The sequence below is a fragment of the Equus przewalskii genome, chromosome 27 (assembly GCF_037783145.1).
Source record: "Equus przewalskii isolate Varuska chromosome 27, EquPr2, whole genome shotgun sequence".
NCBI classification, from domain to species: Eukaryota; Metazoa; Chordata; class Mammalia; order Perissodactyla; family Equidae; genus Equus; species Equus przewalskii.
Window position 1 is genome coordinate 2304038 of NC_091857.1, and position 132025 is coordinate 2436062.

General features: G+C 37.5%; 3 protein-coding genes and 1 pseudogene across 10 annotated transcripts; 1 reads left to right on the forward strand and 3 right to left on the reverse strand.

Moving 5' to 3' along the window:
* Positions 1-9245: 9245 nt before the first annotated feature.
* C27H3orf38 (chromosome 27 C3orf38 homolog) lies at positions 9246-20992 on the reverse strand. Its single transcript, XM_070597364.1, has 3 exons — positions 20545-20992; positions 19178-19416; positions 9246-17651 (listed from the first exon to the last, which is right to left on the reverse strand). The coding sequence occupies exons 1-3, from the start codon at positions 20669-20671 to the stop codon at positions 17073-17075; spliced, it is 945 nt and encodes a 314-aa protein (XP_070453465.1). The 5' UTR covers positions 20672-20992; the 3' UTR covers positions 9246-17072.
* Positions 20993-25793: 4801 nt separating this feature from the next.
* Positions 25794-110226, reverse strand: ZNF654 (zinc finger protein 654). Of its 8 annotated transcripts, none has more exons than XM_070597357.1 (9): positions 109946-110217; positions 85929-86074; positions 64083-64164; positions 49865-50000; positions 46979-47181; positions 46246-46385; positions 35697-35838; positions 29497-31840; positions 25794-28901 (listed from the first exon to the last, which is right to left on the reverse strand). In XM_070597357.1, the coding sequence occupies exons 1-9, from the start codon at positions 110111-110113 to the stop codon at positions 28894-28896; spliced, it is 3369 nt and encodes a 1122-aa protein (XP_070453458.1). In that variant the 5' UTR covers positions 110114-110217; the 3' UTR covers positions 25794-28893. The 8 variants fall into 8 exon arrangements, with proteins under 8 accessions (XP_070453458.1, XP_070453463.1, XP_070453464.1 ...); XM_070597362.1 differs by lacking the exon at positions 109946-110217 and adding an exon at positions 108039-108068; XM_070597363.1 differs by lacking the exon at positions 49865-50000 and having other exon boundaries at positions 109946-110166.
* LOC139079844 (thioredoxin reductase-like selenoprotein T) lies at positions 38362-39218 on the reverse strand (annotated as a pseudogene).
* A 195-nt stretch (positions 110227-110421) lies between the features above and the next one.
* On the forward strand, positions 110422-117295 carry CGGBP1 (CGG triplet repeat binding protein 1). The gene is made up of 3 exons (XM_070597365.1): positions 110422-110613; positions 111062-111266; positions 113412-117295. Exon 3 carries the CDS (start codon positions 113431-113433, stop codon positions 113932-113934), a length of 504 nt encoding a protein of 167 aa, XP_070453466.1. The 5' UTR covers positions 110422-110613; positions 111062-111266; positions 113412-113430; the 3' UTR covers positions 113935-117295.
* The last annotated feature ends 14730 nt before the right edge of the window (positions 117296-132025 follow it).

The window sequence follows — 132025 nt, forward strand, 5'->3', positions numbered from 1 at the left end:
CCCTTCATTGTACTATTCCAGCAAAACTCCAACCTCCATTTAATCCTCTCTGCCTACTCTAGGCAAGCTTGTTCTCTTAAGTTCTTCACTATATTGCTTCCTGCTATGTTGCATTTATGAGAATGAACTGTCTGTGCTCCTCTCTAAGACCAATCTTGACGTGGTACCATAGATCCCATCCCCACTTGACATTCTGGGACATCATGCCAGTAGTTCTACCCTCTCTCCTGCACCTTGGTTTATCTATCTCTACTGGATCCTTCCCATAAAACACACATTTTCCCTTATCTTTAAAAACCCTGCCATGATCCCACATCTCTCTCAAACTACTCTCACTTCTCTGCTCCCCTTTAGATCAGAACTCTTGTAAAGAGAGTTTATTACTCCAATATCTTCCTTCTATTCTCTCTTGAACCCATACAATTCAGGCTTCTACCCTCTGTCACTCAAGTGGCCTTGGTCAAGGTCACCAATGTATTGTCATTTAAAACAGTTGCTTACTCCTTCCTTGAAACACCTTCTTCAAGGGTCTTCTAGCACACCACCCTCCTTTGGTTTTCTTCGTAGCTAACTGGCTACCATTTTTCTATTTCTCTTACTGACTCCTCATTTCCCTGACCTCTTAACACTGGAGAAACCCAAAACTCAGTCCTCAGACTTCTTCAGTACCTAAATTCTTACCTTGATGGTCTCAGCCATTCTTGGGGCACTAAATAGCATAAAGATAATGATTTCTGAATTTCTACCTTTGGTTGGAATCTGTTCTCCAAACACACGCTTTAGGCCTCCTTGGCAGTTTCCAGACACTCCTTGAGAAACTCAAGAGATGTCATTATTTCATCATCAATGGCAAATCTGATATCTCCACTTGGATATCTAATAAGCATATCAAATTAGCATATTCAAAAACAAACTCCTGGTCTCTTTCCACGTCACTCCTACCCCAAGGCTGTTCCTCCGCTGCTTCCTCCATCTTAGTTAATTGCAACTCCATCCTTCAAGGGGCTTGGGCCAGAAACTTTGGAGTCACTGCTGTCTCATTTCTTTGTCTTGCCATCAGGAAATTCTATCAGCTCTCCCTTCAAACAATTATCTTGAGTCTGACTGGTTCTCACAAGCTCTTCTGCTACTGCCCTGGTCTAAGCCACCATCATCTCTCACCTGGTTTACTACAAATAGCTTCCTAGCTGGTCCTACTGCTTCCACACACCCTTGCCCTTACTCATTCTCATCTCAAGGGTCCTTTTAAAAAATCAGATTATACCACTTCTCTGCTCAAAATCCTCCAATGGCTTCACATTTTATTTGGGTGTAATCCAAAGCTCTTATGATGACCTAGAAGGCTCTGGCTTTGTGCCCCTTTGCTACTTCTCATTTTCATTACTCTGCTTCTTGCTCACTGATTCATTGTGGCCACATTGGTCTCCTTGACGTCCCTCAAACCTGGTGACCACGCTCCCACTCAAAGCTGTTGTACTTGCTCTTCCCTCTACCTGGACAGTCACATGATTTACTCCTGCTCTGCATTCAACTCTGTTTAAATGGTGCCTCCTCAGGGAAGTTTTCCCTCACTGTGCTATATAAAAAATACCCCCTTCACAACTTAGCCCTCTTGCCTGTTTTCCCCCAGTAGCACTTACCATCATCATTTGCCTGTATTATATCGTACGTTTCCTTCTTTTCTTTCCCTACTAGAATGTAAGTTCCATGAGGAGAGAAAAGTCTTTGTCTCTTCTGTTCACTGCTCTTTTATTGGCCACCAGGAAGGGTGCTTAGAACATAGAAGCACAGAATAAACTCTTAGTGAATAAATGAACTAACAGTTGAGTAAGTTAACAACACTGCATCCAAGAGGGGATTCTGTGATTGGTTAGTTAATTTCACATTTGGAGTAGAGTCTTATTACTTACATGGTTTTGTATAACAGGCTTGGGTCAAATCATGTTTACTAAGCCTGGGGTAAAATTAAGATTAAAAGATCTTTAAAGTCATATTGTTATTAATTATTAATAATAAATATTAGAGGTAATGTTTTCTATGAGTTCTTTTCCTTTCATTCCTAAACTGCCACTGAGCTTCAGATACACGCTGCCTCATATTTATACCATTGCTGTAATTGTCTAACTTGTTTCTCTAACCCAGTTGTTAATATTGCATTCTAATCTATTTTACATACTACTCCCAAATTAATTGTTCTAAAGAGCACTATGACCATTACTCCCTGGCTCAGAAGACTGCTGTGGTATCTCAATGCCTAATGTAAGGTCTCTCAAGGTGGCCCAAGCCACCTCTACCGACTTCTTCTATTACCTGTCCTTCATCACACTGCACTCCCACCACTGGGCATTTGTGGGCGTCACCAGCTCTGTCTGTAAAGTTGCTTCTCTACATCAGAGATAAGCAAACTTTTTGTGTTAAAGATCAGATAACAAATATTTTAGGCTTTGCAAGCCATATGAGCTCAGTCACAACTACTCAACTCTGCCTTGTAGAGCAAACCAGCCCAACAACAAATGAACGAGCATAGATGTATTCCAATACTTGAATTTTGCATAATCTTCATGTGTTACCAAATAATATTTTCAATTTTTTAAAACCATTAAAAAACATTAAAACCATTCTTGGCTTAAGGTTTTATACAAAAACAGATGTTGGGTGGTCTTTGGTTCTTGGGCCATAGTTAGCCAGCCTCTGTTCTACACAGATTTAAATCCTGCTCCTTGTCTACAGTTCAATCTATGCTTTTCTTTTTTTAAAGAATGTTTATGATCTTTATAACGCTCCCCTTTCTTCCTTCCTTCCTTCCTTTCTGCCTTCCTTCCTTCCTTTTTGGTGAGAAAGATTAGCATCTGAGCTAACATCTGTGCCAATCTTCCTCTATTTTGTATGAGGGATGCTGCCAGAGCATGACTTGATGAGCTGTGTGTAGGTTCGCACCCAGATCCGAACCTGTGAACCCCAGGATGCCAAAGCTGAGCGCTCGAACTTAACTGCTACATTACTGGGCCAGTCCCTACAAACTACAATCTATTCTGTGAATGCTTCCAAATTGTTAGCACCAATTGTGCTGTTTCCTCCTTAGTAAATTTTCTTCTGTCTATATAAAAAAATTGATCATATTCATACGTCTTTGTAACCCAAATGCCCAGTATGATGTCATGCCAATAACAGAAACTCAGAGTTTGTTCTTTCCTATCACTAGCGAAAATAACTTTGACGAATTTTAGTCATCAGTTAACCTTGCCACATAAAAGGAAAGATTAAGAACCTGCTATTTAGAAAGCTGCTGTGTATATGCAGCTTACTTCTTTAATCTTAAGACACCTCATTATGCCCACAGTCTTTTTTTTTTTTTAAAGATTGGCACCTGAGCTAACATCTGTTGCCAATCTTTTTTTTTTCTTCTTCTCCTCGAAGCCCCCCAGTATATAGTTGTATATAGTAATTGTAGGTCCCTCTGGTCTGCTGTGTGGGATGCCACCTCAGCATGACTTGATGAGTGGCACTAAGTCTGTGCCCAGGATCCGAACTGGCAAAACTGTGGGCTGCCAAAGCAGAGCATGAGAACTTAACTAGTAGGCCACAGGGCTAGCCCCCCACACAGTTGTATTTTAACATTTCTGACACAGGATTTTTTTTTTTTTTTTTACTCTATATATCCATTGAGCATGATGCTAACTTTTAGCACCAAAAGGTAATTGAACCAACAGTGCAGCTTACAATCAATGGAATCTTACAATCAGACAAATACAGGACATTTCAATCCTAATCAAAAGAAGAAAAAAAAAATCCTCCTGGAAATTTTTCTTGTTTTGATTTCTAGCTTATGATATAATGACCACAGCGTCCTAGATCTAGCAATATTGTTTTAATGTGAAATATCCTATAGAGTACTCAGACTTTGTCCTAATTTTAGTTTCAGAAAATATTACCATATATCTAAAAGACAAGTGAAAGTTTTCCTCCCAAACATCGGAGTCAGTGGCCTGCGGCCAAGTTACGTAACAGCAAGTCTTGCTCTGCAAACTTGTGTCTTGCATATCCCCCAAAAGAATGTTAGCAAACTTTATCTCCTCACAAATTCTGAGTCAACATCTCAAATATTTCTTTATATTATTATATAGTTGAAAAGGAGTAATTTCCATTTTTAAAAGTAAATGTTAAATAACTCTTTAAAATGTATCCAGTTTCATTGAATTCTATACACCTCAATATCTATTTAGATGTTTACAAACAAGCTCCTCTTTACAGTTAGAAATTTTACTTGTACGCTTTTAATTTGTACTTCTATTCCAGTTGACCCATGGAATTTTATCCTAATGTGATGTATTTTGTGCTTAAAAGACTTATTGATCACTGTACACTTCCATGTAAGAAAAATATCATAATCTCCCTATAACGTTTTAAGTGCTAAATATTTCTTCCAGATTGAATTACTACAATTTTTAGTATTATATAATTGATTAAAACAACATAACTAGTTCACATATTTTACTGGGAACCCATAATTTAATGAGATGGGTTTATTGCTTGTATAAGTCAGAGCTCATCATCACTTCTATTTCTTTTTTTATATAAACAAGAGGAGTCATGCTTACATTAATAAGTAGGGAAGACTAAAACTATAATATCACCCAATATTTTGAACATATTCCTAAGTAAGATTTGTACACTTTAGTGTAGGTAAATTTTACATCAAAAGGGAAAAATCAGATAGTGATTTATTGCCAAGATATATTTTTGGTGAATGATCTATCAGATGAAAACTTAATTTGGTTTTTCTTTAATTTTGTTGAAACCAAATAATTTTAAAGAAAGTTTAACAGCCACCTGACTTGCAAGCTTTTGTTGAAGTGTCGTAGTGATTCCCCTTCTCACCAACACCAATAATGCAAAGTTCTCTGTGTTTAGCACACAGAGGTTTTGATACACAGCAATGCACGATGCACGCACCATGCTCAGGGTGGGAGAGAAGGAGGTCTTTCTTCTGTAAAGTGGGAGAACGGCAACTGTAAAAGGAAGGTTGAATAAAAAGGAGCTGGTATAGGGGCTGGCCCCATGGCTGAGTGGTTAAGTTCGCGCGCTCCGCTGCAGGCGGCCCAGTGTTTCGTTGGTTCGAATCCTGGGCGCAGACATGGCACTGCTCATCAAACCACACTGAGGCAGCGTCCCACATGCCACAACTAGAAGGACCCACAACGAAGAATATACAACTGTGTACCCGGGGGCTTTGGGGAGAAAAAGGAAAAAAATAAATTCTTTAAAATAAAAAAAAGAAAAAAAAAAAAAGGAGATGGTATAGTGCCTAGACCACCGGTATGGTCAAGTTCATGTAGGGAGACGGCAGGAGACTGAGGACAAGGAAATGGATTCCCTTAAAATTCTTTACACCAGCTTAAATTCTCAGTCTTCGGGTACTCTCAGAAGTACGTGTTTTCTGGTTGGAAGTCCACTAGTACGAAGCCAACTCTATGACATAGACACAGAACACTCAGAAAAAGCTTGGCCACAAGATGTCACTAGAATTCCAAATTCTACTTTAAGATGCTATTGCAAGCTTCTTTCCTTCAAAATAATCACCAGGGGCATTTGGGTTCTAAACAAGAGGATGATAAAGTCTGCTTGATTCCTTCTTAATTTTAAAAGGAAAAAAATGTGATGTGGAAAGAGAGGATGATGAAGGAAGACAAGGTAGTTTTGCCGTACTATCTCATGCTATCTGGGCCTTTACAGTTTGTTTCTAGCAAAATATAATCCAATATGTTTAAGTGGAATTAAAACTTAGTAATTTAAAGTAAGTATTTTAAAATGGAATAACTTGTGAAAATAAAAATTTAATTAAAATCCTCAGAAAATTAATAAATTTTGTGGATAAAAATAAACCTATCCATTCAAGCAAATTTACCTTAGAAAATTTAATGTAGTTGTTTTTCATCTACATAGTTCTATGCAGCCCCTAAAACTTTTTATAATTCAAGTTCACTAGTCTTGGAAAACTTCGCTATTGCTTAGTTATTGAAGAGTGGCCTATATGTAGAATACTCACTGTACTTTACGTATCTTGACAGCTTGTCTATTGGCATGCTACATTTATTACAAGTTAAACTCACTAGGCAAAGTCCAGCAATTGGAACCAGAAGTATTTTAAAGGCACATGTGTACAACTCTTGGGACTTTCCCTAATGGGCAAATCCAAGAGCTTCAGAAGTGCCAGCCTTACAGAGACTAACCTATAAAATGAAGAAAAACATCACAGCAAGCCATCTGAATACAAGTATAGAACTATGACATATCTACCCACTTACCAAATATGATAATAAATAAAAGCTTTATTTGAGATAGGAAATAAAAAATACAAAAATCACCTGATGAGAATCTCCCCTCCCTCCAATATATTGTGTAAAACATGTCACTGTTAGACATACTTCCACAAGAAAAACTGTCTACAGAGAAATGACAAGTCATTCTGAAAATGTCAGTGATTCTAATTCATAGAATGTGAAAAGAAATTTTTTTTTAAGTTTTTTCAATGAAGTACTGAAAATGTTTCAATTGAATCTTATTTGGATGTAAAGTAAAAGGAGATAGTGAAATGATCTCTGACAAATTGCCAGAATCCCGGAGTCATGAAAGGACGAAAACAAGGGCATTGAATGGTTGCTAAAAAATGCAGATTTCAGTTAAATTGCTTGTGTGAAAAGGTGACTACTGCTTTTTCTTTTTCTCTTTTTTTTAAAAAAAGAACAATATATAAAGTCAGATCGTCATAAGCTTTTAGTGTACAATTTGTTGAACCTCTACAAGAATGAGATATAAGTAGTTTCATTTTCCCCCACAATTCTGTTCTACATTATTACATTCCTATAGAAAGAGGAAGCTTGTCACTGTTCCAGAATTCTAAGAACAAGCATGTGATTTACAAAACTTATTTTCTTATTGATCTATGTATAAAATTCTTTTTTGAGTTATATATGTTCTCCCACAATAATCTTCTCACCTAGAGTCACCAAAAGAAAATTCCACCTGCAGATGGTGTTAAATGGGCTCCCGATCTGTCCTTTGCACTCAGCTCAGGAAAGTATTCTTTCATTTTAGGTTGCAGTATTTGGATGTGGTTTTAAATAAACCCCCAAATATATCACGCTTCTGCAGTAAGCCAAGAGAACGGGATGGGGGAATGGCAGGGGATGAAGCTCTGGAGAATGGAGCCATTTGCACAAAGGTTGTGTAATCGTAATCTTATTTCCTTGCCATTACAATTCACTTTATGGACCTGTAGAGATGTCTCTTTGAGACAGAATAAAGGCAAGGCATCTAAAATCAAGGAAACGCCATTCACTGGCATTAACAATATCCCAGAGAAATGTTTTTAGTCTTTGCTCTTATCTCAAAACGTCAAGCGAACACCTTTCCTTTGAACAGGCAATATCGGAGGAAGTTTTCTAACTTCCTGCCCAGTTTTTCATACAGCAGTATAAAAATGATGTAGACCCAAGTGATAACATTTGATGGTATTTCCTATTCCCTTCAACACTGAACCAACATCTTGACAGTTTACCATTGATAATTAGTTGCTCTCTTTTAAGGAGGGGATGAGTCGATTGGCTTTTTGTATAACCCTTTTATTTACCTAACAACCACCTTCACTGCCGCCCAGTCAGCTGGTGTTCCATTGTGAAAGATTGTGATGCATTCTTTCTAGTCCTCACCAAAAACCTACTTTCCAGTGTCATTTTGTTTTCTACATTCATGGATTTCCAGGGATGAATAGAATAGGAAGTTAAAGACTTCTCACTTATATACACACACATACATACTCATATACACACGTATGCCAAATGATTTGACACTGCGTATCAGTGGTTCTGTTTGCAAAATATCCTCTAGGAAATACGATAGGAATTGCTCTTCCATGTTGTCACCGAATTATACAACTTTTTTGATAGAACTTGTCTAACAGCTTGTTTTGTTCTGACATTTGTTATTAATGTTGAGAGTGTTTTCACAAGCTTCTCAGCAAGTGTCTTTTTTTATTACTTTGTAACAGATTTGATATTTGAACAATCTACAAGTTTGCTTCATGGTTGTCACAGGCTAGTGTACATTAGTTCAGAGGATTCCAAATGATGAAACGACACAGAAAACATAAAGGACAAATAGACATAATCACTAAGACAAGAAATGCAAAAACGTGCCTTAGTGTCCAAGTGATTGCTCTAAGGCTGGGCACCAGTGATTGATCTTGACAGGTGGCTTCATGCATCCCAGGGCTGAGTGGGCTGTGTGCGTCCCAGGTGCTTGGGACAGAAGCTGGGAACAACGGCTCATACTTGGTTTGCTTTAAGGAATGCAACTCTAGATGATGCTTCTATATTTTTGGACTCTTTTCCATCTTGATGACAAATTTTAAACTGAGATGTATCATTTTACACTTGTTCAGGAAAAATAAAATTACCTAACTAAATTCATTTACCAGACATATCAATGTGCTTTTAAAATGATGTGAAAACTGATGGTGACATACAAATATTTGACAGGCCATTGCTAGTACTGATCAGGGATGAATGGATCGCAGGCCAGAAAAACAGTCCAGATATTCATCATTGTCCTTCCTTATATGGTTCAACTGATGTTTTGAAAACATCACACTCACAGAATCTCTTGCACAGCACACACAGATTCTAATTCTGTATTCACACTAAAGTTCTGTCTACTATTTACATTATGGCGTTTTTATGATGGTGGTATTTGTTACTACTCTCACCATTTTTCAATAAGCCATTTTTGTGAACTAGGAATAAGAGTAGCAACTGTAAAATGAAAATTTAACAAACATCAAAATTAATAGGAAAGTACATTAGTGAAGACAAACACCCTGTTGACTTCATGTTCGCTGAGGTAAACTGACCAACACAGTCCTTGTCGTGTACATATGCACCTAATGACTGTACCTTAAGGACATAACACTGTCAAAAAGTTGAGATTTTAATGAAAACCCTATCTTACATTTAAAATCTACAAAATATGTGAACAATGTGCATGAAATTTGCAAAATATATAAGGAAAAAATGTTTCAGTGTGTTTTTTTCCCCTCTGGAACTGCAAAACTACCAAATTCGCCATTCTTTGAGTGACCTTGCTCAAATGCAAAAGCCAGGATTTTACCTACAGCTCAGATCAAGTGCCAAAAGATGACAATGGTTCAAGCAGTAAGAAGGGCATCAATGAGAGTCACAGAGAAGCACTTTCCAACAAAATAAACCCTTTATTAAACAGGAAATATTATTTTATACAAGTTAAAGTGAAAATAGTAATAAGAAAGTACAAGCTACTTTAGGTAGCAAGTGTTGTCCATTAAAACACCTGGTACGTAGTAAGCAGTCAAGAAATGTTTACCAAATTGAAAGAAGACATTTAAGAGAAAACACAGATACACTATTTAAAATCCACTTTTTTCTCAGTCCTGAAGTCTTGTTCTAGCATAAGGTTGCTCTCAGAATTAAAATTACGGCTTTCTCTGAGATTTATCTTGCTGTCTAGGAGTCTATTGTTGTTCAATGGTTTTACGATTGTTCTATTACTAGTTCCCCCACTAAAGTCCCTGAGATGCTTCAATTTTCCACTGTTACCTTGTTTCTGCACTCAAAGCTCGTTTTATCAAGATGCTGTACTTCTCCAATCAGTGCAGTCAGTACAGCAAAACCACCTGTCTTTGTTAAACCAATATTTTCCATTAAACTTCCTGGAATAACTTTCAATGACCTCATGAGTAGCACCCATCCAAGGCCATGCTTCCTACAGAAAAATGCCATCCCGAATTTGCCATGTCTCCAATTTCATTCCTAAATATTTGTCAACTCCTATTGCTCAGTTTCTTTGAAGGAATTACCTATAATTGATTTTATTAACATCTTTATTTTTACTGGGGATTACTAGCAGTCTACAATTTGGCCTTCCATCAACCACTTTCCACTTTTCTTGACTAAAACATGTAAACATATTTTGAACATATGCAACAAAGCAAAAAACTTTAATAGAACAGTAGCTTCAAACAACTTCAGAATTTTTAGTGGTCAAAAAATAGGAAAATATTTTAAAGGCTTCATACTTTTCTTTTCTAGTCTAGATATGATGTGTTAATATTTTCATTCTTTTCTGTTTTTTTTTTCCCTCTGTAAGCAGAAATACACACACTAAACACAAATACTTAAAAATGTGTATTTGTTTGAAAAAAACAAAGAATGAAGTGTTTTCAATGAGCATGATTTATGAAGAAGCAAAATAATAACTTCCTGAATGAACTACAAATTACTTTAAAAAATATTCTTGAGTAGCTGGCCCAGGGGCGTAGCAGTTAGGTTCGTGTGCTCTGCTTCAGCAGCCAGGGGTTTACAGGTTCAGTTCCCGGGCACGGACCAAGCACCGCTCATCAAGCCACACTGTGGCAGCGTCCCACATAAAGGAGAGGAAGATGGGCACAGATGTTAGCTCAGCGACAGTCTTCCTCAAGCAAAAAGAGGAAGACTGGCAACAGATGTTAGCTCAGAGTCAATCTTCCTCACCAAAAAAAAAATTCTTGATTTGCTAAGAAGACAATCACAAAACCATGTAAGTTCGAAATCACAGCAGACCTTAGAAATCATCTAATCTAACTGGTTCAGTTTTATATGTGAAGAAATTGAGGATTAAGAGTTTAAACTTCTTCAAAATAAGGTAGCAGCAGCAGTCAGACTGGAAATAAAGTGCAAGAAAAACAGGCTTTGTGGCTTAAAAAGGAAATACAACCAAAAAAAAAAATGCCAGAGGAAAAAAATGTCTACAACAAAACTATGTGAACTTCAGCACATTACTTAGCTTTTGGGGCTTCAGTTTAATAAAACTTTAGTAATCCCATCTACCAAAGAGCATTGTTGACTGTATCAGAGCTCATAATCACCATTCAGGAAGGTAACTTTTGCTTTATTCATTAAACAAAGATTTACTGAGCACCTAATACATACACTAGGCGTTGTCTTTAGCAGATATATGGAGGAACATGTGACGCTTCGAACAAAAAGCAGCATTTGTTCCCTTATTTATAGCTTTAATAGACAGCTACTGAATCCCTAGTCTCTGTGGAAAGCAACGGAAATACAATGAAAGTGAAACAGTTCTAGTCCCTGCTCTCAGCTAAAATACAGCGGGGCAAAATTAATAAATTAGTAAATTAACAGTCATATCTAAAGTGCTAGGACTGAAACAAACAAGGTGCTCTGATAAACATTAAGAAGCAGCTCCACTTAGAGAGGAGAAAACAGTTAAAGCAAATCCTCAAAGATGAAAATGAAGCAGCCATGCAAAAAGCTGAGGAAACAATATTCTAGACGATGTATACAAAACTCTTGAAAAGAAAAAGTGCTTGACTTATTGAAAAAATTTCCAGTTTTTAAGCTCCATTTCAATCATAGTCCTTTCCTTTCTAAAACATACTATCAGTCTGTCTGCGACAACAAAAAAATTAAATTCTACAATTTTGGATACTTGCCAGTAAAAGCAGAGGGCTAACTAAGCACAGGATAAATACACAGACTACTTAGTAGTAGATGTTGGCTAGACCAAACAATGTGTGCAAATAAGTGGAGTCAAACCCATACGGTGACGAAAAGCAGATTATGACATCTTGACTTTATTTTGGAGGTTAACGGAACATCACTAAAAGTTCTGACCTTGGAGGATATGATGAAAGTTGTCCTTTAAGGAAATTTTAATCTGTCACAAATATGTAAGAAATACTAAAGCAAAGAAAGAAGAAATTATTGCCTAAGTCAAGGTTTAGGCAAAGAGGGTCTAATTACAGCAGCAGCTGAAAGAAAAAAACAGTACTGCAGATATGCCACATCTGGACACGGCACGAAAGTGAAGGTGTGAAACAAAGCCTACTTCTGAGGCTGCAGGCACATCAGTGTCATAAACAGAAAGGGAAGAGGACTAGAGATTGTGAGGAGACAGCGAGCTCAAGAAATCTGACATAAATTGTTACATATATATTACCCAATTACCTTTTTTCTTTTTCATAAGTAATACTGTCCTACATGAATATTCTGTATCTTTTCTCCAAGCAGTTTTAAATCACTAAATAAGCAATTTAAGAGATTTAATTACAAGAAGATACAGTATGCATCAACACTCCTACTGTGTACATAGATAAACAATATAGATTAAAGGCATCTTTCCTTTGGAAATGACAACCTTCATACTGAAGATGATTAGTCAAAAAGGATTCATCAAAAATCTACTGCATATGAGGCAATACAGTGTATTAGTTACCACATGGCTCTCGGGCTGGAAAACCTGGGTTTAAATTGAGGCTCTCCCTTTAACTCTGAAAGCTTGGGAAGTTACTCAACCCTGTTTTCCAGTAAAAGAGGGATAATAGTAACTACATCGTTTAGCTGTCCACAGGACTGAATGAGTTAATACACACAATGTGCACAGAAAAGTAACTGGCATAAAATAAGCATCCAAACCATAAATAACTATTATTTGTCCTGTGCAAGGCATTGGGGGAAAGAAGGTTGCAAAATAAGTAAGAATCACCAGATCTAGGAATTTACCATCTATTTAGCGAGGCAAAGGTGCCTTACCTTACATGTGCCAATTTGAGAACAATTAAGTGTGATACTAACCATTAATACAGTAAAAGATGAGAGATGGAAAAGATTAATGCAAAGTATGAAACCAAATGCTTCAAGAAAAAAGGCTTTCCTGAGTAGCTATTGGTTTTATTTTTTGTTCAGAAAACATCAGATCAGACAATTAACACAACTGGTAACAGGCAGCAGGCATTTCTTCGATCCTTAAATTCATTAATTTAAATGTAACTAATTTCATACTGGAGATTTAGGGTATCTAAAAAGTGAAGATGAAAGCTGCCAACCAAAGAACCCTTAAAAAGCGACTCACCAAAAAGGGCAACGAGATCTGGCAGTCCCGGTGGGAGGAGAAATTAAGAGATACCAAATCCAGGCCAGTGATTCTTTATAACATTTCATGACTAATACAAGTAATTCTGGAATTTCTGGTTTAATATTTTGGGATACATTATAACTCACAGTAAATATCACACTAAATTTTATTATTAAAGCTTTACTGAAAGACTAGTGGAAAGGTTCCAAACTAGAAAAAATAAAGCTAAAAGTATTTAGTGCACTCTGATACAGTTCTGCAATAGTTTCCTCCCAACTCTAAATAAAGTGGTCTGTCAAAAATCCTGCATTCTGTATTGATAAAATCTCTATGGCTTAGATAGAGCCATAAAGCTATTTAAAATTTCACTTAAATGTTCGTTTTTCTGACCATATAATAGGATCTAACCGAATCCTTCTGCAAAGGGCCTAAAGTAGTTCTCACTTTAAGAAATCTAAACCCAGAGACTGAGACTTGAATTGAACATAAGAAGTTTAGGTAAATAACCTATTGATCTATTATTTCATCTTGTGCTTGATTCAGTGACTTACAAATTGTAGATGCTCAATAAATACACGCCAAATAAAAGTGAAGAGAACCCAGACCCGGGAAGTCTGTTTCCCAGCACCGTAGCTGTGCTGCCTGCAGTCCAGCTGGCTATAGACAAAGGGCGCAAGCAGGGCTGAGGGTGAGAGGCGGTGAGAGGGAGCGGTGTAAAGTGAGATCATCACACACACAGGTCTTTCAGAGGAAATGTTCATATTTTAAAATCTTTCATCAGAATTAGTCCTCTACAAGCATTACCAAATAAACATCTTCTTAGGGTAAAGTTTTTGTAATGGTTTTGAGAATATTTTTTAAAATATTTTTTCTTTTCACATTTTTATCATTTTCTCCAACGCATGTTCACTGTTCTTCATTAAATTTATCTTGTCAAAATAACATGAATTCTGAATTACTACTGTTATGTTTCACTTGACAGTACTGCTGTAGATTTTAATATCGGATATCTTTTGCAAAACAAAATTCACAAGTTAACAACCACAATAAACTAACAGATTTCCTAGATTATCCTTTAATTCATAAGAAAGATTTCGTCCTCCAGCTTAGGGACTCTGCCAAGGGGACAGAATTTTGCAAAAATACTTTTAACGTTCTAACACAGTAGAGTAGTAAGCTAGGGGAAATGTAAGTATGACGGCAGGATGTCAACATAGCTGAGGAGTCCCACTGGACTCGCAGATGTGCTTTAGGGAAGACTGTGGATTCACTGAAATATACAAAAATTGTACTATTACACACAAACTTTTTTTTCTGGGGAGAATAGAGCTCTCATTTCTCAAAAGGTCAATGACTACCCCCACAACCCAAATTAATCACCAGTGAAAAAGAGGCATCTAAATTTGTGAAAACAGACGCTAAGAAAAACGTTAAGGCATGGTTTTCACTCATTTTATGATCTACTTCACCATTAGAGCCATTTTGTTGAAACACAATGTTTCTGATTATCTTTTTCTTTTCCTTAAATCCTTGTCTGGCACTATTACAATTTCTTCCTGGGCCTAGGTAATTAGCCTTCCTTTAGCATAAAAATGTTACCTTTCTGAAAACCCAGGAACATTTTCCTATGTTTTTAATTTGCAAGTTGATTTAATAAATTAGAGATAGCTTTTTTCCTATTATTTGGTATTTTAGTTAATAAGACACATCAAATGCTTTTTGGCATTCTTAATAAAACATCCCAATGTAACTATTACTTTAAGATTTTTTTCATTTTAACAAAAAAGGGTAATCGCGGTATAACGTTATGAGGCTACAAATTAGCCTAGAGTAATAAAGTCCAAATGCCCCCATGGTCTACCAGATTACCATAAACTGTGTGTAGAGTGTTGCATTCTTTACTACTTGACTCCAGACTTTCCAAATACCAGCCAAGAGTAATGAAGCAAAGGGACACAAAGCTGGGGTCTCTGCCATGCCCTAACACACACAGCAGTGGGCACGGTAAAGAGCTCATTCTGCACCGTGCTTCCAGACCGTCTCAAGCTTTAATCTTCCTGAACAAACTTCAATTCCTTTAGGTCTTCCTTCTCTGAACAGGGAAGTCTATCCCTCCCCTATAATGGTTTCCAGGTAGTCTTAGGGCGCGCTAGTATATCCCATTGTGACCTCGGGCTTTTGAAATTCAGTAAATTCTAAAGAAAAGTTAAAATTTTCCCCAAATCTGACTGAGTTTTGGGCCTAAAGGTTTCCATGTATCCACATATGAAATTCAACCAGACGATATGATCAAAACACCACCACTGATGAGAAGAACCAAAGACCAAATCTAGACGCAGGAAAGTCTTTTATACAGTATGTAAGCTGCTTCTGCTCATTCATTCACCCATTCAGTTAAACATCAGACCTACTGTGTGCCCAGCTGTGGAGACGCAAAGGAAATAAAACATAGCTCGGATCCTTAACAGACTTAGCCTATCAGGCCAATTTCAAATTTTTGGGGCAATTGGAGCAGCATGCAGAGACTGCAGCCTTACTTGAACATTACACAAATTCAAAAACTTAATCCTCGAGACAGCCAGAGGCACTTCCTGCCCATCCTGAGTAGGATTTCTGCAGTACTTGACATCAGCAGCACAAAGAAAACAGATGGGAATGTTTTTAATTTTATCCTTTACTTAGGATATTTATCAATTACATGTTATAATGACACTTCAAACTTAAGAAAAAGATAACTTGGCTTTAAATCTAAACAATACACTATTCTTACAGCAGACAAAAGGGATTTCCCTCCTTCATTAAGTTCTTATTTAAGGACATGCCAGTTTGTAGTCCTCATAAGAGGCATGGCATTAAAAAAACAAAAAAGATGAGTTTTCTCCTGTTTCCAAATTCTTGTCAGTCACCCTAGATAATCACGAGTAGAGTGAAAGGAAAAAATTAATATGTACAGAACACCATCTCGACATCTCCCAGTTGAATGTTTTTCCAAATGGCATTTTTGTAAATTAAAATTACTAACTAAATCCAAGATCAGCAAGCAGCTGCTAGGTGATGAAGAATTTAAACTTTAAAGCAACTATGTAATTAATCGGGGAACTTAACCTTGTAACTCAAACCTAGTAAAACAAACTAAAGGTGAAAAGGATCCTAATAATTTTAATTTATGATGTGGGAGTATATCTCTATCTATATAGGTGTTTATGCCCACATTATAAATTTGTGGGGGTTTTTTGGGTCACCTCTTCCAAGACCAATCAAGAGGAAAGACAGTAACATACAAAAGTTGGGATCTGGGGACACCTTCTTAAAGATTTCAGCAGTATGTTTCTTTCATACGGTATTACAACAAATGCTCTACAGAACTGTGAGCTGAGGCCTTTGATATGAATGAGACCTGTCTTGAGAAGAGCACTCATCATTGCCCAAAACAGTTCAGAAATGTTACAGATTATAAGATTTTTGGCTTGGATTACAGTAGATAACTTTGAAAAATGTCCTTCAAATATTTAAAAGGGCAAAGTATATTTTTCTCCACCTGCTAAATTATTGAACTTTTTGCATAAGAACGTCATTCAAGTTTCTAAAATGAGAAATGAGTTTACATTTAACATCTCTAAAATATGTACCTTTTTTTTTTTAACAATACTGCCATGAGACATATTTGTAAAATTATCCAGACTTAGATAAAAGTAAATGAGAAATTTAAAAAGGGGAAGCCTTGAACACTATTAATTCTTTCCCATATGAAAAATACAGACATTGGCAGAATATTCCTGAAATAAAATGAAACATCACCTGGTCTCTAAGGCACACCGTTAGTTCTAACGCCTACAGTGGGATTTATTTGATGAACCGCGTTAAGCTTTCAGAACATGTGCTGCCGCTCAGATAGAGGCAGCTACTCACACGTCAGTGTAGCCAAGAAAGGCATTTCAACTCATCTGCAATCACTCAGACGTTACTGATGCAGTATTTGGAAGAGTTCTGCATGGCAGAGTTTTTCAGACTGGCATACGGTGCTCAACGTTTTAGAGGGTTAGGTAAACTCAGCTCTCTTTTGTTCAACACTGCCTCATTTCCACTGCATACAGCTTGGTCTCTAGTTCCATTATCCAATGCCTGCCTTACATCAAGCCGTATACTTCGCTGGTACCACATAAAGTGATTACATTATGAAAGGCCTCTAGATCACTTGGTTCAAATGTAATAGCTGGTTCCATTAATTTTCCAGGAGCAAGGGAACCCTCTCCAATAATTCTCAGGTTGATAAATTTGATTTTCCAAGTATTCTCCACAAAAGGACAGCGGATAAGTCCAAAAATTTGTTCAAAAATGCCCAAACAAGAGTTCCCTCGGTGAACAGTCCCAGCAACTCCAACCATAACGAGACCATGGGGAGAAGAGGCACATTTCAGTCCACGGGAATCCAGGTTGGGACTGAGAAAAAGATATTCTTCTTTCACTAGTGACAGCAGACGAAGGCTCACAATGTCTGCTCCATGGTAGTCTATCACATTTTGTTCAGAAGTCTTGTAATAAAACCTAAGCTTGACATCATGCCAGAAGTGCTGTGGCCCCCATTCATCTTGAGGAGGTCCCAGAAAAGGATTCTGAGAATTAAGAAGTTGAAAGAACCAGTGACAGAATTCTTCTCCTAATCGATGAAAATCAACTTTTTCAGCTTTTTTATCTTCTTTTTCCTGCTGATTAAGATAAAGAAAGTAAATATAAAATAAAACCAAGGTTAATTCTTGTACCTCTTTTTCTATCTAGCCTGTTTCAGAGCTAAGTTTTAAGGTACTGATTATAGCAGAAAGGAAATGAAAACATGTGAGCTCAGTGAGTCCATCATGTATAGTAAATTTTCTTTACAAAAAGGGGAAAAATCATTTTAGGATTTCCCAGCTTAAACACCTGAAAATTCAGCTAAGAAATTAAGATTTAACAAAGCCTCTTAAAATAGCATAAACAGTCAATAATAATGATTATATAAGCATTTTCTCTTGATCACATGTGGCAGTGGTTTCACAGATATATATCTGTCAAAACCTTCAAACTGTATGCTTTACATGGATACATTTTGTTGCACATAAATTATATCACAATAAAGTGGATAAATAAATTAGCATTTTCACTGTCTTTAAACAGATACTTCTAATATGATTGAAATAGGTCATATTCTATGATTGGGATTAATTTTATAATATTATTTTTCTGTTTTTCAAAAGAAATGTTATTGCAAAAATATATCTGCTAGGCTAGATTTCATTCATCTCTGTATTCCAGAACACAGTACCTCGTTTAGATGGTAAGGGATCTTGTATTTACTGAGCACATGCTATTGAATATACTGGGCACTGTGCTTGACACTTAAATACTATTTCCTTGTACCTTCACAAGCCTTATGACAGATATTATCATTATGCCCATTTTACAAAGAAAACAAAGCTCAGAGAAGTCAAGTTACTTGCTCAAGTTCACACCTAGCATAATGGCAGATTTGAAGTCACATCTGTCTGATTTCAAAGTCAATGTTCTTTTCAGTACATTAAGCAAACTTCTGGAGGACATTTTCCTAATGTAAAGGCAAATATCTCTCACTATAAAACCTCATTAATTCAAAGTATGTGGTACGTAGTTTAAAACTTCGCAAATTACAGGTTCATTCGATCAACATTTAAATATTCAGGCAATACCTAAAATGTACACTAAAGATACAAAGAAACAGGAATAGCCAATGTCAGCCAGAGGAAATTACAACAGGGTTTTTTCCAGCTAAAAAAAAATCAAATGTAAAAACATTTAAGTTTCTTTCATGGGATTTTTGCAATTTAATACCAAAGAAAGTCTCCAAAGTAAGAAAGGGCTTATGATAGCACTCTTTTAAAGTGCAAAAAACATTACAGAGAACTAGAGGCTAAATTAAAATTAAATTGATCTTGCAGCTTATCTACTCTGTTTAAAAATCCAATGGTCCTTATTCGATAAAGAGAAAAATATTGTTTTCTCACAAATCAATAGATTACGTATACATTACTAAATGCCAGAAATATTTTGTCTCTTAGGTGCTTTAGTAGTCTTCCTTTAGGTTGCAAAAGATATGAAGTAAAGCTAAAATTAGAAAACACAAGTAAAATATTATTATTAACCAAGCTATCCCAGGTCTAGGATTATCTAAAGAGTTTCAGACAGAACTACGTTCAGGATGTAACTACAGCATCTATTTTACCTGCTGAAAGACTCTAACATTCTCCGTCTTTACTGGCTCTGGAGTTTCCTTCAATTTCAGTTGTAATTGCTTTTTCCAGTAATCCTTTGCATGCTGAATAAGGTTGTGTTTTTCAGTAGCTGGAGGTATAATAACCCCCTGTGCTGCCAAGTACTTAAAGATGACTTCTCGGTGGACTTTTCTACGCCTCAAAAGTTCTTCTGCACTTTGACTGTACACTAATATTGCACGAATGGCATCTAGAAGGAAATTGTAAAGATTAATAGACAATCACGAGCCACTTTGTAAATCTGTCCAGGGTCAGCAGAAACTGCATCAAATAATATTTATAAACTCTTGTTACGGCATTGGTGCTTCTGCACGACGTGTTTAAATACCAGAAAGTGGGTTGTCAGGTTTTGGGTCTAAAAAAAAATTCTTTATGCTTTAAAATTCCCTACCTAACATTTCCTCTTTCTTTTGCTTCTCATAAGGAACAGTGAAATTCAAGCATTTTCTTTTAAAGAAGTGTGTTTTAAGAAAAAAATTAAGCCAGAGGAAAAAAATTACTTTTCTAGTCAGGTCAGTGGATCTAAATTCATTTACAATCCCTAAAAATAGGTGAAATGACAATATTTTAGATGTGCAAGGGCTTTCAGTTCAATCTCCTCACTCTACAGACAATGAAAAGTCAAGGATACACCAAGAACTGGCAGAACCAAGACTTGTATTCTCTTTTCAATTAAAAAAATTTTACATTACACAACAAAGATTATTTTTAACATGCGTGAAGTACAGAGAATGGCGATAAAATGAACTCCCATATGAACACCTCGGAGCTTAAGACGCAGGAAATTCCTGTACCTCTGGGGCCTCATATTGCCCGTCCCTCCTGCCCAGTCCCTCTCGCCCCTCACCCACCCCTCGCAGGGCGCTGGGCGCTGCAACCCCGAGCGCGCCGCGGCAGCCCTGCTTTTCCGCGCGGACGCACAGCACGGCTGCGGCCCCCACACGGGGCAGCCTGGGCTCTTCCGAGCGTTCTGCAAGTTCAAGGCATCAATCCGCCGTCTCGAGTAACCAGCTGTTCACGCAGCGCTGCTTGGAGGTCAGTCTACGTGGATATACACAGCTCGAGTTCATGCGTTTCCCCTGTTGTACCAGTTTATCACACGACCAGACCCCAGGCTGCTCATCCGGCTGTTGACAGGATGTGTGTGTGAGGCCCGGGGAGGGCGGGCAGACCGGGGACGGCGGAGCAGGGCGGGGAGGCCGGGGAGGGCGGGGAGGCCGGGGACGGCGGAGTGGGGCGGGGAGGCCAGGGAGGCCGGGGACAGCGGAGAGGCCAGGGAGGTCCGGGAGACAAGGGACGGCGGAGAGAGCGGCCGTACCTTGGCGGTCGTCAGGATGCACCAAGCGGTTGGTGACGGTGTCGCACAGGGCCGTGATCTCGTCGTTGTCCAGGAGGCCGAGCAGGTTACGACAGCCCTCCATCTCCGGGTAGCTGAGCCCCGACATCTCGAAGCCCCGGGCGGCGGGAGAGGACGACGCCAACAACGTCGCCCCCAGGCCCGCCGGCCGGCGCCTCGGCAACAGACACCGGAAGTGCCTGCTGGTGTTCGCCGCCAGGGGCCTCGGGTATTCCGGAGCCACGCCGGAAGTGGTCGCCAGTGAGGTCACGCAGGAACGCGGCGCCGCGCACGGCCTGCCGGGCTGCCGGGACAGAGAGGCGTCGCGCGCGCCCCGCTTTCGGCAGCGCCGCGTCCGCGCTGAGGCGCCGCCTGGCGTAGCGGAGTGCGGGCGTCGGGAGCCTGTCCTGCGGCGGGCCGCCCCGGAGGCTGCGCGGGCCAGGGAGTGCCGGCGGGCTCCCGCGACGCCGGCGGCCCACGGCACAGGCCGCGTCCCCGCCCTGCGCGCCGGCTCCCCGCGGAGCGCCCCGAGGGACACCGGCCGCGCTCCGACTGCGCCGTCCCGCCCGCCCTGCGCGGGGGCCTCGGGGCCCGTAGGCTGCCGGGCCGCCCTGTGCTCCCGTGCCCACGGGCGAGCGCCACCGTCCGTCCCCGGCCTCCGTCGGGGAGGCTCGGCGGAGACGCCCACGGGCCCTCGTCGGGCCGGCGCCGGGGAAGCCCGGGCGCCGCCGCGGGCCTGTGGCCGGAGGGCGACAGCCGACAGGGCCGCAGCGGGGACCCGCCGGCGGCGCGTTGTCGCTTGCCTGTCTCCTCCCGTGTTCCCGCCATATTAGACTCGTTAACATTTCATTAGGGTATTGCCAGTTAGTGGCTGAAAAGTACACATCTGCAAATCCAGGTGAGCGTATAACATCTTAAAAATATGACAGCTAAACGCCAGTCATAAAGTGCGCTGTAAGCATAGTCTTTAAAACAAGGCGTTCAAAACGTGGTTAAGCTAATTTGCCAGTGGATGTTACGTGGGGTTTCGTTTACTCAATAGATAGCAGTTTTTCGTTAAACATTAACGAGTGCCCACTATGCTAAGGATTGAAGATTAGAGAAACGGCACACACCCTCCTCCAGGGAGCTTTAGGAGTGTTGTAAGTAAAGAAATGACACGTAAATGCTCATATTGGGCGTGAGACGACAAGGAAGGCATGCCCAACTTCGTCTTTCATTCATTTAAAAAAAAATGTATTGATTGAGCACCTAAGAGTTGCCAGGCACTGTTGTGATGCTGGGAACAAATGCAGGTCCTTTGGAGCTTGCTTTCTAGTGGGAGGAGAGACAATAGACATGTAAGGGACGACAGACTAGGCCGGGAGATGCTGTGGGGAACCCCAAAGGAGGGGTCTGGGGAGGATGCTGCTCCTTTATACAGGCTGTCAGGAAAGGCTTCCCTCGGTGACACTAAGGGACGGAGCGAAGGGAGAGAGGGAAGCGCAGGAGTGCAGGAGGAGGCCGCAGGGGCTCTGCGGGAGGCGCGCGCAGTGAGGGCGGAGCTGCGGTCGAGGCTGACGTGGAGCAGAGTTCCCGGCTGCGGCGCCGCTGGCACTTGGTGCGGCGCAGTTCTTTGTTGTTCGGCCTGTCCTGTGCATTGTAGGATGCTCACAGCATCCCTGGCCGCTAGCCAGTGGATGCCAGTAGCACCTCCTCCCCCAGGTTGTGTCTACCAAAAGCATATCCAATTTGCCAAATGTCCGCTGGGTGGCAAAGCCACCCCCGGTTGCGAACCACTAACAGAGAACCACCTGTCCAAAAATGCTGTCTGAGACGATGAAAATGTTCTGTATCTGTGCTGTCCACTCCAGTCACCATCGCCACATGTGGCTATTGAGCTCTTCTAATGTGGCTAATACAACTGACGAACTGAATTTTAAGTTGTATTTGAATTTTAATAGCCACATGTGGGTAGTGGCTGCTGTATTGGATAGTGCAGATCTAGAGCCTTCCGGGCCATTATCAAGCCTTGACTTTTATCTTTTACCTCTCTGTCTTCATTTTGTGTTATTTCTCAGTCTCTCACACCGGACTAGTCTCCGTGGCCCCCTCACTATGTGTTCAGGAAACTTGCCATGCAGGTCCCTGCCTCGGAGCCTTTGCTCGTGCTGTTCCTGCCTGGCACACTCTTCCCTCGGATGTCTGAATGGCTCTTTCCCTTCCTCACTCACGTTCCTGCTCAAAGATCACCTGTGACAGAGGCCTTGCCTCCTCGCCCTGTTGCGTCGCCACCAGCGATGCCTTCTTACTTCCGCCTCCCCCTCACTTACTGTTCTCCAGCACTTACTGCATACTCTGTGTGTGCTGCCTGTCAGTAACATGTGAGTTCTGTGAGCCAGGGAGTTTCATCTGTTTTGGTTTTTTTTCTTCATTGCCTCTCACAGAACCTGGTCCACGGTCGGTGTGCAATGAATATTTGTTGAATAAATGAATGAGTTGTAAAGCCATTGGAGGATTTTCAGCTGAGGAACGGCATTCTCGGAATTGCTTCAGACAGGATGGTTTTGGCTGCTGGTGTGAAGAGCAGACTGCAGCAGGCCAAGGGGAGAGGCAGGGAGCCTGATCTGGAGACTGCTACAACAGGCCAGGCGAGAGGGGAGAGGGCCTGAGTTCAAGTAGAGGGCACCGTAACAAGTCAGCGGTGACTGCAGGGTTGGGTGTGGGCAGCTGGAGCTGCTCTTTACTGAGAGAAGACTGGGAGAAGTAGGTTTCAATGGAGAAATCTGGAGTTATCAAGAGGTATCAGGCTTTCCGGAGAAAGTGGTGATGCCAAAGAAAGATTAAGCAAAGAATGAGGGGTGGGGCAGAGGGTGAAGAATACAGATAAAGGGAACAGCAGTGAAAAACGCATGGAACAAAACAGCATGGCTCTTTTTGGCTGGAGCCAAAGACAGTACAGGAGCTATAAGGTGAAGAAAAATTCAGTAAAATCCTAACAGGAAGGGCTCAGCAGCAGGCCCTTCACAGACTTCATTCTTACAACCATGCAAGAACAGGTGGCTGCTTGTAACAGGTGAGGAAGTCTGACTGAGCTCACCTCAGGGGTGCACTTAATTGCTTAAGGCTCCACAACCATAAAATTATCATGCTGGAATTTGAATACAACTCTTTGAGCTGTTTCCATTAAATCAAGTTCTGGTAGTTTCACTTAATACTTTTTTTTTTTTTTTTTGAGGAAGGTTAGCCCTGAGCTAACATCTGCCACCAATCCTCCTCTTTTTGCTGAGGAAGACTGGCCCTGAGCTAACATCCGTGCCCATCTTCCTCTACTTTATATGTGGGACGCCTGCCAGTGGAGGGCTTGCCAAGCAGTACCATTTTCGCACCCAGGATCCGCACCAGTGAGCCCCTGGCCGAAGCAGAACATGCGAACTTAACCACTGCACCACGGGGCTGGCCCTCTGAATACTTAAGAAAAAAAATTTCCCTAGATTAGAGTGGTTTGGGGCCTTAGATCTTACTATTAAAATATCCATTCACCCAAGAGTAGTTATTTAAGTACTTATTAATAGGGGACTTCTTTAAATACCCTGGAAACAGAGAGTTTCCAAGAATGCTCTATGAATGTAAGAGGAAATCGTTTACCTTCTAGGGACATAGGATGTCCCAAATGTTGCTTGAGATCTGTGGTTTTCAAGCCTTAGTATCAGAATCATCTGGAGGACTTGTTAAACGACAGACTGGTGCCACATCTGACCAAACTTGAGCACTTCTAACAAGTTCTCAGGCGATGCCGCTCCCGCCGCTCCCAGGCCCACACTAAGAATCGTGCTAGTGGAGGATGATATCCACCAGCCATCTCCACCAGCCTTCCTTCTGTCCCTAATCGCTGACCCTCAGGCAAGTCTGACCCCCTCCTGGGATGGACTGCATGCACTCATGCTCTACATCTCTAGGGAAAACCTCACTGCAGAATGGAAACTGCATGGCATTATGATTTTAGGAGGACACCTGATTTTTCAGTCCCATCTCTCCATTTATTAGCTGTGTGATTTCAGTCATTTTTTAACGTCTCTGAGCCTTGGCGTCTAAAATGCAGTGTTATCTACCTTTAAGTTGTTTTAACAATTAGACGTTAACACGTATAAAGTAGTTGGTTCTTCTCCAGTGTGCAGCACCCATAAATAAGGCATGAACCTCTCTCCCATTTTTAGTTTTTATTCCATGTAACATTGGATTGCCTCTATTTCCTATCTTGATATACAGCCAAAACTTCTGCCCCTGTTATCAGTTGCTTCTTGAAATCAGTATGGATCTTATGCCAGGAAAAGCAATCTAATCTGTTTACCTTGGAAGCGTATTTAGTAATATCTGATTGCTTCCCAGAATTCCTCAAGTTTCAGAAAAGAAGAGTGCAAAGTCTAGATAATTCCAATAACTTTATCTAAATACCTCAATACCTTTAATAGTCTCACATCACACTACTGTAAATCAGACTGAGAATTCCAGATCTCAGCTCTAGAATGCTTCAGTAACTGTTTTTCAAAGATTTGTAATATGTGCAAATTACTGTATTTAACACAATATCCATTCTTTCACTTGCAGTGCTGTCTCATCGCATCAGAGGCTCTTTTTCTACTTCAGCCCGTTTTTTCTAGTTGTGAGTTATATAGCCAATAGTGTGGGGGGGTTTTCCTTTTATTGAACCAAAAAAGGAGGAGTCCTCATGCCCAAGGACCTCACTTTTAGAGAGATTATTAATTGGCTCAAACGTTTTCCCATTGAAAAGCTTTTGTAAGAAGTAATTTTCATCATCATTTACATATTTCAAAGTGACCTCACAGTCTTTGTTTTTCGTTTTAAGTTCCACCAGATTCTTCATCTTTGCAGAATTACCAATGTAGACAAATCCACCCAGTCTTACTTTGGGGAAGTGCTGGTACTTGTCTTCCACCCACGAAGTTTGCAGAGGATACCGTATCACACTGAAACCATTCAACTAAAATGACTTAGCAACCAGCCTGTCACCAACTTGTAATTCCTGCGTATGGACATTAGTTGAAATAATGTCTATTTTGTGTAAATTTTTAGAGTTTTGTTTTTCTGTAATGTTTTAAAAAAATCAATCTGAATATGGTAATAATATTAACTGAAATATATCATTCTCTTATGAGACATAATAGAAATTACTTAGTATCTTAAGCCTGACTCCTTTTGAAGCAAGGTGCTACATAAAAGTGAACACTTCATTACCAAGGACAAAGTTTTATTGAACAAATCTATGTACAGTACAAAAAATTCTTGAAATGAGACACTACTGTTGATTTATTGCAGTTCAATGGCTCAGTTTTAATTTGTACTCTTATAAAATGCAAAGTAAAATAATTTAATGTTCAACAAGGAAGCACAAATTTCCTTTCTTGCTGAATCTGTAATATCTTTCACATATTAACAATTCCAAAATGCATATGCAGCATTTAGTCATTCTGAAAAGGTGTTTTACAGTACCAAATAAATTAAAAAATAAACACTATCATCCCTTTTAGGTTTTTCATCCATACAACAGTTTAAACCAAACGTGAAAGGAGTACGGCTGAACCTTCAAGTGTGATTTGAAAAGAATCACAAGCTCAATGTTATAAATTATCTACCTATTATATAGTTGGTGGTTTAAAAAAAAAATGAACATGGCTAAAGCCCAAAGTACCAGTGTCCTTGTCCACGGAGATTCCCCTTTTCTACCTTCTCCATAATATCTGAGCAGCAAAAATTCAGATTTGCTATTTCTTGACCTTACTGAAGCATAGCAGAAAGTTAATATTTAATGTTGTGAAGGAAATTTTTATTTAAAAGCAAAGGATTGAAACTTGGTCCATGTAAGATAATACATGCTCAAACTAAAAGGAATAGAAGCGAAAAAGAGACCAATCTGAGGAATAAGAAGAAAGCTTCCTTTTCTTCTCAATCTCAAATCAGAACTGTTGGAAGTTTATGCACCCCATAAAAGCAAAATGATGTAAGTTTATGTTTTATAGGACATACATAATAAAGTGTACATATTCTTTCAATAGCAATTATTTGAGAAGTATATAAAGAGGTTAGAACAGTGTGGTCAAACAGAATTTTATAAAATACTCCTTGATTTAGTTATGTATAAATCGATTTGATCTCAGTCTTTCAGAAACAGTTTTCCCTTAGCAACACGAAAGTAGAAATAAAACCTCAAAGACAAAAGAATAACAAGTAGACTATGTTTAAAACATCTTGCAAGATGATGAGAATAACAATTTGCAGACATGGATTTATGTCAATCGTTAACAACTTATAAAAAATAAAAGGTTAAAAATGTGGTAAAATGTTAAGTTGTAATTTTAAACTTCTGGAAAATGTACAAAGCAGAAATTATCTTTAAAAAAAAACCCTCCATTGTCCAAATGAAGTAGTTTTTAAACAGACTTTTTATTACATGATGTATTTTAGACTGAACTGAAATATCACCCAACTGTTCTATTTTTAGTATCAGGAAGTATGGAAAACATGTTCTTTTTAAGTTGACCTCAAATGATTTAAAAATCTGAGTTGTGTTTACTTATCTATTATTTAAATATAAATTCCACAGCCTAATGTAGGCTATATGACAAAACAAAAACCTAAATTTGACTAGAATGGACTTACGACTCTCAATTGCATAGTAGTGAATGCCCATTAAAAATAAACTAGTAAAACTGGAAAATTTTTTTTTAGATATCTGACCTATCATGACCTGAAAATCCTAATTTAATAAAGTCTGGATGCTACCCTGGAAGAAATGTTCCACTTTCTTAGTAACTTCATTCAAGAAGCTTTAATATCAAAAAATTTGTAACAGTAGGGTCTGATGAGATTAACTGCTTTGAACAAAAATGTATCAGCTGGAATAACTGGAATATTTGGTTGACATTGGTACACCAGTACCTCCATTTCTGAAGAATTTGCCTTTGCATTTTTGTTTATTTTATTCCTGCTATAGATTAACAGACTACTATTAGGTAAAAGATCTTTAAGCTTCCTCTTTTAGAGAATGTACAAGTGGAACACATCTAAGAGGGTATTTTAAAAAACATTTTTTGTTTTAACAATTTATTGACTATTAAGATAAAATCTTCCTTAGGAAAATTACTGGTCATCAAGGAAAATAAACGCATCAATATATCTTTATCATGTTCTTGCTGTGCAAATTTTTGTGTAAATTTTTCCTTTTATATATAAAAATTACTCTTCAGACCAAATTCATCATTAATAAATAAGAAAGTATGAGTCATATGGCTTATTTTAGAATTAACTCTTCTAATTGAATAAAACCAATGAATTCTTGACCTGATTCTTAGCTGATATATTTTCTTACAGCAAGTTATTTTTATAGGACTTTACTTAGATAACTCACATTAATGTCTAAAGGACCTTACTATGAATCATCAAGCAATGTCCTAACACAACTCTGTATACAAATAGAAATATCCCAGTGTGCTTATACCATTATTCACATTGAGGAATTTGCAATTCAGTGTTTTCCTTCAACTAGATAGCCTTTAATAGTCTTAGATTCCTCCCATCGCTCCCCAAAGTTACTGATGGTACTTTTGCCATTTAATTGACACTGCTGCTTTTTAAATATAACTCATTGGTATTACAAAAATGGAAATTGGAGCACTACTGTCATTTTCTTTTGTTTTGTAATTTTCAATGCTGGCGTGCCATTCATTGAACTTTGACCTGTCTAATTAACCACCTGGAAACAACTTACAATCTTTTATGGATAGCATGATGGTAACTCAAGTTTTATTTCCATGTATCAGTTTCTAAATTATAATAAACCAAATAGCAGGGTTCCTTAACCCATGTTTGACCAGAAGGGAGGACAGAACTTCATTATGCATGACAAGAAAACAAATCTCATTTGTAGAACACTTTAAGTTGTTTATTGTAAACCAACCCTACCCCCTTTTTTATAATGGGTTAACTTTTCCCTTTCGGTAAGGCCATAGCTGGTTTTTCTTTCTGACTAGTTGTCTGAATATATTTCTCACATAAGCGAAACTGAACATGCTGCTATTAATCATCATCTACTTTTTTAAAAGTGTGGTTTTCTGGATAACTGGTACTTTGGGAGTTTTGTAATAACCCTTTTGGAGTCTAAACCAGCACATCTCTGGGAGTTATTCTAGAAAATGTGCTTTATCTTTATCTCTAGTAATCCGAGACCGCTCTAAAATTAAGGCCATCAAGGAAAGAGCAAACTGATGATGCATTTTCTTGTAGTGCTTTGTTCACACTACGGCTTGATCGACAGATCTTTCTGAAACATTTTTATCAGGCACCTGTAAAACAGAACATGTCTGTTAATTCAAATTTTATAGATGTTCAACTGGAATTCTACGTCAGATTCCTGTTTAATTTATACTTTTACTCATTCAAAGAATATTTATAATTAGAAAGGCAAGCTCTTCTTTTGCTGAATTTTGTTTTTCAATTATTTTCTGGTTCTTTCTTAGTTCTGTTTTTGTAACAGAGACTCAACTTTCTTCAGTTGATATTCTGGCATGCAGATGAAAAACATTTCCCTCATAATGACTTTGTTTCTGGAACTTTTATTATATGAAACTCAGAATGAAGAAAAGCCTTAGACACAGTGAAACAGTATGATCAGAGTATGAAACACTTGTGTTCAAGTTCTGGCTTCCACAAGTTCAAAGGCCTGTGCCTATACAAATTAGTTAACTTGTGAATTCAGTTGCTTGATCTATAAAACAGGAATAGTAATATCACCTCATAGTGGTTGTATGAATTAAAGGAAATAAAGTATGGGGTAGTGCTTTATTAACTGACATACAAATGTTAATTTTTTAACCTTATAAAGATCTATGGCATTTTCTATTTCTACAGATATACCTACTGAGAAGACAGAAGACTTACTTTCATCATCTGAATCAAATCCAAAGAGTGTCTGACATTTCTTTTGTGCAAGGTGAGCCTCAAGTGCTTCTGCATTACAGTAGGTGGTCAGGCATTTGCCACATCTCAATCTTTTCACTGATTTTTTACAAACATTATCTTGATCAGAACAGGCATCTACTCTATCAGTCAGAAATTTTCTGCGTTTTGGCATACTAAGGTACCGTTCATCAAGGTAACTGGGAGGCAATGGTCTGACATATGGCTTTGTTAAAATTAAGCCATATGAAGTGTGTTCAGTTGTCAGATTTGGTTTGGAGGGTGCCTGAGATGCTGGCAGGGTATTGTGTTCTTGTGGTACAACACTGGGTAAAATGGAGCCGTTTTCTGTCCTGACTCTATTTGTATCAGTTTTCAAAGCAGGATCTGATGAAACTAAAGGTGTCTGCTCTATTCCACTGTGTCCATTGACTAAATCACTAATACTACAGTTATTTTCAGCATTTGGCTCTATGTCAGGCATCTTTTGGTCTATCAAGCTTATATCAGAAACAGTGTCATCAGAATGTTCATTTCCATTCTGAACTAAACTGTCTGTTTTCTTTTCCATACTTTCTATACACGTCTTTGGTTCTGCAGAATCTTTCCTTGATTTGCTAGTAGAAACTGGCAGACTAACAGTTTGTTTCTCATTACTAGATGAGTCTTTTTCCTGACGATTAGGATTTGTGTCTGTAAGAACATCCCAAAGAATTGCTTCACTTGGCTGTGCAGATGATTCTGGTGTTTTACTTAAATAATGCTGAGCTTCATGTTCATATAGCAGAGGAAGATCTTCGAAAAGCTCATGGCATTCTGGAAAACTACACTGAGCTTGAAAAATCCTGTGACTTTTTGTGTGCTGAGCGAGCTGGAATGGCAGCTTAAATGACTCATTGCAATTAAAATGCAAACAAAAGTACGCATTTGGATAGCTGTGTCTATTAAGGTGATCTATAAAATGTTGAGAATCTTCAAACTGCCTCTGACAAAATTTGCATTTTCCTTTGCTCCACTTCATTACTGTTTGCCGCACATTTAAATCAGTTGGGTGAACAGTCCTTGCATGTTTATTTAGAAATCCAATTCTTTTAAATATCCTAACACAGCCAAGAGCAGGGCACTTAAAGTTTCCTTCTTGGTCTGTAGCATATATGTCTTTCGGGTGGCACACAGTTCCATTGATTTTATGAAGCACTGAAGTTTCTTGATTCAGGTCATAATCATCTTCTTCATAATCACCTTCTTCGTCCTCTTCCTCCTCATAGTCATCCTCACATACAGGTAAAGGTTCTGCGACTTTATTTAAAGAAGTATCAGGACTGCCATTTTCAATAATGTTTTCAATGTCTTCTGATACACTTATGGGAATTTCAGTGAATTCAGCCACATGTGCAGGGATGACTTCTTTGTTTCCATCACTGGAAGCAGTAATAGTTTCTACTTCCAAATCCTTATTATGAGAATTCCCATTTTCAAATGAAATGAAAGAATTGGAACAATTTATTTCTTCCAAAGCAGGGATTTCCTGATCCTCCTGCTGAGCTGCAGCAATTTGCTGTCTCTGTATTTTCTTAACATGATTCTTTAAATGCTTCTGCATAAGTCCTCTGTTTCGAAATTTCCTACCACATATTACACATGAAAAACTGCCCTTTTTCTGATGAGCCTGGGCATGCCTTACAATGTGCCCACCTAGAAATTCTTTGTTACACAACATACACCGATGTCGTGGGACACTGTGATCTACTTTGGAAGCGTTAAGAGCTGTGAAGTTTTTCTTTGTGTTAATGTGACCTTTAGGCTGCACTCCAGGAATCTCATCAGAATCAAGCTCTCCAGTGCTCTGATCTGTAAGAGAGTCAAGCCCTTTATCTAAGCCTTGCTGTTCCACCGCCTTTTTTAGATTACCTGTACAATTTTCCAGTGTACTTTCATTTAGAAATCTAACTGCTGATTTATCACTCAGTAAAGCCACACAGTTTTTCTTAATCATTACGAAGTTCCAGAATTCAGGATCAAAAAACAATCCCTTTTTCAAAATTGGAAGTAATTCAAAACGAACACGATTTTGAACGCTACTTGTGCCTTCATTATATTCTTCATCTGGACGTTTGTAAAGCTCTTCAACAGTATGATAAGCTTCCAAGGAGCGCTCAAGAAAAAATATTGAGAGTGCACAAATCCTGAGAATCTCCAAATCATTTGGCAAAAAATGTGCAATTGTTTTATAAATTAGACATTTAGTTTTGGGATCATCATGAAGGTCTAGCTGTAGAGCACAACCACATATTTCAACACAAATTTGTAAGCCTTCTTCTTCAACCTGTAAAAAGAAAAATATTACTACTAAATACCTTTTTAAAAAATTATTACACTAGTTTATCTTTTTAAAATACAACTCTGAAATGAAGGCTGAATAAACAGTTTTCCAAATGTGCAATTTTCCTCATTGGGTAACTCTATTTTTTGATATATAAATAAATCTTTTTTTTTGAACTTGAGAATAATCTGGAAAAGATGGGATTTTAGCTTCCAAATTAATCAATTTTCAAGTTTGACAAGCCCTACTAACTATAATTCAAAATGCTTCAGAACCATATGGTGATTCAAATACAAAATGCTTCCATAAACTTATGGTGATTCAAGTTTCTTACAAATCTTGCCCCTATTTATTATTTTAGGTATCCAACCTCACATTCTGTGGCAGAAGGGTTAAATTATATGTATTTAACCACATTTATCAATGTTTGATGTAAAAATAAAAATAGATTTTGAAAAAACTGCTTATGGAAACTCTTTCATGAAGCTGTAGTAAATAATATGACTTATTTTATGTTTTCAGTAATATTATTTATCCAACTAAGGGAAAAGTGTGGCCCACATGAAGAGGGCAAGTACAATCTTTACAAATCTAATAAAGTATCAGAATAATGAACCTACTGGAAGTTATCTGAAAATCATTCAAGCTTTGAAACATCTACTGATGACTGAAAGATAACTGCATCAGCTTTTACTTAGGAACTTCTTGTCTATCCATCTTAATTCAAGTTATAGATAATGCCTCCAATGATTTGGAATGATCTAAATGCTTGTTTGAACAGAAAGAGACACAGTAATAATATGTCTTTAACATTGTGTGTGTGAGCATCATACTGTTTGCATATGGTATATTAGAGAGGACAGGGAGGAACACTACCTTTCCAGCCTCATGTCCTCTTTCCTCTTAGTCCCTGACATGCTGGGTAACCTGGCTTAACTACTTACAGCTCCACAAGCAGACCTTAACCATCGTATTCCCACTTTATCTAGCTGGTAAATTCCTGCTCATTTCCTCTTCATTCTTTGTGAATCACTTCTACTCTGAAAATCTCTCTCCTCATGCATTCTGGCCCCGGCCCTGGCCTAGAATTAAACATTCCCTATTCTGTCCACTGAGAATAACATACTTATTTCTAAAATGCATGTACATATTGTTTTATAACTATCTGTGTATGCCCCAATCCCCTGACTTTGAATTTCCAAATCTCTGGGACAATATCTCATTTTTTGTATCCTCTTATGGTTAACACAGAAGTTGGCATATAGTGTGACCTTGGAATAAACGTTTGCAGAATGAATGGGATCAAATCTATTCCATTGACTTTAGTTTTCTCCTAGAAATCCATCATTTCCAGCTTGGAATCCTTTTCTGAATTCAAATTTCTTATTTCTAATTGTCTCTTACAATTAGATATTCCCACCTAGATTTTCCAGATATAGCAAATTCAAAATCCACTGCTTCAAAACAGAATTCCTTTTCTTTATCCAAAGTTCTATCTACACCCTCTCTCTTGACTCATGAAATTATAATGTACCCAGTTGCCCAAGTTTAAAAGTTTTAGAATTGGGGGACAACCTCATGGCCAAGTGGTTAAGTTCATGTTCCACTTCAGCGGCCCAGGCTTTCTGCAGTTTGGATCCTGGGCACGACATGGCACCGCTCATCAGGCCATGCTGAGGGAACGTTCCACAGAGCAGAACCAGAGGCACTCACAACTAGAATATACAACTATGTACGGGGGGTGGTTTGGGGAGAAGAAGAAGAAGAAAAAAATATTAATGAATAAATAAATAAACAAAGGGCCATCCCAGTGGCGCAGCAGTTAAGTGCGCATGTTCTGCTTCAGCGGCCTGGGGTTCACCGGTTCGGATCCCGGGTGTGGACATGGCACCATGTGGCAAGCCATGCTGTGGTAGGCGTCCCACATATAAAGTAGAGGAAGATAGGCATGGATGTTAGCTCAGAGCCAGCATTCCTCAGCAAAAAGAGGAGGATTGGCAGCAGTTAGCTCAGGGCTAATCTTCCTCAAAAAAAAGATTGGCAACAGATGTTAGCTCAGGTGCCAATCTTTAAAAAGAAAAAGTTTCAGAATCATCACAGAAAAAGGAAACAGGCTTCTTCCTTACCTGAAATCTTTTAATGATTCCTATGTATATTTAGTGACCGAAGTTCCAACTTTTAGTATAGCATTCAAGTCCCTTTAGGATCTCCAGCAATTCTTACCCCCAACCCCTGCAGTCTCTCTGAATAGTTTCATCTCCTACACACTTCCCCATGTTTCACTGCTACCCTATTAATGCCACTGGACAGTTCTGAGAAACAAAAATGAGGCAAAAGTACTCTATAAACTACAAAATCCTCTACAAATGTTAGTGTTATCTTCATCTAGCATTCAAAACCCAGCTTAAAGCATCCTCCTCTGTGAAGCCATCTGTAATATCTCCTTCTTCTGAACTCGCATAGCATTATCTGTTCCTCTCTTCACAACACCAAGGGATGCAAATGATCTATTCCATCAGATAAAAACGTTTTTAGTACACTGTAAACAATTAAGCACATTTTTAATATTTATTTCATCTTTGAATTTTTCCTCTTATAATATATTCTTAGGTTGACCAGACATATACAACAAGAAAGCTCTATGATAATTGCCTGAACTTCACCTATATTGTAAACTTTCTATAACGAAGTCTCTCAATTTTTGGTGCAAATAAGAATCACATGTAAAAAAAGATATATGTACGGCTACATCTTTATTTTATTTTTTTTCAAGTCTTACAGGTGATTCTGATGCACTTCAAATGTTGAGAAGCATTCTATAGCATAGTTTGTTTTTTTCCCCTTTTTGGTGGGGAGAGAGGTTAACTTTGATGATGCATTTCAATGACAATTCACTATTTAATAATGGAGCTATTAATGTAGTCAACAAAATAAATAGGAAACAAAACAAAAAAACCTTCTGATACAATGCTGCCAACTTTCTGTCATGGGAATATGATTACTATGTGGTCATACATCTAATGAGTGATGTGATAATGAATATGATAAACATAAATATATAAGAAAAAATTAAAATCTATTATTATGGATGCCTCCTTATGTATTTAAAAGTGACCCACATAAAGATTCAGGTAAACAGAGCTACTTAAAATGTAGGCTAGGTCTGTCTGTTCTATCTTTGCGCTCAAAGTTCTGCTAATATCCGAGGGGAAAACGTTAGAGGGTCTGTAGAATCTACTTTCACATCTATGTAACAGTCATACATAGAATTGTACGCACCTACAAGTGGCCCATGAAAAACTTGCTTCAGAACTATTTTTAAAAACAGGTAATATGTTTTTACTATAACTTCAAATAAACTTTTTAAAACTTTATCCTTAAGTTTCAAAAGTACCTCAGAATTCATTATTTCTTTTCACCTAAACAACAGACTTAAAACTATGAATTCTATTTCTCTACGACAGGGAGCAAGTGTTACTTATAGATATACAAAGTTCATTTGCAAATTAGTTAAGATTCTACAAACAGGACTTAAGATAATGTTAAAAGTGACAAACTTATTTAATTACAAGAAAAGATAATAGCTTTTTATAGAAGCAACTATTCCCATGTTAAATTTTAAGTAACACTAAATTGGCTTCCTCTTTTTTCGGTTATTTTCATTTATGTATACTCTTAGTACCATGTTAGGAGTTTGAGGTTTCGGGGGAAGGGAGGATGTCATATATGGAGAATGCGGCCTTCAAATCCTCCTTTCTCTTCAATTTTATAATCAAACAAATTTTATAAGAGATTCAAGTTTCAGTGAACTGTCATTTAAATTTCATTTAAAATGAAGGGATAAATATATCCTATTTACCTCATCTTTAATGATTTTCATGAAAGGAAATATGACTCTCACATTAGTTGCTGTTCTTAAAAGCTGGTAGCATTGATCTACAAAAACTTGTTTTGAAGGATTAGACTTAAGCTGAAGTTTACTCCATATGAAAATCAACTCCCTGTAAATGAGAAAAAAAAAAGAGAAATATCAAAAATACAGCTTATTCAAATACAGACATTAGCTATCTTTCCCTGATTCAGTAGTGCCCTGACTGGGAGGTACACAAAATGAGCATAAATGGATGCTATGCTAACCTCCAAGTACTTCTGCTACCTACGTGGGACTAACAGAAGTTGGTTCAAGATCAGAAATGGCAATTCTGCAGTGGTAAGGGATGAATTCCAATCATATCATGACAAACCTAAGGCATCTCTAGTACTTAATCAAAACAAATTCTAATTCTAGTGTACCAATATTAATGATATTACTTTAAAAAAATAAACTTTGGCCTTTAATTAATACCCTATTTGCAAATTTAGAAATCACTGTTGTAGACTTTCTGCAAAGAAGAAATGGTTCCTATTTTTCATTTCAATCTGTTAAGTTACCAATAGTACTACAGATTAAAAATATAAGTATATTATAGTACCGATTCTAAAATTTTTTTTTGCCAACTTTTTAAAATTAACGTAACAAATAATTTCTTCCATAATAGCAACTGTGCTAAAACCCCAATAACATTAGCCAACTTGCTGTCATGTTCTATGGTCTTCTAATTAATATAGCACACAGACATTTATAAACTACAGAGCCACATCAGTTTGTAAGCAACTAATAAATTTTGAAATGTTAGGAATATAGTAAAACTACATTCTAAATAGTTTTAACTTTCCCTTTTTCCTTAAATTTCCTTTTGTATATTCAAGCTTTCCACTAATTTTTTCACTAGACTCAATTAAATCCTACATTTAAATATGGCCAAAGAGAAAACAACAATATTGAGATGGGTGTCAACAAAATAGCTGACTTTTATCAGAGTCTAAGCCACTTAAAGCTATTCTCCAAAAGAAAACTTATTCACCCCAGGCTTACAGGGAAAAAGCTAGCCTCGAATCTCAGGTTCTTCATGGCTGACCTGTCAGTACAAGGGAACGTCCGAGGCTCAAGGCTGGAAGGGCTAAATGCCACAGGCTGTGTCACCAGTGGAATGTCCCTCAGCTGAAGAAAAGACCTGACACACTGGGCAATGTGTTCAACTTGCAGAAGACAGGAGTCTGCACTGGTACCAATCAAGTTAACAAGGTTTAAGCCCTAGTCAAAGATAACAAAATGTTACCACACCTGAATAATAACCTCTAAGCAACTTCCAGCTTACACTGCACGGACTCTCGCCACTACATGAACTTAGGGAACAGCTGCGTAGTCTTGAGTAGAAGCACAAGCCGTTCAATCAATTCTCTGCAGTGACTGATTAGAGTGACTTCCTGTCAGCTGGAGACTATACTATGTTCACAATCATGATCATTACAACATGCAGTCAACAAATATGCAGTGACAAACCAAGTACAAGGTGGTGGACCCAATGTTGAATTATCTCCTAACTTTTCCTCAAATCCCTTTACTGCCACTAAAAAATCTAGACCCACCACTTCTAGTCCTATATGAAGCTGAAGTATGACTGTTGCTATATGATTATTTTTCTACATTGTGGTTCTATTTCTGCTAAATTACTCTTACAGTCTTTATCAACTTAAATTGTTTTTTTTTTTTAAACTATCGTTTTGGAACTCTGGAAAGATATTAAATTCACTGAATAAAATTTTTTCAATTTTGTTCCTCAAATATAATAAAAGTGATATATGTTAGACAAGTTAACTCCATTCTCCTAATATTAATGTTGTAATGAGGTTCAACTGAACTTTCCTTAGTGAGGCAAGTTTCAACTATCCTAAAAAAGGTAAATGATCTATTATTTGTGTGTGAATCTAAAGTGTGTCCCTTATGAAATTATTTATCTGTAGGTAAAAAGAAAAAAATTTAGGCAGACTGTTAAATATAATGTTAACAGGTATGGTGGGCAATAAATTCAAACTTTTTATTTAACTTACATCTGCTTAGTTTTTTTTAAGTATAAAGGCTCAGTTAATCAACTCATTAGACTAGTCAAGGCAAGACGAACTACATAAAGGATTTAAAAAGTGGTTGGTCTTTTAGTAATTCTCTAGTAATCACACACATACACACACACATACACACAAACTGGTAGGAGTACTCTGGATATAAGATTTCCCCCTATAATCGTGTATAATGCACTGTTCAGTCTGCAGTATTTTGAAAACTATATAAATTGGACATGACCAAATTAGAGATCTCTAATAAACTCTTATAAAGTATTTTGGGACTTCAGCTGTAATCCCCAGATGACTGATTTTAAACTATAAAAAAGGAAAATTCATATAAAATCACAACAGATTTAACAGACATCTTCAAAAAGAAATCAAACTGTAACTCAATTTTCTATTTTTTAAAATATGACTAAGAAAAAAGGTGTAAGTGGCAATGTCTACATTTTAAAAAAATTATTAACTGAGTGGATTTGGAGAAGACAAAAAACGCTATACAGTATTACTGCACTCCATGAATGTGCAGAATTCCAAAATGTGCCAGCACTAAAAAACTGTCTTGCATTGAGGTTTTCCAAGAGGTACAACGAGCCTGCCAAGAAAGCATCGGGTCTGTGCTAATAGCTTGCTGTCTTCAGTACAGGCCTTCAGAATGTCAGTCACACTGCTCTTGCAAAAATCCCTTAATGTAAAAGGGTTTTCAGTGCTGATAGGTGGGGCTATGATCGATGATGTGGGATTGGATCCATATGCACACTCAGCTTCATTTCATTGTCAAGAATTTGAACAAGCTGTTGCATGGATGGCAGGTGACCAGATTCCAGCTTAGACCACACAGGTACATCATTCAAAGTTATCTAAATGCACCTGTTGACATACACTGGTCCTCAATCGTGTTGCTCAAGAAGAAGACCATCATACACACACAGACCTTATTTTCTTGGCGCCACTGCCAGATGCTAGGAGCTTACATGCCAAAGAAAGCAAAAGGATCCTTGCCAACAATTAAGCCAATTAATACTATTTTGAAGACTGACAGGAAAGATGCTGTGTGTCTATATATTGGTTGAGGGAGGTAATTCTCTCCTTCAATGCGGATGTCCGGGTACCGCTGGCTAATAACTCGCATGTACTCCTCAAACACCCGCCTGTAACCTCAGGAAACACAAATCTGGAACTTGAGCAGCGGCCCCGTGGTGTACTGCATCTTCAATCTCTTGCCAGGCATGCTGCCCAGGCTGCCTGACACATCACCGCTGCGGAGCACGGCCGACACCACCACCACGAGCAGCAGCAGGAGCCTCATGGCACCGGAGCCACCTCGGCTGCCCGTGGACAGAGACTGCCTGATTCTAAAATTTTGTTTTGGATCATCTATTCTTCCATTAAGATGCAGTACTTTTAAATGGACAAGCTACTGGCCATTCAATGTTTTTCACAGGTAGATCCTTTCTAAAATATGGCCAAGGTTATCAGATGAACAAAGTAGGAGCAGTGGGTTTTGAGGCAAAGAAGATCAGAAGATAATAGTTGATATATTTGGATATCACATTTTACAAAATTAGAATTCTTTAAAACGTATCAAAAAAGTTATATAAATCATCATAATTTAAAAAGCATTAAATTAATTGATGAAAATGTTTTTAACACAATGTGATTTACTGAGTATGTACTTTGAGCCCAGAACATACAGCAATTAAATCTAAGAACAGCCTCACCACTATCGTGAAGGTGCACATAGGCTACTTAGTGAGCCAATACAGAAAACACAAAACAGAAAATGATGTCAAGCAACAGAAGAGGTAAAACCAAAATTCCACCTCCATTTCATATTAGCTGTGAGGGTATCCATAAGTTTCAGTCCACCACTCACTTTTTTGTACACATAGTCCTTTAGAAAGCTCACTAGGTTTCACATCTTGCTCCCAAGTCTCCAGCTGACTTCTTTCCCAATTTCTATGCCTGGGTATTTCAATTAAGACTTCCTTCTCTCACCTTAACCCATACAGAAGAAATAATATTCTTGCAAAATTGATTATCTTTTCCTACATCATTCAAAGACACTAAACATTCCTCTAAGCTGTTTATTTTCTGCAGTCTTTATATTTCGATTATATTTTTTTGTTGCTGTTGTTGAGGAAGAGTCGTCCTGAGCTAACATCTGTTGCCAATCCTCTTTTTTTTTTTTTTTTGAGGAAGATTAGCCTTGAGCCAACATCTGCTGCCAATCCTCCTCTTTTTGCTAAGGAAGACTGGCCCTGAGCTAACATCTGTGCCCATCTTCTTCTATTTTTCTTATATGTGGGATGCCTGCCACAGCATGACCTGACAAGCCGTGCGTAGGTCTGCACCTGGGATCTGAACTTGCGAACCCCAGGCGCCAAAGCAGAATGTGCAAACTTAACCACTGTGCCACAGGGCTGGCCCCTAATCTTCCTCTTTTTTGCTGAGGAAGATTTGCCCTGAGCTAACATCTGTTGCCAATCTTCCTCTATTTTATATGTGCACCACTGCCACAGCATGGCCACTGACAAGTGGTGTCAGTCCATGCCTGGGAACCGAACCCGGGCTGCTGAAGCACAAGCATACTGAACTTAACCACTAGGTCACCAGGGCTGGCCCTCGATTATATTTTTGCCCACAGCCATGCCATTCTTTCTCAGTGCTACCACCTTTAATTTTATATACAAACTTTTACAGGAGTTGCTAAACTTATCTGTTTCCAGCCTTCCAAATAATTTCATTTAGTGCTCATTCAATATGCTGTATATAGTGTTAACAGCAACAGAAACACAGGTTTTAAAGTCAGAAGGACCAGGATTTGAATCCTGGGCACTCTTCCAGTGGTCTCCTCACTGTCAGTTAATGTGCTTCATTTATTCTCACTTTTGTTTATGATGACCACTCTACATGGAAAGTATTTCTTCATTTCTAAGATGAGCTTATTTTTCAAAGTCCATCTCAAGTGCCTCTTCTTCATGAATACCCCAAACTAAAGTAATAACTACTTTAGAACAGATCTTACCCCTTGTACCGATTTCACACCCATCATACACTTCCTTGTTTATATTTTGTAGGTCCTATTTCCCCAACTATTAATATACTGTACATCTCAATGACCCATTATAGAGTGGAGGGAGTGGCAAGAACATGAGACTGGAAATAAGAGAGACCTACATCTCAATAGGGCATTACAGACTAACTGGCGTGGCACTACCCAGTTCACAGTGAGCCAGCTTTTTCTGGGAATAGCCCTAAAACACAGGGTTGGAACCCAGTGGCCATGTCTCCTATGTGACCTTCCTCATCCTCCTTAAGGTATTAATTCAGGGGTAGGAAACTGACCTGTCAGGCCAGTCAGAGTCCCTGGAATGTTCTCAAGTCTAAACTAGTTAATTAGACATAAGATGGGGACTGCTGGCATTCCTTCTGGTCTCCAACAGGAAAGACTGAAACCAACTGGCAGAAAAGAGAAACAACTTTTTAAAAAAATCCTAGCAATCTCAATGTCCCTGGTAGCAGTTATCTTTGAGGACCAACTATATCCCTGCTCTTTTTGTAGCTCATGTCATATGCCAGTACCATTTCAATAAGTACTACCTGCTCCCTAAACTAGTTAATTAGACATAAGATGCTATCACCTGCAAACTGACTAGTATAAATTCCAACTCCAGTTTGTTATTAGCTGTGTGACTTTTATCTCTTTTATCCAGTTTTCTTATATAAAAAGAATTAAGAGAGATAAGTGAAAACATGTAGGTGAAATGTCTGGTATACACTGATGTTTAATAAAGTGCTAGTTTCCTTATTCTTTCCCTATCTTGATAATCTTCATAGTACCAAGCAGTGACATTTATTCAATAAATATGTTAATCATCTGAAAGCATTTAAAGGAAGCCTCTTGAGGAAATACATTAAGGGAAATTCTAGACATGGAATGAGGTAAAAGATGATGTTACACGTTCTAAATAAGGGTTGTGTTATGTACAAAGGGATACAGATGGAAGAAGGCAAACAAATCAACTGTGTTTAAGACACTATGGCATATCTCTGCAACAGATTTAAAGATAAAATATGATTGTTGGAAATTATGGCACAGTATTCCATTGAATATTACACAAATTAATGTTTAACATATAAGAAATATATATATTTATTCTCCAACTTGTTCCAAAAAATAATTTGAGACACCTTACGGTGTACGATATATTTTTTTTCTTTTATGAAGAGAGAGATCTTATTTCCCTTTGTTTCTGTTAACTCAGGAGGAAACCTGTAAACAAATGTTAATTCCAAGATCCTAATAAACTTGCCAGGAGAGGGCTACCATTATGGATTTTAGCTTCCCAGCAGGAAAAGCAGAAATCTCAGGATTTGGTTATGAAGCTCTATTTTGATTGAACTTATTACAAAAGGGATCTCAGGTTTTACTTGTATACTAGATTTTGAAGGAAAAGAAAAAAACAAAAAGCAAAACACCCTGAAAACCACTGAGAGTCATCTTTGTTAAGACCAAAGGAATGTTTAATGAAGCTCACATTTTCTTTTCAAACAGAGGGTCCTTTAGAAAACACAGCACCAATTTGTTATACAAACACATTTCCCAGGTACTAACTACTAATACAATCATCAAGTTATCTAGTTGCGGGAAACAGGCTATCATAGGGTCTATGGCCACCCTTAAAACATAGGTTTTTTTCATATTTGACCCATTTATAGTAAGTAATGTTTAATAACTGAGGCTGTGAGTAAGGCTGCCTTGGTTTGAATCCTGGGTTAGTTATTTACTAGTTGAACAGCTTGGGCATGATATTATCTACCCCACAAGACTGTTGGAATAAATGAGATAATGCATATATAAAGCAAAGACTATAGGAAGCACTCTGCAAATATTAGCAGCTACAACTATTATTAGTATTAGTGATGGTGAGAGAAATACAGTTGGTGTCTTGCTCCACTGGCTTGAGCTAGAACAAAACTGGATTGTCAATCAGGTTCTATCCACAGAGAGGGGAGATGAAGGGTAAGCTGGTTTCATAAGGAAGGCCAAGATGAAACAGACAACACAGACGTGGAGGCTGAAAAGAATCCTGCTCTTCAAGTTACAGTGAAAATCAACTTTTAGAAGCAGGAAAAAGGATGCCAGTATTCAAAAATATAGAGAAGAGGTAGAAGAAATAAGAGGGCAGGCAATGAGAACTCAGCCTACTCAAAAGGAAAGGCAAAGAGGCAGGCTAAAGATTCCTTTCCAGTTAGGCAGCTCGGAGTCACACACCCAGCTTCTATTCTCAGACAGTGACTATGGCCAGAAGCAGGAAAGATAGGTACTGTTCTATTTTTAAGGTCCTTCCCTAGAGAGTAGAAATTGGTTGGCCAAGGGAAGAAGAAAATAAAATATGTTTTCCTGGTTTTTATTTGTTTATACTTGATTCTAGTTTACTTATGAGTATATTAAAATGAAATGACTAAAGATACCCTGTTTAAATAGTTTAATACAGCCAAGGGCAGAGAATATTCATATCCCTGTAGGAAAAGATCTACTATAAGAGTCATGACTATATTCCATTTCGGAATAACTACATATCAAGAAATGATAATACTTTGAAAACTATTTTTAAAAAAGTACGTCTTACCACCGCCTCTTGATCCTCTTCTCTAGTTGAAATTCCAATTTACACAGTAAATTTCTGAACAAGACTTTGCATAATCTAACTAAAAGTATACTCCCCTAAAAGATAAGTCCACTAGTCTCTAGACCCAGCTCTGCTACTAATTAGCTATTTGACTCTGAGTCCGAAGATTTTAATCTATAAAACAAGAATATTAAATAAGTTCATCTTTAAATCCTCCTTCGAGTTATTGTTTTAAATATCTAAGAATTTAAAATTTGAATGCTTTGATTAAAAAATGTTTATAGACCATATCATTTCAGATTATTATGTTCAGCAAATGAACCCTAGTTTTCCCTTAAGAATTAATGAAATGTCAAAGTGGTAGGGTGTTTTTTGTGTGTGTGTACTAGGGGAGGGGAGGCAGAAGTTATTAGAATCTTTTATACTTATTATTCATGATTTCACCTAATAGCACTTGAAGGATAGGTACTAAAAACACTCATACCACATTCTAAATTACATGATTTATCCTACTAATAACATATCCTACTAATAACATTTAAGTAGTTGTTAAAATGTTGAAAAAAACTAGTATTCACACAATACCATTTACATCAGAACCAAAAAAATGAAATACTTAGGTATAAACCTAACAAAATATGTACAAAATCTTTATGAGGAAAACTACAAATCTCTAATGAATGAAACTAAAGAACTAAACAAACAGAGAGATAATCCATGTCCATGGATAGGAAGACTCAATACTGTCAAGATGTCAGTTCTTCCCAACTTGATCCCAGACTCAATGGAATCCCAATCAAAACCCCAGCAGGTTATTTTATGGATATCAACAAACTGATCCTAAAGTTTATGTGGACAGGCAAAGACCCAAATTAACCAACACAAAACTGAAGAAGAACAAAGTTGGAGAACTGACACTACCCAACTTCAAAACTTACTATAAAGCTGAAGTATTAAAGACAGCGTGGTATTGGTGAAAGCATAGACATATTGATCAATGGAACTGAATAGAGAGCCCAGAAATAGACCCACATAAATACAGTCAACTGATCTGTGACAAAGGAGCAAAGGTTAGACAATAGAGCAAAGACAGTCCTCTCAACAAATGGTGCTGGAACAACTGGACGTCCACATGCAAAACAATGAATCCAGTCACAGACCCTACATCCTTCATGAAAATTAACTCAAAATGGATTATAGACCTAAACATAAAATGCAAAACTATAAAACTCCAAGAAGATAATGTAAGAGAATACTTAGATGACCTTAGGTATGGTGATGCCTTTTTAGATATGACACCAAAGACATGATCCGTGAAAGAAATAATTCAGTAGCTGGACTTCACTAAAATTAAAAACTTCAGCTCTATGAAAGACAATGTCAAGAAAATTAAAAGACAAGCCACAGACTGGGAAAAAATATTTAGAAAAGACACATTTGATAAAGGCTGTTATCCACAGTATGCAAAGAACTCTCAAAACTCAGTAAGAAAACAAACAACTCGATTAAAAAATGGGCCAAAAACCTTAACAGACACCTCACCAAAGAAGGTATATAGATAATAACTATATACAAATAAACATATGAAATATGCATATAAACATATGCAAATAAACATATGAAAAGATGCTCTACATCATATGTGATCAGGAAAATGCAAATTAAAACAATAGGATACCACTGCACACCTAACAGAAGGGCCAAAATCTGGAACACTGACAACACCAAATGCTGGTGAGGATGTGGAGAATGGGAACTCTCATACATTGCTAGTGGGAATGCAAAATAGTACACCCACTTTGGAAGACAGTTTGATGGTTTCTCACAAAATTAAACATAGTCTTACCATACATTCCAGCAATCATGCTCTTTGGTATTGACCCAAAGGAGCTGAAAACTCATGTCCACACAAAAACCTGCACACAGATGCTTATAGCAGCTTTATCCATAATTGCTAAAACTTGGAAGCAAGCAAGATGTCCTTCAGTAGGTGAACAGGTAAATAAATTGTGGTTCATCCAGACAATAGAATATTATTCAGCACTAAAAAGAAATGAGTTACCAAGCTATGAAAAGACACAGAGGAACCTTAAATGTATATTACTAAATGAAAGAAGCCAATCTAACACACTGTATGGTTCCAACTATATGACATTCTGGAAAAGGCAAAACTACAGAGACAGTAAAAAGATCAGTGGTTTGCAGGGGTAGGGGTAGGGGTGGCGATGGGGGTTGGGGGAGATGAACAGGCAGAGCACAGAGGATTTTTAGGGCACTGAAAAGACTGTATAATATTATAATGATGGATATATGACATTATACATTTGTCCAAACCCATAGAACATGTAACACCAAGAGTGAACCCTAAGGTAAACTGTGGACTTTGCGTGATTAAGTGTCAATGTAGGCTAAAATTCATAAAAATGTACCATTCTGGGGAGTGATGTTGATAATGGGAGAGACTATGCATGATGTGTGGAGGCAGGGGATATATGAGATATCCCTGTACCTCCTTCTCAATTTTGTTGTAAACCTAAACTGCTCTAAAAAATAAAGTTGTAAAAAAAACCTAACATTCCAAATTTAATTTAAAACATAACTGTTTCATTAAAACACAAACATTTACCCTATCAATTACTGGTACATGATCATATTCTTTTTTAATCTTTAGGTCTTACAACCTACTTTGTTTCTTACACAGTAAATGAAAAAAGAAAGTGTCAACATTTTCACATAACTTTTTAAAAAATATAAAGTCCAAATTCTGCTAACCAATTCTCCTTCTCTTCCTCATCTTACCATTTCAGTTTCTTCATTAGGAACACTTACCAGATACAATACATATCCCCATTCTGGAGCTGTGGAATAAGAAAGGATTCACAGAGTTGCAAGGCTAACATAGTCTTGCCTTCTTTTTCAGTGTTACAGATGATATCAATTCCACTCTTACAATCAGTTTTCAATAAATGCTATAAGAGGAAAAGAAAAATCAGTTCATACCATTAAAAACATCTAAAAAGCTAGCTGCAATAACTGTTTAAACATTCAGAAGAAATTAGATTTCCAGTTTTATTCTATAAAAATGATGAATTATACAGAAACATTTTCATGATTTCATAGTTTCACTATATAGCACCTACAGTTTACAATGACTGCTTTTAATCTCATTTATGTCCACAACTTATAGGTAAGTAGGGTCCATATTAGGAAAAGACTAATTCTTTTATCTTAAAAAAGCAAAATAACAAACATGAGCATTTAATTTCTTAATATTTTATTTAAAAGGCAAAATCATAATGCTCCTCAGTTTATGTGACCTCTGTCTCACAAGAAGCTCAACATGAATAATGCTTATTAATGAATGTTTTGTTAATTTCATCATTTGTTAATATCAGATTCTGTCTAATTCAGTGAGCTTAAAGAATGGCCAAAGAGAACACATCTAGATAACATAATTTTAAAACCTTTGGTATTACTCTAAAAGGAATTTAACACAAGAATGGGCTACATTTCTTTTTTTATTGTAAGGTTAGAATAGGCAAATATAAATCTCAAACAATACCTCCCGGAATAGCTGATCTTCTACAGGTGACATAAACAGACATGTGAAGAGTGCTTGATGGAAGTACAAGTCTTTACTGATTTCTGGATGGTTTATGCAAGATTTAATAAGAGCCATTGCTTCAGGTATGCGTTCACAAGCAATTAGGTATCTGGCACGTAGTTCAAAGAACAGTGGATTTTCAGAACTTAAATATTTGTTCACTATATTAAAAAGAAAACAGATTCTTATTACTCTTAAGAAAAGATTCTCTCAAGTTTTGATTTGTTGTTTGAAACATCACCACTAACGTGGTATCTAATTTGGTTAACTATTTATTTAATTAAATAGCACTTTCTGCAGTAGGGGTTTATTTGTGAAAAGAATATTCACAGTTATATGATTGGAAAAATGGAAATGAGTGACACCAAAACAGGGCTCAAGAAATATCTGCTGATTTCTTCTCAGTCTAAAAATTAAAAAAGAAAATTTAAAATAGAAAAAATATGAAATATTCTTTTTTCAGTTCATTAATATGTTAAAATGTTTCAAATAACATGGGGTCTGGAATTTCTTTCTAGTCTAAAATTATGTACTTTATCTTCTTACTGCTCAATATTTTCATTACTGTAAGATTAAAAGGCTGAATCCTAATATGTCATTAAAACTACATTAATTCAGATTAATTATGGAGAAATGTAATCTGAATTAATGAAAAACTTAAATCATAAAAGAAATATATTTTATTACTTTTCAACAAAAAATTAAGTCAAAAGTAGTGCCAAAAAGGACTGCTTATTAACATATGCTTATGTATCACTAAGGATAATTACTAATACTTGCATTTACACAATTTAAAAATATATAAACACCTTTATCTACATAAGTTTATTTAGACCTAACAATAACCTTATGACAGGTGTCATAATACTTGTTTTACAGATCACAAAAGTGAGTCTCAGAGAGGTCAAATGACTTGCCCAAGGACAAAGAATCAGTAAGAGGCAGAGCACGAACTGGAACCCCTATTTCATGATTTCAAATCAAAAAGTGTTTTAATTACTTATATATGTTTAATCAGTAGCCTCTAAAATGCCTGTGGGTAATGTTTTATTTGGGCTTCAACATTTGCCTTGCATTTCTGTTTACGATATACGGTAAGCAGACACTGTGCACAGTTGATACAAAGACAAACTTCAGACTGGTCTTTACCCTACTAGAGGACTAGGAGGGTCAACTAGAGGAGAGTCATCCACATTAACGAGGCTCTAGAGCAGCTTTTCCCAAAATGAGGTATGCTAATCTAAGTATGAAGGGGTGTGTACATAGAGAGAGGCCATCAGCACTCATCGGCCAACAACGGGTTTGTTCTAGCTCCTAGTCAGAGAAGCTAAAACCTCCCCTTAAAAGCCTAAACTTTCTTCTCCCCTGTTCTCACTCCTTCTGAAGCTCTATTTTTGTCTAGTTCCTGTCCCCTCTGGCCAGAGTCCCCAGTCTCCTCAATTTGCTTCAGTCTGTCACCTTGCCTTCCCTATATTTTACTCTTCATACTTTTCTTCAGTAATCCAATTCTTCCTCCTCAGTTTCCACTGCCTTCCTCTTTAGTCTTTTCATTTCCTTCCGAGACCATCATATCAAGTGCCAGTCTTCCTTGCATCCTTTCACTATATACCACTGTGCCACTTCACATATACCTTAGCCCTTTCCTCCTAGTCGTGTCTTACCTCCCATCTCTTCCCATTGCTTTGCACTACTTCTCCTGGGCTTACCTCCTTCATCTTCTCTCACATCTCTGCTGTAGTCCTCCACGCTTGTATCTGGGGTTGGCTTGCTCTGAAGCCTGAGAATCATAGCCCATTCTCTACTCAACTCTACTCCCAACCCACCCCCACCCCTTAACCTGGGACAAGTGGAAAGATCCTAACCTGCTCAGCACAATCTGTGGTGTGCAGCCTCTTTTTCACCAGACCAAGGTCTGAACAGTTCCAGAGCTGAGAGGTCTTTTCTTTTCCCTTTGGCCATCTTATAATTGCACTCCATTGGCTCTGTCCATGCTTTCAACTGTTTTCCACACTTTTGTGCTTATTCACTACTGCTGAGCTTACATTCTAAGTTTTGGTGATCCAAAATGTTCTGGGGCTCAGGAATAATTATGTCAAATATTTTCTAAAAGAATTAACTAGAAGTAGTAGACCGAGCTTCCTGCCTCAAAAGGAAATTGTAGCCGACAGGAACCAGTGTGGATCTAGGTTTGAGAGGAGGTGATGTCAAAGAAGTATGCAGGTGGTAAGGGGATGAGACAAAACGTAACTTCTATTAATGGATGAAGTTTGGGAAATACTGCTCTAGAGTATCTGGAATTGAAATTTCCTTATTCATTCAATTAGTCACTCATTCATTTAATCAACAAATACTTAAATTGAGCACCTACTCTGTGCCATGCACTGGGCTAGGTGTAGGATATGCAGCAGTCGTGACAAAAACTGAAAGAGTCCCAGCCCTCAGAGAGTTTCCTATATAAGGGAGATTCCATGTGCTTAAGCAGGGGGTTTGTTGTTTTTTTTAAAGGGTGATCCTACTTAAATAAGATTTTAAAAATATGACTGAAGTGATAAAAACAAATAAACTCTCTGTAAATAAGTAACAACTGGATAGTAAATGTGTTAACACTCTGAATTCTCATTAGAATAAATGGGAAATTACTAGAAATAAATGTATTTAGTCTAGTATTAAAAATCACTCGGGCTGGGTTAGTATATAACAAATTAAACATACTTTATGTGAAAAGACATCACTCTTATTCAGTATTACAAAATAAAGAAGTATCGCTATTACTAATCTAGTTAGGAAACGAAGCTGAGTCTGCTTCCCACGAATGCTGGTTTGACTTTGAGTCTCCTGAAGTACCTATCTCCTGAGAGGCTGGCTGGGCTTTAAGAACAGCTTGCAACACTGGATCTTCCCATGGGCCACCATCTCTAATGATTCGAGTCACCAGTTCCAGATTCACATTTCCATATCTGCGGAGGTGATTCTGGCATTCCTAGGAGAGAAAAATCATTTTGGCTTTGTGAATTTAAAGGGGTTAAAAACTAAACTTGATCATCATTGTCAATAAAATGACTGATGGTCAATGAGGCAGCTATTAAATTATGAAAGAGACAGAACTGTATAGTAACCTAAGTAGGGTGTCAAAACCCCATTAGTATACAAACAGGCTTTAATGCCAAAGGTTACATGGTTTGTACATAATTTGACTTAGAAAATCCCATTATAATAGGGATGAAGTGTAACCTAAGGGGAAAATTTAAGGGATGCATCATTTCTAGGAAAGAACCAGGTTGCAAAAACCTAAGGGAAAAACTTACAGGATGCATCACTTCTAGGAAAAGAACCAGGTTGCAAAAATCTAAAACTTACATGTTCAGTTAAATTTATGTGAAGGCTCATAAAGTTTCTGTTAACAGTAGTAGGCAAGAGGCTGACAGTAAGAAGTGGATAGGGGCAAGGGTCCCTTCCAATGCAGACTCTGGTTGGCAGGTAGACACAGGTCCCCTGCCCTGATCCCAAATGTGTAATTTTAGTCGTGGTAGGCGGCTAGAAGATGGGAACTCTATTCCACTTTATTGTGTAAGTAGATCTGTAGTCTTAGGATGAAGAAATGATAGGTTGAAGAAATGAAGACTTTCAATTAGGTTTAAGATAAAGATGTATTGATAAGACGGCCATTAACTGATAATTCATGCATTTTGTGGGATTTTTTAATAGATATTTGAAATGTTTTTAGAGAATCTAGTATCTTAGACTTGTGATTATAATATGAATTATGTAACAAAAGTTTGTAAACACTGTAATATTTAGGAGAACTTGGTTTAGTGAATTTATAAATTTGAATTATTAGATTTAGATTTGAAAGATTTAATTGTCTGATTATGCTTTTTTATTTGTTATATGCTTTGTTAGGTGGTGTTTTTAAAAATATTTCTGGGGAATTTAATTTGATAATTTAAAAAGTTTACCTGAAGGTCTAGTCAAGGTATGAATAGATTTATTTTTTAAAAGCATAAATGGAGCTTAAAGCCTTAAGAAAAAACTAGATATTGAAATTGGCAATATTAAAAATCTGAATAAATTGCACATCAATCAAAATACAGTTGCCAGAATTTCCTTCTGTGTTCAAAAAAATCCCTCAGACATAAAAATCTTAATAACAGTTATAAAGCAAACTTTAGGATAAAATAATATATATTCACAAACTTTTACTTATCAGATGATTCATCAGGCTACATACTCAAAGTGGCAGTGTTTAATTGTCAACATTTGAACGTTCCAAAGTGATATCTATATGCCACTTTTCATTCCTTGTTAAAATACACAAAAGAGGTTTTATTTGTTTTATAAGAAAACAAGACAATAGAAGAAATCAAGTTTCAAGACAAAGATTCATTCAGTCAAAGCAGTCAAAATATGAAAATAAGTATCTTCTAAAAGTTATTTAGGGCATTCCCAAATTAAAAGAAGCAAACAAACAAAACCGCTATAAACAAAGGGCAAGTTATTTAACCTCTCTGTGCTCTTTTAGTTAACTCCTCTGAAAAATGGATACCAAAAACACCTACTTCATAGGATTATTGTGAGGATTAAATAATAGAGTGTCTTGAAAAGTGCTTGGGACAGTGCCTGGCATATAGTAGGCACTTAATAATGTTAGCTATTATTTCTTCTAGTATTTTTTAACACTTTGAATAAATATTTTAGGACGACCAATTGCCTTAGCATAAAATTAATTTCTGTATTTCCATGTATCAACATGTTATAGCATTCATAAAAATAACATATAAAGTTATTCATCAGCCATGATTTTTTTAACACATGGAACATAGTAACAATATGTGGCAACAGCTTCATGGTTAAAAACAATCATCAATTTCAAACCTCAAGGTAAACAAACTATTTAATTACTCTAGACACACATATTTCTGCCCCTAAATTTCCACAACTATAAGCTGGCTTTTGGTCCAAGCAAAGCACAAGAAATAAGATGAGCTGGATGCTAGCCCCTGCATCACTGATGAGCTTTAGCCCTTGGACAAGCCTGCTTTCTAGCTGTCTTAGGGTAGGTGAGGCCCCACCATACAGCCACTGGCACTGTGGGATCTGGAACTGGGCTCAGGCCTAAATCAAGATTTCGTGAAACAGTCTACTGCTAATTTCCTAAACTTGGCTGAAAACAAAAAACACTTGGAGGTCTTGTTAAAAACAGATTCCTAGGCCCCAATTCAAACCTACTGAATCAAAACTTCTAGGGGAAAGCCCTGATAATCCATATATTTAACAAGCCCCACCCCACGGTCAACTTCAGCATACTTTTTGACTGTACCTCCTACATTTAGAGTGCACTTTCATAAATGTTTATACTGTAAATTATATACATGGACTATTATCAATCCTTCTATTAAAAATTAGTAAATTAGCTTAAGTTCTTTTTTCTAAGATAAAAATTATAAATGAGAGTTTTGTTTTTTGTATGCGTGCACTTCTGGAGTTAAATACACCGTATTTTGGAGACCACTTCTATGGGAAATAGCTCTGGATAGGAAAGAGAGAAGGAGTATTTCATTTTGGTCCATTTAAAAAGACACAGGATGAAAGAGAATAAGTTTGTAAGTATCTTTTGGTTCCTCCTTCCTTACATAGCAGGGTGGCTTTTTCGGATGATATTCAATTTAAAAGCCTCCGAAGTGAAAAAGGAGGTACTTAAATCACTGTAAAATTTACAACTTATCTTTTCTAGAATATATACATATTGTATTTTTTTAAGAATGTTTACTTAATTAAAAATTTGGACCTGTATATTAACCTAATCCTTTATTTAAGTCATTTGTCTACTGACACCCACAGCACTGAGCTAAATATAATTCCCTCAGAGACTTCCATTCAACTTGTGTCTTTGACAAAGGTAGAGAGAAAACACCACTCCTTCCCTCACTCTTCTTTCAGAATCCATTGTGTCCTGGGCTTCATGTCTTGCTACAGAAGATTCTTCCTCTCTGACTCACTGCCACTTTAGAGTTGGCTACTACAGCACATATGTGAAGGGGCAGTTCAGTGTTCCAACCTGATCTCAACCCTTCGGCTGCTTATCACAGGATGAGAGTCTTAACAACTCCAACTTCCTATTTAAGGACCTCTACACCTAAGGACCTATGCATTCACCTGTTGCACTTCATGAATCCCTTTCTTCAGCCTGGTCACTTCCATCTCCCAAATTCTTCTTGTACTTTCTTGCCTATGCCTTTTCTCATATTATTGTCTTTCTCCTACAACTTCCTGTAAACCTATCTAAACCTTCCCAAAAAACGATCTGAATCCTTTCCTATCAATCTTCCCACAGTCCCACTTTTCCTTGAGAAGCCTCCACTAGCTACCTCAATCCATAATAAACTTAATTCCTTCTCCTGCAGTATTGAAAATCTGTACCAGTCCATTCTCTGGTACTTATCATATAAGAGTAGGGTCTTGCATTATGAAGTGCTGACATCTTACTTCCTCGGTAGTTAAAAGTTTCTTCAAACAGGTACACTTTTCCTTTCAGGAAAGGAAAGGTGTATCAGAAGACATATTCTCAATAATAAATAACTTCTTTTTTTTAGGAAGATTGGCCCTCGGGGCCGGCCCCGTGGCCGAGTGGTTAAGTTTGCACACTCCGCTTCGGCAGCCCAGGGTTTTGCTGGTTCGGATCCTGGGTGCGGACATGGCACCACTCATCAGGCCATGTTGAGGCAGCATCCCCCATCCCACAACTAGAAGGACCCACAACTAAAAGTATACATCTATCTACTGGGGGGAATTTGGGGAGAAAAAGCAAACAAAAAAAAAAGAGATTGGCAAGTTGTTAGCTCAGGTGCCAATCTTTAAAAAAAAAAAGAAAAAACATAAGATTGGCCCTGAGCTAAGATCCGCTGCCAATCCTCCTCTTTTTGCTGAGGAAGATTGGTCCTGAGCTAAGTTCTGTGCCCATCTTCCTCTATATTTTATATGTGAGATGCCTGCCACAGCATGGCTTGATGAACAGTACTAGGTCTGTGCCCGGGATCCAAACCGGTGAACCCCAGGCCACAGAAGCAGAGTGCTTAACCACTTAACCACTGCGCCACTGGACCAGCCCCAATAATAAATAACTTTTTAAATCAAAATAGAGTTTTACGGAAATCTGTGTAAGTAGAAGTACTATGCAATATCTGTCTTTTTTTTAATGAAATGTAGATTCCAGAGTAAAATTACAGAATACCACATGTCAAATTCATCCATAAGCAAGCTATTTCAGCAAATCAAAGCAAAAATATAAAAGGTCTTCAATGTGGTCAATTTTATAAAAACAAAGTCTGTTTTCTATGGCTGAGTAAAAGGGGACAGGGGAGGGTGAAAGGGATAAAGGGGCACATGTATGGTGACAGATGGCAACTAGACTTTTAGTGGTGAACACGATGCAGTGCATACAGAAGCTGAAATATGATGACATAACACCTGAAATTTATAAAATGTTGTAAACCAATGCAACCTCAATAAAAAAATAAATACAAGAAAAAATACAAAGCCTTGAAAATATAGTAAAATCTTTACAATATGTTGAAATGAGATGATGAAATGAGAATGACCATATCTTTTATTATTATACTTTCTTTTGTTATCTTATGGCAAAGCACTTCAAAAAGTTGTAAAGTGTAAAGAAGTTATGCAGTTTTCTTTTACAAAAAGATAATTATCACAAATCTGATGTTCTTTTCTGTGATAAGTTCCTAAGGAGTATTTACCTGAAGTTTTTGAAAAAATTAACATTCTGAGTTTGCCTACATAAAGAGGACAGTATAACAATGAAAATGTTACTGCTTTTCAATAAAGTCCTTATGTAGAAAATCAATTAAAATGAATGTTTGGAAGTGTTAGCATCCTTACATGATTGTTGTGCCAAAAATCAATACATCACCTAGAATGCTTGTATCTATGCCATTAAAAAACTAAACTAGAATTTTCTGTTGAAAAATCTTTCAACTGGAGCATTTGAATAAGTTTTCAATTCATTTGTTAAAAATGGTTAGTATTCAAGAAAGCAGTGATTGATTTCTGGAACAACTGAAATTCAGTAGTCAAATTTCAAAAAGAATCTTTGTAAATTTGGTGGAAGACATTTAAAACTGGACATCATAATTTAGAAAATAAAATTTTTCCATTTGGATCTACTAAAGGTATCTTTTTCATCTATGACAGCTATTACAACCAAGTATCAAAGTAAATTAAAATCCACCTTCGAATTATTATATGACCGAGTGTTAAAAATTTTCAAAAATAAAGCACATTCAATCACTGGTGTCATTAAAGTTTTTACACTGTTAAAACATTATTTTACTTTTATCTTTTTTAAGTGTATTTTTGTTTCATAATGTATACAGTACTAGTACATGTACATAAATAACAAATATACCTACATTGGGGATAAGGGCTCAAACTTTTTTTTAAAAAGCTGGATGGGTATGATATCAGAGGTCGGGAGACTGCTGGTTTAGGGTATTATTGGTTTTTACATTTGTGTTTGGAATCAAATAGAAAACTCGCCTTCCTCTGCTGATCCTAATGTCATGTCCTGATGTGCCTCTTCCCTGCGTTTCTACAGCCCACACTTTAGTCTTCATCTGCTATCACTCAGATAACCACACTAAAGGTTCTTCTCCCTTTCTCTCTCCAGCAAGGCAGTCTTTAGAAGGTTTCAAAATGCCAGACCACGAAGCATTTAAGACAGTCGTATAAATAAAGCATCTCTTTGACACATCCGTTAATTGCAAACACATGATGCATATAATAGATTAGGGAATGCTGAAAAGAACGCTGGCTTGAGAGTAAGACTCAGGCCCTTGTTCTACTTCTCTAAATCTCAGCTCCATGGGAGCATAATTTTCTGATCTGTAAAATAAGGGATTATCAGATTAAGCAATTTCTAAGGTGACTCCCAGTCTCAAAATTATAAAAATACATGAATACCTATAAATTATACTTTTGATTTTTAAAAATAACTAGAATCACACACTTAGTGAACTATTTAAGATACCCCTTCTTGAGACCTTTGAAAAAAATGAGTATTTAACTATAAATAATTGTTCCTTGTTTAATAAACACAATTACATTTTTATACTTTTAAAAAATTTTATGTAATAAATGTATGTTACTTAAATTTGCAGAGTTTTATCTGAAGGGGAAGCCAATCACAAAAACAGTAAAATCATCAACTGAGAGCAAAATCAAATTCCAAAATTAACTGGTGGTTGCCATGCTAATGAAAGCACAACCCTACCATTAACATTTTTAAATAAGTAATGAAATAATATGGCCTACAGAGAAGTGCTGTTGTTACAGTTCTCACCTGTAAGACAGATCCTGAAGCAGAATGAACGTGGATGCAAGACTTATTTGATTCCCATGCAAAGAAATAAATATGAAATCTGATTCAGCAGAACAAGCACTGGAGTCAGTCAAGAGAACAGGTCACAGTACTGGCTATGCTACCAAGTGGGCAAGTCACTTAATCTTCAGTAAATACTGTTGAATGGATGAATCAATGAATCTCTTTAGTCATCATTTATTAAAAAATTAGATTAGACTTTATGTCCTCTTACAGTTCTTTACAGCTAAATTTTCTATGATCTAATACTTTAGGAAAATACAAACTTCAAGCACTAATATGCTGATAATTCTAGTTATTATGTATTAGGACACTCTACAGAATCAGTTTTCAGTGAACAATGAACGCCTCAATGATCCTGATGTGCTTTCAGAAATGGTTTCAAAGTGTTAATCCTACCACTGATTTTGAAGGCACTTACATGCCTGCTCCTAACAACCTAAGACTGCATGATGCTCAGAATATAAGATCTTTCTTTATGGTTGGATACTATGGCGGGAATAACTATCAATGCACAATGTTTAGTACCCTCTTTTGAGATGACTGGCGTTCCATGTGGCAGGGTACACTGACCTTTCCTGACACAGGCCGCTTACTGACGCTGACAGCCCTAGCTTTTAGAGGCTTGCTCTTGGTCCCTTGAGTTTAACTGTCTCAAGTTTACTATTACATATTTTATGCTTGAAATAACTCTAGCTCTTATATCAATTCAAAGTGATCACAGAACTTCAACAGCTGAACTGAAGTAAGCCTTCTCTAATTAATTATTTTAAAAAATACACAGAGAAACTGAAAATATTTCTGAGGTGGTGATATACAAGAATTACTAATCAGGAGCAACAATTTCAAAAAGTTAAATGCCAGTGGAAAAATATGAAAGCTTTACCCATTTCAACACAAGATTTATCTAAGGAATACAATCTTTACCAAATGATTTCAGAATCTGAAACTTTCATTTTAACATCAATCCTTTTCACTCCCAGTGCTAAATATGTGGCACACTTGTCAAGTATGTTTCTCTCATAGACAGTGAAATCTTTTCCTATAGACTTTTCTCACAATGAAGCATACTTCAGTTTCTTTTTTCCTACACATTGTCAAAGTAAAAGCCACAGTAAATATTTGTTGGTTTCATCCCATGAATACATTTATTGACTTCTCCCCCATCTCACTGTATATAGAGGTAACCAACAGACCATGAGGTAAACAGTTTCAGACAAGATGCCTCATTGTTTCTTATCTTCTAGAGTTAAGCAAGGGAGATACATCTCTAAAAGGGAATTTTCTTTTCGGTTTTTTTAGTGAGGAAGAGTGGCCCTGAGCTAACAGCTGTTGCCAATCTTCCTCTATTTGCATGTGGGATGCCACCACAGCATGGCTTGATGAGCAGTGTGTAGACCCATGCCTGGGATCTGAATCTGCGAACCTCAGGCAGCTGAAGTGGAACATGCAAACTTAACCACTACACCACCAGGCCAACCTAAAAGGGATTTTTTTAAAAGAAAGAAATGGCCAGACATCATATAGAAATCTCTGTGGACTTATCTATCCTTCACTTATATTGGCAAACATATCAGTACTGTGAGACTAAGACTACTAAGAGTTGGAAACACAAGGATGAAAGTCAGTCTTTGCCCATCAGATCTAACAGCATAGTTGGAGAGACTATGCAACTACAGACAGAACACAGATGGATTAGTGCTTTGGTAACAGTGGAAAAACTAGGGGGGGAAATCATATGTAGTCAAAATGTAGTTGAACAGAGACAGAAGAGAACTCCTATTAGAGCAGAAAATATGGGGACACAATTTTGAAACTGCTCCTCACAAAATGTCTTGCTATTAAGCGCATATGGTTGTATGCTTTAAAAGCCTTTTAACTAGCCCTGTAAAGGTGGTTTTGAATACCATAATTAGGACTTTGGCAAATTAAGTCCTTGGGCAACTTATTCCAAGTAGTCTAGGGAGACCTGGTCCAAGATTTGAGAAAGTTTTACTGGAAAGTGAATAGCTCTGAACTTCTTCATATTAGATAAAAATAAAACCTAGGGGGCGTGCTCATTTATGATGATGATGAATATATACAGTAACTGCTTAGGGGAGATGAACACTTGCCCCTGTGTGCATAACCATCTATTTAACTCCTTTCTTGTAGCCAGTTCTTTTACTTTTGATGACTTTTTGCTCTTCTCTTACAATGCTATATAGCACTGAGAGAGCTCTGGGCCGCCTCCTGTTTCTGAAGTTATGTTCCCTACTTCATCCCACCTCCTTCCCCCACTCACCCAAAGAAGGACAAGCAGATTAAAAAATAGGGTGGAATCCTAGGAAAGATAGCTTAACTAAGGCCTACTTCTAGTCTGAACAGAAAAGATCTTTGTGACTTATACACTGACCCCAGGGACCTTTCTCTGAGGTCAGGGCAGGCTCATTAAAACATACACAGAGCTCTGCAGTGGGCTTTTAAGGCATTGGCATTTTGCTGACTACCCCAGGATCTTTTTTTTTCCCTAAATTAAAAGTATATATATAACACCTATTTTTCTCTTGAGTTATAAAAGGAATACATGTTCTTGGTTTAAAGAAAAACAAACTGGGAAGATACAAATGTAGACCCATGAATCTAACCATTGTTGGGCATTAGTACTTGGATGTTCCAAAGATATTTAAAACTCCGTGTCTAGAATGGAACCTTTCTTCTTTCTATATCTGCTCTTCCTGCTATAATCACTGCCCACTTGGTGAATAGCACTAGTCTGTGTGGTTACTTCGGCTCAGAGGCCCAAGAATGTACTTGATTCTTCCCTGTTGTCCTTACCCCTACCCAATCAATACCACGATCTGAGAATTTTAGTTCCTGATTATTATGTGCGTGCTTTTACTTACAACTTGTATTTTCTTTTTACAGAATCATTTCTGACATTAACAGAATTTTCATAATAGCCATATTAACAATATTCTAATTTTTACTTGTTTCCTCAGGTCTGTCTTATTTCTTTTATTCTGTAACAACTCTATTTGTAAATTCTTTGTTTTGATCATTTCTAAATCAGCTGGCATACTACTTTTATTTGTTTTCCTGATAAAAAGACATGTAGTTTGTTTGTTTTCCAAGTATTGGGACTATTTATCTCTGTTGTCTTCTCTCATAAGCTATAGGGCTTGGCAGCTGTATTATTAAATATTTTTCCCTTGAAAAACTCTAGACTTTATTCATTCTGACATTTGTTACGATGGAGAAGTTTGTTGCTGGCCTGATTTTATTTTTTCCTTCGTGGGAATCCTGTTTATTCTACACGAGCCCTGCATTTGTAGGAACTTTCCTTTATCCTGAAAATTGAAGGCTATAACAAGATATGACTGTATGTTACTATGAATTGAAAATTAAGGTTTAGAGATTTTTTCCTTCACTGACTATTTTTTCCTGGAGCTAATCTGCTGTTGATTGCCTTCACTACACTTTTAATTTAGCAGTTTCAGCTCCATACAATATTTCACCTCCATACCTTCTTTGGGGTTGTCCCTTCTTTACAATTTCACTTCCAGTTTCATGGAAGACTGCCTGAATTCAACCACAGCAACAACATAATTAATCCTTTTTGTTTTTAACTGTCTTATCTTACCATGTAATTGATGGTAACTGGTGTTCTTCTCTTTATTTATCTTTACCTAGAATATCTAGAAACAGAGCTGTTTTACTAATGGGTACATAGGTCTCTGTGAATCCTTCAAACCCAAACAAAGAGAGAAGGGAAAAGTTTTTCAGTTTAATTTGTGAGATCAACGGCCCATGAGGCTTAAAGAGGAAGCTACAGTGGGAGACAACCACATCTCTTTACAAAACTTTCCTACCTTTGGGTATTTAGGCAGGCTGCATTTAGTTTGGATCATACCTTCATTCTCTCAATGGAAGGAAAACTCTCATGCAGAGTGATACGTCCCATTTTTAATGTAGGTACAAGAGTGACATCATGATTCCTGTTCTGTAGACTCTGCTGCACACCTGGTGTGCTTTTGAAAGCACTAACAACAATGAGGTTGGCCAAACGCACCCGCCAGTGACCTGCTATTTCCTCTTGCCCCTGGTGGTGGGGAGGCACTACTGGATTGCAATGGAAGGTCTCTCTTTATCGCTCCCTCCCCTCTCGCACTTCCCTATTTAATCACATTCAGTTTATCATGTATTATTTGGCCCATCCCTCAATCTGGTTTTGATATAGGTTCTCGTCCTGGTTTCCAGTATTCACAAGGAATTTTATATTATTTTTATCATTTCATTGAGAATCCAGAAGACTGAACTAAAATTAATGGGTTTTGGAGACCCATCATATGAATTCAATCACTAGGCTATGGAAGGCTCACCAATGAACAGACTAAAAATAATAATGAGGTAAGTGTATCATATAAGAAATGTGTCACCTCCTTATGTTGAGGTCAAGAACAATGATTAGAAGCCAAGGGCTAAGAAAGCAAGCTTTCAGAAGCCAGTACATGGAACATCTACTCTAAAAATGAAGCTTCCTTTTGGAATAAAAAGCAGAGGAAAAATTATAGTCAGTGGTCTACTTGAACACCTCAGGTTTTAGATTAGAAATTCATGGAAGAATAGAATAGGCTGGGTTTTGGTCTTACTGTGAAAACAGAAATCCAGGTAGTATGACTTCAGGACCCACACCCTTCATCAGACAGGCAATAAGGCCTGCCTTAAGCCTTAAGCCTGGTCATTTTACTAAGAATGATGTCAAGCTGATGACCCTATGCAGCAAGCACAATTACTGTCCCCATTTTACAAATGAGGAAACTGACACAGAAATTATGTAATTTGTCCAAGATGACAGAAAGCGAGTAGCTGAGCTAGGATAGTCACATTTGGAAAATGGGGGGAGAAGAAGAGGAAGACAGGAATAATTAACTCAAATCCAGTGAACAATGTTAGTCCCTTGCTAACTCAACTATGATCCAGGGACCAGCACCATAGGCATCACTGCAGAGCCTGTTACAAATGCAGACTCTCAGGCCCCACCCCAGACCTACTGAATCATAATCTGCATCTTAACAAGATCCCCAGGTGAGCTTTATATACTTTAAAGTATGAGCAGTACTGTTTGTCCTACTTATGTACAGGAGAAAGAGCATGACCTTAAGCTGGTATGAATCTGCATGAAAGGAGGATAGAAATGAACCACCTGGAGAAACAGGGTTTACACTAGTAGAAAATATTTAGAATTTTGAAAGATGACATTGGGATTGTCACTGGATTATCAAAGGTCAGTCAAAAGCCTGGAGAATCCACAAAGCTTAGCAAATGCAAGGTTTTAGAGGGGTATGCATGATGGACTACATACTGGCCCTTCCTGGGTCCCTAAGGGAGAAGGCCTGGAAGCACTAAAAGCAGCAGCTCAGTGCAGAACACAGAAGACAATTCTCCAAACAAAGCTAAAACGGGAACAGAAGGTAAAATCTCTCCTAGGAGGCAAGAGTTGCTCAAGAAAATTCAGAGTAGGAAGAAGCCACAGCAACCGAAGTGGCAGAAATGGCAGAGAGATTTAAAAACAAAACAAAGAGAAGAAGAGGTGGGCTTTAGAATTTGAGCAGGAGATAGAAAAGGATGCAAAACTATGAACTCTCCCTTGAGGAACTGATTATTTTAACAACTGAATGGACACCCTGCTCACAAGAAAAAAAGTGAAGGACGTGTCTTTTCACAAATGTTACGATTTCACACATCTAAAGCAGAAGTCAAACACAGTCTCTCATCTACTCTATGAGCCTCCAGGGTTCCATCGTCAGTGCTCAGCTGACAGCTCCATGAGGCATTCCCCAGGACCCCATTTCAAACCACAGTCTCCTCCCCCAACACCACGACCTCCTGGCCTGCTTCATTTTTGCTAAGTCATTTGTCGCTTTCTAAAACACTCTCAATTTACAAAGGTTTGACTTACTGTCTTTCTGCTTCTACACTAGAATTAAACTCCACAACAGCAGGGGTTTTCTGCTTTTGCTTTCTGCTGTTTTTCCCAGAGCTTAGTGTCAGCACACAGTGAAGACAATAAATAGTGCTGAGTAAAAGTTCAAGAATGGACTGCCAAGAACACAGGTGTCAGAGGAGAAATGGAGTGGAATTAAGACTCGAATACAGACTCTAATTAGAACAAAGCTCCATGAGAACAGGTGTTTTTACCTCTTTTGCTGAATGTAAAAATGGATAAAGTAGAATGTTGAATATAATGTACCTAATTTCACTGATCCTAAGATACATTTTTTTTCATATTTTTACAGCTTTCAAGTCAAAATATGTTTTATATTCAATACTATCTTAGAATTCACGTTGCCTGGTAATGGTGATGATGTAGCTGCCATTCTGCATGGATGGACATTCCAAGAGACAGCATGAAAACTTGCAAAAGGGTATAGTGGTGACTCAGAATAAAATCTAAGAGACTAGCAGACCATTCTTTTAACTCTTGGGAACTAAACAGTGTGGGGAGGGTGCAGGGCCATTAATCTAGTTTAAAAACACCCCTGAAGCAGCAATCAAAAGTTGGCTAAACAAAAGCATGAAGACAGCTTAAGCTTTTAAAAGCCCAGTACCAATGGCTTTTAGTTTGTTTATTAATTATTTTAGGAAATGCTGCATCACCAACACTTTTGATACCACTAAAGACAAAATGGTGTAGAAAAACAGACACTGATGACTGAGCGGAAAAGCAATTCTAGAGTCAGATTCTGAATGTGAAGAAGTCTTAGATATAACTTAGCCAATTAAGTTTGTTTATAATTTTTGCTATTCTATGTATGCACCAGAGTGATCGATCATAAAAATCTATTTTAATTCAGTCTAAAAGCTTTTTCAATAAATATGAAATAAAAATTCTAGGTGAGAGAAAGCACTGTATGACTTTTCTGTTACTCTGCTGCTCTCCTTTCTCAAGGTGGACAGCAATACTCCTGGTTGACCATAAGCCTTTCTTGTTACCACCACAGGAATAAATGTCAGATACACTGTCTAAACACTTTACCCCTAGGGGGAGCTCAAAGTTTATCTTCCTTTATTCCACCCCAGAGAAGTACTGATGGAGATAACGGCAAGGATATACCAGTGAGCCACAGTCTTAGGTATTGCTGCTTAAGTAAATGGTAAAAAGAGAAAATGTTCTTGCATCTACAGCAGAGGTCTTGGATCTTTTGTCATCCCCTTCTGGATTTACTCTCTTCTCTCATATAGCAAGTGCAAAAAATCTGCCTCCTATCTTGAGAAAATAGATGAGAAAATCAGGGTACAGCAAAGGGACAAAGTGGCATGGGACAGACAGCCTGCTCCTAGAGCAGGCAAGAAGAGTCCTTTTTCACTAGGGCCAAGTTCTATACGTGCCTTTGGAATCAAAGGCTGTAGCAGTAAAATGTGTATGTCTAGGGTGTGCTTAGGAATCCACAAGGGTGGTGGCACCAGTCTGGTCTAGCAAACGTGCAACTGGAATCCTAGGAACTGCTAAAATACAGCTGAAAGTCAATTTTAAGAACTTTCTTCTTCTGCCAGTATAATAGGATGTTAAGCACTGCCACCTTAGTAAATATAAAAACTTATAAACAATAAATAACCAATATACTACTTTTAGGGGGAAATAAAGGCCTGTTTTAAATGTACACAATGTGAAGTAGTAAACTATTTTACCTGGAAGGATCCAAGAATATCCTTTAAGGGCTCTTCATAGAACTCATCTCTTCCAAAGAACAGCAGCAATTCAAAGAAACTCCTAGAAAGAAGAAGTGAATAACTTTCATTGCTTCTTTGAGTTTTTTGCCCCAAATTAAAAGATTCTTAAAGAGATAACAGCTATGTAATATTAGATATTTAAACTGGTTGGTTTTGAAAAATTATATTCATCATTCGTCATTCATGTAATGTTCTCAATAAAATTTTGATAGAAGATACAGTAGAATGAACAGTACATTACTTATGCCTACCAGTGTTCACAGTGCCAAACAATGCAATGGCATACCAGGTAGCAACAATGTTACTACAGATGTCAAGATGATCCAAAATGGGCATATAGTCTGGCTTCACCCTAGCACAGTGGAGCCCAGAGAAAATTCAAAATCCAATTTTTTTCACAGGGATATAAGGGATGGATAAAATTGACACAAAAATATAAGAAAGTTAGAGACATCATGAAACTCGCAGCCAACACTTATATTACAGCAATACCAACAATTACGTATCTAATAAATGACACATAGGTCCTCACACTCTAGGTTTATCTTGATCATCCCACTCATGACAGACTGCCCAAATTCTGTGGTTCCTCCTTTTTAAACAACTCGTTTGGAAAATACTGTTACTAAATACTTCATATGCCTTTAACAATTCATAAGTTTACACAAGAAGAAACACGATTGATTTCCTAATCATGAGCATGGAAAATTATAAAATTATCTAACACTGTTTAGCAATCCTGAAGTAGCACAAAGGACAAATCCCTTAAAATCTTTAAATTTTAATTCTTCTAGAAGATACTCAACTAGGAATACCTAAAGTTGTATTTTTTTATAAACATTTTTTGCCTTTTTTTTCTTACTGAGGTATAACTGACCTACATTATATTAGTTTCAGGCGTACAACATAATGATTTGACACTTGTACCTACTGCAAAATGATCACTGTAAGTCTAGTTAACATCCATCACCATACATATTTACAGAATTTTTTTTCTTGTGATGAGAATTTTTAAGATTACTCTCTTAGGAACTTTCAAATATGCAATACAGTATTATTAACCATAATTACATCCCCATGACTAACTTATATCTGGAAGTTTGTGTCTTTTGACTCCCTTTACCCATTTCGCTCACCTCTGGCAACCACCCATCTGTTCTCTGTATCTATGAGCTTGTTTTTCTTAAGATTCCATATATAACTGAGATCATACAGTATTTGTCTTTCTCTAACTTATTTCACTTAGCTTAAAGCCCTAGAGGTCCATCTATGTTACCACAAATGGCAAGATTTTGTTCATTTTTTATCACTGAATAACATTCCATTGTATACAACTTCTTTATCCATTCATTGTCTTCTGTACTACCAAGGCACTGTACTTTGTATATATCTTTATTATAACATGTTAAAACAAGGAGACATTAAATTTGCATTAGGCAGAAGTGAGTAGGATTGCATCATTATATTGAGTAGATAGTATTTGACTGGTAGGGCAATTAATTGCATTGAAGGAGGGAGAGATACAAAGGTTAGTAGTAGAAATAAAATGCGCTAATGGCAGTAAATTTAGAAATGAGCATGCCGATCAACATGACCTTGTAGAGAATCAAACAAAATATACAGAATTATACAGTATCTGCATTATGTGAACATGAAAGGGGAGCCAACATTACAGAAAGAGAAATGTATAAGCCCCACTATCAGTAACCTCAACAACAAGGCCCAACTCCATGATAATGATAGCAAAATGACAAAAACCACACACAAAATAAGTAAAGAGTAAATAAAGATAAAACAACATGGTCTAGTTAGCTCTGCCTTAGGGTAAAATTCAGGAAAATCAACAAGTCATTACACAGTAGTGAAATCACTAGGAGAAAAACCTAGATTATATGTAGAAGTAGAAAGTTCACGTTTGAAACCTGTTCATTTCCTATTGACTAATTAAGGGATCAACTAAATGTTTAGAGATCAAGTTGTTTAGCCCTCAGGGAAGCAAATGCTACAAGGTGCAGGGTAACAGAGCCCAAAATAGAAGAAAGCAGGACCCCAAAATATATGTAGCAGTCTAGAGTAGGTCTGGCAAACTACTGTCCATGGGCCATATCTGGCCCACGGAAGGCCTGTTATTGTATAATGCTTGAGATAAGAATAGTTAATCATGTTAAATTGTTAAAAAATCAAGAGAATAATATTTCACAACAGGTAAAAGTTATATGAAATTCAAATATGTCAATAAATAAGTTATTATTGGAATACAACCACACCCATCTATTTACACACTGACTATGGCTGCTTTCACACTACAGTGACAGAACTGAGTAGAGGCTACAGAGACCTCATAGGCTAAGCATAAAATATTTGCTATCTGGCCCTTTACTCACCCATGGTCCAGAGCCACATTAGGTTTGAATCTCAGCTGCATCACTTACTTGATATGTAATCCTGAGCAAATCACTTAGTATCTCTATGCCTCATTTTCCTTATTTATAAAATAGAAACAAGAATAGTAGCCACCTCTTGTAAAGCACTTAGAACAATCCCTGGTAGTGCTGTGGTGTTGCTAATAATAATACAGCACTACTATTTTTATTAACACTGTCATCAGTTTCCTTCAAGACTAAGAGAAAACATGACATCTTCACAGATTTGTTCTTCTCAGCTGTGCATGTGTCAATTTTGTTAAAATATAAAATACCAATTTTTCTTCACTTAAATTATGAAGATTTTTAGGACATCTGACTAAATTCATTGAAAGGTTTCTTTCTAAAAATTTACTATTATATAATGTTTATATTGGTTTTTAAGGTTGAATATGTTGCATATAATGTTCACTATGTAATAGTCTATATATTAATCAATGAACCTTAGTCCAAATTACGGGTTACCTACAGTTCAATTACGTAAATTGAAATAATTATTCAAAATAGGATTACCTAAAAAAAATGATTTATATAAAAACATAAATTATTTGTAGTGGGACAAATACATTATAGATGGTATGCCTTTTCAATTAAAAGAATTATTCCATATATAATCATACTTATTTGACTTTCATCAAACAGTATTTTCCTATTAGCTATGCAAGCTTAAAGAAACAGAGTACCACTAGAGTACCTATTTATTAAACAAACTACTTTCTATCATTGGGGATGCTTGGAATTCAGACCATGTTTTTCCATATATTACAAATGATTATAAGGTATCAACTTCCTTAAAATACACAGACACACATAAATAGACTGTTTGGTAGTTATAATCAGAATTACTACTCTTTTGGGGTCTCTATAGCATCGAAGTAATTTTCACACTGAAAAACAAGAATGTGGATTTGTGAATTTATAAATTATAATGCCTAACGATCCAAATATAAGAAGTTCATTTACCAATTTAAGCCAAAGAAGATTAGGTCTCCTCTACATGAGTTAAATAAGAATAGAATAAAATCTTATTACCCACACTTTATTTTATGAATTCGTAACAATTTCTTCTACACTTATTAACATTGTATCTTTGATACCACAGAGAAACTTCAACTCAGTGCTACTTAATCTTAACAAAGAGATCTACTTTGACATACTCAAGCATTCCAATGCATTTATCTTCAAAACAGTTTCTTCAGCAATATGTCTTTACTGAGGAAGAAAAAGGTTCAAAGTTTTTTTCAAATATATACTGATAAAGAAACTATACATTACATTTTCTAAGTATGACAGAGTAGGTACCCTTAATGATTCTCCCCCCTGAAAACAATTAAAATGCTCAATAAAAGAGCTGGCTTTCACCTTGACTAAACATTCAAATTAGCTACACTATTATACTCCTCCCACCCCCTTCACCACATTTCTAGATTACAAGGAAAACTGCCTGTCTGCACTTGGAGCTAAGTAGAAAAAAGAGAAAAGAAAATCTACTTTTAAAATCCTCTGATGTAGGCGGTAAACGGAATTCATATTATTTATGTGGTTGAAACATTTTCAAGCCCAGAATTTAACTAACATTGGTCCTCATCTAGTAACGTCCCCAGGCCCCTGGCAGAAACAAATGCAGATCCTCTCTGAATACCCACTTCCGATCCATGCTTCAATTATCACAAATAAATTTATTTCAAGAAAATACAAATTCACAAAGTAAATAAAAATAATGACAATAACAAGAAAAACCACAACATACAAGGAAATGAAACACCATGAGCAAGAACCAACAGAAAATCCACAAAGACTTTATATTTAAAACCAGACCCAGAACATAAAATGAGTATAATATAGTTCAAGGAATAAAGAAATATTGAAAATATAAAGAACAAGATAATCAACAGTAGTCAAAAAACTTTTAGAAATAAAAAGTAAAATCACTGAAGTAAAAAGTCAATGGACAGATTTAATTGCAAATTAGACACAGCTGACGAAAAAACCTAGTGAACTGAAAGATGTGAAAAAATTATCTAGAGTGCAATAGAGAGACAAAGAAATGGAAGATACATACAAGCAAGAGTTACAGACATGGGGAACGGACTGTACAAGTCTAACATGTCTAATTGCACTTCTACAAAAAACAGATCAAGAATGAGGCAGACAAAAACTGGGTAAGAATTTTTCATACTTGATGAAAGCTATCAATCCTCATATCCAACAAGCCCAGAAAATCCCAGTAAGGAATGATAAAATATAAATCTACACCTAGTTAAACACAGTAAACTATAAAATACCAAATACAAAGAGCAATGTCTAAACAACCAAAGAAAAATATAGACTGTTCACAAAGAAATGGAAAATTAAATTGCCAAGAAGGGTCTAAGATGAAAATTAGTAAAAATATGGGCTAAAAACTTTGATAGCATGAAGCGATAATAATAATCTCATCTGGGCTTTGAAAAAATATAGCAAAAATATATGATATCAATTACATTTAAGTTGGAAGGAGGAGTTTCAGCATTAATGTTGCAGTGTCCTTAGACTAAAGGAAGACGAAGTGTATATAAAGCATACAGTTCAATATGTTAAGTACTAAATTCTCCTTAACTAATTTATGAATTTACATATAGTAAAGTTACTTTCAAGTTTTTCTAGAAGTAGATAGTTGATTACAAAATTGAATATCTAGAAAAACCATGTAGCAGAAAGAGCAATGAGAAGGAACTAACCAATATTAAAACATTTTGTAAAAACTTTATAACTGAACCACCCTTGTATTGATACATGGAAAAATAGCCTAATAAAATCAAATGAAGTCCAAAAACAGAGCAATTGCATGTGAAAAATGAATACATAACAAAAGCTGCATCTCAGATCAATAGGGAAAACATTGACTTCATTACTGGATAGCCAAATGTTAAAAGACAAAATTGATTCATCCAACTTCCAAACGTAAGAAAAAATTCAAAATGGATCAAAAACTTTAAAAGATCAAACAGTACAAAGATCAGAAAAACATCCCACATAACCTGCTTATAGAGAAATCTTTCTTAACTATGATTCAAAATTCAGAAGCAATAGAGAAATACTGATAAATTTTAGTTACATTAAAAATATCTAAAAAATAAATGCCATAAGAAAAACAAAAGATAAATGAAAAAATACACATTTGCAACTAACCTCTCAGGAAGGGGTTAATATCCCTAATACATAAAGAGGTTATGAAAATTGAGAAGAACAAGTTCAACGAACTTATAGAAAATGAGCTTGAGATATAAACAGGTAGTTCATGAAAAATGAAATACAGATAGTCTTTAAGAACATGCAAAAAGATGTTCAACTTCACTCACAATAACAAAAATACAAACTAAAACTACATTGAGATGCTATTTCTCTTCTATTAGATTAACAAAAAATCAAAAGTCGGACAAAACTGTGGTGAGGTTCGAGGTAAACAAAGCCTCATTTTGTGTAAGAATGTAAACTGGTACAAGCTGTATAGAGGGAACTTAGGACTACTTAGCAAAATTACATATCTATTCATTTTTTTACACAGATTCTAGGAAACTTCCCTGAAAATCTACTGGCAAAAATACAAAAACATGTATGCAAAATGTATTAATCATAGCACTATTTGTAATAGGAAAAGAATGGAAACAATCCAAATACTTACCATTAGAAGATATGTTCACTGAACTATCATACACCTACATGAAAGAATACTGAGTTGTAAAAAGGAATTTGGACTATGTCTACATCACTATGGAGTGACCTCCAAGATACATTATTAAGTGAAAAGAGCAGAGCAGAGCAAAGTGTGTTTCTGTTTATCTAAAAAAGGGCATAGGGGTATGGATATACATCTGTTAGTTGGATCTTCCTTGTCTATCTAACCAATTTCTTTTTTAATAGGTTTAGACTATTTACGTGTAATGTAATTTTTGATATGTTTGGATTAAAACCTACTATCTTAATAGTTATTTTCTATTTTTTGATCTGTTCATTGTTCCTTTTGACCGACTCTTCCACTTTCTTTTGGATTGAGTAATTTTATGGCTCCACTTTATCTCCACTTTGGCTTAATATATTCATTTCTATATCCAACGTTTTTAGTGATTACCCTAGGATTTACAATACATATCTTTAATAAGTTCTATCCCACCTTCAAATAATATTATATGCTGCTTTGGGTAAAATAATCTTTGTGCTACTTTTGGTCATTCATTTTAATTTTGAATATGCTCTAAACCAACAATACTTCACTACAAGTTTTCTTTAGTCTCGGCATTTAGAAAGTATGACACACAGGATGGCTGCCAGTTTCTGTAAAAGCTTTATTGGAACAAAGCCACATGCATTCATTTATGTATTATCTATGGCTGCTTTGATGCTACAAAAGCAAAGCTGAATAGTACAACAGACACTCTACAGTCTGCAAGTCTGAAACATCTGACCCTTTAAAAAAAATGTTTTTCAACCCCTGCTTTAGACAGTTACGTTTCACAGTGATTAAAAATACGAAAAATTCAATTTTATATTTGTCTTCAGCTTTTAGCATTTCCAGCTCTCTTCATTTCTTTAGGTAGATTTTCTGTCTGGCATCATATTTGTGCTAGATTTTTTGGTAATTCAGGTCTTCTGGGAATGCATTCTTTCAGTTTTTGCTCCCAAAAAAATAACTCCATTTCTCCTCAAATTTAGAGTTAAAAGTTTTTTTTGGTTTCAGCACTTTAAAGATGTCACTTCATTGTGTTCTAGCTTGCATAGTTTGAGATGTCTACTGTATTTCTTATCTTTAGCTTTCTAAATGGTAATACATTGGAACAAGAGGTTGGAACAAAAACAGCAACAGATTGGAACAAAAACTAAATACCCATCAATAGGATACTTGTTAATTAAGTTTCCATATATCCGTAAGTGTGAAATACTCTTCTGTCATTTTAATGACTGATAAACCTTTCTCTATGTTAATGGGGAAAGATATCTAGGTGAAAAAAAGGAAGTACAAAACAGTGCGTACACTACACTGGCATTTTTATAAAATGGGGGAAAAGGAAATATGGATTTTCTTCTTCTTGTATATGCACAAAATATCTCTGTAAGGAAACCCAAGAAAATAATTACATTGGTTGCCTATAGATAGGGTCATGGATAAATAATTTGCAGGATACCTCATTGTATATTCATAATACTTTTTGAATTCTGAACCATGAGAAGGAAAAAAAAAAAAGACAACGTAAAAAAGAGAAAATCTTAAAAGCAGTCTCCCAAAAGGGCACATTATACACAGGGAAACAGAAATAAGAATAACAGTAGGAGTCACATCAGCATCATGGTGGAATGAGCTCTCTCCTTGAACTCCCCCTTCTAAAGTACAAAAGGACATTCATACACCAACAGAGCACATTCACACAATACAAAAGACATCTGAGAGACCCAAGCAACCATAAGTCTGAAGGTGTTGGGGCTGGATGCACTGCAGGAAGTGGAAGCCAGTAAAGGGACTTTTCTTTTCCCAAGAACAGCCAGCGACCTCAGGACAGGAAATGTGGGAGTGGCCACCCACCGTGGGAACACCATGCCCTCTGAGTTCCCTCACAGCCTGAAGGAAAGCCCCACACATACAGGAAGCTGAGTTGTTGTGGGGGCGTCTCCATCAAGCTAGGACCCCAGGAGAGCAGTTGGTGGGGGCCCAGGGAAAACACTGGGAGTGCACAGAAGAAAGGGAGTGCCCCTCCCCTCCACCTGCCTGGCACTGCAACTCTGAAGTCACCCAGAGCACACCGTGGGGAGACAAAAGTACTGGCTGGGAAAGGTGTGCAGGTTAAGAAGGTGCCCCTTCCCCCACCCAGCACTCCAGCCCTTCGATGGCCCAGAGCTCCGCAGAGAGGGAAGAGAAGAGGCTGGGGGAAGCGCAGGTGAAAGGAAGCACCCCTCCCCCGACCGAGCACCCCAGACCTGCCATTGGTCAGAGCGTCATACAGAGAGAAAAGGAGTCAGCAGCTGGAGCTAGGAAGTGCCAGATGATGCTGGGCCCAGAATACCCAGTGCCTGATGCCCACCCAGTAGCAGCAGGTGAAAGCTGCAACCAGATAATAACTATGTGGAGGCAAAAATCCACACCATCAAGCAGTATGAAAAAGTATATTAACTCTCCAGACCAAAGGGAAAGTGACAAGTACTCAGAAACCAACCCTGAAGACGCAAAAATTCATAACCTAAATGACAAAGAATTCAAAATAGCTACCATAAAAAAATTCAGTAAGTTACAAGAAAACACAGAAAGACAAATCAACAAATTCAGGAGCTTCTTCACAAAAGAGATTGAAAATATAAAGAAGAACCAATCAGAATTGTTAGAGATGAAAAACACAATGAATGAGATTTAAAACATCTGGATTCCCTGAACGACAGAGCTGACAATATGGAGGACAGAATTAGCAACTTAGAGGACAGTAATATAGAAATGCTTCAGATAGAGAAGAAGAGAGAATTAAGACTAAAAGAAACGAAGAAATTCTCAGAGAAATATGACTCAATTAGGAAATGCAAAATAAGGATTATAGGTATTCCAGAGGGGGAAGAGAAGGAGAATGGAGCAGAAAGCTTCTTGCAAGAAATAATAGTTGAGAACTTTCCAAACCTGGGGAGGAAGCTAGAAATATAAGTGAACAAAGCCAGTATATGTTCTAATTACATCAACGTAAAATGACCTACTGCAAGGCATATAGTAGTAAAGCTGGCAAAAGTCAATGACAAAGAAAACTACTAAGGACAGCAAAGCAGAAGAAAATAACCTACAAAGGAACTCCTATCAGGCTTTCAGCAGATTTCTCAGCAGAAACTTTACAGGCTAGGAGAGAGCACAATGACTTATTCAAAATTCTAAAAGACAAAAACTTTCAGCAAAGAATACTCTATCCACTGAGAATATCCTTGAGATATGACAAAGAAATAAAAACTCTCCTAGATAAACAAAAGCTAAGGGAGTTCCTCACCACAAGACACCCCCATAAGAAATCCTCAAGAAGGCACTCATACCTGAAAAAAAATTAGGTAAAGCGGTACAAAGCCCTGAGCAAGGAGATGAATAGGAAGGTAATGATCAGAAAATGGCAGTTCTCTATCAGATCAGGTTAGTAAACAATTACCTTTGACATTAAGGATAAAGAGAAGGAAAATCCAAAATAAAAATAATCTCATCTTTTAACCACAAACTCACAACACAAGAGGTAATAAGATATGACAAAAATAACTTAGAGGGGAAGAGGACAGGGATGGAATTGGCATAGTCTAAGGAAATAAGAGTCTATCAGAAAATGGACTATCTCACCTATGAGATTTTTTTATACAAACCTAATGGTAATCACTAAATAATTAGAACACAGACATATATGATAAAGAAGGAGAAAATGAAGAAATCCATCAAAGAAAACTACCTAATCAAATTAGGAGTACGAAATACACAAGATGAGAAAAAAAAAGGGAATGTAGAAGAACCATAAAACAAGCAATAAGATGGCAGTATTAAGACCTCATACATCTATAATCACTCTAAATGTAAATGGATTGAATTCTCCAATCAAACGGCACAGAGAGGCAGGATGGATTCAAGAACAAGAACCAACAATATGCTCCCTCCAAGAAACACATCTCAGCTCCAAAGACAAACACAGGCTTAGAGTGAAGGGATGGAAGATGATACTGCAAGCTAATGGCAAACAAAAGAAAGCAGATATTGCCAATCTTATAGCAGACAAAGGAGACTTCAAGATAAAACAGGTAAAAGAGACAAAGAGGGGCAGTATATAATGGTAACAGGGATACTCCACCAAGAAGACATAACACTTATAAACATACATGCACCCAACACAGGAGTACCAAAGTACATGAAGCAACTATTAACAAACCTAAAAGTAGATATCAAGGACAACACAGTAATAGTAGGGGACCTCAATACACTTACATCAATGGATTGGTCATCCATACAAAAAGTCAACAAAGAATAGTGGAATTAAATGAAAAACTAGACCAAATGGACTTAGTAGATATATACGGAATACTCCATCCAAAAACAGAATATATATTCTTCTCAAGTGCACCTGGAACATTCTCAAGGATAGACCCCGTATTGGGAAACAAGGCAAACCGCAATAAATTTAAGAAGATTGAAATCTAGTATCTTTTCCGACCATAATGCTATGAAACTGGAAATCAACTACAAGAAAAGAGCTGAGAAGGAACAAAAATGTGGAGACTAAACAACATGCTACTGAACAACTGATGGATCATCGAAGAAATAAACGGAGAAATCAAAAAATATCTGGAGACAAATGACAATGAGGACACAACATACCAGCTCACCTGGGATGCAGCAAAAGCAGTCCTAAGAGGGAAATTTATAGCAATACAGGCCCATGTTAACAAACAAGAAAAAGCTCCAATAAGCAATCTTAAACTATGCCTAACATAATTAAAAGAACAGACAAAGCCCAAATTCAGCAGAAAGAGGGAAATAATAAAAATTAGAGCAGAAATACATGAAATTGAAACAAAAAAGACTGTAGAAAGAATCAATGAAACAAGGAGCTGGTTCTTGGAGAAGATAAACAGAATTGACAAACTCTTAGCCAGACTCACTAAGAAAAAAGGAGAGAAGGCTCAAATGTATAAAATTAGAAATGAAAGAGAAGAAATTACAACAGATACCACAGAAATACAAAATATTATAATCAAATATTATGAAAAACTACATGCCAACAAACTGGGCAATCTTCAAGAAATGAATAAACTCTTAGAGTCATACAACCTCCCAAAACTGAATCAAGAAGAAATAGAGAACCTGAATAGACCAATCACAAGTAAAGAGATTGAAACAGTAATCAAAAACCTACCAAAAAATAAAAGCCCAGGACCAGATGGCTCTCTGGAGAATTCTATGAAACATTCAAAGAAGATTTATCATCTGTCCCTCTCAAACTATTCCAAAAAATTGAGGAAGATGGAAAAATTCCTAATACATTCTAAGAGGCCAACATCACTCTGATACCAAAGCCAGACAAGGACAATACGAAGAAAGAAAATTACAGGCTAATATTGCTGATGAACATAAATGCAAAAATTCTCAACAAAATATTGGCAAACTGAATACAGCAATACATTAAAAAGATCATACACCATGATCAAGTGGGTTTCAATGCCTGGGACACAGGGATGCTTCAACATCCACAAATCAATCAATATGATAGATCACAGTAAAAAAATGAGGAACAAAAACCACATGATAATCTCCATAGATGCAGAGAAAGCATTTGACAAGATCCAACATCCATTCATGATAAAAACTCTCAATAAAATGGCTATAAGAGGAAAGTACCTCAACATAATAAAGGCCATGTACGATAAGCCCACAGCCAACATCATACTCAAGGGGGATAAACTGAAAGCCATCCCTCTAAGAACAGGAACAAGACAAGGGTGCCCAATCTCACCACTCTCATTCAACATAGTACTAGAGGTTTTGGCCAGAGCAATTAGGTAAGAAAAAGAAATAAAAGGAATCCAAACAGGCAGTGAAGAAGTGAAACTCTCACTGTTTGCAGATGACATGACCTCATCTATAGAAAACTCTAAAGAATCCATCAGAAAACTATTAGAAACAATTAACAACTACAGCAAAGTCGCAGAGTACAAAGTTAACTTACAAAAATCAGTGGCATTTCTATACTCCAATAACAAACTAACAAAACAAAAGAACTCAAGAATACAATCCCATTTACAATTGCAACAAAAAGAATAAAAAATCTAGGAATAAATTTAACCAAGGAGGTGAAAGACCTATACAAGGAACTTAAGACATTACTGAAAGAAATCGATAATGACATAGACAAATGGAAAGATAATCCATGTATATGGATTGGAAAAATAGTTAAAAATGTCCATACTACCTAAAAAACAATCTACAGATTCAGTGTAATCGCAGTAAGAATCCCACTGCCATTCTTCACAGAAATAAAACAAAGAATCTTAAAATTCATTTGGGGCAAGAAAAGACCCCAAATAGCCAAAGCAATCCTGAAAACCAAGCAGAAAGCTGGTAGCATCGCAATCCTGGACTTCAAAATATATTACAAAGCCATAGTAACCAAAACAACATGGTAGTGCTACAAAAACAGACACACAGATCAGTGGAACAGAACTCAAAAGGCCAGAAATAAAATCACACATCTATGGACAGCTAATCTTCGACAAAGGAGCCAAGAACATACAATAAAGAAAGGAAAGCCTCTTCAATAGTGCTGGGAAAACTGGATAGCCACAAGCAAAAGAATAAAAGTAGACCACCATCTTTCGCCAAACACAAAAATAGACTCAAAATGGATCAAAGACTTGAAGGTAAGACCTAAAACCATAAAACTTCTGGAAGAAAATATAGGCAGTACATACACTCTTTGACATCAGCATTAAAAGGATCTTTTCTAATACAATGTCTACTCAGACAATGGAAACAAAAGAAAAAATAAACAATTGAGACTTCATCAGAGTAAAGAGCTTCTGGAAGGTAAAGGAAACCAGGATCAAAATGAAAAAACAATCCCCAACTAGGAGAAAATATTGCAAATCATATATCTGACAAAGTGTTAGTCTCCAGAATATATAAAGAACTCATACAACTGAACTACAAAAAACCAACCCAATCAAAAAATGAGCAGAGGATATGAACACTTTCCAAAGAAGACATACAAATGGCCAATAGGCACACAAAAAGATTCTCAATATCACTAATTATCAGGGAGATGCAAATCAAAACTACACTTAGAAATCACCTTACACCCGTTAGAATGGCTATAATCACCAAGACAAAAAAATAACATACGTTGGAGAGGTTGTAGAGAAAAGGGAACCCTCATACTCTGCTGGTGGGAATGCAAACTGGTGCAGCCACTATGGAAAACAGTATGGAGATTTCTCAAAAAATTAAAAATAGAAATACCATATGACCCAGCTATCCCACTGGGTATTTATCCAAAGAACTTGAAATGAACAATACAAAGAGGTTTATGCACCCCTATGTTCACTGCAGCATAATCCACAATAGCCAAGATGTAGAAGCAACCCAAGTGCCCATCAACTGATGATTGGATAAAGATGTGGTATATACATACAATGGAATACTACTCAACCATAAAGAAAAGACAAAATCATCCCATTCGCAACCACATGGATGGACCCTGAGGGTACTATGTTAAGTGAAATAAGCCAGACAGAGAAGGACAAACCCTATTTGTGGAACATAAACAAATTTAGGGACAAAGAGAACAGTTTAGGTTATCAGGGGAAAGGGGGGTGCGGGATGGGCACAAGGGGTAAAGCGGCACATTTATATGGTGTCTGACAAATTATAATGTACAAATGAAATTTCACAATGTTACAAACTATTATGACCACAATAAAAAAATTTTTAAAAAGAATGACAGTAGGCTTTTTGTCAGAAAAAAAAAAAAATGCAAGTCATGAACCAGAGAATGAACATTTTTAAAGTACTAAGGGAAAAAAAGCCCTGTCAACCCAGAATTCAATAATCAGTGGAAATATCTTTCAAAAACAGAGGTCTCTGTCAATTATACAGAAGTCGACTGGCTTCTGGTTGAGCTTGGCCAAAGAAGGCAAAGCTGGAAAATTGAAAGTTAGGAGGAAGGGAGCAATGTGGGGTCTTTTCTCCCTGCCATTCTTCTTCTGGGTCCTCTTTAGCAGTAACTATATCTCTTCCAAGTTCCCGTCTCACACATATCAGTGCCCTTCCACCCAGCAACTATCTCCACTCTCTGGGCTCTAGCAATACCTCCTCCTTCCATTTCTACGGCTAACAACAACTTACTAAAGTTGCTACATCTGCGTTCATCATCATCTTCTTGTCTATGCTCTCAGTCTATCTAACAACTATGAAAGTGGCTCTATGAATTAAATTCCCTCTACTGAATTATCTAGGATGACTTGCACTTCCCTAACTAGATGTTAATTGAAATAACCTATATATCTTCATCAAAAAGAAAATAAACAAGGAAACAAAAACAAAAATAAACTTACTGATTATTTTCTAAAAGACAAGCAGGAAGTTATTTTCTATTCCCCATTTCCAAAATTGGAATGGAAAACTTTTTCAAAATATCATGGCTAAAGAAAACTATACCTAATAGGCTACAGCCAATACGAGTTACATCTTTTATTTTTATTAAATATTAAAAAAATATGTTTGTCTTGGTGCCTTGATCTTCGGGTAATTGTTTTTTATTGAATATAATCGACATATTACATTAGTTTCAAGTGTACAATATAATAATTTGATATTTGCATATATTGTAAAATTATCACAAGTCTAGTTAAAATCTATCACCACACGGTCATAAATTTTTTTTTCTTGTGATAAGGACTTTCAAGATCTACCCTCTTAGCAACTTTCAAATACAGAATACAGTATTATTAATTATAGTCACCATGCTGCATAGTATATCCCACTGACCTATTTATTTTATAATTGGAAGTCTGTACCTTTTGACCACCCTCACTTATTTGACCCACCCCTTAACCCCCACCTACAGCAACTGCCAATCTGTTCTCTGTATTTATGAGTTCGGTATTGTCTTGTTTTATATTGCACGTACAAGTGAGATCATATGGTAATTGTCTTTCTCTGTCTGACCTATTTCACTTAGCATAATACTCTCAGGTCCATCTATGTTGTCACAAATGGGAAGATTTTCTTCTTTTCTATGGCTGATAATATTCAATTATTTATTTTTATATATATGCCACATTTTCTTTATTCATTCATCCATTGATAGACACTTAGGTTGCTTCCATGTCTTGGCTATTGTAAACAATGCTGCAATGAACACAGGGGTGCAGTTATCTTTTCAAGTTAATTTTTGTTTCCTTTGAATATACCCAGAAATGGTATTGCTGGACCATAAGGTAGTTCTATTTTTAGTTCTTTCAGGAACCTCCATACTGTTTTCCATAGTGACCGCACTAATTTACATTCCTACCAATACTGGACAAGGGTTCCCCTCTCTCCACAGCTTTGACAACACTTGTTATCTCTTGTCTTTTCAATAGCCATTCTAACAGGTGTGAAGTGATATCTCATTGTGGTTTTGATGTGCAATTACCTGATGATTACTGATGTCGAGCACTTTTTCATGTACCTTTGGCCATGCCTTCTTTGGAAAAACGTTCATTCAGATCCTCTGCCTATTTTTTAATTGGATTGTTCATTTTTTTGCTATTGAGTTGTGTGAATTCTTTATATATCTTAGATATTAAACTCACCAGATATATGATTTGCAAATATTTTCTCCCATTAGGTAGGTTGCTTTTCATTTTGTTGATGGCTTCCTTTGCTGTGCAGAAGCTTTTTGGTTTGATGTAGTCCCACTTGTTTATTTTTGCTTTTGTTGCTTTTGCTTTTGGTGTCAAATCCAAAGAATCACCACCAAGACTGATGTTAAGGAGCTTACTGCCTCTGTTTTCTTCTAGGAGTTTCAAGGTTTCAGGTCTGAAGTTCAAGTCTTTAATCCATTTTGAGTTGATTTTTGTGTGTGGTGTAAGACAGTGGTTCAGTTTCATTCTTTTGCATGGGGCTGTCCAGTTTTCCCAATATCACTTATTGAGGAGACTGTCCATTCTCCACTGTATATTCTTGGCTCCTTTGTCATAAATACATTGACCATATGTTCATGGGTTTATTTCCAGGCTCTCTACTCTGTTCCATGACCTGTGTGTCTGTTTTTATGCCAATACCATAAAGTTTTGATTACTATAGCTTTGTAATATAGTTTGAAATCAGGAAGCATGATGCCTCCAGTTTTGTCCATCTTTCTCCACATTGCCTTGGATAGTCAGGGTATTCTGTGGTTCCACACACATTTTAGAACTGTGAAACTGGAAAATTCCATTAGAAATTTCTCAGACATTGCAATGAATCTGTAGATTGCTTTGGGTAGTATGGACATTTTAACAATATTAATTCCTTGAATCCATGAGCATAGAATATCTTTTAATGTATCTTCTTTAACTTCTTTTATTAAAAAAATCTCTTATATTCAGTATAAGATATATTTTATATGCATATATTATATATCGAATATATACTATACATACACCATATATATTTATACTATATACTATAAGACAGAATCTTATAGATAGTACCTAATTCTTTAGCTCACCTATAAATTTTTAGTATGTCAAGTGATGAAAAATTAAAAATACATAGTATATATCTCATAACAAGAATTCTATAGACAGAAATGAATTATAATGAAATCCATTAATATCCTGACCTTCTGCTCAGGCACCTTGAACATTCTGTTTGCCATCCCTGGGAGTCTCTTCTGCTCCCTCATCTAATTTATTCCTATCATTCTTTCAGATCTCAGCTCAAATGTCAGCTCACCCTGCAAATTTTTCCTGCCTTCCTAGACCATGTCAAGTCCCCTGTTATATTCTCTCATCGTACCCTGTAATTCTTTCATAATTACAATTACATAATAGTGTGAATGCTTGTTTAATATATTTTAGTTCTATAAGGTCTTTGAGAACAAGGACTTATTTATCTTATTTTCTATTTTATCCCTAGAACCAAGCAAAATTTACAAAATGAATAATTATGGAATAATTGTTAGAAGAATTTTCTGGCTTAAATATTCATTTAAAAAAATAGAATACTGTTAACAGACTTACTACTCCTTCTGTAGTACCACCATGCTGCTATTTCCCCATTTTTCTTCTAGTATTAAAAATACAATTAACTTTTCTGTTAAAGTAAATTCAAATAATATAGAAAGTTTTCCTTATAAGAAACGTTACTATTTGACAAACCACTTTTACCTAGCACTGTCCATATCAGATAAGATTTGCTTCTGCTTAATAAATTATTCTTTTCATGAGCAGTAGTAAAAGAACTAGCAAGCAATGAAACAAAAGTCAACAAATAACTTAAGTTTTTTAAAAAAGTACTTTTGAAAGCCTTAAAAGCATTTTCACATTACAACACTAAAGTTAACAAAGATTATACAGATGAAAAAGGAAAAAAATCCAAATAGGCACTGAAACGAGAATAATACTTCTTGCTTACAAATAACGTATTTCTTTTAATACTTAATTTACTTTCCTTAGAAATCAGTAGAGAATAAATAAAACTGTTATGTTGGCTTTCAAAATAACATAAAAATATTCTTTGTAGTGGACATCTATTATTTTTGTCCACCTAGCCAGCTCTGTTTCATGCTATCTCACTCAGTTCTTAAGGGAATTGTTTGCCCCTCCAATATTTCTATGGTTCTGGTGAGGATGCCAATGTAGTATCCTCATTTCCCATGGGCGGGGTGGGGGAGGGTAGGGTGGAGGACTGGGGAGGTTGTCATCAAACTGAGCCAAAAAGCTTACCATACATTCCTCAACACAGTGATGAGTCTAAGCAGCGGGCACATAACCTCTGCTGAGCCCAAGTTCCCAAAATATGTTGGGGATCAGAAGTGGAGGGAGGAAGTTTCTTCTCCCTTGGTTAATAAACTAAGCCTAGATACAGAATTGTCAGCAGCCCTGAGAGAATGAGACCAAGAGGAAAGATGGAAAGAGAGAACAGTTGCAGAAGATATTTTATTCTCCAGATTCAGAAAATCCTGAAACTAGTTGTAGTCCTTGCTTTTCCACGTTTAGTCGTCTAATCCCTCCACTCCCTTTTTTTGCTTAAAGTAGCTTGAATAAGATTTGTCAATTATAATCCAAAAGTCTTAATACATTTCCCATACTCATTTAGGTATCATAAAATAAATATAAAAACAATAGATTTTTTACAATAATATAGTTTTTAAAAACTGCCTGGCTCTTACAAATCTAAGTAATATTATATTCTAAACTTTCCTTCCCTCTTAAAACTTTTTTTTCAGCTTTATTGGGGTATAATTGACAAATAGAAATTGTATATATTTAAGGTGTACAACTTGATGTTTTGATATATACATACATAGTGAAAAGATCACCAAAATCAAGCTGGTTAACACATCCATCACCTCATCTAGTTCCCTCCTACAATATACACAAAAACTTTAAAAGAAGTACAATGTGCATGCACTCTTTTAAATTTTTATACATATACATAAAACAAAAAATATAGTTTATGTACATGAAATTAACACATCTTCAAGATTTAAAAATGCTTAGTGTACACAGTGGCTTCAACCCTCTCTCTCACTAGCTCAATGCCCCAGACTTAACAACTTTCAATATTTTTAATAGCTGTTGACAATAAGTTCTGCTAGTATTTCTTGATTTGCCAATTTTAAACATTATCTCTTGACTTCCTGTTGTGAGAGAAGAGAATCTAACTCCTCACACAACCAATTCCACCTTCCCAATAGTTACTCATTATTATTATTTGCTCTATTATTTACCTTTCTAACACCTTTATTTATGGTTTCATCTACTACTGACACTCCATTTTTTAAAATAAGAATTAAAGGAAGGATATTAGTGCCCTTGTCCTTAACTTTCAACTCACAACTTTCATCAAATACGCTTATATTGAAAGGTTAGTAATTTCCCTCTGTTCTATAACTATAGTTCACCTAAAAGTTTAAAGTCAATACACATCATTTACATTAAGAAACTATATAAATAACATTTAGTGCACATGTCAATTTGCTATGACTCAGTGTCCTCTCCTGTTCAGATTATTTTTAATTTTTCTGGAGTATCTAATTGCCTTTTTATTTCTTTTGGCTTGTCTACCTTCATCACTACCTTAAAGAGTCCCAAATTCTCAAGATTAGTCTCAAGTTTCCATTTTTACTGGATATTTCCCTCTTGGAGGCGACACATCTGTAAGACCTACTACTTGGCAGTGATTATGGGACTTCTCTTCCTTCTATCTTAAGTAAAACCACTTAAAGCTTACCATACTTTTTCTACTTTTCACACTTTACCACTGTCATATGCTCTCTTATACTACACCCTTATTTTCCTGGAGCACATTCTCTAACAACTTCCCAAGAAAGGGTATGTTGACAGGCCAATGTTCTAGGTCCTTACATGCCTGGAACATTCTTTCTACTCACACTTCGCTGACAGTTTGGACGAGTATAAAATTCTACATTGAAAACAATTTCCCCTTAAATCTTCAGAAACATGGATTCATTATATTCTACCACTAACTGTTGACTGTATGAAGACTCATATCAATCTGATATTTGTTCCTTTGGAGGTTACCTAGTTTTTCCCCTTTACAAGGTGCTCAAATCTGTTTTCTCATTCTTGGTATTTTGAAATTGCAAAATGATGTATTTAGCTGAGTATCTTTTATATTCATTGTGCTGGGCATTTCTTGGGCTTTTTCAATCTAGAAGTTCATGACTTTCAGTTCTGGGAAATTCTTTTATGATGCCTTTGAAAATTGCCTCCAATGTATTTTCTCCAAGTTCTTTTTCCAGAACTCCAACTAGTTAAATAACAAACCTCCTACATGGAGCCACCATGTCATTTTTTTTTTTGACACATTCCTTCTCTTTGGTTTTGTTCTACATCATGGATTACTTCTTCAACTTTACCTTCCAAACTTCATACAGAACTTTAAATTTTAACCATCATATTGTCTTAATTTCTACAAACTCATTTTTGTTATCTCATCATTCCTTTCACACATCATGGTATGTTGACGGTTAATGTTATACATATCTTAATTCTCTCCTAAAATGCTAATTACAAATTTTATATTTCTCAATTTTTTTCTGTTTTCAATATTAATACTATTTCATCCAGAATATTTTTAGTTTGTTTTCCTTGTATTTTTTTCATATTGAAGGCATTCCTCAAATGTCTGATGATTCTTGAATACCCATTAATATTTAAGAACAAGACCATAAGCAGGTTAATTGGGAGCCCTATGAGGAGCATGTCTAGAGTTTGGTGACTGATGAGTTTTTCCTTAGGGTAATTAAGTGATTAGCTAGCTGTATCAAAGAGAAAGCTTTCATTGCCAGAATGCAAAGGTCATTCCTCCCAAGTTATTTAATTTCTTTAGAGAAAAAAAGCAGCAAATACTGTTTCCCCACCCTACCCTGGCCCTAAGGCCTGGTGATTGGCCTGAATGGAAAAACTGCAATTAACTCCTTTATCTGCATTCTCCCAAAGTATCTCATTTCCTACTCTCTATCTCATACCTTGCATGTTCAAATTCTACACCTCTCTAGGATTCTGTGGGGAGGGAGGCAGGACAGACTGTCTTCCTCCTATCTTACAAGGCAGAAATTAATTTTGTTTTAACTGCTACCCACAGTTTTAAAAAATGTTTTACAAATAACCAAGTATACACATACATAAAAATAAATATATAAAACGAGTTTCACAAAATAATGCTTGTCATATGAAACATACTCTGATGCTTTCTATCATATTTTGTAATGTTAGTAAATGATTTCACAACCCACTATTGTAATGTGAGTGCAATTTGAGGCACAAGAAAAAAATCAAGTTGTGACGTGCTCTGACATGATGTTTCAATAACCAGTCCTCTGTTTTCCGTCCTCCAAAACTTTGTTGAAATCTTTCATTCACTGATGACTCTTTTTCTATTTTCTTTTCACTCTACTTCTCTTACTTCTTTACTATAATTTTAGTAGGATCTAAGAGGGCAAAAAGGATATGCACAAGTGCTCAGTTTCTGAGCTTTAATTCAAAGTCCTCTACAAGCATTTTTTTTTTTAAAGACTGGCACCTGAGCTAACATCTGTTGCCAATCTTCTTTTTTTTCCCTTTTTTTTTTTCCTTCTCCTCTCCAAAGCCCCCCAGTACAAAAATGTGTCTTCTAGTCGTGAGTGCCTCTGGTTGTGCTATGTGGGATGCCACCTCAGCACAGCCCCACGAATAGTCCATGTCCACACCCAGGATCCAAACCAGCAAAAGCCCAGGCTGCCAAAGCGGAGTGCGCGAACCCAAACACTCGGCCACGAGGCTGGCCCCCTTTACAAGTATTTTTAAAAACCAGGAGTTTCCTAATTTCTTTCTGGCCTGATTTAAGGTCCCTCTGCTAACTATGATGGCCTCAATTACTGTATTCTGGGAGTTAGCATTAGAGCTTGCCAAGGCAATCTGGGAAATTAAAAAGGAAAGTAAAGTGCTGGTGGTGACCATAAGAATCTATAACAATTCCAATTAACACTAAAATTGTAGTTACATGTTCAAAGTTAAATTTAAATACTTAAATGAAGAAACGGAAATTTCTTTTTGAAGGTAGGCTTTAAGAAAGCTTCCTTCCGCAGAGAAAATAATCAAAAAACAATTCTCAAATACATCAAGAAAAGTAATACTTCGATAAGACGGAAAGAGTACTTACAAAGCAAGGCTACTCAAAACGTATTGTACGTGCTCACATTCATCTGGGAATGATGCACTGGCTGATGTAAAACAGCAAAGTGCAGTCTGAAGAACCTGAAGCTGTGGCAAAGGGACCTGCCATCTTCCAGCATAATCTTCAACCACCTGATAGGGAAGCAATCCAAAAAGTACATTATTACAGAAAATGTTCCCAACATCTCAAGTTTAAAAATTTGGATAAAACTTTCTAAATAAATTAAAACCTTAGTTCACCACGAACATAAATGATTTAGGGGGTAAAAAGTTCTATATTGTTTATTTTCATGGTGTACATGTGAAAATAAAAGTAACTACTATCTTTGAAAATGTGGAAAATAAACAGAGTATACGAATGACTGTACTGTCCAACCTCCAAAACTTTACCAAACTTTGTAACAAATACCCTTCACCTCCCATATCTAGCTTTTGTCAAAAAACAATTATTAAATATTAAAATAGCTAGACATTAGAATATAGTAATAAAGAAAATTAGAAACGCACATGCATTATTATTGTCATTATTACTTATTAAACTGAACTCTAAGCATTCTGGCAACAAATGAATATTAAAAATATAGTGGCATAATGCTCTGATTATGAAAGTTTAAACTATACCATATATTGGAGAAAAGAGTCCAAAATATAAGCAGTCTTGGCTGTGTCACTTAACTAGTTTTATGAATTGAGTAGGTCATCTTCCTTCTCTATGCATTAGCTTCCTCACCATGAAATGGATATAATAATGCTTATCTTGCAGGTTTACCCTGAAACTAACTTGGGATAATTTATGAGAAAACCTTTTAGAACTATCAGTCACTATAAATTACAATCTCTCATATGCAAGACTGCTGTATTAAAATAATGAATTATATTTTAAAAATTTATCACATAAAACAGGTTGGAAAACTACAGCCTACAGGCCAAATTTGGCCTGCCACCTGTTTTTGTACAACCCACGAGCTAAGAATGGATGTTACATTTTTAAATGGTTGAAAAAATATTATGTGATGTGTGAAAATCATATGAAATTCAAATTTCAATGTCCACAAAGTTTAACTGGAACATAGCCAGGTTCATCCATTTACGTATTATCAATGGCTGCTTTCCTGCTACAATAGCTGAGTAGAGTAGTTTTGACAGAAGCTATACGGCTCATAAAGCCTAAAATATTTAATATCTGTCCCTTTACAGGAAAAGTTTGCCAACTCCTGATTTAAAAGCTGGGAAAACTAGAGCAGAGTACAAAAGCCAAGAACACCCAGAGCTCAAGTACTCTTCACACTAATCACTTCCTGTTGGGAAGACAATTTTCCATGAGTCTCTTGTATTTCTACAGGGTCTCAAAGAGAGGCCTTGTCTGCTTTCATCTTTTCAAAGTTATTTATAGGAAACAGCCTCAAAAAACAGAGAAGGTGTCTGCCTCCAAAGCAGTGAGCCTGTCTATACTGTCCAGTATAATCATGATAAGGTCTCCCTCTGGAGCAATGGTCAGACATATACACTCATAGACCATTATAAAAGATTAGGGTTCCCTAAACTTGGGGTTCCTCCTCTGTGATGAAAACCTACTGTGAGGACAGGATCCACCTGGGCCACTTGCATCACTTTTGTGAAACTTGATGGGCAAGGGGAACCATCGTGAATATGAAGCTTATGCTGCTTACTGTGCCATGAGTAATAAAGTCCATTATCTCTGACCCAGGAGTTTCATGTCTTCTGCCAGCATCCATGAAACTGTGACAGGCTAACTTAGATAAAATCTCAGACACTTCATAGTTCTTTGACAATTCCAAATTACAATACCAGGTAGCTAGCACACGTTTCCAATGTTTCTAACAACATGGGATAAAAAAGAAAGCTAGAGGGTATTATCTCTATGAACTAGTATCCCTTCCAGATCTTACAGTCCTTACTAACTGGAAAGTAAAAGTTACTACTACGACAACCCCAAGCAGGACAGACTTTTCCAAATCATCACAAGTCTGTCTGACCAGCTCTATTGCCTCTTTTTTGGCCACCACAACACCATTCTGGTGCCACATAAAAAATAGGTACCTGACAGTCACATTTTTCCTGTCCTCAGTCCCAAATAGCCTGCCTTAATCCATATCTACTTACAACCTAATTCATTTCCTATTTATAGGCTGAGTTTATCTCCTTAGAAGAGAAGCTTTCTACTTTCTCAGTTTCTATTCTCATAGCTTCCCTCATTCACCAAGATTCAGTTACTAATACCCTTCCTGATCTAGCTGAACCCAAACCTAATACAAGAAAACTCCTTGTGGGCAACATTTCCAATAGGTTTGCCACAATACCCTTGAAGGGACATAAACAAAACTGGTTGAAATTTATGTATCTTCTTACACTGTTTAATGTCATGCCAGACACTGCTAATTCATTATAACATTAACGTAACACTATAACATTCACTAAAACACTATTTCTCTTTTAAATATTTTCCTTAAAATATATAAAACTATATGTTACATTGCCCTTTTACTTTGAACTTTTTCTCCTCTGTGTAAGTGCTATCATAAGCACTCAGCTAATGAGAGCTGATACCAGAACATCATAATCTGAATGTGCTCTGCTAGGCCAGGGTACAGCAAGCAACACATCTTCCATTTTTCTTTTTCTTTTGTATTCTATTAAGTAACAGTCTTAACGACCAGAATAAGGCTAAAGTTTCTGCAAACAAACAAAGGAACAGTATTTACCTGTTTCTTTAAAATCAACTATTACCACAGTTCTAAATTTTTTCAAGAAAATGGTCTAAGAAACAGGGGATCAAGATTAGCAGTTTATTAGGGATTGGTAGAAATCTTTTTTTCATTTTGAAGGAAATAACAAACACCACTGCAACGCAATTTACTATAATTTACAGAAACTGTACGAATACTGCTGAAAGAAGTTATGACCAAGGCCAAAAGCATGCGATGACATAAGGGGAGTTGAAGAGAAGGGCAGAGATATTACCAAAGAAAGCTTTCTCTTACCGAGGCAAATTATTGTGAGAATGAGCACAGATTCATTCTCTGTCAAAACTATTAAAGCATAGACTTAATGTAAACCTATTAAGGTAAAATTACATTCATGATTTAGGAATAGTAAAAGACATCATCCAAAGTACTAAGGACTGAAACGTGTCCCCCAAAATTCATGTGTTGAAGTCTTAAACCCCAACTGACTGTATTTAGAGATAGGGCTTCTAGGAGGTAATTAAGGTTAAATGACATCATAAGGGAGGGGTCCTAGTCAGATAGGATTGGTGGCTTTGTAAGAAGAGGATACACATACACTGAGGAAAGGCCACGGTCAGGCCACAGAGAGAAAGCAGCTGTCTACAAGCCAGGAAGAGAGTCTTCACCAGAACCAAGCAATACTGGCACCTTGATCTCAGACTTCCAGCCTCCAGAACTGTGAGAAAACAAATGTCTGTTGTTTAAGCTGCCAAGTCTGTGGTATTTTGTTATGGCAGCTGGAGCTAATACACAAACGTATAAAAATAATACAAATGTAGCAGTTTAGGAACCCAAAAAACATCATATGAAGTGATCAACTAAAATATGGTCATCTGTTTCTCAAATGCATTCTACTTTTTTCTAACATAAGAAGGAAACACTAGTTTGTCACTGAGCAAACAATCCTCTTCCTAAATTTCTGGATTTCTAAATCTAGGTAATACTAGACTAGATCATTAACACAGTACCAAGCATGACTTTATTTCTATTAGTTGGTGTTCACATCCTTGTCATTTTCCTCCCTGAAATCTCCCACTGTCTTCAACTTTCATTACTGCAAACACCTCACAGTTCACAGGTGGCAAGCTGTTCACTAATGTTAATTTCATCACTTGTTTACAGTGAATCCATCCACTTTTTAAATCTGATTAACAAACCAGAAGATACATCACAATTATCTTCCATTCTAAGAGCTTCAAAAAATGGCTATAATACATGCCTGTACTAATCTGTTGAACACAGACTAATACAATCTATGCATTAAAATCTGCTAATTTTCTAAAAACCTAAAATAAACACTGTTAGTCGTTTCCCCATACCCTTCTGTACGATTATGTTATTCATTTGTAATGTAGCTACATATATACACATATTTCTTAGCCGGGTCCACTGAGAGGGGCTAGGAGGGATGAACCTGAGTAGCAATATACACAATTAAGGCCCAAACAGTTTCTAAACACTGTTCTCCAATAAAAGGAACTTGGGCTTTTCAAGCCATCCTCCAGCAGGTCTGTAGCAGGGAAAATATAAGGTAAGACTGGAACACTTTCTGGTGCTAGAAAGTAATAAAATGCTGAAAAAATGATGGGCTATAAAAGAACACAGAAGCCAACCAGAACGAGCTCCTAATGGCTAAAGCTGAAACAATCTGAGCGACAAAATAAATGATGATAGCAGTGGACTTTAATCCATGGAACCAGATAAATATCCATGAGTCCATACTGATTGAAATAAATACTCAAATGAACAAATGCTAGAGATGAGTCAGCTCTTCCTCACAGTAGAATCCCAATTAATAAACACAGAAGGAAAGAGAGAAACAGAGAACCACCATTAGGCAAACATACAATAATAAATGTTACAGATAAGATCCACAGATCAACACTAATATGAGTGGGCAAAAATTTGAGGAGATTCAGGATTTACAATCTCAAAGTATCTCCCCCAAGACATTTATCAACTACAAATAGAAAGATAGTAACTTCAGAGAAGAGAAACCCCACAGACATAAACTTAACCAAGCCATGAAGGTAACTATCACTAGTAAGTAACGAAACATATCATTATCATAAATTTCTTGAGAAGACACACCAAGAAAGACACAATGGCATTTCTGTGGCACTTTTTCCAAAAATACATAAACCTATTCCAATGATGAGAAATCATCAGACAAACCCAAACTGAGGGATACTCTACCAAAAAACCTGATCAGTACTCTTCAAACATGTCAAGGTCATGAAGACAAGAAAAAACTGAAGAACTGTTACAGACTGGATGAGACTAAGGAGAAATAATTAAATACAATGTGAGATTAGAAATAACATCCTGGGACAGGAAAAGAGCATTATTAGCGGAAAAACTGGTAAATTTCTAATAAAGTCTATAATTTAGTGATTATACCAATGTTACTTTCCTGTTGTTAACTGTACTATGTTTTCTTTAAGTATAAAATTCGCTTAATTTGTAAAAGTTTAAAAACAAAACTATTTTGTTCCAACCCTTTTCCTCAAATTTTAATGTTCTCATTTATTTTCCGGAGGCTACTTTATAGGTGTAATTCTACACTTACATTCCCTACTTTGTTACCTAACTACACATCAAGATTTACCTTGCCTATGGGTATTTTTTAGAGTCACATGGAAAAATAAAGCAGGTAGACTGGCAGCACCATGGAAACAGTATAGATTTTGGAATCAGACAGACCTAACTTTGTCATTTATTAGCTGTGTAACCTTAGCAAAGTTATTACACTTCTAAGTTTCCTGTAAAACGAATTTAACATCACCTCAATCACAGAGCTATTAAAGTACTAAGTAAGATAATATATTAAAATCCAGGATAATTCCTGGCACATAAGAAATAAGAGCTATTATTACCAGTACACTTTTTTTTAAGAAAACAGTGAGGTTAATCTTACTTTGGTGACTCTTTCATTGCATCAGTATGAACTGGTTAATTATTTGTTTCCAAATGTGATTAATTACAAATTTTACCACTGTTAGCAGGCAAATAGGCCACTCCCAAATAAAGTCTACTCAAAAGCTACTGCTGAGTTTCAACTATTTAGTTCAATACTCGTTGACAAACGAAGCATTCCCTAGATATAGCAAACACAATGCTTCGTGCCTGAACAGATACGAGGATTTATTTTTTTTAATTTTTTTTTAGTTTTCCATTGAGAATGCAGAAGATAAAGAAAAGCTCTGTTCAAAAAAAGAAAAGTTACTTGTCATTTGACTTTTTCTATCAGGATAATCATATAAAGAAAATCTAAAATTAAAGTCATATATAAAAAAATGCCAAAATGGTTTAGAAATAGATTCTAATAAGCTAAAAGTTGTTTAGAATCTGCAAAGGACATAATCTTTAGTAGCAAGCAACCTAAAGTCCACTTCTTTTGGGGGCTCAATAAAGCATATTGTTTGTTTGGCTCACTACTCCTTAAGGTGGTATTTCTGCAACATTAAGGTCTTCAACAGGTGCTGTGAATGCAATGAAAAATGGAGTAAGCATCTCTAATTCTTACTATTCTATACAATCTTACTATTAAAAGAAATCTTCATGATTATCTAGTAGAAGCTACCAACCACAGCAGGAATATCCATTACAATATCACCCCCAGAAGGCTCTCATCTCCTTTATTTTTTCTGAGGAAGATCAGCCCTGAGCTAACATCTGCGCCAATCTCCCTCTATTTTATACGTGAGACACTGCCACAGCATGGCTTGATAGGTGGTGCATAGGTCCGCCCCAAGATCCAAACTGGTGAACCCTGGGCTGCCAAAGCACAGCATGCAAACCTAACCACTACACTATTGGGCCAGCCCACTAATCTGCTTCTTGAGTTTTTTGCATGCATATGATGTGAGGCAGGACAGAGTCCTCCACATGGCTGCCTGATTAAAGACCCAAATTTCTTAAGTAGGTCTAAAGAAGGTAAACAGTAGGTTCATTTAAAGGCTTTAGATAAAGTTTGATCCCTGTCAATTTTTCACTTGATTCTAAACTTACTAGGGAGAGTAATATATTAAATGCTTCCCTTATAAACATTAAAATTGGCACACATACAAGGGAACCCCAAAAGATATGCACAAGGAAATTCATATGAACATCAAATGAAAATGTGGGGTAAACAAGCTTCTTCGTGTGTCTGCAGCTGATGATATTCACAGATGAGTGCACACATGATAGTGTCGTGACTGGTATGGGCTAAGCAGAACTGTGCATCTGACTTCAACTAAGCATGGCCTGGCCACTGATGGTACTGCAGGTATGGCTGAGGCACTGATTATATTATTTAATTTTTTTAAATTGCTTTTAGTTATACAGGCTTTTTAGACATGAGCAGGTAGAAATTTTTTTGTCCCTTCAGCTTCGTTTCTCAATAAAGACTACAAGCCAGAGAACGAAACTAAAAAGTTGGTTAAGTTCATATGGGTCTTAGAACACTAGTATGTGAATGTCCAGCCTTTAAATTGTCAGAATTAGCCCTAGATCAGTTGACCTAATTCTGTCCCTCTCTCTCTTAATTTTGCTCTCAAAGAGCAGCTCTTAGATTCATGTGACTTGTCCAAAAGCTTCTAGAGTCACTATCTTAATAATGTGGTCTCAAGTAGTTTCTGGGACTGATAAGGACATAAATCTAATCAAAGCTGTAGATGTCAAGATTTTATCTGAGTTCAACAAAGATGGCTGATGGATTTTATCCAGTGAACAGTTAAAGGGCCAGGTTCCTTATTACATAGGGCATAAATCACTTTCTTAGGCTGAGGCAGAAGAAAAACTCAATGGAATTATTACAAATCCAAAAGCCAAAAGGGAAATTTAAAAGGCCTCTGTGTCAAACACTAGCTTTAAGCACCTGTTTGCTCAGTCTCAAGAACTAAATTTGTTTAAAAAAAGATGACACACATAATAACAGGGGCAGACTTGAAAAAAATTTAAAAAGTAAAAGGTCATGTTGATTAAGATGGAAGAAGAGAGGGACTTCTTTAAGAATAAGTCCACTCTTAAAAGTTAGACTAGACGGATATGAAAAAAGGAAAAGGAAATATATACACCAGAACCATGTGTTCTTAAAGACAGAATTAGGAGGAAAAGTATTTTAGTTGTTCTTCCTTAGGAAGGAAGGGTTACTGGTTCCAAAGGGCTCTAACAGAGGGACAGAGGGTAACCGCAGGATGGAAATCTCCGAGTGAACCAGACTAGAAATCCACCTGTGACAAGATGCTCCTTTAGAGACACAGATGAAGTCCATAGTAAGAGCAAGTGAAAAGACATACCCTGAAGACTAAGACTGCTATAGAAGGTAACATAAAATCTGTACAGATCTAAAAGATTAAAAAAGCTGGGAGACTACCTTAAAACACCTGAAGCATTTCAGGTGTATTTCAAACTACTAGTTATTACAGATTGCAATGTATGGTATGGCATGGTACTGCAAAGGAAAGTGACCCAGGAACTCAAAGTTAGGCCTCAAGGAGTGAATAAGGAAAAGTGACACTGAAAAACAACAAAATAAGAGGTCAGTTGTAGGTTTGATGTTGAGCTGGTTAGATTTTCTTATGTCAGGGAGATGAGAGTGGACAAAATCTGTTTGATTTGATGAATGCTTTTTGATGAACCCAGAATTCCTTGACTTTTACCTCTGACATGGGAAATCTTACAAGAGATCATGAAGAACATGAAGGTCTGTGCCCAAAAGCAAAGAGAAAGCAGAAGGAAGACAGGAGGGGCCAACTTAATAACAGCCTACAATGTAAACAAAAATAAAAACCAGCTATGTTTATCTGAAACAGCACATCCTACACTGCTGAAAGTGACAAAAATGAACGTTTGCACTGCCAATGAAGTCAAGCAAATTAGGCACGGCTAGAATAGTTAAAAGCAAAGAAAAGGTCCAGAGGAGCAAGTGTCAGAAGAAATACTGTCTTCACTGGGCTCCTCTGAGCACACATGCCAGAATCATCAAAAGCAGGTCATTGTAGGTACCTGTTTACAGTTATTAGCAGAATAACACAAACATGGGGCCAACAGGAATGCTCCTATGATTTTAATTCAGTGGGACCAAGAATTCCAGGGGCAGCGGCAACAGCCAAGGTAGCACAGGACTAAAAATGTTTTGGCACAAGGTTGAAGACGGAGAAATCCAGAGACAAGGGCTGAACTCAGGGGCTGTGGAGACTGCAAGGCTGGAGTCTTATGCAGAGTGTTCGGGTTAAGTGCTCCCACCCCTCAAAATAATATGTTAAACATACAGTGGCACAATTAACCAACTGACGAAACCCCAATAAAATTTAAGTACAAGTTATAGACTCTGGCAATGGGCACAACTGACTGATACCCTGGTGACGTTGAAACCAAAACTAACTGCAACTCTGCGTTCTGCAGACCCATCTTCCCTCTGATATCACTAAATCCTACTGGCAAAAGTAATGTGAGTCAACTGTACCATATACTACACTCAAGGAATTGCTGGTGTTTCTAAATTTAACGGGAGTTGGGCTGGTGGAGTAACAAACATTTGCTCTACTGCTCTTCTGGATTCTTGAAAAAGACCCAAAAGAGACTGGGGTTAAGTAACTCATTTAGGGGTGAGAAGGAAGCCACTCTCAGTTGGAGGAAGACAACCCAAGCTACAAATCCTGAAAATTCCCCAGCTCTAACGACAGAGGCACACTGAGACCCACTGGCTCTGATTAACCAATTTTCTGGGAAGGGAGGAATTCGGGATCTTAACCTCTGTGAACTCTAGACTAATTTCTCTTTGTGAACTTGATAATGAGAGACAACTCATTTGATCAAATTGGACACATTATTACTTTTGTTGACATTTGGTCCCCTGTCCCCAAATTAAAACCTGAAAGGAAATTTTAAATTTAAAACTATCATAGGTAAATTAACTCTCAAACACAGAAGCATCCTCCCTTAAAAAGAAGTCTTATATTTTAAGTACTGAAGAATTGCTAAAAAGGGAAAAGAAATTATGGGTTCTCTATTTCAACAAACTTTATCATCAGTTACTTGAAAATGCATTGTTCTTAAATGAGGATGAGTATCCTCAAGATTAATAAAAATGTCCACTGTGGCTAATGATTAATAATTTCTGTTCTTTTTTTTAGAATCCACTAACTCTTCATACTTAATAGCCAAAATTCTACTGTTAATTTAGATCCCTTAACTGTTCCTTCTACCTTTTACTGTTAATATTACCACCATATTCCCAGATCTCTGGACTACACCCCAACGCAATTTCATAAAATTCTTTGGGCCTTGTCTCTACATTCAACCAGATACTACATAATTTATTTCCATATTTCTTTAAACTGTTCCTGTCCCTACATTTTCATTGCCACTACCCAGCCAGGCCCTCAATTACTCCTTTTCTGAAATACTCCAATAGTTTCCTTTTTATGTCTAGGCTTTCATTCTTTACCTCCTCTAATCTATCTTAAAGCAATTATTTTAAGATTATTTAATAACAGCACTTCTTTGCCCTTAAACATACAAATCCTCCTACGAAATTCAAATTCCTAAGTCAGGCTCTGGACCAATCCATTTTTCCAATCGTAATACCTACCAATACTTTTCTGAGTATATGTTCTAGTTCAGTGGTTCTCAAACTTTAGTAGGAGAATCACCTGGAAGGCTTGTGAAAAATACACATTGCTAGGCCCCAGCCCCAGTTTCAGATTCTGTAGGTCTAGTGTGGGGCCAAAAATTTGCATTGCTAATAGCGTTCAGGTGAGCTCGGGGGAATCCCTTTTAAGAAGCACAGCTCGAGTAATTAACTACTCCCATTCATAAAAACACCTTGCCATCTACCTTTTCACAAATTATCTGCTCCACTAATATCCTCCTACCCATATCACTTCCTTTTTCATGCCTATATTTTAATACTAACAATTTTTTAATACTCAATTCAAACATCTCATCTATTAAAACCTTCCCAAATTCTGTTAGGAGTAGTCTCTTCAGGTGAACTTGCAGAGGACTTACAATACATCACATTAGTGGCACCGATCACCATTTCCCTGTTTTAGAGTTTATTTGTATTTACCCGTTCATTTATTCAGACCTTAATGAGTGCTTACTATGTACCAAGTACCCTATTGCTTTTATTTTTAGTGGGAGGAAAACAAGTAAACAAATATAAATTAAATGGTGTTAAGTACCCTGGAAAACAATAAAACACAAGGTAAGGGGAAAAGGGAACACTGGAGGCGGGATGCTACTTTACACTTTATCTGAGATGCTCAGGGAAGGCCTGTCTCTCTGATAAAAGGATATTTGAGCAGAGTCCTGGAGCGAACCACACAGATATCCAAATGAAAACTGTTTCTGGCAGACAAAAACAAAAGCCCAGTGCAAAGGCCAAGGGGCAGGAGAGTACTTATTCAAGGTGCAGGAAGGGCAGAAATGCTGGGATAGGTGCAGGTAAGTAGTGGAGGCAAAGAGTAAAGGAGCCAAGTCAAAGAGCTGGACAGGGCAGGCTCAGGAAGCCTGCAGTCCACTGTAAGGATTCTGGCTTTGACTCTGAGATGGAGAAAGCATGGAACATTTAGAAGAGATCTCACTCATGTCTTTAAAAGGATCACTTCGGGAGTGTGGAGAATAAAATGAGAAAAACTGGAAGCAGGGAGATAAAGTAATCCAGGAGAAAGATGACTGTGGTCTGGATCAAGGTCCTAAGAGCCGGCTCAGTAGTCAGACACGCCTTTTCTCCCCTACTCGAAGATTCGGCTCCCTGAGGGCAGGACTTGCGACTTTTTCCTCCTTAAATGCCCTATAATCACTAGGATGAAGTTTTTCACATAGTACAAGTCTTTCTTTCAGGAGTACGTTCTAGATACTTTATGTGTCTAGATCTACACCTGAAATAATTCAATTGACTGAGATTAAAAAAAAGCAAGTTATATACTATCAGACACATATGCAGCATTTTATGAGCACCTATAAAATTATGAGTACTCAATAGTTGCTGAAGTTAATTTCAAAACATAAAACAGAGGACAAAGAATCTTAAGAGTTAAAGGACAAAATGGCTTCAGTTAACATATAAAGTTTTTAGGAAACTATAAGTAGAATAATTTCTTATTTTTTTCATAAAATCAAGAGTTAAGAAGGGGCTGCATGATAAGAATTAAGTGCCAAGGCGGCAACTAAAAATTGCATACCACTCTTAACTTTATCAACACAGGATGACGGGTAGGAAATCAATAAGAAAGGATGAATGAGTTTCAAGATTCTCACAACTCAGTTCTACCTAATTTTTAAAAAACTTCCTCCCCTCTTGATTATAAGTTATGTATACCCACTGTAGTAAATTTGAGTAGTATATTAAAAAAATCATCCATCGTTGTACTGCCCACGTACAACCACTATTAACATCTCAGTATATTTCCCTTTTCTAGCTGTGTGACTTGAGGGTAGTTGCTTAACCTCTCTGAGTCTCAGCTGCATCATTCATAAAATGGCGATAAAAATAGTACCTATCTTACACGGTAGCTGCAAAAAATAAATGAGAATGTAGGACATGGGCTGACATACTTTTTCTTAAAGAGCCAATAAGCAGCTTATGGGCCATATATTCCCCACCCCAAGTACTCAACCCTGCTGCTGGATCATGAAAGCAGCCATAGAAAATGTAGAAATGAATGGACATACTCCAATAAAGTTTTATTCGTAAGAACAGGCAGTGCTACTTGTGTCACAATGAATTACAGCAAAGGTTCATAAGGTTCGGGAGTGTCTGGATTGTTGTTGGGTTATGTGTGTTTAGCAAGTTTTGAAATTCTTAAGAGAAGCTGATAAGAATAAAAAACAAAAAAACCTTAAACCTGCTCACCAAGAAAATGCAAATACAACTTTTTGCAAATAATTTCAGAGAGTTAACAGACTTCCTGAAGAACATGAATGGATCCTACAGATTATCGTCAAGAAATCCTGTTTCTAGTGAAGCAGCTCATTTGATTTTTCTTTACAGCACTTCCCCCTCTAAAATCCACATGTGAATACAGTGGGAACGGACCAGTCTCTCTTCAATTGCGTCATCCTGCTACAAACTTTTCCACCTAATTTTTTTTATCATAATATTGTATTTTCCTAGGTCACTGCATAGTCAGTGAAAACATCATTTTCTAAGGCTAAATAATACTTCAGCATATGAGGGTTGAAAAGTTTTCAACTATTTTAGATGTTCTGCTTGCTTTTCCATTTTCAATTCATTCCTTTCATTAATTATAATTAATGCTATGATGAATACCTTTGTGTCCAAATTTATATTTCCTCAGAAGTTAATGCTATAAGGAAAATTACTAAGTCAAAAGAGGTACAAATTGTTTTTAACATTTCTAGTATGGTTTGATGAATTACAGTCCAGAAAGGTTGCGGTGATTTTTACTCCCCCCAGCTGAAAATGAGATATCCATTTCACTGCACCTTCATGAACACAGAATATAAATTTTAGACTTTACTAATGAGTTCTATAACCCAAGAGATATTTGATTTTTTTTTATTGAGGTCACACTGGCTTATAACACTTTGTAAATTTCAGATGTACATTACTATATCTCAGGTTCTGTACAGACCGCATTATGTTCACTGCCCATAGTCTAGGTTTTATCTGTCATCATACATCTGTGGCCCTTTATCCCTTTCGCTCCTCCCACTCGCTTCTCCTCTGGTAACCACTAATCTGTTAACCTGAGAAATCTCTGGCAAGAATTTTCAAAGCATGGTAAAAGGATAGATAACAAAGTCTAAAAATGCACATCTACTGTACTCTGGATTAGTAAGATTTCTGGATATTCAAGGTTAAATTTAAAAAATATGGAGAGACATCTTTAAAATTTAATCATTTAAGATAAACATCCAAAACATATTCTACACCTTCTTGCCTTCAAAACACAATAACCTAATGTCTACTGGTTTGTAATCATCATAACTCTTGCATCTTAAGAATAACCACGACAGTGAGCCACTGCTTGTGAAAGAAGTATATCCCATCCAGGTGGGTTGGAGGAAAAAATAAAAGGGTTGAGGACCACTTCCTTCAGGGAACTTCTGATAGCTTAAATTCTATTTTTTTCTTTTACATCTATGAACATCTTTAGCTTCTGCTGCCTTAAGTCTTTTTTAATCACTACTTCTACTCAGTCAATAACTTCTTTAGTATACTATAGTATATATCAAATACATATGCACAGATGCTATAATAGATACCCAATGCGTATTCTTAGATACAATAAAATATATGTATATATCGGAACGGCTAAGTACACATGCTACCATCAGTCAGACTGGCCAGACAGTCCAATCCAACTATCACATAGTAGCCACACTGACTTAACCAAGCCATTTAATCTCTCTCGGTCTTAGTTTTCTGATCTGTAAAAGAAGAATAATGGTACATACCCTGTAGGGTAGTGGATTAAATGAGATAAAATAGGTAAAGGATTTATCACAGTACCTGATACATGAAAAACACTCAAAATTAGTTATATACAGAGCATTCCAATAAAATAAGTAAACCTTCCAAATATTAAAAATCTAACATATACATATGAAATCATTCATTGGCAACAGTGATTAGTGAGTATTTAGAACATTTCAACTTTAAGGTAAGCAAAACAGACACTGGTTAACTTTAGTAGGCTCTAGTTATAGAAACGTATATTGATAAGCTAGGTACATATTTTATTGGGACATTATACATACCCACAAATATACGTATACATTTTCATGGTACACAGAACAATGCTGTGCACCTACCTATTAATAAACCACTTCTCTTCCTTCTCTATCTGTTCTCCTTTCACTTCTCTGTAGTATGTTTTACCACAAATGGAGTCAGAAAATCAGCCTGTCCCCTTCTTTCTCAAAGTCAGCTAACTGATCGATCAATTACAGTGTGTCACTTGACCCTGAATGCATATAACTAATCATGTTCCCCACACCTTCACCCACACAGTCACGCTGCTGGACCAAAGCACAGTCCAGGAGTCACTCCACCTTCAGAATCAGCACACTCAAACGTTTCTGCAGGCCACTTCCATCTGCCCCTCTAAGCAGCTCCATCTTAGACCTCCATGCCCCTCAGATCTCCACCTACTCCCCTGCACTCTCAACAGATGAACTCCCCTCCCACCCCAAAGCTCCTACAGAAAGCAGTCCCTCCATCCGTGCTTTGAATCTTGCCCTTCCTTCGCTTTTCGGAATCTTATTTATAAATTATTCTTTCCTTCTTTCATAGATTTACCGCTTCCTTTCAAATGAATCATTCTCATTAGATTTTAACATGCCAAATTCTCACCTATTTAAAACAAAATCCTCGCCTTCAATCCACAACCTCCCCAGCTTCCACCCATCTTTCCTCCTCCTTTATAAGTCATCTATACTTACTGTCTCTATTTCTCTGGCTCCCACTCCTCAAAGTTCTCCAGTGTGACTCCTGCTCCCATCACTACGCCAAAACAGCCCTGCATGTTAATTCAGTGGTTGAATCGCAACAGCTTTTGATGCCAGGAACTATCCACTCCATCCGGAAACAGTCTTCCCTTGTCTTCTGTGACACTCAGATCCTTGATTTTCTCCAACCTCTTTAGTTAATCCTTCTCAGACTTCATTTAAAGACTCAACCTTACCTCCCAGGTCATTTAACTGTGGAGTTCCTGAAGCTTCACTTCTAAGTGCTCTTCTTTTCCCACTCTATATTATCTCCTATGTGAGCTCCTTCACACATGGCTTCACATACCATCGACACAGCCATGACGACCAGACCTCACCTCTGAGCTCTGGCTCACCTCCAGCTATCTTTAAGATCTCTCCTTGGGTGAGCAAAGGCACCTTAAATTCAACATGTTCAAACTAAACCAAAGAATCTCAGCAGAGCTCAACGTGCCCAAGAATCCAAAAACAGGGGAACCTCATATCAGCCCCATTTTATAGTGTTATTCACCTTTTCTTCACAGAACTTATCAAGGTTCTGACCATACACAAAACAGGGACAGTCCCTGTCTGCTTGCCACTGTCTGCCAAGCGCTTTACAGGACAACAAGCTTCAACCCTGACAGCAACAACTCTTTTCTCCTGGTAAGATGGAGTCAGCCAGCTATCTTCACATTCACTGCTGCTTTAAAGAGCTGAGGGTACTGAGTGTTGGTACAGTGTCAATGCACTGGACTGTAAGGTCTTATGTAATACCATGCAGCTCGGCCTCCTCTCCTATTCAGTGTGCCACCAGTGTTCCACTATGGCTCTCACCAGGTGGAACTGACTGGGTGTCATCCCAGAGAGAAGATCCACATTGAATAGTGGCTGCTCAAACCACGAACTGACCTGCCAGAGAAAGAGGGAGCTAAGAAATCAAGGTGGTAACAATAACACGAAAACTGAAGGTTACACCTAGTATTAGATTGACTAGAAATTACAAAACTTAAAAATACTCTCCAATTTAGATTAGGTACTACTGTCATTGATTTACAACATAACTAGAACTGATATTTGACTAGATAAGTTACTTTAGATTTTAAATGGCCTAATATCCTTACCATTACATATTAATGTACATTTAAAAAGGCATATCAATTGATCATATTTTACTGATCATATTTCACTTTTTCAAATACCTCACCAGACACATATTTTACCATAACTTTCTTAAATTTAATTTGAAGTTCTCTTTTTTGCTTTTGTTTGTAGTTGTTAAGGTGTAGTTTAGCACACTTTTGCAGGAAAATTGAAAAGACCCCGTGCCAACAACAACAGTACAACTGGTGCCTTACTTCTGTTTGGCAGACCTACAAAATTATGGTATCATTAAAAAACTTAAAAGCAATGAACTTCATTTAAAAATAGTTTCTCCCATCAATTTATCTACATAATTAAAATTGAGATAGATATTTTTTAAACCAATGTGATGGGTGGTTATTAGAAAGCAATAACAGACATATATCTAATGTAAGACTGTATACAAACAAGTTATGTAAGTTTAGGATCTCACTGGTTAACCTAAAATGACCTTCATAAGCTCACTTAACAAATTCTTTTTTTCCCCCCAAAAAAACCATTTCACATACTTTTGAGAAGGAAGGAGTTAAATTTCATCATACTCAAAATAATCTTGGATTTTCTCACAGAAAAGCAATCTGTGAGGAAGGAAGAGAAAAAAATAAAATGTATTTCTTATACTTTATTTTTCTTCTGATTATAAAGGTAGTGGGTTTAATCAAGAAAATATAAAAAAATAAATAAATGTAAAGAAAAAAATAAAATTCAGCTACAAACATATCACTAAGAAGAAAACCACTGTTAACAATTTGGTACATTTCTTTTCAGTCTTTTTCATCACAAAAGTGAAACCACCTGTCTCCTGTGTCTTTTCAGTAGTTATTATACCATGAACAGTTTCCCATGTGAATAAATCTTTAAAAACAACAGAGGATTCCATTATATGTAACTACTCCCCTAACTCTAGTCATTCAGGTTATTTTTAATGATTTGCTATTACAAATAATGTCATTATGAACAATCACTACAATTCAATTCTGAAAGTCAACCTAAAAAAGTATCAAACAACAACAACAACAAAGCATTTAGCTCCTCAAATACAGCTATCAAAATCCAGGGTTCATTTTGTTTTGTTTTTCCTAACTATAATAAATAAAATGTCTTTCCATGGAATTCACCTTTTATGAACACTGGAAATGTCCCAAATGTGTCAAACTTTGAAAACCATCTTAAAAAAGGTAACATCTCAATTTGCAATTTAGTGATAAAAATAATTTTGCCAAAAGGAAGACATGACTTCAGGGGATGAAATTACTTCTAGTTCTGACTATGTGCCACAGAGCAGATCAGGAAGCAGGCTGCTCTTTTTCAAAAGTCAATAAATCACTTGAATTATCTTCAACACCTTCCTTTTCATCATCTTTCGTACCTATTATTCTTTATGGAGGTGAGGAACTAATTTGAGACTTCTAGTTAAATACCGCAGATTAAACACACATTTACTTCTGCTCCCACTTGAAAACTTGCCTAAAAAAAACAGTAAAAATATTTTTATTCTAATAGACCTAAACCGACAAGGAAGAAAAAATGAAAACAGAGAGATGACAACATTTGGACAGCTATTATTTAGAAAGGAGAGAACAAGCTGATTTGTGCTGAAGAACCCCAGAAAACCTCAGGAATCTGAAAGGCCACACACCTCTAAAAGAGGAGAGAGAAGTATGGTCAAAAACAGAAAGATGGGAACTCCTAACCCTCTGGAGGGACTCAGAAGTAAAGGGGCAGGAGAGCAAGGGGTCAGAGGGAAGGGAGGGGCTGAGAGAGAACACGGGTAAGATCAAAGTGTATGGTGAGACAGGAAGGTGGTCCCCATCTCCTCTGTCAACCAGGCTAACTGAGCATGCCTACAGTTAGGGGAAAAAACTACTGATAAACATGGAGGGAAACATCATAAGAGCTAACAGAGCTGCAAGTGCCTGCCTCTGGGAAATACATGGGGAAGGAAAGGGACAGAGCATGACCACTGTTTTTTATTACAAGCTGTTGGGGAAAAAGACCCAAAACTGGTTGCCTCTACAATATCCATTCTTGTTGTCTTCCCTCCTTACTAACAGAATCACACACACGTGTTTACTAAGGAAAAAAAATAATACAAAAAAAATTTCCTAACATAATTTTCAGATGGGGATAGCTAACAAGATGGAAGTAGAAGTTACTGAGTAGGATTTAGGGCAAGATGTTTTTGGCTTACCCCAGAGACACACTGTTCCTGCTACTACTTAGAACTCAGATGTGATGCCTGGAACTCTAGCAACTATCTTGGATTATGAGGCAAACTTGAGATGAGAAAACAAGGACGACTGATAAGAAAGAGCAAATGATGGTACAATAATGATAAAGCCACCATATCATCCCTACACTGTCCATTCAACAGTTCTCACATGAAAAATAAATATGTACTACTGTTTAAGCTATTTGTCAGGTCTCATTATTAACAGCAAAACTAAATCCCTGATATTTAAGTCTTCTATGACTTTTTAAACTAAGTACATATAAAACATTTATAAAAATCAAAAGTAAATCAGGGACTGGCCCAGTGGCGTAGTGGTTAAGTTTGCATGCTATGCTTCGGCAGCCCAGGGTTCGCAGGTTCAGATCCGAAGCACAGACCTACACACCACTCATCAAGCCACACTGTGGCGGCATCCCACATAAAATAGAGGAAGATTGGCACAGATGTTAGCTCAGGGGCAATCTTCCTCACCAAAAAAAAAAAAAAAGTAAATTAAAAAATAATTCCAAATAATAGCAAGAATTGGTAAAAATGTATTATTATACTCTAAGAAACTACTCAAAGAACTATAAATGTTATGTAAACTCTACGCCAAGACTAAGAGATAAACATCGTATTTTCTGAAAACAAAGTTTAGTTTCTCTAAATAAGAGACATTAGCATGTATTCTATAAAACCATGAGGGAAACCCTTTTTTCTGTCAGACTGTCTCTTAGGCACCTATTAAAGTGTCTGGTACATAGAAGTTGCTTAAAATTATTTCAGGATCATTAAATACTTGTTTCCATTTATAACATTACAGACATAAAGTATCCACTAAGAATTCCAAAATAAAGGTTTCTCAACCTCAGCACTATGTACTGATATTGTAGATCAGATAATTCTTTGTTGTTGGTGGTGTGCTGTGCATTGTATGATGATCAACAGCATCCCTGGCCTCTGCCCAGAAGATGCCAGTAGCAACCCCCAATTAAGTCAATCAAAGTATCTGCAGACATTGCCAAATGTCCCCTGCGGGAAACAAACTCTCTGAGAAAATGTAATTGTTTTTGCAAATAATTTAATGCTTCATCAGGAGCATTCGGCTTTTCTAAATAAACAAGAGAATTTCAGAATTGTAACATTTCTAAATTTTCTCTGAAGTTTATTGTGGGATACAAACTGTAAGTGACCTACAGATCAGATTATCACTAATGTCCCTCTTAAGCCTTCAGAGGACTTCTCGTGAGGTAAACATTAATAGCCTCTTTCAATTTAAGCCCTTCCATGTGCTAGGTAGAGTACTGAGCACTTCATGTTCATTCTCTCATTTTATACTCACGACGTCCTCATGGGACGGCTATTAACTCCATTGTAGTAAGAAATAATTTTAAAGTCTCTTTTAATCAACACATCAAAGTGTTTCCAGAAATACTTATTTATCATTCACTATATTCATTCTGGCACTAAACAAGAAGAAAATACCTTAACTTGTTTAGCTTACAATTAATTTATGATCAAAACATTTCAATATATCTAGCAACAAAATAATTGAATTACTAAAACCTTCAGGAACTAGGGAAATGTTCACAGCACCTAACAAGTCAGAGAAAGAACTATTATTTGTTTCCTGAAACATTTTTTACACTGTGGCATAATGAAAGAGTACTTTCTAAATTTTTCATCCATGATTCCCTGAGTACTTCCAGTAACTTATTTTTCCCCTTTGCCCAACTTGCCAAAAAAATTCACTTTATAATTATTTGAGGATTTATTGTCATTTCAATGTGCCTTTCAGCAGAAATCGAAAGCTGGGTTCCAACCCCAGCTTGTCCATCTGCAGGAACTGAAGACAAGTTAACCTATTAAGGCCTCAATTTCAACTATGCAACCTGCATAATAAGGTATATCTGAAGGCCTTAAGAGTTAGTAGGCCCTCAACAAAAACTACTTTCCCCTTCCTTTCATCCTCAAAGCAAATTAAGTATCAGTTAAGGGCCAATTCCATTTCAGCATTTGTTTCGAGTCCACTAGCGACAGCCAAGGAAGGATATGATCGGGCAGTCTGTCCAACATTACACACGGAACCACTTGGAAATCAACACTTTCAATCTCCCAAATCCATCGTCTCATACATCAGCTGAAGCCTAGGGACAATCCTGTACTCCCTAAGTTGAAAATTTTATCATTACTGGTACTGTTTCTCAAATAGAAAAGCATACCATCAAATGCACTGAGTGCATGCATAATTTAGCACATATTTATCTATTGTCTTCTGTTTTACTTTTCTTTGTGGTAAGACACAAGAACTTCTCTTGCAAAGAAGTGTTCCTTCCTCTCTCCCTTCACCCACACAACCAACTGCCAAGAAATTTTGATTCATATTTCTCTCTAAAAGGAGGAAGATAAATTGGAGCCTTTCTTCTCAATGCCACAAGGCTGTGTGTATAATTCATGTATTTAGTTAACTGTCAGCCATCCAAGTGCATATTACACATTTTATGGATTACTCACAATTAAGTCATTTACTAATGAATGAAAGTTACTTAATTTTACCCTTGGTAAATATTAGGAAACCAAATGTTCAAAAAGAAACAATCACTGGGAATTAGATTATATAATCCACTGCTTCCCTTAAAGGCAAATAAAACAGAAGTATTACCCTAGAATTCTATTAATCAATGGATAAAATTCAACTTAATAAAAGAATATTTTATTCCAGCTTAAAGTTTTAACACAAAATAGGACTTCACAAAGCTCACCCACAAGGTGGAACGAGGACACGATCTCTAAGACCAGATCTACTGGTAAGCTAGAGTATTACAAAGTATGTAATGAGGCTTCAGGTAAAAGCTGGTAATGTGAAAGTACGTCAGCATAACACTCATCATTTACCAAGATAAAATAAAAGTTCACTAAGTTCTTCCAGTTTAGTCTTATTTCCTTGAATATTTAGGAGGTAGTGGAGTTTTACAAAATAGTCAACTTCATTTGTTCTCAATTTACTGTCACTCTTCAGATACTGTACTTCATAGGCTAAATTTACTCATTTGTTCTTAAAATTGATTTCAAGAAATAGAATAAGAATACTTAAAAGTCCTCCAAAAATACCCTGGTCCTCAAATAAAATTTCAAATTCTGTAGCAATTAAGGGTTATCTGATAAAGTAAATTAACAAGCGTATCATTTATATTAATGATATAAAAAGCAAAACATAGAAAGAAATAAAAAGCCTTTCTGCCTGTGAATATATTTAAAAGATCAACTGAAACTAATTTTCAAAAACTTAAGTTTCCAATAGATACAAAGTCTGCCCATAATATGGTTTCTAGGTGTAAAATGTCGTCAGAAAACAAGCACTGTAAAGACCCCGAACCTCTAAATCCAGTGAATGCCAACACCAAAAAGAAAGCAAACACGTGGTCAAGAAAGTCACTAAATAGAGAGCGATGCCAAAGAAAACTGACATACCCTTTATACCAAGACAATTTCCACCTTCAAACCAACTTATCTATTGAGAGGGGAGTTTGAAATCAAGACAACTCAAACTAAAGCACTAAAAACTTACCTGAAAATGTCAACTCCATCCTTTTTCTTTCAATGCTTGGAAAGGCATAAAATCAAATTTCAGAAAACATGATGACCATTTCTTGTTAACTTTATTTTCTACTTGTTACCAGAATGAAATTAATAGCTAACTTTAACTAAATATTTAAAGGATCCAAACTCTTTACATATTCACTCGTTTAATTACTATCCTTATTTGACAGAAGAGGAAACTAAGGCACAGAGAAGTAACTTGTCCAAGGTAACACAGCTAAGAAGTGGTGGAGCCATGATTTGAATCCTATACATCCAAGATAAATTTAAAAACAGGAATGAAGTAGAAAAGGTGTAATTAAAATTTATTCCAAAACAGTATGCAAAATAAGAGTGTGGTAAGAGAGAACAAAAACATGAAAACTATAAATATATGTAGATACAAATGTAAATTACACATATCTCACCCCCAGACAAGTACTGTGGCACTATAATATTTGATTATGGTCACAGACTTTAAACTACATCAAACCGTAGCAGCAGTAGAACAAGTAGATAATTTACTGTCACTGTCCAAACGCTGCATTTTACGAGCTAAATAAAACAGGCCTTAATGTAAAGGGGCAGGGCAGCGGGGGGTAGCCCCAGCGGGAGTTGAAAGAAGCTGCTCTCTCCCTTAGTGGGTCCTCAGACCGGGCATGCGCTGCTGGGGGCCACTCCCTGGCCCCCCTCCCAAAGGAACAACCGCCACACTGCCCAATCGCCCTCCCAAGGGAGAGCCCACCACACCGCCCACCCCACCTCCCAAAAGAACAACCACCACACTGCCCACCCCACTTCCCAAAGAAACAACCACCAACTACCCGGCCCCACCTCCCAAAGGAGCAACCACCACACTGCCAACCGAAACTCCCAAATGAGCAACTACCACACTGCCCACCCAAACTCCCAAAGGAGCAACCACCACACTGCCCACCCAAACTCCCAAAGGAGCAACCACCACACTGCCCACCCCACCTCCCAAAGGAGCCACCACCACACTGCCCACCCCACCTCCCAAACGAGCAACCACCACACTGCCCCCCCACCTCCCAAGGAACAACCACCAACTACCCGGCCCCACCTCCCAAAGGAACCACCACCACACTGCCCACCACACCTCCCAAAAGAACCACCACCAACTACCCGGCCCCAGCTCTCAAAGGAACCACCACCACACTGCCCACCCCACTTCCCAAAGGAACCACCACCACACTGCCCACCCCACTTCCCAAAGGAACGACCACCACACTGCCCACCCCACTTCCCAAAGGAACCACCACCACACTGTCCACCCCACTTCCCAAAGGAACCACCACCACACTGCCCACCCCACTTCCCAAAGGAACGACCACCACACTGCCCACCCCACTTCCCAAAGGAACAACCACCACACTGCCCACCCCACCTCGCAAGGGAGCAACCACCACACCGCCCGGCCGCACCTCCCCAAAGAGCAACGCGCTGCCACGGCGCCAGGCGGGGTAGTGGGGCCAGGCTCGAGGGGACGACAGGCCACCACGGCCTGCGGAGGAGCGGGCCGGCCTCGACAAGACGACAGGCCACCCTGACGGGGACGGGAGGCGCGCGGCGGCGGGGACGGCCTGCCCCTCCCCTCTCGGAACCGGGCAGCGGGGCCGGGGGGCGGGCGGAGAGAACTGCAGCACAGAGCGGCGGCCCGGCAGACGGGCGGCGGGGCCGGCGCGTGTCAGCGGACGCCCTCCCGCCGGCGACCCTGCCTGTCCGCCCGCGGCCCCGACAGACTCTCCCGCACCCCGCGCCCAGGCCCGACAGCCTCGCGGCGCTGCCCCGCGGCGGCCAGGTCGGGGCCGGGCCGGGCCGGGGCCGGGCCGGGCGGCCCGGCGCGGTGACAGGCGGCGCGGCCGCGGCGCTCACCTGACAGAAGCGTCGGCAGTAATCCCGACTGCTGATGCCGCCGCCGCCACCGCCGCCCCGGCCGCCGCCCGCCGCCCGCGGCCCCGCGGGGCCTGGCGGGGCCTCCACGATGGCCACGAGCTCTTCCCCGAGGCGTTCGGCCTCCTGGTCGCTCTCTTCCTCCGCCATGAGGCTCTCGCCGCCCAGCGCGTACCAGCCGCTGCGCCGCCGCCGCCGTAGCTGCCTCGGCGAACCTCCTCCTCCTCCTCCAGTTCCTCCCCTGCCCCCGCCCCAGCCGGACGGGGGCCTCTCGGCGGGCTCTACTTCCGGCTCCGCCCACCCACGCCCCCAGCCTTCATTGGATAGCTCTCGCTGCCAATCATGCCCATGCCCGCCCTTGCACTACTATTGGCCAAATCAGCCGTCTGTTTGCGAGACCCGCGGCCCGTTGGTCACTGCCGCTCGGCGGTTGCTGGGGACCGCCTACGAGCTTCGCCAGAGGCGGCGCAGGAGGACGGGGCGCGGCGGGGGACACGGCGGCCGCCGCGGGGCTCGCTCGGGCGACGGCGGCGGCGGCGGCGGCGGCGACGCGTCCTCCTCCCTCACCCCTCGCTCCTCCCTTTCTTCCTCCTGCTCTCCTCTCCGGCCGGGCCTGGTCCACTTCCCCTAGCGGCGGCCCCGACCCCACGGTACCGAGCGGCGAGGGAGGCCGAGGGTGGGCCCGGCCGTTGGTGCGGGCTGGGCCCGGGGCCTGCTGTCCCGGAGCGGGGCGGGGGCGGGGCCGGGGCGCGGGGCCGCGGGAGGAAGAGGGAGGAGACGGGAAGCTGACAGCGGCCGCGTCGGCCGCGCCTGCCGCCTGCCCCCCTCGTTCGTCGAGCGCGGGGCCCGCGGCCGGCGCCGGGGCCGGGCCGGCGCGCGCAGAGAGCCAGCCCCGGCCCGTCCGTGCCCCGTCCCCGCCCGGGCGGGTCTGCGGCGCGGAGGCAGCGTGGCGGCCGCCTGGAGGCCCGGGCGCGGCGCGGTCCCCCCGAGGGCGCGGTCTGCAGACGGCGGTGTGCGGCGGCGCTACGTTCCTCTCCGTCCGCCCCTGTGCCGCCCCCTCCCCCATGTTTCTTTCTGTTTGTTTTCCGTGTTTTACAGTAAAGGCATGACTTCCTGGCATCGCAGGGAAAATAGGGTGCAAGCCCAGAAACTATTTCCCCACCACCACTTGTTGAAAAACTGATTGGAGGGCATCTCCGGGCTCGAACAAACGAAAAGTGCCGGGGTTTCCTGCGTCTCTGGATTTGCGCTGGAGACGCTTCGCTGTTAGGTATCAAGACGATAAAAACTGGAAACTAATCCGGTAAACATTTAAACTTGAAAACTTCTGATGAGTTTTATTTTGATCTAGTAAATGATTTGCTGCTTCTCCTTTGTTGGCTAATTCCTGTTCTTAACTTTTTAACTTCTTCGTTTAAAGTATCTTCACCTTCTGTTGAAAAACACTTTTGTTCTTCGGGTCTGTAAACTCGAGCATCCTCTACTGGGTGGATACTTGCCTCTGCAGCTACACAAACAGACTTTTGAAAGTTGCAAGACGTTGGAATGTATAGGCCTTTCACGTTAGCACAAGTGATTGAGCATTTTATGCTTCAAAGAATAACGAACGTGTTTATTGTTTTAAAGTTTGAAATCCAAATTTATAGACAAAAGACTTTTCACACAGATTTAGGCATTATTGGGCACAAATATTTAATGTTTTTCATAACTGGTTTAGAGCCATTAATCCTAAATGGATCTGATTTGCTATAGGAGTAGAAGACACTACTAACTTTAAAGTACAAACGTGTAATGGTAATTCGCTAACTGCTTACTAGGCAGGATTCCTATGTCTTGTCTGCTGTCGAAAACCTACAGCCTGACACAGTCTTTAGCACATGAGAGTCATGCGTTAAACAAATTTTTAATGGAAAAAAATAGAATTAAACCTAACCTTTACCATTTGTTCCAGAATAAGTCCGTCTCTGAGTTTATGTCCACAGGTGTCTAACACATCAGCAATTTAAAGTTCTTTTGAGAGAGATTTCATGTCTCCCAACTGTGAATTCTCTAGTATGGATTAATGGAATACTCCATTGTTTCTATTACACTTATAAAGCATAGTTCTTCAGAGCACACTTAGGAATTTCTCTCTAATGTATTTATACAGAAGAGAATTCCATCAAATTCATTTTAATTTCTTATGTCTAGGTTAATGTAAGAGCTCAGCCCAAAGGCGTGGCCCAGGGAACAAGTGGTCATCACCAATAGCGTTTGTTCATATCTCAAGTTTTCGTGATTTTGGCAATGATCATAAAAATTTGTTATTAGGATAAATTAAGATATTAATAAGCTGTGTCTGAGTCAAATATGTGGAGAAATAGTGAGGATAATCGTTTACTTAAATTGTGATTGAGCATCTATCATATACTAGGCACTATGTAAGATTCTTGGTTTTGTTCTAACTTAATTGGTAAGTGAAGTAAATATTGACAAATGTAAGTATTAGTCTTTAGTGGAAAAAACAAAAACTATTAGAAAAAGCGCTCTGCATATCTTGATTATCATCTTTTGGAAAACTTAGTAGAGGTATAGAGAGAGAGAGAGAGGCATTAAAAAATGAGTCACTTGGGGCCAGCCCCGTGGCGGAGTGGTTAAGTCCACTCGCTCTGCTTCCGAGGCCCAGGGTTTCGCAGGTTCGGATCCTGGGCACGGACATGGCACTGTTCATCAGGCCATGCTGAGGTGGCGTCCCACATGGCACAACCAGAGGCATTCACAACTAGAATCTACAACTGTGTACTGGGGGACTTTGGGGAGAAAAAGGAAAAATAAAATCTTAAAAAAAATTTGACTCACTTTGAGCTCTATATTTTGGCTCTGAATTTTAATGTCATTGTTGCTGCTGTTAATTGCATTTGGTCTTGTTCTTTCTTGGTTTTTACTTTTTTTCTTCTAAAAACAATTTAGGAAATTATGTCCATCTTCGTAACAGAATTATGCCCGTTTAGTGGCCCACCTGTTTGAACAAACTTTGTACACAATTCCCTATAATTGTGTTCCTAAAATCAATTGGCCCAGAACTGTGAAGGGAAAGAAGCTCTTTTAAACTTAAATACACATCTAAATGGGATGAAACTAATATAATTAATACTCTAAATATTGACCTGTGATTAGGTTTTTCTAAAAGATATTGACATGGAGGATAATTGGAGTTCTTTTTTATAGCTCTAATTCCTTTGAATTTTATAAAAATCAAGGAATGGACCTAATTGTTACTAGTAATTTGCTCTGGTTTTGCCTGCCTTTACATATTTCAGGTAAGTTAAGACTTCATGGACACATAGTCTATTAATTTGAATTAAGTTTTCTCAAGTCTTTAATCTTAAAATGTTTATACTTGCCTTTTATTGTTAATTACTTCTCGAGTGAACTGTTGTGATAACACTTGTTTCTCTTGTCTTGAAAGAACCTTATTCAAAGTCAGAATGGAGAGATTTGTAGTAACAGCACCACCTGCTCGAAACCGTTCTAAGACTGCTTTGTATGTGACTCCCCTGGATCGAGTCACGGAGTTTGGAGGCGAGCTGCACGAAGATGGAGGAAAACTCTTCTGCACTTCTTGCAATGTGGTTCTGAATCATGTTCGCAAGTCTGCCATTAGTGACCACCTCAAGTCAAAGACTCATACCAAGAGGAAGGCAGAATTTGAAGAGCAGAATGTGAGAAAGAAGCAGAGGCCCCTAACTGCATCGCTTCAGTGCAACAGTACTGCGCAAACCGAGAAAGTCAGTGTTATCCAGGACTTTGTGAAAATGTGCCTGGAGGCCAACATCCCACTTGAGAAGGCTGATCACCCAGCCGTCCGTGCTTTCCTGTCTCGCCACGTGAAGAATGGAGGCTCCATACCTAAGTCAGACCAGCTGAGGAGAGCATATCTGCCTGATGGATACGAGAATGAGAATCAGCTCCTCAACTCACAAGATTGTTGACAAGGAGGCTACCACCATTGTGATCAAGATAAATAATGTGGAGTATTAAAGTTATGTGTTGATTGTGTGGTTCATTTTTATATTTATTTCATTTAAAATCATGTGATGCAGAATAGTTTTGCAATGTGTATATAGTTGCAGGCAAAACAAAACAAAAACCTCACTGCAAACTTCTTGTTAATTTTAGTCACCAGTGGTGTAAAGCAAAACTTAGGGTTTAGAGTGTGCTAGGATACCTGAAACCTGATGGTTATCTTTCAAATTGATGGTTTTTCTCCTGAAATGTTTGTGCATGGAAGAACTGCCCTGCTTTTTTACCCTGTTGCCATGTATGGTTATTCCTTGTGAGATTACTTAATTACTTGGATTGAAGACTAGCCTAGGAAATTGAAGCTGCTGCCAGGCAACACCACTCACAATAACTTAAAGGAATTATTTCTGATCAGAGGATCCTCTTCAAAAAGGAAGGGCTGGTGGGAAACTTGTATCTTCAGATCCCTAGCAGAAAATGTGTTCATTTCAGGCTATGCTTTACTTGTATATGATGTAGTTACCTTGACTGTCCTTCAGTTCCTCACTGTCTTTTTCCTCTTTTGTAAAGGTTTATTGTATTTAGTAGCAGCTTCAAGTGACCAAAAGACTAAAATCTTTCTTTTAATGTCAGTGCCAAAAACCATGGGGAATTTTGCAGTGACATGATTTTAGTCTCTTATTGTAAACGCATTCTTGATCAACAGCTTTCATTTCAAGCATCATCTTGAATTTGCAAGCTTTTTTTGTGTGTGTCTTGATGTTAAAAGACTTCAGGATTGGCATTTTAATTTAAACAGACCTTTTATGATTGAGTTTCCTGTTTTTGCAGAGAAGTATTAATTACTTTCTGGCTGACAGATCAGATGATAAGGAAATTACCTTCTATACATTAATTTTTCCATAGGGTTTTATAAGAGTTTATTTAGGTAAATAGACTAGAAAGAAAGTATACTTACTTTCACTTTCATGTGCTTTGCCTCTGGTGGTGCAGAGTTTTTAAACATGGATGGTAAACAAGTGTCTAGAAATACAAGGTTTTTGTAGTAGAGATCCGGCAGTATCCTGCATAACTGTTTGGGTGAGGAAATAGTTCTGTTAAAGGTCAGCCACGTTCAGGAAATGATCTCCATCTGAACCTCACTGTCCTGTCAGAGTATCAGTAGCTCAGCCCAGTTGTATCCTGTATATCAGAGACCGGAATTAGATTTTTAAAAAACTAAACAGCTGAAAACTTGGACTGGAGCTTTAAAAAAAAGTCAATTTCTTTGAAAACATTCAAGTTAAAAATATTTATAAAATATATTTCTGTTACAAAGCACTGACAAATGATGCCCTATGTGACTTGGAGTTATCTTTGAGGTCATTTTACCACAAATCATTTTTTAAAAAACTGAAGTGAATAAGGAAAAAGGTGGATTTTATATTTTTCAGAAACAGCTCTCCGTGTCTCAGTCTCCCTTACAGACTTGAAGTCCCTAGTTCAGGTTGTCAAACTGCTCATCTGATTTTAGATTTTATGTGGGGTTTTTTGTTTTTATTTTGAACGACCAGTGTTTCTCATGTCCAGTTATGTTAAAGTAGCACAATAAATGCCCAGAGCAGTGCTCTCATTGATAAGGCACATCCGTGAGGACGCCAGCAGTAAAACAGTCAAATATTCTTTGCCTTTACTTCCTTTAGTAAAGAATTTGTAGGCAACCATGTTTGAATTATCTAAAGATAGAAGATCTAAGAAGCTAGGAAAATAATTGAGTTTTATAGCACTATTTTCAGAATACAAAAACAAGGTTAGATATACAATCATTTTAATTTTTTGAAGTTCCATGTGATTCAGACTGCTCCCTGTTTGGATATGAATTTGCGCTAACAGCAAACACACAGTAGCAGAACAGCTTTGAGTAGTCCTGAGCAGTAAATTGGACGATGTTGTGCTGGGAAAACAGCAATAGTTCACATTTGAGTTTCTATTGTTATTACTGATTTGATGATCGTTTAGGTCCCATGTATCTTGATGTGTTTCTCCAGGCTCCTAACTATTGCCATGTACACTATCTAGGGGCATAATCCATCCTCCCGTTGGGATTGTATCATGTCCTTAGAAGCGTTTTCCATCCTGTTGTGGAGGTTTAGTGTGTTTCTTTACTGATTATGAAACTGTTCATTCCCTGAAACTGGTTAACTTTGTCTCATGGTGAAATAGATAAAGCAGAATGATTGTTATAGCCTGCTCAAACTGGTACAAATCGGTGAAACCACGGTTGGCATATGTTAGATAACAGATGAGAATGTCTAAGAGGCATATGCTGCTGTGGAGGTGTAGTGGACGTGTGTACAGAAGCTTTCAATCTTTATAGTGTTAGTGTAATGCTATACTATTGGAAAAATAGCAGTTTTTTCTATTTTATAAGTTGTATGCAGAAACTTAAGATTTGTAATGTTTCATTTATAAACTGCCTTCTTCAACACATGCTTACCTGTTAATAGTGTTTTCTTGAGGTATAGTAGTATGTCTTCCAGAATTTCACTATATGCTCACAGTAAGTAGTTCCTAGCTTGTTGAAATGTTAAATTCCCTGTTGGTTTCTTTTGATTCTGTGGGGCATATAGCAAGCGTGAAGGACATTGTGATCATTTCTTACAGGGTGTAAATTTAGAAAGATCGTGTATGAGAGCCTAAACAGTTATTTTATTCATTGTCATCTTTGAGTAAGACTTTTTTTTTTCTTTAAACAAATGCTACTTCCAGTTAATGCATTTAGCCCTACGGAATTTTCAGGGACCAGAAAACTTTAAAGAAAAAGTTCTGCATCTTACAATTGTAAGCAATTAAATATCGGCTTGGGATTGTTCTGTAGTATTCATTGCTTAAAAACTATTGTAAGTAACAGTTGGCAAGATCTCCAAGCAGAAAATTCCATGTTAAAACTTTCGCTTGAAAGAATTTGTGTGTGAATGTTAATGGAAAACACATTTAAACAGAATAAAATTTAAGGTGGCCCAGAACGAAAGCCACAAATGAGTGGTCATTTGGTGCTTAGTCTTTGTAAGGGCTCTCCATGGTTTGACTTGCTCCAACTGCCTTTCAATGAGGACACGTCCCCTTAAAGCATGTTCATCAAATACAAGACTCGTTCTACAATTTCATTGGAAATCTTAGCCTGAAATGAATTGCTTTAGCGCTGATTGAAGTGTGAATAGTGGAGTGGCTATCCTAAACCTTGGTTTATCTCAGTTCACGCTATCAGATTTCTGAGGTAACACAGTTCTTACCCAGTGGTAATCTACTTGTAGCCAGAATACTGTATTCATTAAAATTGGACTATGTTCACTTTTGTATTCCTGTGCTTTTTTTTTGCGCACGCGTGTATCCCTAGTATAAATGTGTCGCTTTTAAAGTTTTGTCTCTGTGACTTTTGGAAATAAATTTTTTTAAAATTTGTTTCATAACTTTCGGAAAGCACATTTTGTTTTATGAGTCAATAACATTTCATAATTCCAAAAGATGAACAGAATTTTATTAATAATTTTTTTCCTACTAGTTATCTCTCTGTAGGATTATTAATCCTTAATGACCAATGTAAAAGGATATATTGTCAAGTCAGATTCACATCATAGCTGCAGATAGCACTTTTCCCAAAAAATTATATAGGTATTATATAAACAAGCTTCATCAGTAATTGGAAGCATTTTAATTTTCTACTTTTAGAAGTATTATGAAAGACAAAGGCCTAATTTGCATCTCATACGTTTAACTGGTTTCGGAAAGCTTTACTATATTATTTGCCGCTGGGGGCAAAAAGGAAAAATGCATAGAAGTTGAAAATTGTCTTTCATTTTAGTAGTTTTATGTAGTTCTGAGGGCAAGTGTTCCTCCTCCTATTTCCTTGTATTGGCAAAAAATTAATGAATTTATAAAGTAATTAACTTTTTTCTTCCTGGAATCAAAATGATAGAAAAGCCCCTAAGAAATCGGGCAGTACTTCCACTTTCAGTTTAATATCTCCAAATCCTCAGAGCTCTGTCTTCATTTTTCCTTAAGACTACTCTCATCATTACCTTGATTAAACGTAAACCAATTAAACGTATGTGCCTCTGGGTCTCATAACAGTTCTTTTTTCTGACAGTGTGTGTAAATTGAGTTGTATGATGTACCTGTAATTTGTATGTCATGATGCAGAGATGCTCCTGGGATCAGACTAGCTAACCTTACCCTGTGAAACCTAAAACTAGGAAGTAGAATAGGAGTGACTTTTGATGTAAGGCATGACTTCTATCTGATTAGGCCCCTAATATGTTACTTGATTTCAATTGTTTTATATGCAAACATTGTCTTTTTCTTTTTAATTTTTTTGGTGAGGAAAATGGGCCCTGAGCTGACATCTGTTGCCAATCTTCCTCATTTTGCTTGAGGAAGGTTGTTGCTGACCTAACATCTATGCCAGTCTTCCTCTATTTTTTGAATGTGGGCTGCTGCCACAGCATGGCTTGATGAGTGGTGTGTAGGTCTGAACCCCTGAACCCTGGGTGACTGAAGCAGAGTACACAAACTTAACCACTATGTCATTGGGCCAGCCCCAATAAATGCATGCTATTTACAGTGAATGCTACTTAGCTCTCGTTAAAATGTTGGAATCATAATTTAAAAACTCATGTCCTCAAGTTCTTGGTTAAGTTTGAATAATATGCAATCAATTAGTATTATTGAGTTCCTATCATCTGCCTGATACTACTCTGGCCACTGGGGACACATCAGAGAAAATTTGAAATCCATGCCTTTAAGAAACATACATTCTAGTGATGACTCATTGTCATAATACAGTGATGGGATGCGGGGGGTGCCACATAGCGATTTTTCTAGGCAACTCCCTTAAGCATTCCTCATGAGACTAGTTAGTTACCAGCTGAATAGTTGTCACAGGTTTCATCTTGATTCTAAAAGTCTTATGTTATACAAGAAGAGTAATAAAAATTGAAAATTTGCAGATTAAACATATCCTTTGAAAACCTAGTATTCTACGTAATCCATAAAATATGTTTCCAGATTAAAATCTATTAAGCAGTGGGATTGACCGATTTAAATGCCTGAAAGATAAGAACCTGCCCCATGATCTAATGCAATGCCCATGGTAAATCAAGAGCCTCACTGAATATTGAATGTCCAGATAGTCACTGGTGTGCCTAATCATGCTAACTAGTGATCTTCATAATCCTCCCCCAGGGCTGGTGCATGCGTTAGATGACAGACTCTCCAAACTTTTCTGTTTAAGCATAAAAGGAATCAATGTGTAATGGAAGACGTTGTTTTTTATATGGCTTTTCCTCTTTCAATTTTTTCTTCCCATGCTTATGTAGTACATATTCAATAATAATAATTTTATGTATTCTTTTTAATTTAGCAAATTTCACTTTGTTGTTGTTGTTGAGGAAGATTGTCCCTGAGCTAACGTCCATGCCAGTCTTCCTCTATTTTGTATATGGGATGCCACCACAGCATGGCCCCCAAAAGTGGTGTAGGTCCACGCCTGGGAACTGAATTCTGGCCTCCAAAGCAGAGCACATCAAACTTAACCACTAGGCCACAGGGCTGTCCCTGGAAAATTCCACTTTTGTGAGTATATTCTGCAGAAGCAATAGCCAATATGTAAAGATATATGTAAAAGGAAGTTCATTTTAAAATTATAATAGTAAACAACTGCGAATACTATGAGTGTCCAACAATAAAGGAATGGTCCAAAAATTATGACACATCCATATTATGGAGCCATTCAAGTGATCTAAAAGTATGGACCAGAAGAGATGTCTACAATATTGCTAAGTTAAAAGATAATTACACAGTGTTTTTCTTATTTTTGAGAAAAAAAGAACAATGCTATATAAGTGTACTACGTTTGTATGAGACGATAATACACACCAAATGTTAAGATTACTGACAAGTGGTGATATTGAATGGGGCAGAAGAGAATATTTGCCTTTTTTTTATATACTTTGTATGTTGGCTTATTTACAACAAGTACATGTTATCTTTGTAACACACACAAAATATGAAGTATACTTTCATTGAAACCTGCTAACATGATAGTTATATCTAAACCGTAAATAGCAATATCGCATAATTTATCTACTTTATTAATGAAAATATCAAAGAATTTTAATTGCTGAGCAAATATTTAAAAACATCTTTTTCTGGAGTCTTTAAAATTTACTTTTATAGGGGCCTGCCCTGTGGCCGAGTGGTTAAGTTTGCACGCTCGGCTTCAGCAGCCCAGGGTTTCGTCGGTTTGGGTCCTGGGGGTGGACATGGCACCGCTCATCAGGCCATGCTGAGGTAGCGTCCCACATAGCACAACCAGAGGCACTCACAACTAGGATATACAGCTATGTACTGGGGGTGCTTTGGGGAGAAGAAGAAGGAATAAAAAAAAGAAGACTGTCAAACATGTTAGCTCAGGTGGCAATCTTTAAAAAAGAAAGAAAAGAAAAAATGATTTTTTTCTTTTTGAGGAAGATTAGCCCTGAGCTAACATCTGCTGCCAATCCTCCTCTTTTTGCAGAGGAAGACTGGCCCTGAGCTAACATCCGTGCCCATCTTCCTCTACTTTATACATGGGATGGCTACCACAGAATGGCTTGCCAAGCAGTGCCATGTCCACGCCCAGGATCTGAACCAGCGAACCCTGGGCCGCCGAAGCAGAACGTGCGCACTTAACCACTGTGCCACAGGGTCAGCCCTGATTATTATTTGTTTTTTAATTTATTTTTATAAAATTTAGTTGCACATTCACAAAGTTAAATCATCTTTCTTTTTCCCAAGTTATTCATTGCTAAGAATGTAATGGGGAGTTAATTTCAAAGCTATGACTTTAGTATCCCTGTACTTCTATAAATAGCCTGAACTTTCTAGTTGTTTACAGTAGTTGTATACATTACTCTGTGTAATGTATACTATATACTGTGCATTGGTAATGCCTATAAGAAACATAAATTTAACCACTGCTAAAACTCTGTAGACATGTTTCAAAATCTGTCAGTTAATTGGAATAAGAGGAAGGTCTTAAATATCTTCAGGTAATTCTATATCACTTATGGCTTCTATATAACACCTTAATTTCCTCTTTCAGAAAACCAGCATTAGATCAGGACTGCAACTCCATGTCTGGTAATCATTTGTCACCTAATTCTATTCCTCTCCGAGAAGGTTGCTATTCCAGAACTTTGTCTTTTGGATACTCTTTTTCTACTGGGGGATGCCCTGGCATCTCCTTTCTTACTGACACAACAGTAATTTCTTTACTACTCGGTATAGTAGTAACATTGAACAATCAGAGCGCAATCTTTCCCTGTACCAATGGCCATCTATTCTTAATCTTTCTTTCCTGTCTGATTTTTCTACTTTCTCCTATAATGCCTCCTCATCTCTTCCCCTTGTAGACTCTTAATGCTACACCTTTGGCTAATATAAAATATTATCAACTCACCATGGGATCGCAAGAGTTGCAAGTAGAAAATTCGTATCTATAATCCCATAGTCATTAATCCACGTTTTTACACGTGCCCACAAAATGAAGCAGATTTTTGTAATTCAAGCTGCAAATACTGCCAGAATGCTGCATCTAGTACCTTCACTGAGTCAAACGTGCACGTGACTCTGGAGTCTACATTTCTGTAGAAGTAGGTTTTACAATAAAATTCTCTGCCACTGCAATTAAACTCAGTAGGTATATATTAAAGTGTCTGTCACATTGACTTTTGTGTTTGTTAACCAATATTGATGATGGAGCTAATACTATAAATATCTGATCAACTTAATTGTTTTCTTAAGGCTATATAGAGTATCAATCATCCTACTACATTTAGGAAAGAAATAACATTTATAGATATATTTTCAAATTATATTCAGCGTATTTTGTTGTCATTTTATTTGCTTCTGTATTCTTTTGTTAATTTGTTATTTTTGTCAAAGTAATACCTGCTCCTGGTCTAAAATATCAGATAATGCTAAATGATTGATAGGCATTAATCCCTGCCCCTCTCTCTCACCCTCTCCGGTCTTCAATTCCCCATCACCTTTAAATTCTTTAAACTGTTTCTTTTATACGTACTTTCATATTTCTGAATAGCATGCTTATACTAGAATTTTGATTAATCAACTTTAGACATGATGCTTAACAATGAAGAGTTGTTCTTTCCACTATCATCATCCTACACTTGGCCTCACCATAGGATTTTTATGTAGTTAAAATCAATAGAAAATTTTCTCATTTTTATGACCATGTAAATGATTGTTTGCCACTAAACCAAATAGTGTACTGAGATTCTTTCCTTTTTCATACAATTTTTAAATTTTTCTTAAAGTTAATAATTTTATCATTTTTTCATGTGCTTGACTTCTCTTTCTTTCCAAATGCACCAAGATATGGCAAATACCTATATATTGCAGGTAACTTTCAAATAGTTAAAGATGTCAAATAAACTATCAATTCTATTTATTTTCCTGGAGACTACCTTTCCAGCCTTCTTTCCTCGTGCTCCAATCTGAACTTGTTTTTCTCTAGGTCCAAAGCAGTGGTCATTCTGGGTTGTCTTTTGCTTTTCTGCTTAGATCCTTCCTTTCCCGTATTCGAGATCCCGTGCCTTGCCTAGTCCACTGCTTGACTTAAGCACATCCTCCAAAAGCTTCCTAAGGAATGTGGAAAGTTTATTTCTTGATATCATGCATGACTAAAAATAACTTCATCATTCCCTCACAATTAATTGAAACTTTGGCTAAGAAGGTTGAAAATAATTTTCTTTGATAATTTGAAGGCATTACATTGTTCCATTGTCTTTTAGTATCTAGTGTTGTGTTAAGAAGTCTAGAGCTTTTCTCAGTCTTGTTCTTTAGCTTATAAGATGGTTTTATGTTTAGATATTTATAGCATAATTATTTACCTCCAGAAAAGCAGCAAAGTAAAAAGATATCCCAGGATGACCACTCTGTTGGACCTAGAGAACAGCAGGCTCAGACTGGAGCACGAGAAAAGAGGGCTGGGAAGGTAGGCTCCAGGAAAATAGCTGGAATTATATTAGTTTGTATTATATTTATATTATTGCTTTGATAATCGTCTCCATTTATTCTATCCTGCTTTTGATTTCTAAGAACTCTTTCTTGTTTTCTGAACATTTCCTTTTCATCCCATTTTAGGTTTATGATTGCAGTATTTTCTTTTATCTCTCTGTGACTATTAATTATAATTTTGTAAAAGCTTTCTTCTGCTCCTGCATTGTGTCTATTTCCTCCAGGCCTCTCTGTTTCTGACTGTTTCAGTCTGTCTCTTTCTCGTTATTTGTCTAGTGCTTTTTGGATGCTCATTCATATTTAAGAACTAAGTAGCTGGTAAGAGTCCCTGTGTGCTTGGGTGGGACTTGGCAACAGGGAGAGCAATAAGAAGCAAAATACCAAGAAAACCTTTTCGTGTTTGCAAAATGGTGTGCCAAAGAAAGGAATAAATCAAAGTTCATTATGACAGTCCCAGTATCGACAGCCTGTGAAAGGTCATTATGAAAATCCAGGAAAGAGAACACCGTTAGGTAAAATGAAAACAGGGTTTTGATTATTTTAGAAACTTCTTTTAATGTACTTTATGAGGTAGAAATTAATCCCCACCCAAAGGTAGCTCTAAACCCTGATGGAAAACCCTGGGCTTAATAGAGATGAAGGGGACAGATGAAGGAATATTTGACCCTAAAGAGACGTCTTTTGTCCCTAAGATAAGAGGAAGCAATGATACAAGTGATATGGTAAGAAATACAATGGGAGTAGGTATAGCTGACTAAGAACCATTTAAGTGAAATATATAGAAGCCATCAACTCTAAAGTATCTTAATCAGTAAGAAAGTTCTTTTGCTGAAGTCTTATCAGTTGGTACACTGTTCAGCCTCGTGGAATGTCTAAGGAGCGCTGCCTCATGCCGCTCCTGGGGAAAGAAAAAAAAAGAAGCAAAACAGAATCGATGAAGAACCCCAAAAGCTAGTTTTTGAAAATCATTTATCTAAGTGCTTTCAGTTTCTTCCAATTCACGAGGAAAGGGATGACAAGGATGCGGAGTTACTAGAATTCTTAAAAAAGGATGGGTAAGAAAGCTATTTTGGGTGGAACTGTGTTCCCTCAAAATTCATATGTTCAAGGCCTGATCCCTAGCACCTCAGAATGTGACCTTATTTGGACATAGGAGCATCGCAGGTCTATTTAGTTAGGATCAGGTCATGCTGGAATAGGATGCACACCTAATCCAGCAGGACTGGTGCCATGTGGAGAAGGACATTTGAACATAGACACGCACACACAGGGAGAGTGTCCTGTGAAGACGAAGGCAGAAATTGAGGTGAGGCAGCAGAAGCCAAGGAACATCAAAAACTGCCAGCAAACCCCCAGCAGGTGAGAGAGACACATGAAATGGATTCTCCTTCACAGCCTCAGAAGGAACCAATCCCGCCTACACCTTGATCTTGGACTTTTAGCCTGCAGAACTGTGAGGCAATACATTTCTGTTGCTTAAGCCACCAAGTTTGTGGTTAGTGGTAATTTGTTACAGCAGTGTGAGGAATGTATGGTTCAATATGTAATAATTCTTTTAATTCCATGTTGTTAGCCCCTCCCTCATTACAACCCTCTGTTCAACTGGCTTTCCTGAGTCTGGAGCATTTCTGGTTCAAATTATCCAGAGAATAATCTTCCGGTCCTTTTCTTGGTGAGAGGTGTGATGTGTGAGTGGGAAATAGTTGCCTACTTGTGTGGTCTAGGGAATGGGCCTGGAGCATGTCAAGAGCATCCTTGCAGCTGGCAAGTGCTGAGCTTCTGAGGTGTTCCCTAGGGTGACTTGACTCACTCTGTGTATCTTCTCCACCCCAGTCAGTCACTTATTTTCAGTCAACTACCTATACTTTAAACTATATTTTGAAAGTTGAGGAAATTTCTCATACATTATGTGTGTCCTTTTCCATTTCATTTGTCCTTGAGTTTTATATGCACACACATGGTTTTAACTCATGTATTTTTATTTTGGTAAAGTTTTATGAGAGAAAAGAGATAAATACATGCTAATTCACCATTTTTAACCAGAAGTCCTTTGCTTCTGGTCTCAATATGTTACATTTGAACATCAAAGCCAGAGAGTGCAGGCTAAACACATATGTTTACTTCCCTTTATGCCCCAAATCCCTTAAAATTTGAGAAGAGATGCATAATAGCATTATGAAATAAGAAAGGGTTCCATGAATGGATAAGATGCCTTGAGGAATTTCTGGATGACGGAAATATTGATTGTATGGGAGAGTTCATTGTATGGATGATGAAAAGTAGGTCGTATTAGATTGATGGAGAAGTGAAAGCGTGAGAAAGACCAAAGCCCAAATGCTTTGAAGAAAACCACATCCTGAAGAAGACCACTTCCAAATTCAGAGCAGATCCAGAAAAATGGCAATCACAAAGTGAGCAAATATTAAGAGTAAGGGACACTCTCTGAGTAATCATCAGGGTAAAGGGCTAATGAGGCCAGCTACGTGGCAGTGACTTGCAGGCCTCAGGCAAGGTTCTCCAGAAGGCTGTATATACTTGGAGGGAAACAACATCCAATTTATGGTGCTGTTTCTCTCATAGCCAGTGCAGGAATCAAGGGGCGGATGTGGGACTGGCACCCCTCACTATGACCCCTAGTGACCCACTAGCAAAATTTGTGCCTCTTTTTCCTGTGACTTCATGCAGTGCTGGCCTAGAAGCCTTAGTTCCAAAGGGAGGAATGCTTCCACCATTAGACACAACAATGATTTTCTATTGAACTGGAAGTTAAGACTGCCACCCAGGGGCCGGCCCTGTGGCCTAGTGGTTAAGTTCGCACACTCTGCTTCTGCAGCCCAGGGTTTCACAGTTCAGATCCTGGGGGTGGACATGGCACCACTCATCAAGCCATGCTGAGGCAGTGTCCCACATAGCACGACCAGAGGCACTCACAACTAGAATATACAACTATGTACTGGGGGACTTTGGGGAGAAGAAGAAGGAAAAAAAAGAAGAAGATTGACAACAGATCTTAGCTCAGGTACCAATCTTTAAAAAAACCTCCTGATTGGAAAAAAAAAAAAAAGAGACTGCCACCCAGCCGTTTTGGACTCCTCATGCCTCTAAGGGAACTACTGTGGTGGCTGGGGTGATTGATCCAGACAACCAAAGGGAAATTGGACTGCTACTCAACAATGGAGGTAAGAAAGAGTTTGTGTGGAATATGGAGATCCTTTAGAATGTCTGTGTTATTTTGATTTATAAGAAAAATATATATTTGGTCATTCAGATAACCAAAATATATTTCTCATATACATTTGGTCTTCGTCCATGGTTCCTGGCTCACAGCTCCAAAAACCTTGGAATTTCCTAAGTTTTGAGAGTGATAAAGTTTTGTTAGTGAGGTGACTTTTGGAAAGCACCATTAAGGCTGGTTGCTAGTGGAGCCAATCATGTGATTAGAGGTTTGGAACTTTCAGTCCTACTTCCTGACCTGCAGGGAGGGGAGAAGTGCTGGAGATTGAGTTCAATTGCCAATGGCCAATGATTTAATCAATCATGCCTATGTAATGAAGCCTCCATAAAACCTCAAAAGGGTCGGGATCAGAGAGCTTCCAAGTTGGTGAACACATGGAGATTTGGGGAGAATGGCATGCTCCTTGAGGGCATGGAAGCTCTGTGCCCCTTGCCACATACCTTGCCCTATGCATCTCTTCCATTTGGCTATTCCTGAGTTATATCGTTTTATAATAAACCAGTGATCTAGTAAGTGAAATGTTTCTCTGAGTTCTGTGAGCCACTCTAGCAAATTAATCAAAGCTGAGAAGGATGTCATGGGAACCTGTGATTTATAGCCAGTTGGTCAGAAGGACAGATAACAGCCTGGGCTTCTGACTGGCATCTGAAGTGGGGGGAGGGGGGCAGCTATCTTATAGGACTGTACCCTTAACCTATGGAATCTGATGCTATCTCTGGGTAGATGGTGTCAGAATTGAGTTAAATTCTCAGACACCCTACTCATGTCCGAGAATTGTTTATTGTTGGTGTGGGGAACCCCCCTACCCACACACAAACACACACACACACATACATTGAAATTGGGTCTAGAAACTCTAGAAACCCATTTACTGTCTCTGTATTACCATGCCCTGTGATTGAAATCAATGGAAGTCTACAACGACTCAATCCAGGCAGGACTACTGATGGCCCATCCCCTTCAGGAGTGAAGGTTTGGATCGCTCCACCAGGTAGAGAAACACGACCAGCTTTGCTTGCTGAAGGCAAAAGGAATACAGAGTGAGTAGTGGAAGAAAGTTGTCATAAATACCAGCTATGACCACACGACCAATTTTGGAAATGAGAATGGTAATTGTCATTGAGTATTTCCTCCTTACTTTGCTATGAATACATTTGTGAGTGTATATATCTATATCTATACCTGTATCTATACTTTTGTCTTCTTTTCTCTCCTATTCCCTTATATAACATGTGTATTGACTTTATATCACAGTATTTAAGTATTATTAATTTTACATCATAGTATTCAAATTACAAGATACCAAGGAGAAAACATGAGTCAAGGACTTTATCTCCTTTTCTAGGGAAGGGGTTAGTACATTTTCAGTTGTATGCAGAGTGATTGTATCACGTTAGTTGGAATTATGATCTTATTATTGTCTTTATTTGAAGATTAAGTATGGCTTAATGAGATGTGTATTGGTGCCAAGTTTATATGGGGGGGATTTGTGATGGTCAATTTTATGTGTCAACGTAACTGGGCCATGGTGTGCCCAGATATTTAGTCCAACATTATTCTGGATGTGTCTGTGAGGGTGTTTTTGGAGATTAACATTTGAATCAGTAGAACAGAACAAGTAAAACGTATTCTCTCACAGTTCCGGAGGCTACATGTTTGAAACCAAGCTTGTCAGCTGGTCCGTGCTCCTTCTGAAACCTATAGGGAGAATCCTTCCCTGATTCGTCCTAGCTTCTGGGGGTTCTAGCAATCTTTTGACCTGTAGCTGCACTTCAATCTCAGCCTCTGTTGTCACATGGCATTCTCCCTGTGTGCCTGTAGCCAAATTTCCCTCTTATAAGGACACCCTAATCATCTTATCTTAACTTGATTACATCTGAAGAAATCCTATTCCAAAATAAACTCACATTCACAGGCACTGGGGTTAGCACTTCAACATGTCTTTTTGGAGGACACGGTTCAACCCATAATACCACCTTACCTCATCAATTTAGTGCATCAATCAAAAAGTTTGCCAAGTATTTGACAAAATAAAAGGCATTAACAAGAGTGACTAAGATGACCAATCAGGTAATCCAAGGAACCAAAAGAGAACATTTTAAAAATGAGTTGACTATCTTCAGGGAGGATATCATTCAAGAGAATACTGTAGCCACAAAAGAAGAGCAGGCTGCAACAAAAGATTGCACTCAGAGGGAAACGTAGTTCCTACAAATTAAATATAATAAAATTTAATAAATGGACAATTGACACCAAATGATTGATTTGGAAGATAAGGTCACAGAACTCTCCCCAATTGTTGAGCTAAAGGCAAAGAGATAGTTACTGTGAGAAAATAAAGCTAAGAAACATGAAGGAGTAATTTAGCATATCATATACTGTCTATCAAATATAAGTTCTAGAAAAACAGAAAAAGAGAAAATGAAGGGGACAAAATCAAGTATGTAACTGAAGAGAATTTTGTATAATGCCCAAACCACAAGAGTGCTCCAAATGATAAGACAACAAACATCTTTGCCTTAGACAATTATCTGTGAAATTTCAGAACACTTGGGACTCAGAGAAATTACCAAAAAACTTCCAAAAAGGAAAAATACTATTCGCACAGGAACTGATACATTGCCAACTCCAGGAGGCACCATGCACATGACATTCCCTGGCATTGTGTTCCAAATTCAGAAAATGCCTCCTGGACCTGAGCAGTGCTTTAGTATTGGATGGGTATTAGAAGTCAGTCAATCAATACTGTGGTATAATAAGTAGTATATTTGGTCTTTATCCCTGGGTCATAGCTCAGACCCTTAAAACCCCTGTAACTTCCTAAGTGATAGAAGTGTCTTTTGTTATTCATGACAAGCCCTTTTGAACACACTCAAGTTTGTGCTAATGAGGTGACTGAGAGTGGGGCCCCTAAATAGCTTTAGCATGGGGCTGATCACCAGAGGGACCAAGTGATTACAAGTTTGGAACTTTCAGCCCTACCCACCAACCTCTGGGAAAGGGAAGAAAGGTGCTGCAGACTAAGCTCTATAAACACTCTTAAACAACAAGATTTGATGAGCTTCCAGGTTGGTGAATGCAGCCACATGCCAGGAGGGTGGTGCACCCCATTTCACAGGGACATAAGTTCCTGCCCCTGGGACCCTTTTGGCTTGCATGTGTATCTCTTCATCTGGCTATTCATCTATATCCTTTATAATAAGCTAGTAAACATAAGTAAGTGTTTCTCTGAGTTCTGTAAGCTGCTCTAGCAAATTAACAGAACCGAGGATGGGATTGTGGGAACCTCCAATTTATAGCCTGTGGGTCAGAAGCACAATTGACAAGCTGGACTTGTGATTGACATCTGATATGGGATCAGTCTCATGGGACCGAGTCCTTAACTGGTCGGATCTAATACTATCTCCAGGCAGATAGTGTCAGAATTGAGTTAACTTTGTAGGACACCCAGTCAGTCTCCACTGAGAATCAGAGAATTGCTTGAGAGTGTAGAAAATACTCCAGAAATAACTTCCAAATGCTAAGTATGAATTGTTTTGAAAACATAAGTATATACTCGAGAATATTAATAAACAGAGGCCAGAAAGGGGAGCTCTCACACTCTGCCTCTAAAGCAGAGCCCAACAGGAAGAAGAAAGACTTCCTCTTCTTGACAGGCAAGAAGCTCAGCCCATGAGAGACTGTCACAACTCAGTCAGTGAAAAGCCACTGCACTTCAAACTTTCAATTCCTCCAGTGGACTCTTTGTTTACAATAGCCCTCTCAACTTCCTCTCCCCCTGTATAAAACAGTTTCTCCTCCCCTTGCTGCTCAGGACTTGGAAATGGCTTGCCATGGTTGCAGACCCTGAACTGCAATTCTTTGCTGATCCCAAATAAACCTATTTTTGCTGGAGAAATAACTGATTATCTATTTACTTAAGGTCAATGTACTTATCCAAACTAGAATTTAAATGTGAGATCAAAATAAACTGATGCTCTGCCCTGCAAAGGCTCCAAAAGTTGTCACCCACAGAACGTCTCTGAAATAATTACATGAGAATACACTAAAGAAAAACTTTAAATGAATACATGAAAGCAGAAGATGTGATACACAAGAAAGAGCATCACACAAATATACAGTCGTCTTAGTATTATTGATGTATAATGCTTAAACACAGTGAAAAGTGTGGCCATAAAATTCCTGATGATGACAATACTTAGTGATTGGAATGAAGGAATTGGACAAAAACCCAAGTAAATCAAATCTAAAACTGTGCTAAGATTAACTCTAGATATTGCTAAAATTATAACTTTTAAAGGTTGCTGGAATTAACTATAGATATTGCTAAAAATATATTTTTATATAAATAAAAAAAGAATAGAAATTGGATATGTAACTTCCAATCCCATCAGTGGAAAACAAGCTTAGAAAAAGAAATTCTATCAATCAACAAATCAAGAAAGGAATAAAAGAAGAAAAAGTAGTTCAAAAGACAAAACATGAGATGGCAGGAATAAGTCCAAATGTATCCGTCTTTGTCACAGATAAAATTCTATTAAAAGAATATTGGATTAAAAAAATAACTCTATGTATGATTGAAAAGAACAGTACTTACAACAAAATTGCACCAAACATTTGAAAATAATATATTAATCAAATACTAAGAAAATAAGAACAATTTTGACAATATTACAATCAAGAACAGATAAAATTCACAGTTATAAAATGGAAAGAATACTTTTTTGATATTGATAAAATATATACTTTGCCTCTTTCTATCCCTTGCTAATCTCCCTTTTCAACAAAGAGCCAGCCTCAGCTTAAAAGCTTCTGCAGGCAATGATATTGCCTTAGAATTTATAACTGTTTTGTTTTTTAGTACATTTATTTTTATAGTTCAGTTCTATTCATAGATATTTCACTTTGGTTTTCCAATTATAGTTTTGACACCTTTCTTTTTAAATAAATCTTTTGAAGTATAAAAAGCAAGTGAGGGGCCGGCCCTGTGGCCAAGTGATTAAGTTCACGTGCTCCGCTTTGGTGGCCCAGGGTTTTGCCACTTCAGATCCTGGGTGCAGACATAGCACCACTCATCAGGTCATGCTGAGGTGGCATCGCACCTGCCACAATTAGAAGGACCCACAACTAAAATGTGCAACTATGTACTGGGGGGTTTTGGTGAGAAAAAGCAGGAAAAAAAGCAAGTGAATGTAAAATATACCAAGTAAATAATAGTATATATGAGACTTGGGTAGAGTCAACTACTTAAAGGCTTCACGTGAAGCAAAATAGACATGATGAAATCCAAAAGGTGATGTGGCACAGCACGGCTAGCTGCTCACCAAACCTGCACAGAGCTAGAATGCATTTCCCAGCCTCCTTTTCCAGGTGATAGAGTGCTGGCCAATGGAGTGGGAGTGGAAGTCAAATGTTAACCTCTTCCATGCAATCCTCCATTCTCTGCCAGCTGAACCCTAGGCTCTAGTGAAAGGAAGACTGACAAAACAAAAGGAGCTTTTGGTTGAACTGTGCTCACACAGGGGTAACAGCAAACATTGATACTGTTTTGGAGAGTGACATCAGCATCGTAGTGGAGTGAGCTCTTCCCTTAGACTCTCCCCACTAAGATACAATGAAAAGGACATTCATAAACCAACAGAGGATATTCACACAACACAAAAGATATCTGAGAGACCCACACAGCCATACATCTGAAGGTGGAGGTGCTGGAACCCTTGGAGGAAGTGGAAGGAAGTAAGGAGATCTCCTCTCCCTCCTGAACAGTG

Excerpts from the sequence above, each read along its gene's own strand:
- C27H3orf38 (XM_070597364.1), bottom strand. The coding sequence starts at position 20,671 with ATGTCGGGGCTCAGCTACCCGGAGATGGAGGGCTGTCGTAACCTGCTC. Across the intron at positions 19,417-20,544 it reads GCATCCTGACGACCGCCAAG|ATGCCATTCGTGCAATATTA; the intron begins GTACGGCCGCTC and ends ATTTCCTTCTAG. Across the intron at positions 17,652-19,177 it reads ATGTTAGAGTCTTTCAGCAG|CAGGAAAAAGAAGATAAAAA; the intron begins GTAAAATAGATG and ends TATCTTAATCAG.
- ZNF654 (XM_070597358.1), bottom strand. The coding sequence starts at position 110,113 with ATGGCGGAGGAAGAGAGCGACCAGGAGGCCGAACGCCTCGGGGAAGAG. Across the intron at positions 86,075-109,945 it reads ACTGCCGACGCTTCTGTCAG|GTGGTTGAAGATTATGCTGG; the intron begins GTGAGCGCCGCG and ends CTTCCCTATCAG. Across the intron at positions 47,182-49,864 it reads GCCAGCCTCTCAGGAGATAG|TGAACAAATATTTAAGTTCT; the intron begins GTACTTCAGGAG and ends TTTTTAATATAG.
- CGGBP1 (XM_070597365.1), top strand. The coding sequence starts at position 113,431 with ATGGAGAGATTTGTAGTAACAGCACCACCTGCTCGAAACCGTTCTAAG.